Raw genomic sequence first — 127,090 nt, 5'->3', positions numbered from 1 at the left:
CCCTAATAATATTTGACCTGATATCTGGGCACTGAACATCATGGCTCATCTATCTTGACACATAAAATTAATCATTGCAAAAACCAGTTTTTTTTTTTTTTTAAAGCATAGGAAATAGTACTTTTGTGAGGTTGACAGCCAAAGAAATATATGGTAATGTTATTAAGGAAGATGTCAGGCCTTTGTTGGCTGGTATATTATATGACTAATGATTTGTAGGAAATATATATTGCCTAAGGTGTCTGTAAACACCAATATACAAACAAGGATATCTATTAAAGAGTTGACAAAAATACTGTGATCAGAGGCTCTAAGGAGCCTAGTCTTTTATTTCCTAGGAGCAACGGCTATTTGCTAATTCAGTATTGGGTGGTGATGGTCTACCCAACTACCGTGAATAACCAGAATCAACTGTCTATGCAGATGGTGTAAAAATCTGTCTCACGATATCATACTCCTACAGTGATTTGCAGGCCACACATCCTCATGCCTTCCTGGTTGCCTAAAAGGAAAATTAAACCCCAAATGTTGCATATTGAATTATCTTAGCCATCTCTACCATCCTTTCTCCTACCTCCTAAAATTCTGTCCTTCCTTTACATTCCCTAACATCCATCAAAGAGATCATCGTCCAATCAACAAAGCAAGTCAGAAACTATGACACCCCTCTTTAGTCTTTCTTTTCCCTTAATAAAACTCCCATGACTCTTATGATTGACACATCCTGGTTTTGTTTACTTGCTTGTATTTTGACCTTGTACCTTCTGTGAATTCAAGTTATTCCACTCTCTCACTATCTCTGTGGTGTAGACTTGGCAGCTGAGGACACTAGGTTTACAGTCAGATGGAGCTGACCTTGATAATCAAAAGGAAATGAAATTGACTACACTTTAGTAGATAGGAAAGTATTGGGTAAATTAACTTAATATAAGGCTCAGTTTCCCCACTTGCAAAGTGTGGATGATAAAGCTACCTATGACACAATATAATCTGGAGGATTAACTGTCAACAAATTTACACACGAGTGCTTTGTACAGCTGTGACTGACACTATCATCCAAAGAAGTGATTACTCTTATTTCTCTAGAAGTCCATCACTGCTGAGGGCTAGAAATGTGACAGTGAATTTCCAATGAATGGAAGCCATGTCAATGGCTTCTGTTCTTATAAAATTTATAACCTATTTGTGGAAATTCTACTTAAATAAATAATTATGTTTATCTTAGCTTTTTCTTTTTCTTTTGCTTAGGCTGCTCTGTTTTCAGTGGCAATCTTCCCACTTGAGAACATTGGAATTGGAGTAAGAGTTGACATGAAAAGATAGGAAATGTCTTTATTTCATTTCTGCAACATCACACCACAAGAGTGGGTCCAATTTATTTCTAGCAAAGGCAGTTATCAACGGGTTAGGTTTTTTCCTGTACTGAAATACACATTCTCCACAAGACTAAAATCATTCCATTTGTTTCTTATTTTCGTCAACACACTGTAACTATCCTGAGGAACTGTGTCTTTAATTATCATGCTTTGTATAGGGGACAGCCTGCAAGGACCAGGACAAAGCAAAGCAGGGAAGAATGCCTTTGAATTCAAATTTCAATCACATTGTTGTTTGAGTCTTGAGATTAAAGATGGGGACAAATAAGAGCTAATGTGGGGCCTGGGGACAGTGAGAAGGGGTGTTTTGCAGATGTTTGAACGTCACTGAGAGCTACTGGGATAGGCCAAGGATCTATGCCTATTACCTCTATGTGAATGCCTCTAAAGCAGCATTACCCAGACATATGGAACAGGTTTTTCTGTCTCCAGAAAGAAATTAAAATTTACGGGAAGGAAGTAGAGGGAGCAGACACAATTTATTTAGGATGTGGCTCCTATGGACCAAGTTGCTCAGAGAACGACCCCTGCAAGCCCCCATGCCACAGTGGCTTTTGTGACTGACCAACTCAACCGTGTGTTTAAAGCTTTTTAAATTTCCCCAGAGCTGAACTCTCTGAAATGCAACTGAGATCTCTTTAGTTGATCCAAGAGGTTTACTATGACTTTGAACAAACCTCTTGGAATCAAATAAAAAAAAATTTAAAGGGCCCAACTATCCACTAAAGAGTTCAGAATCCACTGTAAATCCCAAATTAGCAGAGATTATTATTATGCTTTAACTTTTTTATATCTCTTAGCACTCTCGAGGGTAATTCTGGCTTTATCTTGCAGGTTAGAAGGTAAGAAAGCATTTTTAATGCAGCATCTTTTGTTTCTAAGCAGAACACACACAGATTCTTTTTCATGTGAAGCTCAGTAAGATACAGTATTTATCTCTAGAAAACATCAGTTTATTAAAATGAAAAAAGATGAGTGCAGTCCAAAGAAGAAAAGTATGAAGTACTGCTTCACAACAAGCAAAACACAAGATATTTAGTAGTTATGACTTATGTCCAAGAGACTAGAATCATACCTGTATTTTAGTTGTTAGGTTTTCCTCTTCTCTATATATTTACCCTTGATTATTGCCTGCAAAATACTCTTTCTTGGCAAACTTTATTTTCAGCAGCAGGAGGCAAATTAGACATTTAGAGAAGTCTCAAAGCAAAGCAGGGTAGAAAGTCTTTAAATTCAAATTTCAGACTGTTGTTTTAATCATGAGATTAAAGATGCGCACTAATAAGAGTGTGCAGACAGTGAGAATGGGGTGTTGTACAGATGTTCAAAAAGTTACTGAGAATTATAAATGGAAACACCCAGAAACTGTGGCAATTACCTCTAGCAGAATGGAAAACTACCCTTTTGCTAACCATATTTGTTATAAATACATTAGATTTGTAGTATGGATTCTGCAGATATGAAATAAAGACAATTTTTAACTTTTCATATCAAGTGTTGTTTTGATGTTGCTTTTCAGGAGTGAAAAGTCTTTTATTTTAATAAGGGTTTTAATGAATCTTTACATATGCAAAGTCCAAAGCTGATGAGTGGATTGTATAAATGGCCATATGTGAAAATGTGATGGGAAATGTGTTTCAAAGGCACCTGAGGGTACAATTGCCTGAGAAATGGAAAATCAGAGAGATAAGAGGAGAATTTTTAAAAATATGGCCAAAGCACAGAGAGAGAGAGTCTAGAGTCAGCAAAGGGTGGTGGAAAGAGGGATTCCAAGAGACACAGTGGTCAACTGACTTGTGAGAACACCCAAAAGCTTAGGAAAATGATACATACAAGAATGTTTTGGCAGTTTCTCTAAGGTATTAAGGGAAAAGAGATATGTTCCAAGTTTGAATTATTGTAAAAATCAAAGGAAAGAATGGTCACATGAAATAAATGTGAGACATTCTTAATCTACAAGAACACAAATGAAGGACTTGAAGTTAGTGTAATTTTGTATTTGCTGCAAAAATCAGACTTGGGCTAGCAGATTAAAAGGAAGCCTGGCTCAACATGGGTTTAGCAGAGCCTTATGAGTATGGAGATCTAAGGAAATCATTGGTAAAGAACTGATCCTAAAAAAGAAAGAAACCAAATAAAACTTGAAAGATTTTTTTTTTAACTTGAAAGATTAATGAGAAGAGAAATTTTTGAGTAGAACAGGGTATAATTACTGAGGCTTACATTGTACTTTGACACTAAGTTTGGTAGAGAACACCAGGGAAAAGAGGGGAAAGAAAAAAGGAGTTGAATCAGGCGTGCGCGCGCGCGCACACACACACACACGTGGTGGGTATAGGCAGTGCTCCTTTAGAATCTGTAAACCCAATGCAGGGCTAAAGAGGAGAGTATTTTCTTGTATTAGTCAACATGTATGTGTACTGGGGTTCACAACATGGCAGTCTGATTGAGGGATTTGGCCCAGGAAAGAGGGTGCTGCAGTGATCATTTAGCGAGACTAACCCAGGTCCAATAAAGAACTAACAGAGGGCCTTGTGGATGGGGCCATCGTGGGCCATGACAGCAGCAGCAGAACAGGAGGGGGAAAGAAAGTCAACCTCAGAGGGCGGCTAAGAGGCCTGTATTCCTGAGCACCTTTACTAAGTACCCTTTGGCTTATCTGGAGGACACTTGGGGAGGGTGGACTTGTAGAAATCTGCAGGTGGGAGCTAAACTGGATCACAGCATTTTGTTACTACTCCTATAATGATATTTCACTCCCATTCTGGTGTGGATTGAGTCAAAGAAGTAATCTAATTTTAAATTTGTCTCAGTGTTCATTATTCGGAAACAAATTACTGTTCAACTTTTGGTTCTTCAGTGGATGTAATATGTTGACAGCAGGCTTGTTGCTTTTAATAATTGCCACTCACCTGCTTGGAGTCACATCCTAGACTCACCATTGTCCACTATTGTGGACATGGGTGGAATGAGTCACACACATACAGACAGTATCATATGTAGGACATCTGCCGAAGACAGACACACCTTCTTTCTTTCTTTCTTTCTTTCTTTCTTTCTTTCTTTCTTTCTTTCTTTCTTTCTTTCTTTCTTTCTTTCTTTCTTTTTCTTTCTTTCTTCTTTCTTCCTTTCTTTTTCTTTTTCTTTCTTTCTTTCTTTTTCTTTTTCTTTCTTTCTTTCTTTCTCTTTCTTTCTTTCTTTCTTTCTTTCTTCTTTCTTTCTTTCTTTTTCTTTTTCTTTCTTTCTTTCTTTCTCTTTCTTTCTTTCTTTCTTTCTTTCTTCTTTCTTTCTTTCTTTCTTTCTTTCTTTTTCTTCTTTCTTTCTTTCTTTCTTTCTTTCTTTCTTTCTTTCTTTTTCTTCTTTCTTTCTTTCTTCTTTCTTTCTTCTTTCTTCTTTCTTTTAAGATTTTATTTATTTATTCATGAGATAGAGAGAGACAGAGACAGAGACACAGGCAGAGGGAGAAGCAGGTTCCACGCAGAGAGCCCGATGTGGGACTCAATCCCCGGATTCCAGGATCACACCCTGGGCCAAAGGCAGGTGCTAAACCACTAAGCCACCCAGGGATCCCTTATTTGCTTCTTTCATGTTTGAAAAGTGAGTATTATTAGCAGATAAGATTTTTTCACATTCATAGAAAAGTACAATGTTTGCCTTCAGAGAAGAAAATGTTTGTAGAGAATAGCCTACCCTTGACTGTTATATGGAGGAAAGATAAACCAATGTATTTACCTGGTTTTGTCTATGAAAAAGCTTTTGACACTTTTCTTGCCAAAGGTATACTTTAAGGTTGAAATAATACGGTAATTGGGGCAATTTTTAGTTATGAGAAGTCTATTGGCTGAATCAAAGTCAGGGCAATCATAATTCTCTGGTTGTATATCCTTGGGGAAGTAATGTTAATGACAATCACCTTATATTACCTCTTTTTAAGGTGGTTATAATAATACCTTTTTAAGTCACAGGAATTTTGTGACAAATGAGATAATATGTGTTTAAGCACTTTGTAAGGAAAACAAAATTCTTTTAATTGCTTGTTAGTAGAAATTGAACTAATCATGGTAGAGTCCCTGAGAATTGCACCTGACTGACATTTATCCACAGTTTCTGTAACTGAACCATAAAAGAACTATTCAGTGATTTTCCAAGTGTGAGGATGATAAAACTTCTTTTGGGTAATTAATAGGGTAAAATGATAGAGTATTCTTGAAGTTATGAACAGAAAGACAGATGAAGAATGTTTCTTTGGGCAAAGGTCCTACAAATATATATATAAAATGGTCTTTAAACACATAAAGGAAAAGTTCTAGATAACATTTTTGATACAGATCTGAAATTGGTAAGCATAACAAAAAGGGTCAGATAGTAAATATTTCAAGCTTTGTGGGCCATATGGTCTCTGTCAAAACTACTCAGTTCTGCCATTTTAGTGAAAAAGTAAGCACTAGAATGATGAGTGTGGCAGTTTTGCAATAACACTTTGTTTATAAAAATGCACATGTCCAGATCTGGCCCATGGGCCATCATTTGCCAAGCCCTAGTATATAGTAAAAATAATGATATAATTCTGGACTATTTCCTGACAACTTTAGGCTAATAGAAGACAATGACATACAAAAGACTTTGATGGGCTGGCAAACTGAGGAACTCTGAGAAATTAAGTGCTTATATATTACCTAGGTAAGAAGACTTGCAGGACATGGGCTTTGTTTGCCTTCTGAGGAACAAACATGGGTTGCATGATGACTGGTTGTTATACTTCAATAATGCTATAATGGTGAAGAAAGTTTTTAAAGACCCAATTAGACTGATCAAAGGATTGGAAAGGTTCTTTATAAAGATACACTTAAATCATTAGGACTCACAATCTGGAAAGAATAACTAAGAGGTTATGTGTCTGAATTTAATAGAAATAACTTCATAGATGCTAATAGGTTTCATGTGGTTATTTATATGGTAAAGATAGCTTGGGGAGTCACTTCATTGAATGTTTTTGTGCATGCTACTTTAACAAAAAGACAACATTATAGCAGAAGAAGAAATAGAAGTTCTTTAAAAAATCATAGAGCTCAGATACTCAGCATTTCATGCTTTCCTTATGTATTGTCATTCAGATTTTTTCCGTACATATATATTTTTGCATTGTTCTCATAGCTGAGATATAATATTTTTCTCACTTACATTATAGTATATATTTTCATGTCATCAGTCATAATTCTATTCCATTTTGGTGTTCTCTTCTAATGCCTTTGACTTTTCACTCTTTAGTATTTATTACCATTTGATGTCTTCCTAATATATTTTATGTTTAGCAGAATTTTCTCTCCTGCACTCCAGATACTTCCTTCACTTGTCCATTGCATGTTCTTAGTCTACAGTTACTTAACATGTCCTGGAAAGAAATTACCATTAACCTTGCTCAGAGCTATTATGCTTCCTTTACTCATCATCTTTTCAAATGATGTCATAAACCAAACTCTCAAACAAGATTCTGAGGGTGAAGATTTCTCCTGCTCTGCTGAGTCCCTAAATGAATATATATTAAATCCTGTCACTTTTACCTCCTTGAAACCAACGTCTTAGACTAGCCAATAATTTTGTTCATTATTATTGTTGCGAACAACCCTTCCCTGTCTTCAGTCCATCTTCCATCCTGCTGCAAAAATGGTCATTCTATGTATACATCTTATTCTGTTCCTGGTTAAAATCCCTCAGTGACTCTCAATAATAATCCAGACTCTTTTAAACACAAATAACAGAAGTCTTACTTAAGCTGGTTTACAATAAATAAGACTTCTCTTGTTCACCAATTTAGAAGGATGTAATGGGCTGACGAGATCCCCGCTCAAATGATGTCATTTGGTGTCTTAGCTCTGATTCTCTGTTTGTGTATCTCTATCACTGCTTTCACTCTTTTTCTCTGCTTCATTCTTTCTCTCCCACCTTCCTTTCTCCAAATCATTTAAAGAGTAACTAAAAAGTTTGACATGTGTCTAAGTATCTCGGAGGAAAAGTGCATTCAAGAAAGAAAAAGAAACAGTTAATGTAGGGAAAAGAAGCCTAATGGTCTAAACATCGCTCATGCTAAACTCACGGATTTGTCTGGACCAACTGAAATCCCACTTGAGGGGCACCTGGGTGGCTCAGCTGTTGAGCATCTGCTTTTGGCTCAGGTCGTGATCCCGGGATCCTGGATTGAGTCCCTAAAAAAAATCGGATTCCTTGTAGGGAGCCTGCTTCTCCCTCTGCCTATGTCTCTGCCTCTCTCAGAGTCTCTCATGAATAAATAAAATCTTAAAAAAAAAAAAGAAAGAAATCCCACGAGATTTAGACATATTACTAGACACACAAATGATTTTTATTTGAGTTATAATTTGTATGAATTAATGCATGTAATTTATTTCACCATTTAATTTATTCCAGTTCACTTTTGTTTCTGATTTTTTATTGAGCAAGTTAACTAAACAATATGCACCGATACTTTCTCCAGTCATATCTTATTAAATAAGAATATTAATAACAAAACATGAAAAGTGCTTTGGATATCTAGAATGTATAGACTGATACAAAACATTGAGAAATTTGAAAGTTGCATGTGTACACATAGATACATACATACAACAAACTTTTTATTGTTTCATATATTCCAAACTATGTAATGGTGTTCAGTTCATGCTTTCTAAGTTAATATTCTTGAAACAGTAAATTGTAGGTGCTAATTATTATGGGAATCCAATACATCGATAATAAGGAAGAAAATAACAATTTTTAATTCAAAAGTATAGATTCAAAATGTTATTTATCACCTAATTTTTTACTCATAGTGACATCTGTAGATCTTTCATACCATATACTACTGCATGTTACAATGGAAACCAGTATAAGGAGGGCATTAACTCAAACTCTGGGGTGGTCCTCTGGGTAGGAACAAGGAGTATCAATTTACATATGCAGAAAGAGGTTTCAGGGCCTTTTTGCCTGCTGATGAAGATGGTTAGCTATGTACAGATGCAAGGAAGAAGGGTCTCCACAGCAGATCTCTGAGGTGAGTCTCCATCCTGATCAATACACCAGACAAAGAAGGAATACTGCATTAGTAGATAGGATTTATTCATTCCCACGGTGATTTATGTATTTATAGACATGTGTTTCATTTTTTTAATTACTGAATCTTGAACCACTTAAAGCCAGACTATGCCAATCATCAACTACAGCTGTCTTAAATTTCAAATTTCTTGACAGTATTTTTAAAGTTTTCTTTTAAATTTTCATATACATAGATGCCCAAAGTCCCAACACTTGAATTCTCCCATTTAGAAGTTATATGAAAGACAATACTAATATTGTAATTCCTTATATGTATGATAAAGTTGTTATTTTTACAAGGGAAGAACATGATCTGTTATTTAAACTTTATTTTCTCTTTTTCAGGTGATTACTTTCCAATATAATTGAGACTGAATCATTAATAACTATCTAATGCTACATAAAGACATAATACTACATTAAGCATTATGAGTATTTACCTTTGATTATTATGTTAGTTTTTTATTATTTCTTGACTAATGATATTGAGATGAAGAAGGAAACATATACTTAATATATATAATTAGTCATCATATTTGTCAGATTATATTTTTTTATTTTTAAAGATTTAATTTATTTTATTCATGAGAGACACAGAGACAGAGGCAGAGACACAGGCAGAAGGAGACGCAGGCTCTATGCAGGGAGCTCGACGTGGGACTGGATCCCGGGTCTCCAGGATCAGCCCCTGGGCCGAAGGCTGCACCAAACCGCTGAGCCACCCGGGCTGCCTGGTTATATTTATTTTTAATAATGTGGAGGAGGTTATCAAAAAATAGTACATTAATATTTGCTAAGATTGGATATGTACAATAGAAACATTCTTAAATTTGACCATATTGCTAGAAACAAACAAAAAAGATAAGATCAGGTGATCATCAGATAACTTGACATGGAGTTAATTAACTCTGTAACTATTTTATCTATTTAACTATATGATAAGAAATCATGGGGGGGGGGTACAATATAGTCCTAAAATATTGACTCTGAACTTGAGAGACTAAAAATGAATAGCAGAATTCACAGAAACTTTGATAATGGTAATAAATGTAACACCACATTAGGGAAACATACTATTTTCAAACCAAATTATCAGAAAGCTCTGGTATCTCAGGAGTAACTCAAGGATTTTGAACTCTTTGGCTTGGAACTTTATTAATAATCAATATATTTAAATACTTAAAATTGTCTTAAAAACAAATGAATAAATTCCTCAGTTTGAATACATTAGAGAATACCAGGAGAATAAGTTTTGCTAAAAGGCACAGGCACTTGAATTCATTTTGGTGCAGACCTAAAACTAAATCTCTAAACCCACCTCAAAATGCAAAATGAATTTCTTGTAATGTATAATGGGTTTTCATCTGAATTCACATCTGCACACAGGCACCCATGTAAAATGTATGTCTTAGTACACAACCAGAACACATGTGCATCAGGTGCCATTAAATGCTTAGTATGTCTCAACTATGTGTCTGTGAGCACATCCTCATCACAGGGTAATAGTTTGTTTTGGGTTTTTTTCCCCCAATAAAAAGTAGGAGGCATAACACACTGTGCTGTGATAATTGCATCATTTTAACATTTAAAAATTTTAGTAAATATGTTATTTTGGTATTGGGGGTACCTGTGGCACAGTCAGTTAAGTGTCCTACTCTTGGTTTTGGCTCAGGTGGTGATCAAGCCCTATGGCAGGCTCCTGTTCAGTGGGTAGTCTGCTTGAGATTCTCTCTCCCTCTGCCCCTCACCCTACTTGCTCGTGTGCTCTTACTCTTTCTCTGACTCTCAAATAAATAAATCTTAAAAAAAGGAATTGAGAGCAGTTGATTAAATTCACACGCTTTAAGGTTTCTAGATCAATTTAGTTCACCAGCATATGGTATTGCAAACAATCAATCAAACTATGAAACAATGTCTGGTTACTATGCTTTAAATATAGAGACTATTTCTGGATGATACATAGAACAAACTATTGCCAAAGTTATTCTTTGTAAGAGATCCTAGTTCTGGGTAGGAGGGAAGATTAATTTTTTTAGTTGTATTCCATTGCAGACTTTTTAAAATAAAATGGTTATTATTTAAAAATTTTACTATGTGCCATCTGTAACTTTTTAAATTAATTGTACAGCAAAATGTGGTAAATGTTATAATTAGGAATTGTTTTTTGAAATGTCATTTGCAACTTCTTGATCGTGGGAATCCAAATGGTCTTGATTCTACGCAACCAATATAAAGTGAGGTGGAACTTTGAAACATAAATATTCTTGTCAATAACCTTTTCATAGGAAAATATTTCATATTTCAACTCAGGACATACTTTATAGAAATGCATTTGAATATTATTGTTTTTGTTGTTGAGCTACCACTAAAAATTTCATCTAGGGAAAAGTTTCAATTGCCATTTTTTAAAAAACCACTGATAAAAGGCTTGACTTGGTGATACATTTTTGGATCATTCAATTCTTACAAAATATATATGAAGTGAGAATTACTATATCCATATTTATTTATTTATTTATTTATTTATTTATTTATTTTTTACTATATCCATTTTTAGTGACAAAAATCGAAGCTCAGAAGTTTATAGCCTTCTCTAAGACCAAATGATTAGTAAATGTCAGAGCTGTGGCTTGATTCAGGTGTTCTAAACTCTGTATCCAGAATTTGCTCTTTTTTCTCACGATTTTTCACATGGAGGCATGATGTACACATTTTAAAAAGTATGTGGTTGAAACTATAAGACAAAGATATACAATAATTATAGGTGTTCCTCTTCAAGAAATTGAGAATTCAAAAAATGAGAAAGGAACGGAAATTCTAGCCCAGAAACCTTGTGAGGAGGCGGTGTGGCCTTAGGGCTCTGAACATCAGCGCAGATACCCATGGGAATCTCTGTCTGCATGTTGGCGCCCAGGTATCTGTTGGGTTCATCAGGCCTAAGTCCCTGTTTAAAGATTCTTTCTGCTCTCCCTGTTGCTTTAGGATTGAAACTTTGACTTTTTTTTCTCAGACTAGTGCCTGAAGTATAGTAAGTGCTCATTCACAAATTTCTGATGAATAAATTGTCCCTCTTTCCTGTCATCCACTCAGAAACAGCTTTTGTTTTCTTGAACCCAAAACTGATTATTAAGACATGATTACCTTTTGTTATAATTGTATAGAGCACCTAAATATTTAAATATTTAGAGATCTAAAGGGAAAAGTAGCAATATAATAGTAGTAGGGGATTTTAGCACCTCATTTACATCAATGGATGGATCATTCAGACAAAAAATCAGTAAGTAAACATTTGCCTTAAATGACATGTTAGAACAGATGGACTTAACAGATATACACATAGCAATTCATCCAAAAGCAACAGAATGCGTATTCTTCTCAAATGTACAGGAAACAGTTTTGAAGATAGATCATGTGTTAGACCACAGACCAAGTCTCAGTAAATTTAAGAGTACTAAAATTATATCATGCATCTTTTCTGACCAGAAACTAGAAACTAGAAATTAATTACATGAAAAAAACTGGAAACTTCACAAATATGTGCAGATTAAACATTCTGCTGAATAATAAAGGGGAGGGGTGAAAAAAAAAGAAATGTTTTGAGATAAATGGAAATATACCAAAATTTATGGGATGCAGCAAGAGCAATTTGAAGAGGGAAGTTCATAGCCATAAATGCTTGCCTCAAGAAAAAAGAAAAATCTCAATCTAAATTTACACCTCAAGCAACTAGAAAAAGAAAAAGCTCAAAATTAGGAGGAAGAAAATAAAAAGAGAAGAGACTAAAAAGATGAAGGATCGGTGAAATTAAGAACTGATGATCAGGACACCTGGGTGGCTCAGCGATTGAGCATTCGCCTTCAGCTCAGGGTGTGATCCTGGAGTCCCGGGATAGGGTCCCACACTGGGCTTCCTGCATGGAGCCTGCTTCTCCCTCTGCCTCTCTCTCTGTGTGTCTTTCATGAGTAAATAAATGTAATCTTAAAAAAAAAAAAAAAAAAAAAGCACTGATGATCTTGGAAAAGATAAACAAATTGACAAATCTTCAGTTAGATTGACCAAGAAAAAGGACTCAAATAAAATCATTAATGAAAGAGATTTACCGCTGGTACCAATAGAACAAAGGACTGTAGAAGACCACTATGAATACTTGCTTACACATCAACAAATTGGACAACCTAGAAGGAATAGAGAAATTCCTAGAAAGATAAAATCAAGACTGAATCGTAATAAAATAGGAAATCTTAACAGCCCAAATTCTAGCAGGAAACTGAGTCAATAATCAAAAACCTCCCAACAAGCAAAAGTCTTGAGCCAGATGGTCTCATTTCTGAATTCTAACAAACATTCAATAAAGGATAATACCAATTCTCAAAATCATCCAAAAAATAGAAGCAGAGGGAACTCTTCCAAATGCATTTTATAAGGCCTCCATTACCCTGACAGCAGAACCAGATAAGGATAGCACCTAAATAAGTAAATAGTCAAAAAAAAAAAAAAATACAGGCCAATATCTCTGATGAACATGCATGCAAAAATCCTCAACAAAATATAAGCAAACCAAATTCAATAATACATTAAATGGATTACACACCATGATCAAATGAAATTTATTCCAAGGATGCAAGGATGCTTCAACATCCACAAATCAGTCAGCGTGATACACAGCATTAATAAAATGAAAAATAAAAATTGTGTGTTCATCTCAACAGATGCAGAAAAGAGCACTTGACAAATTTCAAAATCCATTTATGATAAACACTCTAAATAAAGTATACAGAGAATGTACTTCGACCTAATAAAGGCCATATGTGACAAGCCCATGGTTAACATCATATTCAATGGTGAAAAGCTGAATGCTTTTCCATTAAAATCAGTAACAAGGGGGATCCCTGGGAGGCTCCGTGGTTTAGTGTCTGCCTTTGGTCCAGGGTGTGATCCTGGAGTCCCAGGATCGAGTCCCAGGTCGGGCTCCCTGTGTGGAGCCTGCTTCTCCCTCTGCCTGGGTCTCTGCCTCTCTCTCTCAATGTGTCTCTCATGAATAAATAAATAAAATCTTTAAAAAAAATCTGTAACAAGACATAGATGTCTGCTCTTGCTACATTTGTTTGACTTAGTGCTGGAATTCCTAACCAGAGCATTGAAGGGGGGAAAATAAAGCATCCAAGTTGGAAAGGAAGAAGTTAAACTATTACTATTTGAAAATGACATCATATTATATATAGAAAACTCTAAAGACTCCAACAAAAATCTGTTAGAACTAATAAACAAATTGAGTAAACTTGTAGGATACAAAATTAACATGCAAAAATCTGTTGTGTTTCTTTCACTAATGAACTATCAGAGAAATTAAGAAAATCCTTTTTGTAATTGCATTAAGAATAATAAAATTCATAGAAATAAATTTAACCAAGCATCTGAATGACCTATATACTGAGAACTAGAAGACATTAATGAAAAGTTGAAGAAGACACAAATAAATGGGAAGCTATTCTATGCTCACAGGTTGAAAGAATTAATATTGTTAAAATGTCCATACTACCTAAAATGGTCTATAGATTCGATACCATCCCCATTGAAATTCCAGTGACATTTTTCACAGAAATAAATAATCCTAAAATGTGTTTGGAACCACAAAGGGCCAGAATAGCCAAAGCAATATGAGAAAAAAAGAACAAAGCTAAACATCATGATCTCTGATTTCAAACTCCATTACAAAGCTACAGTAATTAAAACAGTATGGTATCAACACAAAAACAGACACATAGATGGATGGAACAGAATAGAGAGCCCAGAAATAAGCCCACACACTTAAGGTCAATTAATTTATGGCAAAGGAGCCAACAATATACAATGACAGAAGGATGGTCTCATGCAAAAAAATGAAACCGGGCCACGGTTTTATGCCATACACAAATCAAGTCAGAATGGACAAAAGAATGTAAGACATGAAACCATAAAAATGCTAGAAGAAACATAGGTAGTAAACTCCTTGATATAGTCTTAACAAGGATTTTTTAATTTTTATTTTTTAAAAGATTTTACTTATTTATTCATGAGAGACGCACAGAAAGAGGCAGAGACAGAGGCAGAGGGAGAAGCAGGCTCCATGCAGGGAGCCCAATGCGGGACTCGATCCCCGGACCCCAGGAGCATGACCTGAGCCAAAGGCAGATGTTCAACCACTGAGCCACCCAGGTACCCCAGCAATGACTTTTTATTTTAATCTGACACCAAAAGCAAAAGCAACAAAAGCAAAAATAGGCAAGTTGGACTACATCAAACTTAAAAGCTTCTGCGCAACAAAGGAAACCATCAACAAAATGAAAAGCAACCTACCTAATAGGAGAAAAGAATTGCAAGTCATATATCTGGTAAGGGCCTGATATCCGGAATATGCAAAGAAATCATACAATTCATTAGCAAACTAAGATCCATTTAAAAATGGGTAGAAAAAAAAGAGCAGAAGATCTAAATAGCTTTTTTTGTTGTTTTTAAAAGAAGACAGGGACATGAAAAGATGCTCAACATCATTAATCATTAGGGACATGCAGATCAAAACCATAATGAGATATCATCTCATGCCAGTTAGAATGTCTATTTTAAAAAGAACAAAAAATAACAAGTGTCGGTGAGGATGTAGAGAAATGGGAATTTTTGTGCACTGCCAATGGGAATGTAAATCGGCACAACCACTATGGAAAACAGCAAAAAATTAAAAATAGAACTACCATATGATCCAGCAATTCCACATCTGAGTATTTATCTGAAGAAAATAAAAACACTAACTCAAAAAGACATCCGCACCCCCATGTTCATTGTAGCATTATTTACAATATCCAAGGCATGGAGGCAACCTAAATGTCCATCAATGAATGAATATGTATGTTCGTATTATTCAGCCATAAAAGAAAGAAACCTTGCCATTTGTGAAAAACATGAATAGATTTTGAGAGCATTATGCTAAGTGAAAAAGTCAGGCAGAAAGACATATACAGTATAATCTTTTTTACACATGAAATCTTAAAACAGAGAAGCTCATAGGTATATAGAACAGACTGACATTGCAGGAGGGGATGGGCAGATGGGAGAAATGGGTGAATTATTTTTTTATTAAGTTTAAATAAATTGAATAAAAATTTAAAGAAGACATGTAGAGACCTAATTCCACAATTGTTCTAATTCTCATGTTTTATTTGCCTTCTTGCATTATAAATCTTCAGCTATTCATTGGCCCCCATGTTCATGTTCAACTAACTAGTCAAAATACCAGAATATAACTTGTTATTTTAGGTTGTATTCTGAACCTCCCACCCCCATTCCACCGATGCATGCCAATTTGCCTTGCTAGGTATTATCAGGATCCCATGTTCTATCTTGTACTCCCAACCTCCTGAGGAGCTTGCAGCTTACGTCATTAACCAAGTGTTCATCCCACTTAGTTTATAAGTTTCGTTCCAGACCAGGCCTACTCCATAAACCCCCGCCTGTATATTTAAGTAGACTGTGTCCTGGCCTGAATCATCACACAGAATAGTATTTACCATGTTATTCTGTGCAAAGTTTCTTCTCTAGCAGATATTTGACAAAATGGGGACCTTGGAACATATCTTATGGTTCATTTATGGTGGTGTCACTAAGAATAAACTCAAGCTCTTGAAACTCCATTTTTTCCTCTCCTCTCCACTGCCATGTCTTCTAGTAGCTTTGCTCTCTCACGTCATCCACTACACTTCAGAGAAGCTTCAGCTCTGCAACTAATCTTAACCACTGTACAATACATATAAAGCCAATAAAAGCCATTTAATTCAGGCTTAAATATACGAATTTTTCTTTCAGTAAATTCTAGTTGATAATTTCTTTTCATCCACAAATTTCTTCCAATGATCTTGTTAACATGATTATTCTGGTATATCTCATTCCACTGTTTTCCATTCAGTTAAACGTGTTACTTTAGTTCTATATTTCATTTGGTCTTTGGAGGACTAGTGTCTTTTCTTTTATTTCTCAGTGTTTTCTTCCCAGTCTTTGTAGCATATTACAATGAATGGAGTTGGACTTTTGAGTCCAGCGTTTTAAGTCTTAGGACTGATTTCATCACTACACTTAGAACCTCATGTAATTTATTTTACTTCAGGAGACCTCAATTTCATTATCAAAAATTGGGAGTATTGATGTTGAAATCTCCAAGATCCCTGTTACATTACAATGTGACTATCTTTTGAAAGGTGTTGCTTTTAATGCTGACTCTGATTCTTTGGATTCACCAACCTATAGTATATTTTCTGCTATTTTTTTTGTCCCCATTAAGTATAGGTAAATCCACAAATTTTCTGCAAGTATACTCATGACTTCATATCACTTTAGGGAAGGATAATATTTTGTTACAACTGGTTGGGAAATATTTCAGGATTCTAAGGGGTTTTAACTATCAACTTCAGAAGAACTCATGTTGAACATGAATAATTGTATATTCTTTTATTTTTTTAATTTATTTTTTATTGGTGTTCAATTTACCAACATACAGAATAACCCCCAGTGCCCGTCACCCATTCACTCCCACCCCCCGCCCTCCTCCCCTTCTACCACCCCTAGTTCAATTCCCAGAGTTAGCAGTCTTTACGTTCTGTCTCCCTTTCTGATATTTCCCACACATTTCTTCTCCCTTCCCTTATATTCCCTTTCACTATTATTTATATTCCCCACATGAATGAAAACATATAATGTTTGTCCTTCTCCGACTGACTTATTTCACTCAGCATAATACCTTCCAGTTCCATCCACGTTGAAGCAAATGGTGGGTATTTGTCATTTCTAATAGCTGAGTAATATTCCATTGTATACATAAACCACATCTTCTTTATCCATTCATCTTTCGATGGACACCAAGGCTCCTTCCACAGTTTGGCTATTGTGGCCAAGGCTGCTATAAACATCAGGGTGCAGGTGTCCCGGCGTTTCATTGCATCTGTATCTTTGGGGTAAATCCCCAACAGTGCAATTGCTGGGTCATAGGGCAGGTCTATTTTTAACTCTTTGAGGAACCTCCACACAGTTTTCCAGAGTGGCTGCACCGGTTCACATTCCCACCAACAGTGCAAGAGGGTTCCCTATTCTCTGCATTCTCTCCAGCATTTGTGGTTTCCTGCCTTGTTAATATGCCCCATTCTCACTGGTGTGAGGTGGTATAACATTGTGGTTTTGATTTGTATTTCCCTGATGGCAAGTGATGCAAAGCATTTTCTCATATGCATGTTGGCCTATGTCTTCCTCTGTGAGATTTCTCTTCATGTCTTTTGCCCATTTCATGATTGGATTGTTTGTTTCTTTGGTGTTGAGTTTAATAAGTTCTTTATAGATCTTGGAAACTAGCCCTTTATCTGATATGTCATTTGCAAATATCTTCTCCCATTCTGTAGGTTGTCTTTTAGTTTTGTTGACTGTATCCTTTGCTGTGCAAAAGCTTATCTTGGTGAAGTCCCAATAGTTCATTTTTGCTTTTGTTTCTTTTGCCTTCGTGGATGTATCTTGCAAGAAGTTACTGTGGCCGAGTTCAAAAAGGGTGTTGCCTGTGTTCTTCTCTAGGGTTTTGATGGAATCTTGTCTCACATTTAGATCATTCATCCATTTTGAGTTTATCTTTGTGTATGGTGAAAGAGAGTGGTCTAGTTTCATTCTTCTGACTGTGGATGTCCAATTTTCCCAGCACCATTGATTAAAGAGACTGTCTTTCTTCCAATGGATAGTCTTTCCTCCTTTATTGAATATTAGTTGACCATAAAGTTCAGGGTCCACTTCTGGGTTCTCTATTCTGTTCCATTGATCATTGTGTCTGTTTTTGTGCCAGTACCACACTGTCTTGATGACCACAGCTTTGTAGTGCAACCTGAAATCTGGCATTGTGATGCCCCCAGCTATGGTTTTCTTTTTTAAAATTCCCCTGGCTATTCGGGGTCTTTTCTGATTCCACACAAATCTTAAGATGATTTGTTCTAACTCTCTGAAGAAAGTCCATGGTATTTTGATAGGGATTGCATTAAACGTGTATATTGTTCTGGGTAACATTGACATTTTCACAATATTAATTCTGCCAATCCATGAGCATGGAATATTTTTCCATCTCTTTGTGTCTTCCTCAATTTCTTTCAGAAGTGTTCTATAGTTTTGAGGGTATAGATCCTTTACATCTTTGGTTAGGTTTATTCCTAGGTATCTTATGTTTTTGGGTGCAATTGTAAATGGGATTAACTCCTTAATTTCTCTTTCTTTAGTCTCATTGTTAGTGCATAGAAATGCCACTGATTTCTGGGCATTGATTTTGTATCCGGCCATGCTACAGAATTGCTGTATGAGTTCTAGCAATCTTGGGGTGGAGACTTTTGGGTTTTCTATGTAGAGTATCATGTCATCGGTGAAGAAGGAGAGTTTGACTTCTTCTTTGCCAATTTGAATGCCTTTAATGTCTTTTTGTTGTCTGATTGCTGAGGCTAGGACTTCCAGTACTATGTTGAATAGCAGTGGTGAGAGTGGACATCCCTGTCTTGTTCCTGATCTTAGGGGAAAGGCTCCCAGTGCTTCCCCATTGAGAATGATATTTGCTGTGGGCTTTTTGTAGATGGCTTTTAAGATGTTGAGGAATGTTCCCTCTATCCCTACACTCTGAAGAGTTTTGATCAGAAATGGATGCTATACTTTGTCAAATGCTTTCTTTGCATCTAATGAGAGGATCATATGGTTCTTGGTTTTTCTCTTGCTGATATGATGAATCACACTGATTGTTTTACGAATGTTGAACCAGCCTTATGTCCCGGGGATAAATCCTACTTGGTCATGGTGAATAATTTTCTTAATGTATTGTTGGATCCTATTGGCTGGTATCTTGTTGAGAATTTTTGCATCCATGTGCATCAAGGATATCGATCTGTAATTCTCCTTTTTGGTGGGGTCTTTGTCTGGTTTTGGAATTAAGGTGATGCTGGCCTCATAGAACGAATTTGGAAGTACTCCATCTCTTTCTATCTTTCCAAACAGCTTTAGTAGAATAGGTATGGTTTCTTCTTTAAACGTTTGATAGAATACCCCTGGGAAGCCATCTGGCCCTGGACTCTTGTGTCTTGGGAGGTTTTTGATGACTACTTCAATTTCCTCCCTGGTTATTGGCCTGTTCAGGTTTTCTATTTCTTCCTGTTCCAGTTTTGGTAGTTTGTGGTTTTCCACGTATGCGTCCATTTCTTCTAGATTGCCTAATTTATTGGTGTATAGCTGTTCATAATATGTTTTTAAAATCGTTTGTATTTCCTTGGTGTTGGTAGTGATCTCTCCTTTCTCATTCATGATTTTATTAATTTGAGTCTTCTCTCTCTTATTAATAAGGCTGGCTAATGGTTTATCTATCTTATTAATTCTTTCAAAGAACCAACTCCTGGTTCTGTTGATCTGTTCCACAGTTCTTCTGGTCTCGATTTCTTTGAGTTCTGCTTGAATCTTTATTTATTTTATTTTTATTTATTTATTTTTTTAACTTTTATTTATTTATGACAGTCACAGAGAGAGAGAGAGAGAGAGAGAGAGGCAGAGACACAGACAGAGGGAGAAGCAGGCTCCATGCACCGGGAGCCCGACGTGGGATTCGATCCCGGGTCTCCAGGATCGCGCCCTGGGCCAAAGGCAGGTGCCAAACCGCTGTGCCACCCAGGGATCCCTGCTTGAATCTTTATTAACTCTCTTCTTCTCCTGGGTGTAGGATCTATTTGCTGTTTTTTCTCTAGCTCCTTTATGTGTAAGGTTAGCTTTTGTATTTGAGTTCTTTCCAATTTTTGAATGGATGCTTGTATTGCGATGTATTTCCCCCTTAGGACTGCTTTTGCTGCATCCCAAAGATTTTGAACGGTTGTAATTTCATTCTCATTAGTTTCCATGAATCTTTTTCATTCTTCCTTAATTTCCTGGTTGACCCTTTCATCTTTTAGCAGGATGGTCCTTCACCTCCACGTGTTTGAGGTCCTTCCAAACTTCTTGTTGTGATTTAGTTCTAATTTCAAGGCATTATGGTCTGAGAATATGCGGGGGACAATCCCAATCATTTGGTATCGGTTCAGACCCGATTTGTGACCCAGTATGTGGTCTATTCTGGAGAAAGTTCCACGTGCACTTGAAAAGAATGTGTATTCAGTTGAGTTTGGATGTAAAGTTCTGTAGATATCTGTGAAATCCATCTGGTCCAGTGTATCATTTGAAGCTCTCATTTCTTTGGAGATGTTGTGTTTAGAAGATCTATCGAGGTTAGAAAGTGCTAGATTGAAGTCACCAAGTATAAGTGTATTATTATCTAAGTATTTCTTCACTTTGGTTATTAATTGATTTATATATTTGGGAGCTCCCACATTTGGGGCATATATATTGAGGATTGTTAAGTCCTCTTGTTGGATAGATCCTTTAAGTATGATATAGTGTCCCTCTTCATCTCTCACTACAATCTTCGGGGTAAATTTTAGTTTATCTGATATAAGGATGGCTACCCCTGCTTTCTTTTGAGGACCATTCGAATGGTAAATGGTTCTCCAACCTTTTATTTTCAGGCTGTAGGTGTCCTTCTGTCTAAAATGAGTCTCTTGTAGACAGCAAATAGATGGGTCCTGCTTTTTTATCCAGTCTGAAACCCTGCGCCTTTTGATGGGGTCATTAAGCCCGTTCACATTGAGTTACTATTGAAAGATATGAGTTTAGTGTCATCATGATATCTATTCAGTCCCTGTTTTTGTGGATTTTTCCACTGGACTTCTTAAAGGGGAATTTTGAGAGTCCCCCTTAAAATTTCTTGCAGAGCTGGTTTGGAGGTCACATATTCTTTCAGTTGCTGCCTGTCTTGGAAGCTCTTTATCTCTCCTTCCATTCTGAATGAGAGCCTTGCTGGATAAAGTATTCTTGGTTGCATGTTCTTCTCATTTAGGACCCTGAATATATCCTGCCAGCCCTTTCTGGCCTGCCAGGTCTCTGTGGAGAGGTCTGCTGTTACCCTAATGCTCCTCCCCATAAAAGTCAGGGATTTCTTGTCTCTTGCTGCTTTAAGGATCTTCTTTTTATCTTTGGAATTTGCAAGCTTCACTATTAAATGTCGAGGTGTTGAACGGTTTTTATTGATTTTAGGGGGGGGAATCTCTCTATTTCCTGGATCTGAATGCCTGTTTCCCTTCCCAGATTAGGAAAGTTTTCAGCTAGAATTTGTTCAAATACATAATCTGGCCCTCTGTCCCTTTCGGGGCCCTCGGGAACCCCAATTAAACGTAGGTTTTTCTTCCTCAGGCTGTCGTTTATTTCCCTTAATCTATCTTCATGGTCTTTTAATTGTTTGTCTCTTTTTTCCTCAGTTTCCCTCTTTGCCATCAACTTGTCTTCTATGTCACTCACTCGTTCTTCCACCTCGTTAACCCTCGTCGCTAGGACCTCTAGTTTGGATTGCATCTCATTCAATTGATTTTTAATTTCTGCCTGATTAGCTCTGAATTCTGCAGTCATGAAGTCTCTTGAGTCCTTTGTGCTTTTTTCTAGAGCCACCAGTAGCTGTATAATAGTGCTTCTGAATTGGCTTTCTGACATTGAATTGTAATCCAGATTTTGTAACTCTGTAGGAGAGAGGACTGTTTCTGATGCTTTCTTTTGAGGTGAGGTTTTCCTTCTAGTCATTTTGCTCAGTGCAGAGTGGCCAAAAGCGAGTTGTATTGGGAAAAGGAGAAAAAGAGAGGAGAGAAAGAAGGAAAGAAAAGAGAAACAGAAAAAAGAAAAAAAGAAGAAAAAAGAAAAAAAGAAGAAAAAGAGAAAGAAAAAGAAAGAATGGGAAAAAAAAGGTGGGGGAAGGAAACAAATCAAAAAGCAAAACAAAACGAAACAAAACAAAACAAAACAAACAAAAAAAACACGGGGGAGTATCTTCTGATTCTGTGTACTTTAAGTCCCTTGACTTCCCCTGGAACTTGTCCGTCTCGCTGGTCTTCTGGGGGAGGGGCCTGTTGTGCTGATTTTCAGGTGTTAGCACTTGGGGGAGCTGCTCTGCTCCTGCCTGGTGCAGGGCTCAGTGGGGGTTGTTTACCCCGTGAGGCCGCAGGAGGAACAGCCCCAGTGGCGGGGCCAGCTCTGGAGCCCTGGAGTCAACCCCCGCAGGAACTCCGGAGCTCTCCGTCTGCAGGGCCTGGAGGCTCCGGGGCGGGGCCGCTGATCTGCTCAGCTGGGGCAGGAGCGTCCTCGCTGTCCTGGGCCCTCCCGGCCTCTGCCTGTCCCGGGGGAGGCCGGATCCTGGGCTGTGTCCTGGCGCCCTGTGCTCCCGGTCTGCACTGGTGGATTCGCTCTCAGGCCCCACAGCCCCCTCCGCGGAGCCGCCCCCCGAGCCCCCCCGAGCTGCTCCCGGCCGCGCAGCCCCCTCCGCACGGAGCCTCTTCCTCCGCCCGAGCCCCTCCGAGCTGCTCCCGCCCCGCAGCCCCCTCCGCGGAGCCTCCCCCGACCCCCCCCTCAGCTGCTCCCGCCGCGCAGCCCCCTCCACGGTGCTCGGCGCACTCTCCCGGGGCGCAGGTGTCTGTTAGTGTCCCCGGGAGCCCGAGGGCATCCCCGCCCTCCTGGGTCCTGCTCCAACTCCCTGCGAGCCCCTTTCCGCCTGGGAAGGTCGGTGCAGCTCCTGCTTCTCTGGGACGGGGCTCTCCTGTCCTGGGGACACTCGCCCCGGCCTCAGCCCGGCTCCTCGCGGGGCCCCTCCCCCTTGGAGGCCTTTTGTTTCCTTATTTCTTTTTCCCCGTCTTCCTACCTTGATAGAAGCCGAACTCTTCTCACTGTAGCATTCCAGGTGTTCTCTCTTTAATTCTCAGGCCGAATTCATAGATTTTCAGGAAAATTTGAAGGTTTTCTAGGTAATTTGGTGGGGACAGGTGATTTGGAGACCCTACTCTTCAGCCATCTTGCCCCTCCCCCTCCTGTATATTCTTTGAATTCACTTAAAGTTGATTTGAGATCTTCTACAATGTTTAGCAAAAGGACAATTGCTAAGCCTTGCTATCTGAAAAACACTGGGGGGGAAAAACACGGTTTATGCTAATTGACAGATGGCTCACGGCCATAGGTTCCTTTTCATAAAACTTTATTTTTTTATCCCTTCATTTGGGATGAGGTAATCACATTAGTGAACTTTTCTTTTTCTGGACTTAATGGTTTTAGAGGTTTATGAACGACATCACATTAACTCCCGTGAGAAAATGCAACACATTAAGGCCAACACTCCCACTGGTGAAGTGATGTATGAAGTACAGATAGTCAAAGATGACTTAAATATTGCCCCTACCAATAAGAGTTTTTGTTAAGCAAGAGAAAATTTGTAAAGAGATATAATAAAAGGATTAGTACGATAACAGGGGATTTAGAGAAAATATTAAAATTTTGTCAGATTGTTTCCGGTTAGCTATGTTTTAATAACCTTGTTTTCTAATGTGCAAGGCTAGGAATAGATTTTAACAGTGTATTTATACAGTTTACATTACTTTTCTGAGGAATCTGGACTGTAATTTAATGTTGAATACTGTGAAAGTGGGATAATGTTTTGGCAATAAACTAGGCTTTCACATTAGCCCTTTCATTTTTTTTAAAAAATTTTGTTTATTTTTCATAGGAGACACAGAGACACAGGCAGAGGGAGAAGCAATCTCCTGAGAGAGCCCAATGCGGGACTTGCTCCCAGGACCCCAGGATCATGACCTGAGCCAAAAGCAGATGCTCAACCACTGAGCCCTCCAGTGCCCCTTAGCCCTCTGATTAACACTAGGCAACACACCACATTTCTACGTATGAGGCCAGCCATGGTTAAATGGAAAATGTTTCGTGTCGATGATAAATAAATTTATGGAACACTTACTACAGATCAGACACTAATTTTACTTCATTCACATAGTCCTGACAATAACCCTTTGGAGACTATCATGATACACACATCAATGAAAAAAATAGTGAAGAAACAGACACAAGACAGTAAAGGGAGTCACCTACTTAGGAATCATCACACAAGTGGGTTTACTTCAAAAGTTCACATTCTTAGTCTCTGCCTGTATGTCCCCTTCAGGTAAGAAAGCTGCATGATCCACTTCAAGGAGAAAGGTTCAGGGTCACAAGTCTCAGATATGAGCTTATAGGTGGAAAGTATGGCTGTAGGAGGGAGCAAATGGCTAGCAAATCACAGACTGTTCCTGAGACTGTATGAATCGTTTATTTTGATTTCTTTAGGAAATGAAGCCGAGAGAATATATGAAAAAAATATATATATGAAATGCATAGTTCACTTCTTTGAGTGAGGACTCTTCTTGCCTGGTGTTCAGCTTCTGCCCCATGGGTAGGAAGTACCAAGAATCGCATTAATAAACATAGATCTTACAAAGGCACATGTATTTAATTGGCATCTTTTCAGTGTGTGCATATGGGGTGCCTCACACTGAGAGATAAGTGCATGCCCCGGTGGCGGAAACATAGTTTGCAAAATAGTTGTACTGAAAGTTTGTTCTCTTACCATCACCTCACCATCAGAAATAGCTGGCATGATCACAGTATCAGAACAGCTGTGCTATTTAAAAGTGTTTTGATTCCTAAACAGCCTCCCACTATTACTCCCTGTTTTCATCCATTTGTACAAATGAGTTATTATTTGAACATGAAACAGAGCAGGAGAAAATATGAAAGAAATATGCTATGGTGCACATATTTTCAGGCACAGTGGTCATGGGTGCAACTGATTTGCTAATTACACTCAGTTTATACATTATTAAAAGATGATTCTATTACCAGGAAGCCAGAGTTGAGACAGTCCAGATTGGTCTGTGACAGTTTCCTTCTGTTTTTTTCTTTTTTGACATAATTTAATTCTGAGTCAACAAAATGTTTTTCTGTATCATGCATCTTGACAGTATTAATTGAATACTTCCCCTTAGAATTTGAATCATTGACAATGAAGCCAAAATTTTGTTTCTAAAGGTTAATGATCAGTCAGTAGTTTTCTTCGCAGGCATGGTTGTTCCCTATAAAAAGGATCTTATTATATTGTCACACAGTTTAATACTCAGCTTGCTGGGTGAGAAGGAAAACGGATCCATTGCAGGGTGAACGTAGTGTCATGATTACTGAGGTCAAATTTGCTTGTTCAAGAATCTGCTTTGAATTTTGGTTATTCAGCTGTGTTTACTAATAAACTATGCAAGCATATAAACAAGGGTCCTAGAGACACAATGGCTAGACTTTCTGTTTCCAAAATATTGGCCCAAAGTGCAAAGTCCATTCACAGAGAGTACATTTCTGTTGGCTAAGCAAAGGATTGCTAAGCAAAGGAGATGGAATTATTCTAATTTTGTGGTAGTTTTGATGGCATATTCCAAACATCTAAGGCATATCCTAGGTATTACTACCAAAGAACAAAAATAGACTGAATCGAATATAAATACATACCTTTAACTGCTACTGAGAGCTTAAAGAAAAACAAAGGAGGTAATGATAACATCTTAGAACTCAAAGGGATTTACATTTCAGTCACTGACTCAATTTTCAATTAAAGATTCTTTTAAAGAGCTACTAAAAGTTCCTCATTTCGTTTGTAAATGAAGGAAAGAAAAAATGATTTTGAAAGATTAAGACTGACTGTTTATGGGAACTAGAATGGATTTTTCAGGAACATCCAGAAAAATGCCATTTTTACAGGAATTTTTTCCTAGTTTTATAATGTGGATCAGTGGTTCACTTCAGTATTCTCTAAAATTTCATGGACTCTGGGTTTTGATCCAAACATAAATATTTGGGGGGGTTAAATATTAGCCAAAGCTTTGGAGAAGATTCTTGAATCTCCTCCGTATCCCCTTGGGACTGTGGCAAACCATTTTCAGCCTTGTGATAGAGTACCGCTGCAAATACCTCTATCAGTTTGCCTCTTTGAGGCCCATTCTAGTTTCAAAGCAGTGATGTGCTCAGGATTTCACACCCCCAGGGTCAACCCTTAACCAGTGGAAGATTTGGTGAGTGACAATTGGTGGATGACAGGCAAGCGCCCCATAGTTTCTCAGAAGGGAGTCAACAGAAAGGAGCATCATTTGCCACAGCAGAAACCCTCTCATTAATATACATTTTCCTGGCATTTCTTCCATTTCTGTCTCACTCATCTTACTGCTTCCCCATTCATGTATTTCCTAAGATCACCTAGACTCTATGCACATGAGTCCTTGTCTCATAGTTGACTTTAGGGATCACAAACTGAAACACATTGACTTCCAATTTCTATGAAGAGATACTTAAACATTTTCTAATATCAATAACCAAAAATTCAGTAGGACTCTTGAACATCAAAAACTCACTGAGCAATATTTTGATGAATTAAAGTTTAATGATTTAATGCCATATGACCCACTGCCTGTCTTTTGGTACAAAAATGAAATGAGAGTTGCTCCCACTTGTCCTAAATTTTTGGTTTTGGTGGTTTGTGAAACTTAAATGTTGCTTTACTGTTTATATTTGAAGAAAAAGGAGAGGAAGGAAGAATGGGAGAGGAAGAGAATGGGAAGGAAGGAAGGAGAAAAGAAATATGGAAGAAAGAGAAAGAAGGAAAGAAAAAAGGGAAAAAAGAAGAAAGAGAGAGAAAAGAACTTGGCCAATTCTCTTACCATTAAGAGAACAACTTACATGACTGATGCCAAGAATGTGGAGATGTCCTCTCCAATAGAACATACGCCAAACCACTTATGTCCTCTGCGTTTAACATGATTTTTTTTAACTGAGTAATTCTAATTTTGTTTTTAAAAAGATCACAATTTTAGATGAACTATTTGCTTTATGATTCTCCTTTTTTTCCCTCAATAGTACTTCCCATTTACTTTAAAATATGAACAAAGTAAGCCTATCATACTATATTTGGTAAGAAATTAAATGAAATGGTATTATTTCTGCATCTTTTCAAGAACTACTAGCAGCCAATAAAACAGGAAATTCTCAAGTTCTGGAGTTTATATTGGTTTTCTTTTTTCTTTTTGTAGTGAAAATATATTAATACAGTATATAGGGATTTTTTCCCCTCAATTAAAATCCCGAAGATACTTACCAGTGAAAAAACAAACAAACAAAATCTCGAATTAGATGTTTGAGACAAATATAAATAATAATAGAAAAACATAACAAATAATCATTAAATAATTTAAATTTAATTTTATGTAATTAAGGCAACAAAAAAATCACAGGGAGAGGACTGAAGGAGACAGGTGAATAAATTGTCAGAAAGGCGATTTAGTCTGCCAAATCCTAAACAGACATAGATCTACCCAATCTAATCAAATGTCACTTGAAAACAGTCATGGTCTTGGGGCCCTGGGGGCTCAGGGGTAACCCCGGGTCCCGGAATCGAGTCCTGCATCCAGCTCCCCACGGGGAGCTGCCTCTCCTTGTGTCTGTGTCTCTCATGGATAAATGAAACCTTTTAAAAAAATAGTCATCAAAAAAAGGTGAAAGCTTTTTATAATTATACTTGTCTCATAGACAAATGAAATGGCTATTTCAGAGAAATTTTGTTTTCCCAATTTGTTATGTCTTCCTGTTGACATGCTCGTTACTTTATAGGGTCAAAGTGTCTCTTTGAAAAAACTGCCCTTTTCACATCCTCTCCCTTAAATACAGAACTTATACATTTTTAAAGTAGTATATCATTAAGAACCATAAATGAATTGAAACCTTTATGAAAATTTTCCTTTCCATATATTGACATACATACAATTCACTTTTCCTTTAACAGACAAAAGTAAATCTTGCACCTTATCTAGCCTCAAGGTAAGAGTCATCACCCTTTTAGTTTGTAAATACATTTTGTTAGGCATTACATTAACTAAAAAAAATTAATATTGATTGATGGATAATTTCCAGCAATCCATATCATCACAAATAACACACTTATTATTTTTATGGTAACTGTATGGGCGTTCATCTGAATAGTAAATTTGCAGGATGACCTCCAGGCTCAGTTGAGACTAGCTTTCCTATCTCATTTTCCTCCCTAAATTCTTTTCTGCCTCCTCTCTATGATGAAAAAGGAGAGAATTACCTCTTGATCAAAAGCCAAGAATATGACTAAATTAAATGAAAGTTGTCCTCTTTCTTCCAAACCTTCTATATTTTGGCTAAAACACTTCCTGGAGACAGGAAGCAATTAATTACGTGTTTTGATTTTTTATCGTCTGCCTCTCCATCTGGTACTTGACTGCACATTATATATAGGAGGGTGTGAACAGAAGATGGTGACGATGTCAACTAAGACTAACACTTTTGCAGTATGGAAGTAAAGAAGCTGATAACATAATTATGACGTTGAAAGACAAATTATGGAAACATGCAACAATGAATAATTGGAAAATTGGCTCTGTAAGTTGGAGTATATTCTTAGTTCAAAGATGTGAATGAAAAGTCATGTGTAATGAATTTCTTTTCATCAAACAAAATTAGAATACAGTTTCTCAGCAATATTAAAACTAACATTTAGGCTTAATATTATTTTAAAAGCCGCAGCTTTTTAATTAATCATTAACCATTAATTTTTAATTAACCATATTAATTTTAAATAATAAACTATTAATTATGTAGATATTCAAATAGATCATTTCTCTATATATGAATATTAATTTCATTTTAAAGAGAAGAGATCTAATAAATAAAATAAAGCATTAGAGAAAGAAGGTATAGTGTGTTGACAGATGTCCTTTAAAAAAGCCAACACCATGTCCTACTCCTTGGAACTTGTGACCTCATTTGTAAAAAACCAGTCTTTGCAGATGTAAATAAATATCTCAAGTGAGACTGTACAAGACTATGCAGGTGGCCTGGATATCCAATGACAATTGACCTTCTAAGAGACAGAAGAGGAAAGAGAACAGAATAGAGGCCGTGAAGCATAGAGGCAGAGATTGGGGTTACTTAGCGAGAGAATACGTGGAATCCCCAGAAGCCAGAAAGAAGCAAAGAAAGATTTCCTTTTTAAAGTCATACATATTATTTTGCATTCGGACACACATGGGATGGGGGCAAGAGTTTTCATAATGTATTTTAGAAAACTGTCCGTATTTTCTCATGTTCATCTGAATAGAAGACCTAGACACAAAACAAGTTACCCGAGCACTCAGTCTTTTTGAACCCTGTATCCAAAAGTCAGGCCTTTCCCCCCACTTCCTGTTCATAATCATTATAAACAGAGTCCATAGGCTTTAGAGACCTGCCATTCCTGTGACAAGGCTCTTGAAGACCCTGAAGCCTATGGTACATGAAATGTGGTGCTGAAAGGAAGTGCAGGGCTATTTTTTTTAGAAGCAAAAGGGATTGAGGCTCTTAGAATACTTCTTTGCCTTCTCTACTTACATCCACTGCCTAGATGCAAGCCAGAGTATTCATTTGTCCAAATCGAATACCCACTAAATAAATATATCATGGGCAGCAACTCGAGATTCATTTTGGCCAGTCAACAGGTTGAAATTACTAAGTGTCCACTGGTCACTGTGTGCGTTATAAGAGTATTTGCTGGCCAAAGATGTGGCCCTTACTGTGGTCCAGGTCATTGCCTCCAGGGACATAGAGCTTTTGAGGAGAGTTCAACACTAAACACATCTTGATTTTGGGCTTTTGGCTTCCAGGACTGTCAGAGAGTAATTTCTGTTGTTCAAAGGCACTGATTTTCGGTAATTTGTTACCACAACCCTAGGAAACTCTTAGAGAAGGTGGCAATGCATTTTTTTTTTATAGTTTACGTCTTCAATTATCATTTATATAGTCAGTATTACATATTAGGAATTAAAACTTCTATTCTTTATATTCTCCAACACTAGTTAGTGTAATTCTCACAACAACCGAAAGTATGTACCAGGAAAGTAGAGAAGTGCAGCACACATGACGTCACTGGCTGGGGGTCCCGTGCCACCCAAGTGGTGGGACTGGGATTTCTAACCCTAGCTGGGCTCTGGGGTTTATGTGCTAAATTGTCCTCTTAGATGAATTGAGGCAAAAACAGGTGATAGAATTCAAAGTAATACTCCACAAAGATGCTTTCATCTTCTTTTGAATAAGACTGTGAAGACAGGGAATTTGAGTCTTTGAAAATCAGATGGGCCACACAGGAGGATAAACAAATATATCAGTAATGAATCATGGTGTTCTTCAGGTCTGTTTTCTCCTTCCTAACACCAAAGACTATCTGGCTTATGCTGGCAAAAAAATCCAGTTACACATCTGCATCTTTCAGGTTTCAGTGGATTTGGAATTATGCAATGAACCTTCCCAACTAAAACTGCATGGAAACTAAATGCTTTCACTTACCTGACTGTGTCATTACTTTAGCAGATTATTTTAACAGGTGTAAGGAGGAGAAGATACTTATGAATGCAAACAAAAATGAACAAAATATTTCAGCAGATTAGAGCTTGTTTTTATGTTTTCCCTGAAAACCCATAAATTTAAACCAACCTTACAACTTTCTCTTGAGGGACGCCTGGGTGTCTCAATCGGTTAAGCATCTGACTTGATCAGGGTCCTGGAGTCAAGTCCTGCATCGGGCTCCCTGCTCAACGGGGAGTCTACTTCTTCCTGTACCCATCCCTGCTGCGTGTGCTCTTTTTCAAACAAATAAAATCTTTAAAAAAAAAAAAAAACCAAAAAATTTTCTCTTGAAAACAACCATCCATAATTTCAAGGCTGGTACTCATGCACACTCTCTCCATATATATAAAATATAATTTATAAAATATAACAGTTCTATATTCATAAAATAATATGTGTATACTCTAATATTTTTTCCTTAAAAGTTGTTTAACCATATTCTTGTTTTTAATACATAATATTTTGCTTTGGTTCTGTGGCCTAAAAATACAAAGCAGTGGATCTACCCAGTTCGCTCACTGATCAAGAAATTCAAAGCATAAGAAGCTTGCCAGGCAGAATGTTGGTGTATTATCCTAAATCCAATAACAATTGTCCTTTTAAGAGATAAAAGGGCATCCTGTCTCAGACATTTTCAAGAAGTAGGAATTTTTAAAATAAAACTCTTATGAACATAGGTCTATTTATTTCAAATCCATTTAAGTCAATATTGATTTTACATGCAATGTCCACTCCTGAAATAAACCTGTTACAGATGGTCTGTATACCTTTGGCATATGAGTTCTTTCATCTCTAAATTTTACTAACCATTTCTTATACTACCAGTGTGACTTTTTACGAAGTATTTACAAAGGCCTGGACTGATGAAATGTTCTCATGTGACTGTTTCTGTGGCTTCTCTGTCCATGTCCTGGCTCCCTGAATTGAAGTACTTACTACCAAGAATACCAGTCCTAAGCTGTTACCATATAGTGCAAGTAAGTGGTAAAGAATGAATTAATGGAAAAATATTTGATTTGTTGTATTTTTAAAATATCAACTGAAATATTTTAACAGTCATAAATTAAATACATATGTATCTTTTTAAAAGTTTTTATATGGAGTTTTACTTCTGCATTCTTTAAATAAAGAAGAGTGGATTTTTCCATTTTCTTTCTCTCCTTTTTAAATACAAACTTACAGTATTGATGTATCAAAAACATGTAGCGGCTACCACAGAAAACAGTATGGGAAGTCTTCAAAAAAATTAAAAAAAGAACTACTATGTAAAAAAAAAAAAAAAAAAAAAAAAGAACTACTATGTGATTTACAATTCCATTTCTGTGTATATATCCAAGAAGAATTGAAAGCAAGCTTTCCTTTTTTATGATTGTATTTATTTATTTATTTTAGAGAGAAGGTGAACTTGCACACATGTGGGGGAGGGGCGGGGGGACAAGCAGACTCCTTGCTGCGTCCAGAATCCCACGATGGGCTCCACATGAGTCTTGATCTCAAGACCCTAAGACCATGACCTGAGCCACAGCGAAAAGTTTGTCACTTAACTAACTAAGCCCCCCAAGTGCCCCAAAAGCAGACTTTCAAACAGATCCTGTAACTGCCATGTTCACTGTGGTACTATTCACAGTAGCCAAGAGGTGGGAGCAACCCAAGTAACCTTTGAGGGATGAATGGATAAACAAATGTGATGAATACATGCAATGGAGTATTAGTCACCTTTAAAAAGGAAGAAAATGCTGTCATGAACTACAGTATTGAAGGAACTTCAGGGCATTATGCTAAGTTTGATAAGCTATTCCAAAAAAAAAAAAAAAAAAAAACCCACTGTATGATTCCTAGAATAAGAAGTCTGAAAAAAAAAAAAAAAAAGAAGTCTGTAAAGAAGAAATTAGAGTAGTGTTTACCAGGGACTAGGGCAGAGAGAGAGAAAGGGAAGTTGTTGGTTAATAGATACAGAATTTCAAATTTGAAATTTGAATGATGAAAAAGTTCTTGAGAACTGTTTCACTACTATTTGAATAAACTTAACATATTGAATTTTACACTTTAAAATGGTAAATTTTTATATTACGTGCTCTTTACTGCACTTGAGAAAAAACACGAAGAAGAAAATCTCTGAAGCAGAAAGATGATTCATTCTTATAATATAGTTCACATTGCAAAGTAATAAAATGAAGGTATATTTTAAAACATCTGCCAGAGGAATTTCATTTTGGTTCCTTAATCAGGTACTTCTTAGATACTATGTTAGATGGTAAAGTCTAAGGGAAAGTTTTTGATCTAATTCTTCATGAGGTTGGGCAGAAATCCTTAAGCTTAGTGAAAAACGCTATAGAAAAGAAAGAAACCAACAATGAAAAAGATTTGATTTGACTTGCTTTGGTTGCATATTATTGATCACCTGTCATCATGCACCTAGCATTCGTGGGTTAGCTTATTTATTTGAATGGAATTAAAACAATATTTATTGGTAAAATCAGTAATTTTTTATGTTCAGCTTATTGCGGAAGAAAGAAGTAACTCATAATCTTTTCAGGTGTTTTTCTATCACCTCAACTTTTAATATACAAATGCTTTCCATAATTGCTGAAGATCTGTAGGTGTTCCTGAGGAAATGAAAATTTGTTTATAGAGGTCAACTGAAAATCCTTGAGTGTGAACATAGATAAGCATTGTTAATTGTCACTCAGAGTTTTTTTTAGTTTTGATCATCTTTGTGTTTCAAATAATTTTTTTTCTTTGTAGAAAGAAAAATAAAAAGAGGCAAACAGAAGAAAATACTTAATGTCTCCACAATGAACCTCTATAAGACATCAGCGTATGTGTCTGTTTTCTTTCTTCATCTACATCTTATACCTCCACACACACATACACAGGCACACCCCCACACACACAGCTTCTATGAAACCAAGCTATTGTGTAATTCATTCTCTTTGGCTTTATTTGTCAGGAAGTTGATTATTTTTTCTGCCCTTTTATTGATGGAGTTGCTCTTTGGTGTGCTCTTATTTTTGTTCTGATTTCATTTGCAGGGGTACCTGTTGCATTATCTGTAAAGAGAGTTGAAATTCTGGTGTCTAGAGTCCTCTCCTGACACAGTGATTCTAAATTCTATCCACAATCCCCAGCCACGACTACGGGGCCGCCTCTGGTTCCCTGGCCCACGTTACTGTGAAGGGCTGACTTCTCTGCGTTCCCGTAGCGACCTTACTCGTACAACCAGCGTGGTATCTACAAGGCAGCTGATCTCTGAAATTTGGACAACCCTAAGGATAGACCTATGTGTTATACTCCTTCGTGTTCAACATAAAGAGGATGCTCATTATCAACACAAAAAGTAATTCTCAGCTTTATGGTATTGTATTAGAAAGTCAGTGCCTGTTTCTTAATTAATTTCTTATCTTTCTCTGGGGTAAAATCTTTTAATAGAGTTTTCACCCAGGAGACTGATTTGAATGTAAATGAGAGTCAGTAAGTGTCATTTCTTTTGTTTCATCCCTTTCCCCCTTTGCATCCTCGTTTAGAAGTATTGTTTTCCTCACCAAAGAAAGAGCTTTGAACCAATAGATGTTTAATCATAGTCTGGAGATTTGTTAACACATAATTAAAATATGTAGTTGCTTGAGTTATTGAACAATAATGATTTTTTGATAGGTCTCAAGTTACCAGATATGCACTTAAGACAGACCTCAAAAACCCCTGTTTGCATATAGGTACATAGAGAATCATTAGTATAGACATGTGTTTGAAATCTAGCTTTGCTATTTATTTGAATTTAGAAAAGAAAATGGGGATCCCTGGGTGGCTCAGTGGTTTAGCATCTGCCTTTGGCCCAGAGCCTGACCCCAGGGTCCTGGGATCTAGTCCCACATCGGGCTCACTGCATGGAGCCTGTTTCTCCCTCTGCCTGTGTCTCTGCCTCTCTCTCTCCATGTCTCATGAATAAATAAATACAATCTTAAAAAAAAATTTAAAAAAAGAAAAGAAAAGAAAATGAACCATTCTGCAACTGTTTCATCTGTAAAATGGTAATGATAAGTAAGAACTCTCTTGTATTTTTGTTGAAAGGATTCCTTAAGATGAGGTACATAAACCACTTGGCATTTCTTGGTATAGAAAGCCTCAATGAGTCGTGTTGTTAGCATCCCCGTTATTGTCTAGAGTACATTATTCCTCACCTTTAGCCATGGCTTGCTTTGGATTGTCAGATTAATTTGTTGTTGTTGTTGTTGTTTAAGATTTCTTTTATTTATTCATGAGACACACAGGGAGAGGCGGAGGCGCGGGCAGAGGGAGAAGCAGGTCCCCGTGGGGAGGCGGACGCGGACTCGATCCCGGATCCCGGGGTCACGCCCTGGGCCGGAGGCGGGCGCACAGCTGCTGAGCCCCCGATCCCTGTCCGACTAATTTGTGGGACCTCAATGGAAGGCGTGTGGGGAAGTAGAGGACCCGTTGAGCCTCAGATCACGGAGCCTGGGGCCTCCAGGCGGCGGGGACTCCTGGGAACACACACTTGCTCACCACCGCGCCTGACACACGTGCGTTGCACGGATGGGCTGAGGGAGGCCCCAGGGGCTGGAGTCAGTGCATCTGGTGACGCAGGCAGGAGGGCGCCGGCGCGGTGGAGAGGACACACTCACCTGAACAAGTCGGGGGCGGCAACGACAGAGGCCCCGAGACCCGGCGGGCACCGCTGTTGGTGGAGCAGCGGCCCGCGGCGGGGCCCCGTCCTGTTGTGGGACTCCCGGGGGGCCCGCTCGGCTGGCGCTGGGCGGCGGGGACCAGGACGCTGGGGGGCGGGGACCAGGGTGCTGGGCGGCGGGGATCAGGGCCCTGGGCGGTGGGGGGCCAGGAGCTGGGGCCGCCAGGGTACAGAGCTGGGCCGCCGGGGGCCAGGAGCTGGGGCCGCGGGGTGCAGAGCTGGGGCCTCGGGGTGCAGAGCTGAGGCCGCTGGGGTGCAGAGCTGGGGCCGCGGGGTGCAGAGCTGGGGCCGCCGGGGTGCAGAGCTGGGGCCGCGGGGTGCAGAGCTGGGGCCGCTGGGGTGCAGAGCTGGGGCCGCGGGGTGCAGAGCTGGGGCCGCCGGGGTGCAGAGCTGGGGCCGCGGGGTGCAGAGCTGGGGCCGCTGGGGTGCAGAGCTGGGGCCGCTGGGGTGCAGAGCTGGGGCCGCGGGGTGCAGAGCTGGGGCCGCCGGGGTGCAGAGCTGGGGCCGCGGGGTGCAGAGCTGGGCCGCCGGGGGCCAGGAGCTGGGGCCGGGGGGTGCAGAGCTGGGGCCTCGGGGTGCAGAGCTGGGGCCGCTGGGGTGCAGAGCTGGGGCCGCGGGGTGCAGAGCTGGGGCCGCCGGGGTGCAGAGCTGGGCCGCCGGGGGCCAGGAGCTGGGGCTGCGGGGTGCAGAGCTGGGCCGCCGGGGGCCAGGAGCTGGGGCCGCGGGGTGCAGAGCTGGGGCCTCGGGGTGCAGAGCTGGGGCCGCTGGGGTGCAGAGCTGGGGCCGCGGGGTGCAGAGCTGGGGCCGCCGGGGTGCAGAGCTGGGGCCGCGGGGTGCAGAGCTGGGCCGCCGGGGGCCAGGAGCTGGGGCCGCGGGGTGCAGAGCTGGGCCGCCGGGGGCCAGGAGCTGAGGCCGCGGGGTGCAGAGCTGGGGCCGCCGGGGTGCAGAGCTGGGGCCGCCGGGGTGCAGAGCAGGGGCCGCTCCCCCGGCCACTCAACCCTGAGGCTTTCGGTTCTGTAGGGGAGTTGACGACACGTCCACCCCTTGTCCAGGAACCCCGCCGGGTCCGTGCGGCAGGGTTCAGCAGCTTGTCCACTTGATATTATAGAAAACCTCAATATTCAACAGGGGAGAGGAGCCAAAACAAAGTCTCTTAAATGTTAATGGATTCAGCTCAATTGTGAAATGTCAGCATCACTCTGCCGTCTTGCCTTAGGACCCACAGCGCTACCTGCCTTAGGGCATGCGCCAAACTCTGCTAGGAAAAGGCCAGAGACACTCGGGGCTCCGGGGTGGAGCGCCCGCCTTCGGCTCAGGGCGTGACCCCGGGGTTCCGGAATCCAGTCCCGCGTCGGGCTCCCGCTTGGAGCCTGCTTCTCCCTCTGCCTGTGTCTCTGCCTCTCTCTCTCTCTCTCTCTCTCTGATGAATAAATAAATAAAGTCTTTAAAAAAAAATAGAAAGAAAAAGGATCAGCATTTAAAAATATCTTCCAAAAAATAAAAATAAAAAAATAAAAATAAAAATCTCTTCCAATTTCCTAAAGCTGGATTAGAAAAATACACTGTCTTTGTTCCTTATTAGGCACCACTGTCACTAAGTGTATCCGATCATGTGAGCATAACCAGTTAGGCACCGGGGACTGACCGTAACCCTCCTACAGCACAACACAGCAGAAGACGTGGGGGCACCTGCGGGCTCAGTCAGTTAAGCCTCTGCCTTTGATGTGGGTCCTGGGATCCAGCCCTGCTTGGGACTCCCTCCCTCTCCCTCTATCTCTGTCCCTCCCCCTTGCACTCTCTCAAATAAATAAAATCTTAATAAAAAATGTGTTGAAAATTATCACGCTGATAGGTATTTTATAAATTTGTATTTTACTTATATTTTATATATAGCTAAGAGTAGCAACTAGTAAAATACCCAGTTTTTTCAGTCTTTCTAATTACAAAATCATACAGATTATAACTGAAAAGATTTATATAGTAGAAATCACGTGACTATCTTATATCTGAGGTGAAATTTCCACCCCCCTCCTGAAATTTTTATTCTGTTTATTTATAAGAAGCCATTCTCACTGGCTTCTATAAAATCATTTACACCTAATTCTTTAAACATTAGTCATTTTCTTTAAAGATGAAATTTAAGATATCAAAACAACAAAGGGATGAATTTCTGAAATTTATCTTCTATCATAAAGAAGGCATTTTTTAAAAGCTTAATTCTTTGCAGTTTTCTAGCTAATTTTATATAGAAAAAATGAGCTTATCTCAGCATAACGTTATTAAAATAAGCTTGCTTTTGCCTCACTTAAAAAATTGATAATTTTTGCTTAAATTTGTCCATAACAAAAGGTGTTCAGTTTTTCTGTTCCATTGTAAATAAAGACAAACTTTAAGAGTGTTCTTTTATAAATCTCAAGACAATTGTATCTTAAAAAAAAAACCAAAAAAGCAAAAAATCCAATTTCTCAGTGGTGTTACAATCACTCAATCATGTCATAAGCACTGAAAGAAATTAGGCAAGAAATAAATAGCATTCAGTTCTGTCACATTGTAAAGGATAACGATCTCAACTGAGCTTGAGGGCTTGTTATCTCTGTTGACATCCATTGATACTATTCAAGATAGTATTGACATTAAATATTATTGAAACATTAAAATTTAAAGAACTATAAATGCAAGGCTATAGTTACAAGTGATGTTCCTGTGTATAAAATGTACTTTTCCTTTGTTTGTAAAAAGTCAACATTTATATACATAATATCAAGATTTTCTGTTTTCAAAGAAAGAAAGATTTTCTGTTTTACGTCTTTATTCCTTCAACCTTGGATGGCTTTCAAATGCCTTCATTAGCATAGGATTAGGCTGTTTCAAAATACTGTTTCCTGACCACGAATATTGGCAATGTGATGTACTAGGTGAACTTGTAACTCTTGACTGATATCAAGCCTTGGCTAATGTCCTCTTTCTGAGAGTGCTCTACTGCAATATTTTTGTGCTTTGTTGATTTTCCTAGTCAGAATAAGTAGCTAATGTAGGAAAAGTGGCTCTTGTTCACTGTGATTTTTATATTCATGTAAAATGTTCAGTATTATTTTACAGTCTTCTTAAATGCAATCGGAAAAACTAACAACACCACCAAGAAATCTGGTATTCTCGTGGAAGAAGGTGTACTAATCTTGGCTGTTTTTCCAATAATGTGTTTGGCACTTAGTGCTTATAATAAACAGCTTTCTTTCTGTGCTCTGAGGGAATCAGATCTTTCACTGAGCTAAGTATTGCCCCAGGCTATAGAGAAGATGGAAAGAATGTAGAAACCTCAAAGTTGGCTTCCATGAACACCTGGTCATTTATTTGAGACAGTAAATGGGAAGTATGGCAACTAAAAAATAATCCATTTCTAGACTACCATCATATATGTGCATTCACTTGTTTTCCTCCTTTACCACTTGGAATGATATTATGGAAGATAATCCTTCAGATTCTGGCTTGATTATCTAACTAAAGTACAGGATTAGTCACCAATCTTTAGACCAGATACCTAAAGAACTACCAGGTCATTAGGACTGGAAATCATAGTACATGGATAACTTAGGGAGATTTTGAAATCTTAGGGAATTTTTGAGCTCTTTGAAATTAGTCTTATGAATTCTTTTTTTTTTTTAATTTTTTAAAAATTTATTTATGATAGTCACAGAGAGAGAGAGAGAGAGAGGTAGAGAGACACAGGCAGAGGGAGAAGCAGGCTCCATGCACTGGGAGCCCGACGAGGGATTCGATCCCGGGTCTCCAGGATCGCGCCCTGGGCCAAAGGCAGGCGCCAAACCGCTGCGCCACCCAGGGATCCCTTATGAATTCTTTTAAACATTAGGTATATTTGTGATTTTTTTAGAGATGTGGAAACATATTTAGCATTGAGACTCATCTCTGTCCCTTTTTGTTAGTTGCTATTATGGCTGTTCATGTTCCCTGAAAGGTAAGAAGAAAAATTATCCCATTGTCTTTTAGAGTAAAATTAACCACAAATAATAGTTAATAAAATATGCTATCACATGACTTATATTAAACTTTTGTAATAATATTATTATTATTATAGTCTTATTGATTAGAAAGTTTAGGCTTAGAGTAGTTAAATGATTAGGTGCCCAAGGTGCCCAGTTTGCAAGTGGTAAAACTGGAATCCAGAGTCAGGTGTAATGATTCAGACTTTGAGTTCCTATTAGCTGCTACATTATACACTGAATCATTGGGCTGTATTAAGACATCCAGTATAACCATTATATTTGTAACTATGCACAGTCAGACACACTCCCCTGGAAATGAATATGGGTATGACAGGGACCTCTTTTTCTTCTCCTATCTTTATGCTTATTGGAAACTTTCCTAAAAAGTGAAAGGTCAGGGGCACCTGGGTTGCTCAGTGGTTGAGCATCTGCCTTTGGCCCAGGCCGTGACCCTGGAGTCCCACATTGGGCTCCCCCCCCCGGGAGCCTGCTTCTCCATCTGCCTCTCTCTCTGTGTCTCTCATGAATAAACAAATAAAATCTTAAAAAAAAAAAAAAAAAGTGAAAGGTTCATCTTATGAGAATATTTTCCATAAATTCTGAATATTTGCATATGTCATGTTATCATCAATACAGAGCTCAGTGATGAGCATGGCTTCACACATTGAGATCTTTAATTTCCATTTAATAAACAGCTCATAGTTTGTTTCCAAGTACTCATGAAACACAGGTCAGGGTAGATCTTACCTTCAGGCAAAATCAGTAACTTGCTATATATGTAATTGACTTCAGAGGTGCCAGGAGAGATATCCTGCATCATCCTTCCCTTTTCACTTCCTTCTCCCACTCACCATGGACTCCTCACCTACTTATCACTAAAGTCTGATCTACCATGATGCCCTAAACATGAAAAAGCCCCCAGTGGGGAAAGGATTGGTAGTTGGAGGTGACTACAGGTTTGGGGCTTGATGTACCCCCATTCACAGAATTTAGGACAAGGCAGTCTCTCACTGGAGAAAAGTTATAACAAAGGCAAAAATAAAACTATGTGCCTTTAAAATTCTAAATGATGTTAGGGCCTAGAAAATGGGATTCTTTTCATCAATATCATTATAGAATTTCATAAAATTAGCTATATGGAAACTTTAAAAAATCTAATCTGATCCTTTCATTTTCAGATACTATTTTAGAAGTGATGTTTAATTTTCCTCATAAGATTTTGGTTGGAGTCAAAAGAAAAATCAGAAAAAATATTTTTAATGCTATTATTTTAAACTCTTTTTTTTTTTTTTTGCTTTTCTTCAAACAATTCTATTGTCACTCCTATGGTAAATTACAAACATGGCCACAGATCTTACACTCCCTATGCACACTTACTTTTGCTATATACCTTTGTTTCTTGTTTTGTGGTAAAAACATTTAATGGAAAAGCAGCCCTCTCAATAAATTCTTAATTACACAATAAAGTATTGTTAGCTATGAGCACTATGTTGTACATCAGATCCTTAGAACCCAGTCATTTTGCATAATTGAAACTCTACAACCGTTGGACAATGGCTCCCCGAATGCTCTGCCCCCAGCCACTGGCAGCTCTACTCATGTTTGAGAAGTTCCACTAGTTTAGATATCTATAAATAGAATCATGCGGTACTTGTCCTTCTGTAACTGGCTTGATTTCTCTCAGCAAAATGTCCTCCAGGTTCATCCATGTTGTTGTATATGGCAGGCTTTCCTTTGTTTTAAGGCTGAATAGCATTTTGATTATATATATATATATATATATATATATATATATATATATATATATATGATATAGTGTGTGTGTGTGTGTGTGTATCAAATTCTCTATTGATGGACATTTAGGTTGTTTCTATACCCTGAATATTGTGAATAATGCTGTGGTAGTACAAATATATCTTTGAGATGCTCATTTTAACCCTTTTTGATATAGACTCAGAAGTGGGATTCCTGGATCATATATTATCTATATTTTAATTATTTAAAGACCTTCTATACTATTTTCCATAATGACTATACCAGTTTACATTCCCAAGAAGTATTTCAATTTCTTCACATACTCTCTAACACTTTATTATCTTTGTGTGTGCATGTGTTTGATAATAGCTATCCTAATAGGTGTGAGTTGATATTTCATTATAGTTTTCATTTGCTTTTCCCTGGTGGTGATTAGTGACGTTGAGCACCTTTTTCATCTATTGGCCATGTGTATGTCTTCTTGGGAAAAATGTTTATTCAAGTCCTTTGCCAATTTTAAAATCTGATTATTATTATTGCTATTATTATTTTTGATTAACCCTTTATCAGACATAGAATTTGCAAGTATTTCCTTCATTCTAAATAGTTGTTTAATTTTGTGGGCATCTTTTACAGTGCAGAAGTTCTTTAGTTAGATGTAGTCTCACTTGTCTATTTTTGGTTTTGATTCCTGTGTTTTTGGTGTGATAGCCAAGAAATCATTGCCAAGACCACAGTCAAAAAGCTTTTTCTTTATATTTTCTTTTTGGGGTTTTATAGTGTGAAGTCTTAAACAAGAGGTGAAAGACTTGTATATTGAAAACTAAAAAAAATTTTTTTTTGAAAAGTAAAAACTATTGATGAAAGACATTTTAAAAACAAAAATACATGGAAAGACATCCTAGATTCATGGAATTTAAGACTTGATATTGCTAAAATGTCCATACTACCCAGAGTGATTTTCAAATTCAACACTATTCCTATCAAAACCCCAGTGGTATTTTTTATAGAAATAGGAAGGAAAAAAAAAAAAACCTCCTAAAATTCATATGGAACCAAAATCTGGACAAATAAGAACAAAGTTAGAGACATCACAATGATTTCAAAATATATTACAAAGGTACATAATCAAAACAGTATGGTACAGGCATAAAGACAGACCTATAGGACAATGGAACAGAACAGAGAGCCCAGAAATAAATCCACACATAGACCGTCTTCAACAAAGATGCCAAGAATACACATTGGGGAAAGTATAATTTCTTCAACAAATGGTGTTGGGAAATCTAGATATCTAAATGCAAAACAGTAAAACTGGACACTTACCTTACAACATAAACAAAAATCTCAAAATGGAGTTTAACTTCACATCTTTTCTAACTTGCAACTCTTCCATGGAGAGAGAGTTCATTTTCCTTCCCTTGATTCTTGTTCTTAAAATGTAACTTGCTTTTAGTAATGGAAACTTAGTAAGTATAATGCAAATATTCAGAAACTACCTATACATTGCATCTTGCTCTCTTGCTGCTCTTTGGAACCCTGAGACTACCCAAAGCCCAGGGTAGCTCTGGAGAATGAAAAACCTTTCTGCATGAGGACTCTGTAGACCAATCAACTTGGTAACCATCAGACACGCAAATGAGACCATTCTCAACCATCAAGCCTTAGTTGAGCCCACTTAGAGAGGGACAACTGCCTAAGAAGTCCAAAAAACCTTAAGAAGTAAAAAATGCTTGTTGTTTTAAGCCATTACATTTTAAGGTAGCTTGTTATATTGCAAAAGCTAATCTATGCATTTCCTAGTTTCCCTTTGTTATTGTTATTGCAAATACACATCTTTAAGGAAATCTCACAAGTACTTCCTAGAATAAAGAAAATATCCGGGAATATAAAAATATGAACTTCCACTCCAGTCAGTAATTCTAGGAGAGAATCTGATTCAGAAACACAATAAATGCCATTGCTCAGTTCACAGAGCAAAGCTAGTTCTCTCTGTGCTGCCAATATTATATGTGAAGAAAATAAGAAGTACAGTTCTGTTTGGGTTGACACGTCTTCATTGCAAGGTTAAGCATTTGATTTGTTTATACTGTCGCCCACTTCCCTGGTTGAGCTGCACTGTCTGGGTTTTAACAGGCTTCAGTGTTCCTCCATTCATTGAGACAGTGTCTGAGTTAAGGATTAACATTTGTATAGTTAAACATAAATGCTTGTGAATTGTATATAATATTTTAGCAAAAGATTAGTTTTACCACTTTTACAAATTTTTGGTCAAGCAAGCAGCCTTTTGTTATTCCCTTAGCAGCCCAATTTGATGGCTGCTAGCAATGCATTAAGAAAAGTAGATTCTTAAAAAGTCTGTAGATCTAAATAGGTAGCCGCTCTATGCTATGAATTAAAGAGAATATTTTTTACAGTTTATCTTTTCTTATTTCTCTTTTTCCTCCATCCAGTATGCCTATCTTAACAAATGAATCTAAAATGTTTAAGTAACGTTCAAATAAGTGTATATCCTGATCAAATTAAGTAAAAATAGTACTTGAAAAGTTTTTTTTTCACTACACAAACAATTCTATATGACTACAGCACATTTTTTTTCCATCTTGTGTATGTAAAGTTTGTTTCTGAAATCATTTAGTTTCCCTGTTTTGCCCTTATTTCATTCTCCTGGAGTAACCTCTTCCTGTCTTCAGAATCCAATGACCTAAATATATTAGAGCTGGAAGGAACTTAGAATTTCTTTGGAGTCTATATTTAAAATAATTTTTTCCATATGCTTTTATAGACCCCCCAACTTACTTTATAGTAAGTTTCACAAATTACTTAATAGTCAATGATGCTTGCAATCCTATTATTCCCTGTTTGTTCTCTTCTAACTGGTCTCTTAATGTTAGTCCTCAGTTACTAAGTTGATTTCATCTTTACTATTGGATTTTGACCTACTGATGGAAAAATTCCATTCTCTACTAGAAGGAAGAAAAACATCCACAGCTTTAGATGTGAAATGATGTAATCCCTTCTTCTTACCTCTCTATACTCTTTTCCTAGCAAAGAAGAGATTTGTCCCTACAGACTTCAGTCCATTGGCCAGAACATCTCATGAATCTTCTACTCTTGGATCTCCTTTTCTTTGATTTCTTGTTTATTACTTAGGACTCCCGAATTGATTTAGTTTATTTCATCTTTCTCACAGTTCTGTGTCTTGTCACTCTGTGCTCCTCAAACCCTGCTACAAACATACCCTACCTCAAGATACTCAGGCTCTGTTCTTTCCTAGCTCATGTTTATATTCCAGTGACTGTGCTCCACTTTCCTGCTCTTGGACACCACTCCTTATGATCACAGCCCTTACTTACCTTTGTCATCCTGTGGAACCCCAAGCATATAGGAATGATTTAGAATGCCTGGGATCACCAATGGATAGCAAGAATGACTTCCAAAAAGGAAGAAATGAAAGATATTACCAGAAGAAATGGGTCCCTCTACTGGTAGAAAACCATTTTCTTTATTTCATTAACTAATTTTTGCCCTTGAATACTTTTTTGTCACTTTTCCAGATAAATATCACACATTTAAATTGAATAATTTAAAATTTTACAAATTTTCCTTGGTGAGAAACAAGTCAGGTTACCTTTCATGTATAACGTGAAGCCCAGTCTCTCCCGACTCCCAGGGCCCTGGCTCAGGGAAGGACAGATCTTGCTTTTCTGTCTCTAGTGTCTGCTCAAACGTAGATACCCTCATGGCTATGAACTTCCCCAGCTTCTACTTTCCTTTGTCTCTCCCACACCAGGCTGTGCAATCTATCATTACTCCCACTTATCTACTTCCACTTTTATGAGAAATGGAGTAATGCTTCTTTCAAACCACAAGGTATCCACTCTTGCCAGGCACATCCAATTAAAGTGGGGTAGGTTTTTGAAATGATCAGGTTTCCACCATTATTTACAGGGCTGCTTACCCATAAGATGAAGATGCTGTAATATTGTCCAAAGAATCTCACTGTGGAATGAACTGAGTATCCTTCTCTTGAGATCTAAATCATCTCCCCTTACTTTCTTCTTTGCTCCTCACCAACCAGAGTTCTCAGGTACTGAGTTTATCGACCTCAGCTAGACGTAGATAGGAGGCAAAGTAGAGGGTCATTGGTCTCTGTAGGAAGGCTCCTGTGGTTTAGTAGTTTATGAAATTATATTTCTAACTGGTAGACTTCTATGGGGAGGAAAGAAATTCAGTCAGTGTGGGTTAAGAAAATGCTTGAGTGACAATAATCTCTATGTTTGATAATCACCACATACATTTTCTTATGCCATCCTTTTGTTAGCCAGATTGCATACTGATTGTTTCTATCACTTTTTTTTCACAGTAGAATAAATCACACAGTAATATGGTATCTTTCCTGAAAGCCAACATATAAATTGTTTTTTGATCCTTTTATCTGAAGAATTAACTCAAAGTTTTTCATATTGGAAAAGAAAGCAAAAAGTAAAATCTAGTCTTAAATAAAAGAACAGGTGGATATCCTGAAACTTGTAAGACTCCCCCCCAGCCAATGCAAGATGGAAAATTATAAGAGCAAGCTAAACACAAATGCTGCCAGACAATGTTCCCTAGACATAATTTGTAGGGCCTCGTACACCCAGTACAAAATTAAAAAGGTTTCATGTTCAAATATCATTAAAAGTTCAATATGGCAGTAGCAGACCATTACACCAAACTCAGGCCTTTCCATAGATCCTGAATTTAAGCAGGTACTTGCACAGACCATCCACCTGTAAAGCCAGCTCTGTCCCTAGAGCTTTTCCTGAAAATAGACTGAAAGCTTTCAGTCCCTTCCTCACCTGCTTCCTTCATTGCATCAACTAGTGTCTCTTCTATGTTTCACAGACAGACTTGTGAAATGATGGCCTAACTGCTAATAAATATTGCTGGAAATTCAACAAATATTTTTGAAATAATTGAATAAAAGTTATAGAATTACCAGAAAAAATACTGCTGGAAAAAAATATATATGAACACATGTGGAATAAAATAAAATGAAATTTTTACTTCATTACTACTTTTTAACTACTTTAAATAGTTCTAAAAGGATTCAGGACTGAAAGGTGAAAATATAAAAGTTTTAAGAAGTTATAGAAGACAATAGAGATGATGACTTTAGCTCAGGGAAATACTGTCTGAAGAATGTGCTCCCCCCCCCCCAAAAAAAGGTAAGATTGGTACATTTAGCTATATTAAAATTTAAAAATTACTTTAGGAACACCTGTGTCACTCAGTTGGTTAAAGTATCTGATTCCGGCTCAGGTCATGATCTCAGGGTCCTGTGTTCAAGCCCCTCGCTCAGCGGGGAGTCTGCTTCTACTTCTCCCTCTGGCCCTCCTCCCTCGTACTTGCTCTTTCTCTCTCAAATAAATAAAATCTTAAAAAAAAAATTACTGTAAGTTAAAACATGCTTTAAACAAAATGCAAAGACAAGCTATAATCTGAGAACATTATCTGTCATACATATAGCTGCCAAAGGATTTTATCACATTATATAAAGAATCCTTTTAAAAGGGCAATGATACATTTTAAAAATACAATATGAAAAATGAATAAATTTGAATGGTCAATAAGCCTATATGAAAAATGTTCCTTCTGAGAGCATGGAGAGGTACCATTTCACACCTCATACTCCATATCCTCATCTCTTTCCACAAGTGCATATATGCCAGCAGCCTTGGACACAGTCACAGAGCTTCTGATTCACCAGGGTTGGGGTGGGGCCTTGGAAAGTTAACTTTGAAAAAGCTCTCTGAGGGATTCTGATGTGTACCATGGTTGACACATAATTTCCCGAATTTCTACAAATCCTCGTCCAAAGCAATCAATCATCATATCCTAAAATTGTAACTTCTAGACAGTTTTTCAGTCTGTCATTTCCTCTCCATTACTTATTTCAGACAAGTTTAGAAAGGGACTTTGGTATGTAAAAAGAAGTTAGTCTTGAAAGCCATTTAGCAATGTGCTCCAGTTGTACAGGTGGTGTAAGGCCATCAGCCAGAGACTCCATTACCACATGGGATGAGGATGGTGTTCATGAGTCTCCATCTATGTTTTCTTTCTTAGATGTCAATATTTTCCTCTACTCTGTTTCTCTGTAATTCTACATTTCATTAGAGAGATTTGAATCTCTGAAACTCCACAAGAGCTCTGTCTCACTTGTTGCCTTCCTATTCCCAATAGATAGAGAGAAGGAAGTATGACTTCTTGGGAGAGAAACAGGGAGTCTGCTTCTTCCTCTGATCCTGTGCAAGTGCATGCTCCCCCTCTCTCTCCTTCTCCTCCCCTTCCTCTCAAATAAATAAATAAAAACTTTTAAAAGATTTTATTTATTTAACAGAGAGAGATCACAGCTAGGCAGAAAGATAAGTAGGGGGAGAAGGAGAAGCAGATCCTCCACTGATCAGGGGTCCTGATGTGGGTTTCCATCCCAGGGCTCCGAGATGATGACCTGAGCCAAAGACAGACACTTAACTGACTGAGCCACCCGGGTGCCCCAATAAATAAAATCTTTAAAAAATAAAATAAGAAGCATTTTTCTGATAACAATAACTTCTGTATCACCTAGATCATAACAGGAAGTTCACATAGCACCTTACAAAAATAAGTACTAAGTAGGTGTTAGAAATAATGAGAAAAAAAATTGTATAAATTAATGAAGAATTGGTATCTAGTCCATATTTTACAGGTAAAATCAAGGTGCAGATGTTTAATAACTTAATAAGCTCTCATGTGGGAAAACAGATAATTATCCATAAAGAACCAAGAAAAGGATGAACCAGAAACTACTGAAAATGCTTATTTACAGTGGATGGGAGGGAAAGGGTGGAGTTGGACATAAAATTTTTAACATAATTAAATATTTACACATAAAAATAATATCAAAAGTAAAAGGAAGCAAACTGCAAATTGTAATCAAAATAGAAAAATGAACTAACTATATATTAATAAGATAACTATATTATAAAAAATACTTCAAGTAACTTTTTAAAAAAGATTTTATTTATTCATCTGAGAGAGAGAGAATGGTGCATAAAGACAGAGAGAGAAGGAGAAGCAGACTCCCCAGTGAGCAGGGAGCCTGACATGGGGCTTGATTCGAGGACCTGGAGATCAATGACCTGAGCCTGAAGGCAGATCTGACTTCAAGTAACTTTTGAACACAGTGCTCTGACCACCCAATCTTAATAAGATCTATTCTAGGAATAAAAAATATTAGGAAATAAAAATCTAAAGATATTTATTAAGTACATTTATTAGTAGTAGTAATCTGGGACATTTCTAGTGTTATTTATTTTATGTGTGTTGTAGACAAAAATAAATAGGTTAATGTCATTAAAAGGAAGATTTTCACAGACAAAAAAAAAGGTACAAAAATAAAATAAAATAATGTAGGAAAAACTTAGTGTTAAATTTTTGTTAGAAATAATAACTTGGGAGCTCCTGGATGGCTCAGTCAGTTAGGCATCTGCCTTCAGCTCAGGTCATGATCTTAGGGTCCTGGGATCAAGCCCTGATTGGGGCTCCCTGCTCAGGGGGAGCCTGCTTCTCCTTTTCCCTCTGCCTGACACTCCCCCTACTTGTGCTCTGTCTCTGTCTCTCTTTCTCTGTCAAATAGATAAATAAAACCTTTTTTTAAAAACATTTTTATTTACGATAGTCTCATAGAGAGAGAGAGAGGCAGAGAGATAGTCACAGAGAGAGAGAGAGAGAGAGAGAGGCAGAGACACAGGCAGAGAGAGAAGCAGGCTCCATGCACCGGGAGCCCGACGTGGGATTCGATCCCGGGTCTCCAGGATCGCGCCCTGGGCCAAAGGCAGGCACCAAACCGCTGCACCACCCAGGGATCCCCAAATAAAACCTTTAAAAAAATAATAGATTGAACTCTTGATTAAAAATACTAACAGTGAGTGGCTATATCCATACACTTTAAAGGTGTAGAATGAGTAATGATAGCTGCAGTGAAATACCTAGCACTGAGATCTTAGTTTCTAAATTCCCTTTTTTTTTTTTTAGGATTTTATTTATTTATTCATACGAGACACAGACAGAGAGGCAGAGGCAGAGGCAGAGGGAGAAGCAGGCTAATGCCAGACTCAATCCCAGGACCTCAGGATCATGACCTGAGCCAAAGGCAGATGCTCAACCACTGAACCACCCAGTGCCCCTCTAAACACCCTTATTGATGAAACGAAATGAATATGTATTATGCCAGTAAAAAAAAAAAGTGCTAAAACACTAAAAGAATTCTGGAAAGAAAAGAAGGACTCAACACTGACCTAAAGGAACTTACACTATTTTGGTTAATTTGAGAATCTAATAGGATGACAGATTTAGATTATAATTCCTTTAAAAATGTAAGTCCAAAAACATTTTAAAAATAAAAGAAAGCTCTTTTTTTTTTTTTTTTTTTACAGAAGAATGTCAACTAATGACTGTAGAAGAAATGATGAAATTTGTGAACTAATCAGTTTGTCGCTCCCAATGTAATAAACTAATTTAGGCTTTTACTACAAATAGATGCTAAAGCCATTGGCTAAAAGATTGTTAGAGGAGATAATTTTTTCTTGGTTGCAAGTTATCATCCCACAAATTACTAAATATAAGGGAAAACATTAAAGCAAACAGGTATTACGATCACCACCCTTAACCCCATGATCAAGCTGTCTCAACAATAGTGAGAAAATCTGATAAGATCTTACCTCCTTATGCAGTGCTATAAAAAGCACACAGAATCACACCTATGTGCCATTCTTGCTAAACACATTTTATGTGAATGTAATTACAAGGAAATAAAATAAGACAAATCCACAAAGTGGACCATTCTATGAGACAAATGGTTTGGACTCCTCAAAACAAAATGCAGCCAAAACAAAAAACAATGAAATTGTGGAAAATAAGATAAAACAACAATAACAACAACAGGAGAGTCTGCAATAAAATAGACTAAAGAGCTGTAACAATCAAATGCAATGTATGAAATTTGATTGGAGTCTATATTAGGAAAAAAACTATAAAGGACTTCTGAGACAATTGGGGATGATGATTGTAGACTATATTTTATGAAATTATTTTATATCTGATAGTGTGGTTATGCAGGAGTATGCCTCTATTTTTAGAAGCTGATGTTGACATATTTGTGAACTATTATGCCTACATTCTACTTACAAACTGGTTAAAAATATACACAAATATATATAGAGATAAAGTGATAATGAAAGATACGGATACTTGGTAAATCTAGGTGGGAGGTTTACAGTTATTCATTGTAGTACATTTTTTCAGTTCTCTATAGAATTGGCTTTTTTAAAAGTATAAAGTTGGTGGCAGAGTAGGAAGAAATTTCTATTTTTACCTTTTGCAATGTATTCTGCAAACAATATCACTTCCCTTCCCATATGGTACCAAAAATCCCTCATTAAGCAGCCAAGCTACAGCAACAGTAGCCACACCACTGCACCCCCAAACTGATTGTTTGCACATTGTCCTTTCACTTCAGGGAGCCAAGGCTTCTTGCTCTTCCTGCCTCTCCCCGCACTGTCTCTAAAAGGAAGAAGCCCAGCTAAACAGTGACCCAAATTTATATTAATGTATAATATATATGTATACCTGGTTTCGATTTAAGGTAATTTTGTTATTGTTATTGCTGTTGTATTTGTCCATTCATATGATTTTCCCCAAAAAACAAAAGGACCATATGAAACTGGGATTTGTACTTTCTAGCTTTAGGAAAACTACAATTACCTAAAATCCTCTCAACATGCTAAATTATATGGGTTGATAGGATATCCCCACAAAAATTTCTAGTAGGTAAATATTCACCTCCTGAAATAGTCATCCTACTTGTCATTTTTTTCCTTCAATATCAGTCTTCACTCTTCTTTTAAAAAAAGATTTATTTATTTATTTAATTTTATTTTTAAAAAGGTTTTATTTATTTATTCATGAGAGACACAGAGAGAGGGAGGCAGAGACATAGAGGGAGAAGTGGGCTCCATGCAGGAAGTCCGATGTGGGACTCGATCTTGGGACTCCAAGATGACGCCCTGAACCAAAGGCAGAACTCAACCACTGAGCCACCCAGGCGTCCCTATTTATTTATTTTAGAGAGAGTATGTCTATGTGAGTGGGAGGGCAGAGAAAGAGAGAGAATATCAAGCTGACTCCACAGGAAGCACAGTGCCTAAAGCAAGTCTCAGTCCCAGGACCTTGAGATCATGACCTGAGCCAAAATCAAGAGTTGGATGTTTAACTAACTGAGCCACCCAGGTGCCCCTCATTCTTCACTCTTAAATTACATCTGTATGATGTCTAAAACCTATGAATGTTTAATAAATATATGGTGAATAAATCACTGAATGTGTAGTGACTTGGAGACCAATAGCAATAAGCAATAGATCAGTCTGTGAGCATAAGAGAGGTCTTCAGAGAAGATGAGTTGAGAGAAAAGAAGGCAAATCGAAAAGGAAAAAAGGAAATGAAAAGGAGAAATTGAGGAAATAAATGCAGACAATAGTGATAGTGGGTAGCATAACCAAAGAGTGATATCTCATTGATATTCTTTATTATTCTCTCAACCTTATTTTAAATGTGCTCACTAGCCACATGTAGCTGAAGGCTACCATGTTGGATAGTGCAGTTTTCAGAAAATTCCCTTATTATGAAAAGTTCTATGGGACATAACTGGTTGAGAAAGTATAGAGCGAAAAAGGGGCAAAGAAGTAAAATCTGAAAATATAAAAAATGTATAGATTAGAAAAGTATGTAAGGAAGGATAAATAAAACTAAATATTCAGTAGAGGAGTCTAGAAGAATATGGTATCAAAGGAAACTAGGAAAGTAATATAATCAAGAGTGTTCTTCAGAGGTCAGCTTCCTCGAACATATTTACTTGCTGCTTTAGGGACATGGTGGAAGAGATCACAGAAATCCATTACGGAAGTAACCTTTCCAATTAAAATTGCCAAGTTTGAAAGGCATGAAGCAATATTTATGCTCCTGATTTTATATTCTATTAACATATTAAGTTTGGCTTCTAATAGATTCTTACTTTAATATTTCTAAATATTACAGGAAATAATTCACATTAACATTAAAAGAGATAAAAAAAACATTAAAAGAGATAATAAAGACTCCTACAACCAGACCCTCCAAAATTGTGTTTGCTGCATACAAAATAATCATTGCTGTAGCAAATGTCTCAAAAGCTAAACTTGAGGCACTCCAAAGATGTGTGATGGAAAGAGAGGGGGAGTTAAGTCAAGAAACAACAATTAAGGAAATGTCTTAAACACCAACTCTATTTTGGTTTTCTCTAGCCTTTCCACTGTTCCCACTTGTGTTAGTCACTATCCCACAGTTTCCTTTCATGTCACTGAAGCAAGTCAAGTCAAAAAATAAAGAGTCATCTGTCTCGGAGCTTCCACGAATCTAAAAACAACTTGCATTGCCCACTACTAAGGCAAGTCTAGTCATACTCATTTTATTCAAGTACCTTTCACTGTCTGCTCAGAATAAACAGTATTGGAAAAATGTGCTCTTGTAATCTTATGAGAGTCATTTCCCCTTCCTTGAACTCAAAACATTCCTTAAATATGTGAGCAGGGCAATCCCAGTCATCACACTCAATGGGATTTCACTGAATCCTCTGACAGTTCAGATAAACTGCTAAAAGAATGTTTATTGGAAGCATGCATGAAGGCGATACATTATAGGGAAGAAACTACTTGAAGAAGTTATTCTACCTGTAAACAAGATTGCCTAGATGGATTTTATTTCATTCCTAGAAAAATGCCATGACTTACATGGAAAACTAAAGAGTATGTCACCATAATTTTGTTTGGCTGAATCTGCATCTTGTATGCCTCTTCCCATAGATTTTGATCTTGGCCCAAGTCAACACTTGACAACAAACTATGCATTTTGCTGTTCCTAAACATCATGACTCTTGAAAAAAAAACCACACATTATCAGCTGCAGTGATCACAGGAGCTGATGAAAACTAGTGTGTGTGTGTGTGTGCATGTTTGTGTGTGTGTGTAGGCCATTAAGTATGTGTGTATATTTACAGCAGTCCTAAAGGCTTTCATGAATACTGTGCTTCTCACTAACAGATCTCAAAGTTTATTTTAACTGTCATCATTAAACCCAACAATAGCTAGAATTTACCTTTATTTTCAATAATAGTTTTAACATAAAATGTAACACTCAATATCAACATCTATATGATACCTTTAACTACTTTAAGATTTATTATGTTTTTATTATCAAGATTCTACTCAAAAGAAAAAGTAAGATCTGTTAAGAATCTAGATAATTCAATATGTTATTTTATAATAATCTAAAAAATAGCATGGCTAACTAGAAAACCATGGCCATGAAAACATATACAGTCAGAATAGAAGTGAAATTTGTGTTATATTGGACTTTGGGCATCCTCAGATGACTCTATACATGATCCAAATTGTTCATCATAATACTATAGCAATGTTATGCATACATTCACAGTTATTTAATTTAATGGCTTATCTTGTCATTTCACTCTGTAAAAAAATGCACAAATAATGCCTTTTTTAGGTAGTGTGAAGCATTTGACTAAGCAAAATATTCCTTTATATCAATACCCAAAAGAAAAAAATCAAAGCGACTCATGTCACCAAAAGAAACAGGAAAGAAATATTCTTTAAAACCTACTCACAGCTGTTACCATAAACTATTGTAGACTTACCATGTAAGATGGAAAAACAACCATAAAATTACATAATTGTCCTGATTTTTATTTCCTTCCCCCTGGGAAAGTGACCCTTACTGGACAGTGAAACTTTTTTCTATTTCAGTGCAGGTGAAAAGAAAGGAGGCTTTGGTGTTTGTGTTGAGTTACTGTCATTCTATAAGGATACTCTAAAATATATTTTCATATTAATCTCAAAAATTCTAAATTATAAATTCTAAATCAAAAATTCTAAATCAATAAAGATAAAATGCAACAATTTTCAAGTCATGTAGAAAAAATAGAAACTTTCAGATTAAAATTATATGTATATACCACAAAAGACCCTGAATAGCCAAAGCAATCTTGGAAAAGAAAAGCAAAACTGGAGGTACCATAATTCCAGATTTCAAGTTATACTACAGAACTGTAGTAATCAAAACAGTGTGGTGCTGGCACAAAAATAGAAACATAGATCAATGGAAGAGGATAGGAAGCCCAAAAACAAACCAATAATTATATGGTGAATTAATTTTCAACAAAAGAGGCAAGAATATGCATGGGAAAAAGTCTCTTCAAGAAATGAGGTTGGGAAAACTGGACAGATACATGCAAAAGAATGACACTGGACCACTTTTTTTACATCATATACAAAAATAAAATAAAAATAGATTAAAGACCTAAATGTGAGACCTAAAACCCTAAACATCCTAGAAGAGAGCACAGGCATTAATTTCTCTGACGTTGGCCATAGCAGCATTTTTCTGGATATGTCTCCTGAGTCAAGGGAAATAAAAGTAAAAATAAACTATTGGGACTACATCTTCTATACACTGAAGGAAACAATCAATAAAACTAAAAGACAATCTACCAAATGGGAGAAGATATTTGCAAGTGAGATAGCTGATAAATGGTTAATATCCAAAATATATAAAGAACTTACAAAACTCAACATCCAAAAAACAAAAAATCAAATTTAAAAATGGACAGAAGACATGAACAGACATTTTTCAAAGAAGACATCCAGATGGCCAACAGGTACATAAAGATGTACTCAACCTCACTCATTGTCATCTATTAGAATGGTTAAAATCAAGAGCACAAGAAACAGCAAATGTTGGCAAGGATGTAAAGAAAAAGGAACCCTCTTGCACTGTTGGTGTGAATTTGAACTGGAGCAGCCACTCTGGAAGACAGTATGTAGTTTCCTCAAAATGTTAAAAATAGAACTACTCTATAATCCAGCAATCACTCTACTGGATTTTTACCAATACAGAAGAATACAAAAGCATTAACTTGAAAGGACATATGCACCCCTATGTTTATTGCAATATTATTTATAATAGTCAAACTATGGCAGCCCAAGTGTCCATTGACCGATAAATGGATAAAGAAGAAGATGTTGTTCATCTATAAAAATTAATGAAATCTTGTCATTTCCAACAACATGGATGGAGTTACAGAGTATAATGCTAAGTGAAATAAGTCAATCAGAGAAAGACAAAATACCATATGATTTCAGTCATATGTGAAATTTAAGAAACAAAATAAAGGGGGAAAAAAAAAGAAACAGACCAAAAACCAGACTGTTAACTATCGAGAATGAATGGTAACCAGAGTGGAGGTGGTGGGGGGAATGGGTGAAATAGGTGAAGGGAATTAAGAGTACACCTATCATGAAGCACATTGAGTAATGTATAGAATTGTTGAATCACTATATTATACACCTGACAGTAATATATCACTGCATGTTAACTGCGTATATTAAAAACTTAAAATTATATATATTTGTATACACACACACACACACACACACACATATCTCCTATTTATTCTGTTTCTCTGGAGAAACCTAACACAGTACTCAATCATACATTACACATAGCAAGTTGTTACTACTCAAAAACTGTTAGATGAATAAATAAACACAAATCAATTTTCGAAATCCTATTCTATATAGAACAGTACTGCAGAAGAGCGCAAGGGTGTGCCTGAGGTGCAATCAGTAGAGTTCCCAACACAAAATTTAATATGAACTTATTAAGCAGAATTTATGATAAAGGGTTTAATAAGTAAATATTAAATAAATACATGGTTTTTTAAAAATATATATATTATGGCCCCTAAAAAGGAGCACGGGAATTTGTACCCATTACACAATAAATATTTGTTGGTGTGAGTTGATGTAGTTTGAGTTAAAATGCCTCAGTTAATTCCATTTAGCTTAAAAAGTTCTGTTTTGGAAAGGGTTATTTTTCCAGTTAACAGGCATCAATGACAGTTTATTACCACCACATCTTGTCACAAGAAGACCATGTTTTGACAATGGCCTCAATCATAGTGCTAGTGTATTCTTTTTTTCTGAAAGCAGCACCAAGCTGTAATAGCCACCCACCCCCAGCAGGACGCTGTGCTCTGATTGGACGGTGAGCTTGAAGGTGGGCCTGCTTAGACTCTGACCACACCAACTGCATTCCCCAGAGTTGTGGTCATGAAATTGGAAGCCACCTTTGTGAAGCAAAAAGCCTCAAAGTAATTGCTATGTGCTGTAACCTTCCCTCTCGTTTGGAAAACAGAAATAAACAGTGCGTTTTCTTCATGAACCTACTGTATTTACCAATATTGTTTATGGGGTATACTTTGCCAGTTGACATTACTTTAGTAAACTTATTATTATATGGTCAACACCTGCCCCATAAATATAGAATGGAGAAGTTATATTATATTTGTGTTTGGTGAAATGAAGTGTTACCCAAACTCTGATGTGGGGAAGACCTTTGGTGCTCTCTGTATTTATGGGAGCTACATGCCACTTAACATATACCAAATCGGGTAAGCAAACATGCTTGACTCAAAGTTCAACTTTACATGATCTCTGTGACCGGAGATTGGGTCATTTGGTTTCTAATGTATAGTTTTAACTACTTTAGGATGCTAAATATGTTTTTAAATTAGCTTTTTGAGTTTTTATTGAATAGCTGTATATTGAACAAAAAGAAGCCATGTATACCATGTTGATGGGTTTACGTATTTGCATAGGAAGCCATTGGAAGTTTAATCCAAGATTAGATAATCCTTAAGAAGATATAATTAGAAAGTACATAGCCTTATCTTTTTGTGAAGCAACACGATATAATGGTGAGAGAGGCTGAAGTCAGAGAGATCTGGACTTGCAATTCAGCTACTCACTGCAGCTGTGTGTGCTTCAATCATTCAACTCTCTGAACCCTGATTTCATTATTTAAAAATACACACCCTATCCTGAAAGCTGATTTAAGTGTCTAGAGATAGCTCATGCAAACGGCCAGTCTCTGATAGAGAAAACTATAAATATACATATTGTTGTGCCTGTTTTTAGTACACTACTCTTGTACTTTTATTTTTATTTATTTTTTTTACTCTTGCACTTTTAGAAAAATATTTTATCACCTCATTACCCATAGTTATTTCCACTTGTCTGATTGTGAAGGCACCAAAAAACTGTTATCAGCACCAGTAACCACAAAGATATTATTGAATGTCTACCGTGTCCACTTGTTGCTAGACAACAGGGCTATAAGAAATAAAAGATAAACACAACTTTCCAGCCTCTTTCCTCAAGTCAGTTTTCATTGCTATTGAAAAGGAATTTGGTCAGAACCTTCAGAAGAAGTTATGGTAATAGAATCAGGAGTCCTAATCCCTTGAATTAATTAACAACAATTTATTTTTCAGATAGGAATAGAGACATATAGAAATAAAGTGAACTAATAAATAAGTGATATATTTTTAAAAATATTTAACCCAATTACCTTCAGGTGTGGCTAAGTACCAAAGCACAAGGGAAACGTCAACCTTGAGTTCTTGTAAGTAAATTGTCTACTTCCCTCAGACTGAAGGAAATGACGCTATCAGGTGAAAAGGTAGTGAATGTCTATCCTGCTAAGGATACTGAAAATTGTGGATTGGAAGATAAAACAGGGTAATATCCGTTAAGGAACTTCTTACATTGAGAAATATGGCAGGTTACTAGTTTCTCCGTTGAATACAATGTCCATTGTCCTGCTGCTTCTTTTACTTAGGAGCAGAATTTGGGATTCGAAATATGCTGCAGTGACTACTCTTGCACATATATCTTGGCCCACATGTGCAGGTGTCTGTGGCATGCCTTCCTGAAGCAGAATAAGAAGGTCTGAGAAAATACTAATTTTTAATTTTGATTGAGAGGACAAAGTTGCTTTCTGGTGGATTTTGTTCCCTATTTTCCTGGTGCTAAGAAGGCTTGGGAGTCTCTGCCCATCAGTAGGAAGAACTGACATGCGATTAGTCATGTTTCTATACAATGGCATAGACTACAACCATTTGAAATAATTGAAGCAGCTTTATATAAAGTGAATAAATCTTAGGACATGTTAAGAGAATAGAGCAAAGTTTAGAATGAGAATATAATTCTATCTTTTTTTATTCTGGAACTTAGCTTAATTTCATTTTTTAAAATTGTGGTAAAAAATACATGACATGAAATTTACTATCTTAACCATTTTAAAGTTGAAAGTTCAATAGTGTTAAGTATATTTACATTGTTGTGAAACAGACCTCGAGAACTTTACTATCTTCCAAATCAGAAACTCTATTGGATGTATAATGTATGTGTACATGCATACATATATGATATATATACATACATATATATATATATAATTTAGCTCACACAGAAAAGGGTTTTAAGAATAGAGCAAAATATCATCTTAATTCCTTACTAAGAGACTATTATTATTCTTCCCAAGATATAAACACTCTTATCAGTTCAGTATATATCCCAATGATTATTTTAAATAAACTTTCAAATGTATATGTATGTATAAAAGTAGGACTATATATTCCATGGTATCGTATTAATTATTCTGCTATGTTCTTTTTAAATATAACACTCTTTTGGTGTTATACTTGTGTCAGTAAATAGGACTCTATTTCATTCATTTTAACTCTTGATTAAATATACGATAATTCTTGATTATGTGCAATGCTTCCACTTCTACCTTTCTTTTAGCTATTTTTGAAGTTTCATGCACATATAAAAAAGTGAACATACTGGTCAACATTTCTAGCCAACCTTCAGAATAACCACTATCCTGATTTTATGAGCATAGATTAGTTTTGCCTCTTTTTGTACTTCATGTAACTGGAATCATATGTAGCATTCTTTTTTGTGTCTGGCTTTTTTTCCCCACTCGGCATTGTGTTTGTGATCTTTATACCTACTGCTGTAAATAGTGGTAGATTTTTCATTCTTATTGCCATGCATCACATTGTAAGAATATAAAAATTTATTATTCTACTATCATTTATTTTTTAAAGGTTTATTTATTTATTTTAGAGAGAGAGAGAGAATACAAGTTGGGAGAGGAGAAGAGAGAGAATCCTCAAGCAGACTCCCCAGTGAGTGTGGAACCCAACACAGGGCTCAAACCCAGGACCCTGAGATCATGACCTAAGCCCAAATCAGGTGTCCCTACTTATTCTGTTTTTAATAGGAATTTATTTTTTTTTTAATTTGGGGCTACTACAAATGGTGCTGTTATAAACAATCTCATTAATTTCTTTTGGTACACATATGTACACATTTCTGTTAACTCTATATCTGAGAGTAGAATTGTCCATTCATAGATTTAGCAGATTCTAACAAATCATTTTCCAAAGCACCTGTATTAATTTTCAATCTGGTCAGTAGTGTATATATAGATAATTTCTTGACATTAGTGTCACATTTAACACTTTTGATCATTTTTATTGTAGTCACTTGGGTGGGTGTGCAGTGGTATCACACCGTGACAGACATACACAGGCCATTATAACCATGGGCCATTTCTGGCAATACCACATAGTACTTTGGTGATTGGCCCCAGGGACCTAGAATTTAAGTGAGCTTTATAGGAAGTATTACTTTTCACTGTGTATTCTTTGAAATTTTTACCATGTACCTGCATTACCTCTTTAAAGTGTTCTTTCATTTCAGTTCAGTTTTCATTTTTAAAAGAACAGTTATGTGAGCCTAAAGTCTTCTCACCTATAGTCTCAGTCTGCAAAGCATTCAGTTTTGCCTCAAAGACACCAGGAGTAGGATAATCATGTCCTTAAGGAAATATAAAGCACTACATTTTTTGCCAATTCCTAAGTTGAGGACAGTTCAGGGAGATAGGATACAGGTCAGGGAATAAGACTGAAACCCTGGAGGAACATAGACAGTCAAATATCCAGGGCCTTCTGAAATCTCTCTTTCTGTTTTCTCCTTTACCTGATTATAGATGCTATAAGATTACACACACACATACATACCATCTCCAGGGAGCTGGTTGAGAGTTGTGAAGATGAATGCATGTCTCTGCCTCCTCCATCCTGGTTGGCAGATTCATACTGACTTGAGAGGAGGTCAAGGGAAAAGCCACTGACCTAGAATATAGGGACTGGACTACCACCTCACTGTTGTTAAGAGGCACAGAATGCAAGGGCAAGATAGACTTAAAAAGCATAATATGACAACATTTTTGTTTTTTATTACTTCTGGATAGAATTACCCTGTAGGACTTAATAGATTGATGACTATTTGAGAGAATTGTACTGTTTGGAAAATTCGTCCTTAGATGTTAACTACCTGTAATTGCCCTGAGAACCTATAGGACCAAGGCTAGTACCCTATGAGTGTGACTGTGGAGATTACTCAACAGGAAAGTGCCTCCCAGTGGGTCAAAGCGATGAATTTGTGCCACTAGCAGAGAGGTCTGAGCTCGTGATTATTCCTTTCTGCTTTTCAAAGAGGAATATTTATTGTACTGTCTTTATTTGTCCTAACACTGTCTGTTGTGTAAGATGGAATGGTTATATTTGTAATTAGAATTTTGTTATAGTACTGTGGGGACTCACATCTGGATTTGATTAAGAGAAATGCATTTTACCCAGAGAGGCCAGCCTTAGAACAGGATGACTTAATGTGTCTTTGAGTTGTGCCCTTTTGGGAGAGGATGAGTACATTTTTATGGTAAGTGAAATAATTATGTTAGGTGGAGTTACTCATCAGATTGTTTATATGCGTGTTATCTGGGCATCTAAGAGATGAAATCCAAAGGACAGAATTTTAATACCTTTATTTCTCTGCATTTCATGTATTAACAACCAACTCTATCCTTTCTTGAGGAGCTTTTTGGTGGGACCAGTGTCATGCCTGCTTCCATATCTTTTTCTCTCTATAGCTAGTGAAATATCTGGCATCTGTCTGACTTATAATACACATCACTCTAGCCACAGTCATTGGCCAGTGATGGCAATAAAACAAACTCTTTATTGGCATCTAACATGTAGATGCTAGAGTGGAAAATAGCATATTCCTTTGAGTTCAGTAAGCTTTGCTAATAACAGTCTTGCTCCTTCTGTGGACATAGTATTACTACTTCCTCTCAGTTGGAGAAATTTTACCTTTGGCAAAACTATGTGACCAATAGAGAAAAAAACAAGAGCTGAAAAAAACAGGAGACAATGAATCCCAAAGTCACTAAGTACTGTGTGGCCTCTAAGTAACCCCAGAATCAGAACTTTCTACAATTCTACAGCAAAGCAAGAACTAATCAAATAAAGATATCGTGGATGAGAGGCAAGCTAATTAAGTGATGGTAACCTAACTCTGAATCAACCTGAATCATAAGAATTTGATCATTTGTTTTGAATATTTAGAAAATCATGATAATAATAAATCTGAAAAAGCTTTATGTAAAGAAAAATGGTTGCTTTATGTAAAGAAAAAACTCTAAAATTCATATATTCATTAGTCAAAGATGAATATTTATATAAGTATGCAACTTTATGTATTGCTTGATGTATGGTTTTCCACCCAGTTTGTCTAGCCTATGAATCAAACACAGTTTAAGTGAATATTGAATAATTAATTAATTAATTAATATTTAAAATTATTAAGAAATAATATATTAAACATATCACATTTTTATCAAAACAGACACATTAAAGGCATAAATCTATTTCATATTATGCATAATATGTGGTTATGATTGTTAGAGGTGAAGCAGAAATATGCTCTTCTTACCAGGTATTTAACACTACCTAATAATATATATAGAAAGATAAACACTCAGGAAGAAATAAAGATTTATGTTCTGCTATAAAGCATAATTTTATATTTTATTTAAGATTGAGCCTTACCAAAAAAAAAAAAAGATTGAGCCTTACATTGATATTAAAAACTGTGCTTCATGGTTGGAGCATAAAATTTAGTTCATACTATATTAAGCCAATTTAGCAAAAATAATCCAGTAACTTAAATATATCACATTTTTTAAATGATGCATTGGATAAACAGATACCTTGCTGCCCTAATAATGGTTTGTAACATGAAGCACTGTAAAAGTCTAATCCCTTCAGGATATTGCTTTTTCCATTTTCTCAGCTGAAATGATCAAATGAATCTTTCTGATTCATGTTTTGAATGAGTTATAATCAGCAGTATCCTGTGCTCAGTTAACAGACTGTACCCAGAGCAAACAGGTGTGAGAGGAAACAGAATGTGACTCATTATTTACCTGGACTTCAAAAGACTGTCTTTTCCCTCACACACTGTCAAAATCGGATGTTGTATCATAAAGCTGAGCCTTCTTCTAAACCGTGTTTTAAGCCACTTAGCTATATATTGACCTTGTGAAGCAGTGGCAAAAAGGAAAGGATATGCATTGATTTTTTTTTTTTTTTTTTGTACTCTGCTGATAGACAGGAAGAAACTGCTTGCTTAAGCAGTGTAATTGGCAGACTTTAGATTTGCTAAATGATAAATAACTGTAGGCTTTAGAGATTATAAATAAGTTTACCTATTAACTTATCTAATATGATGAGATTATTTTCAATACAGAATGCATATTTTCTATGTTTGATTCATGAACTACATGAGGTTATTTACCTATTACCTTGTTAAACTATCCATGATGAAGACCCAATCCTATATATGTTTTTTAAATGGATATTCATTAAGAAATATATTAATGGGGCACCTAGGTGGCTCAATTGGTTAAATGCTCAGTTTTGGCTCAGGTCATGACCTCAGGGTCATGAGATCAACCCCACATTGGGCTCTGCACTTAGCACAGAATCTGCTTGGGATTTTCTCTCTCTCCCTCTCCTTCAGCTCCTTTCCCTGCTTTCTCTCTCTCGTATAAATAAATAAATAAATAAATAAATAAATAAATAAATAAATAAAATCTTAAAGAAAAAAATATGATATTAGTTTATACTCTATAATGATGAGTGATTAAATAACTGGTTATTAATTGCTCAGACATGGTTAAAAATGTATATTAACTAAATATGGGCTTTACAAATTTTTTTGAGCGTACATAGTTTGTGCTCTCAGTGTATTGAAGGTACACAGGGTGGGGTATTATTCAGTGACACGGTTAAAACTAGTGCTATTTTATAACAGAGAGGCCAAAATTTCATGGGCTGGGCTAAGATTGTGTTAGAGGAATTCAGCAAAGTAAAGCAAAGTTTTTTTATTTGTTTTTCTCAGAAATTATACAAATTAATGATGCAAGGCTCCTTGGAAAATTCTTGCATGTGAATCTAAAGAGATGCTAGATAGTTTCTTTCCAAGATATTAAAATAAGACTCTGCTTGGAAAGAGGTTAGATAAACTTTGGAGGACCCTCGGGTTCTCGAGTCAGTGATTCTCTGCTGTAAGCAAGTAAGACAGTATGGATTTGAAGTGGATATGTTTTAGCCAAGTCTTTTTAGAAGCCAAGCTAGTCATCTGGTTTTAATGAGGCCCCTTGGAATGCAAGAATTTTAATGTTTTGCTTGAGGGCACTTTAGTTTTAATTACTGGTATTTGACATGTGTTGAGCCTCAACTAAGCACTAGTAATTAACCAAAGACAGCACTTGGGCAATGCCAGCCTCATTTAGATTGAACTTTAAAATGACAGCATCTTTCAGGTAGAATAAGGGTTAAGAAATATAATGATAGGGCATTGGTATTTCCAATGAAGCCTGAAAAAATTCAAAATAATCTAGGGTTAGCATGACCTTCTGTCCACTTTTTTTTGTACATAGTCTTTCCAAATATGTAAAAAAATAGTCTGAATCATGTAACTTAAATGAGAGGATTGTGACTATTTGATCATAACCAGATGTCTTCACTCTCCACTAACTACAGACAAAAGGACAGAAGATTATAGACTGCATCAGTTAAGGACAGTTACTTCACTAAGGTGAAGGAAATTAGTATCTACACCTTTTCAAGTCTGAAGACCTGATTTTTAACGTGAGCATGTTTTGTAGATATCCGCTAGGGAGTAAGTAGTGATGCTTTCAGCAACTTCTGATTAGGATAATGTGTAACAAATTATCATGTGGTCAGTGATATCTTCAAATAAGTTTATGATTTAAAAATTGTATCATGGGCATTTGAAAAATTAAGTATGATATGGGAGATACTGTTTACTGAATCTACAAAATCATCCATAATAGATTTTCAGACCCCTTGTTACTACTCTGAGAACTCCTTGAAGTTTCCTTCATCTCAATGATAAGATTTACTTATTAGAAACTAATCTGTTTAATATCAATTTACTATTTAAATGAAGAAATCCTCATCATGCAGGGGTGCCTGGGTGCTCAGTCTGTTAAGCACCTGATTCTTGGTTTCTGCTCAAGTCGTGATCTCAGGTTTATGAGATCAAGCCCCACATTGGCCTCTGCTCAGAATCTGCTGGAGATTTTCTCTCTCTGCTCATATACTCTCTCTCTCTTCTCTCAAATAAGTAAGTTAAATCATAAAAAAAAATCCTCATCATTTAAGCCTATTTTCAGAACACATAAAACTGTATAAATACAAACTAAAAATAATAACTGAGAAACAGGGAATATACAGTTGACCTTTGGAAAACAACTAGTTTGAACTACATGGGTCCAATTATACATGTTCTTTATATATATAAGATAGTACAGTACTATAAATGTATTTTCTCTTCCTTATGGTTTTTTTAATAATACTTCCTTTTCTCTTTCTTCCTTAAGAATTCAATATACAATAAATACACAAAGTATGTGAGAAATGACTTCCTATATTATTGGTAAGGCTTTTCTAGTTCGCAGTAGGCTATTAGTAATTAAGTTTTGGGGGAGTCAAAACTTATATGTAGATTTTCAACTGTGCAGCAAGATTGGTGCTTCTAACCTCCTCATTGTTCAAAGGGTCAACTGTACTTTGGTACATAATGGGTATATATCATAGAAAAAGTTTATTTTTTATCAGTTTTGATAAGCCAGTCTATGTTCTGCTAGCCTAAATTAGAAGCAAATTTAGACCCTCACTCACCTCCTATGGCCTGCTGCACCGCCTGAACGCTCTGCCACTGTCCCACAGAAATGCTTCGATTACCTGCAGTCCTCCCCCAAATTAGGCCAGTGTCCAGAGTGCTGGCTCCTTATCTCGCTTGGGCCTATGCCAAAGATGTAAAATCTTGTGCAGATGCCCAAGCCTTAATGCTTCAAGGTGTAGACCTTTTAGCCAATGCTGTAGCCATTACTATGGGGCCAAAGAGAAGAACAGTGATTATTGAACAGAGTTGGGGAAGTCCCAGAGTAACAAAGGAGGATGTGACCGTAGCAAAGTCAATTGACTTAGAATATAAAAATATTCTCACTAAACTTGTTCAAGATGTCGCCAATAACATAAATGAAGAGGCTGGGGAATGGCACCACTACCGCTACTCTCTGGGCATGCTCTATTGCCAAGGAAGGCTTGGAGAAGATTAGCAGAGTTGCTAATCCTGTGGAAATCAGGAGAGGTGTGATGTTAGCTGTTGATGCTGTAATTGCTGAACTTAAGAAGGAGTCTAAACCTGTGACAACCCCTGAAGAAATTGCTCAGGTTGCTACTATTTCTGCAAATGGAGACAAAGAAACTGGCAACATCATTTCCAATGCAATGAAAAAGGTTGGAAGGAAGAGTGTCATCACAGTAAAGGAAGGAAAAACACTGAATGATGAATTAGAAATTACTGAAGCCATGAAGCCATGAAGTTTGATCGAGGTTATATTTCTCCACCTTTATTAATACATTGAAAGGTCAGAAATATGAATTCCAAGATGCCTATGTTCTGAAACATAGTGAAAACACTGAGCGAAAAGAAAATTTCTAGTGTCCAGTCCATTATACCTGCTCTTGAAATTGCCAATGCTCACCATAAGCTCTTGGTCATAATTGCTGAAGATGTTCATGCAGAAACTCTGAGTACACTCATTTTAAATAGGCTAAAATTTGGTCTTCAGGTTGTGGCAGTCAAAGCTCCAGGTTTTGGTGACAGTAGAGAGAACCAGCTTAAAGATATTGCTAATGGTGGTGCAGTGTTTGGGGAAGAAGGATTGACTCTAAATCTCAAAGATGTTCAGCCTCACAACTTAGGAAAAGTTGGAGAGGTCATTGTGACCAAAGATGATGTGATGCTTTTAAAAGAAAAATGTGACAAGGCTCAAATTGAAAAACATGTTCAAGAAGTCATTGAGCAGTTAGATATCACAACTAGTGAATATGAAAGGGAAAAGTTGAATGAATGCCTGGCAAAACTCTCAAATGGAGTAGCTATGTTGAAGGTTGGTGAGACAAATGATGTTGAAGTGAGTGAAAAAAGACAGAGTTGCAGATGCCCTCAATGCCACAAGAGCTGCTGTTGAAGAAGGCATTGTTCTGTGAGAGGGTTGTGCCCTGCTTCAGTGCACTGCAGCCTTGGATTCAATAACTCCAGCTAAGGAAGGTCAAAGAATTAGTATCAAAATTATTAAGAGAATATTCAAAATTCATGCAATGACCATTGCTAAGAATGCAGGTGTTGTAGGATCATTGATAGTTGAGAAAATTACACAGAGTTCCTCAGAAGTTGGTTATGATGCTAGGCTTGGAGATTTTGTGAATATGGTAGAAAAAGGAATCATTGATCCAACGACGGTTGTAAGAATTGCTTTATTGGATGCTGCTGGTGTGGCCTCTCTGTTAACTACAGCAGAAGTTGTAGTCACCAAAATTCCTAAAGAAGGGAATGGGTGGAATGGGAGGTGGTATGGGAGGTGGTATGGGAGGCGGCATATTCTGATCCCTAGAATAGTGCTATAGCCTTTACAAATTTGATTGTATCAACAGCACAAACTAGGCTATATTTCTATGCATCACTATATTAAGAGGGGCTGACAAGTTATTCACTGACCATTTCCTTTTTCTTCTTTAGTCCAAGCAGATCAATATCTTAGAGCTGTCTATGCAATTCCATAAGCAGCAGAGTTAATAGATATGGACTTCCTATTCACAGGTGGTGACCAATTGGGCAGATTAAATATTTAGAGCTGGCTGATTCTTGCTTGGTCATGTCATATAGGCTACCAGTGGTAACATGATGAAGGCTAGATTATTGAATACCGGAAGGAGAATTCAGTTAAATGCTTTAGTCTGTTCCATAGGGTTTCCTGGGGATACAGAAAGTGAAAAGCAAGAAAAAAATGTCTGTTAATAGTACGTTCATAAATTTTATCAGCAAAATTATTTAAGTATTTCCTGTCACCCTTAGCTTAGCAAGTGACCACTTCATCTTGCTAATTTTGAAAGTCAGAACTTTCATGTTATTTCTGACTCTGGTTTTTCTCTTCTACCATATGTCAAATTCATCAGCAAATTCTGTCATCCATGGATTCAGAATCCCCGTGCGATTTACATATCCTCCAAGTCTTTATGTTTACTGCCTTGTTAGGGTGCCACAGTCTTTCCCTTGAAGTACAGCAATACCCTTCTCATAAGCAAATAAAGTGCTGAGGAAAGTACACGCGTGCCCAGTCAGGCAGAGAATCACAGCATAGTGGTTGAGACAGAGAAAAACTTAAGGTGGTATAAGACTATACATATATATATAAATTATTATAATCATTAATATATCAGCATATATTATGTATGTATATTTGTATATGTGTATATGTATATATTTATAAATATGCATTTCTATCAGGTGTGTATTTATTTTAAACATACATAGCTTTACAAAATATAGAATAAAGCAAAAAACCCTCCAATACCATGAAAATAATACATATAATTGAAATGCTCTAAATATATATACTCGTCAGTAATCCTCAGTGCTGCCACGATCTACAGTGGTTCAGTCTGTTCCTCCAAGTCCACAAAATGTGGTTATCAGAGCTTCTGAAGTCCAAGTGCTAGACTGGCTTAAATATCAATCTTGAATCCTGTCTATGGTAGATCATAAATGCTGATTTTCATTCTTTGGAAAAAAGTATATTATTTATTCTCACCAAAGTATAATCATCATTCTATCGAAACAATGCATATGCCAAATAATTTTAGATTTTTAATTTGTATTTATAATACAAGCTGAAAAAAGTTGATCTTATGGAACTAGTAAGTATAGCCAAATAAGAAATCCAACAGAACTATTACACGTTCAAATCTGGTAGGTGGAATTTTACTCAGTTTTTGTTTATTACTTGTGTCCTAGTTTCTAGGCATTGTGCTCAGTCCAGGAATCCAGTAATGAATAACACAGAGGCTCCAAACTCAGAGTTCACACTTTACTTTCTATGATGTTCAAGAAAAATCATCCTTGCCATGTATCTGTGTGGTTCTTTCTCTTTGTTTGCAGGAGTATAGATAACAACTGCCTTATTTATCATCACTTGAGATGACATAAAACATTGTGCCTTATATATAAATATTAAACAATAAATTATTAGATATAATTAGCTTATAAAATTGTTAATTGTGTGCTACATTTTACAATTTTAATTTCTACTATCTGGGTTTTTATTAGTGCCATTAAACATAATAAATACTTGTTTTGCTTAAGAAAGTTCAATAGTATTCTTGATACATTTTATAATAAGCTAACTGTGGTTTTCCATATGACTTTCCCTTTGTATATACAATATTATTTAAAAATAAGTTTTTGTAAAATAAGCCAAATGGTTTTTATTTTAATGTATATATTATTAGTAGATTGCTTATTTCCATTTTATATGCCATCTACTAAGTTTATATTTACCAGGAAAATAACTACTTTGGTGACTTAAGTCATGTCTTCTTCAACTTCTTCTTATACTTGGCAGTAAGTGTAGGCGTGTGTCTGGGCCACTCGCCCAACTGTACCAGTGGTTCCCTTTCATTTCCTTTCCCTGATTCAGCAGCCAGTATGAGTGACAGGATGGTCACCAATCTTCTAGACAAAAAATAGTTTGACAAGAGTTGGTGTTTCCACTGTGTTAGTCATATGGGAGTCCTCTCTGTGGTCAGTACCTGTATGGAAAAAGAATGAAAAGTGTGTTTTCACTGATAACATTCCTTCAAATATATTTTGTTTCACAGAACAACAAACCACAAAGATGATTCCAGTCAAGACATCCAAATGTTTACTCTGAGTCATAGACCGGCTACCACAAACCGAGGTAAGGGATTCCCTAAGTAGTATCTCGGTTTTCTATAGACACTAAAAGCTCTCAGATATGGATTTGAGTGGCCAAGTTTTATTTAGTTTGCTGACTTTAAAATTTCACTCAGTGACTTTTTTGACTACTCTGGGCAAGACACGGAGCTATATTCTGTAATACATAGAAAGTGGAATAAAGAAGAGTTCCCACAATGAGATAGTTTATAGGTATATCAGATGAGTGTAAGAAAATATAAAAGTAGCATCGTTAGATTATAATTAGCATCTTAAAAGAGCGTTTGGGGGATTTAGAAGAAAAAAGGATTGCAACTTTTTAGTAATACCAAGAAGACTTCATACAGGGTAACATCGTCAAATCTATAGAATTTCAGCGCTTAATATGATGGTGACTTTTTAGGGAGAAGGGACATCACTGAGTACCTGTTTCAGGAAGAGAAATGATACAGTTGGATTGGCCTGTTGGATGCAAGTAGGGAATTACTAGGGCTAAAGCTGAAAATTAAGTTGATGTTAATTTTGTTTGCTAATTTGAATAAACCATATTTAATGTGGTAACCATTTTTTTTAGTGTAATAACATAATCTAAGTGTGACTTAGAAAAACTAATCTGAATTATTCATTAGAATAAAATGATGTCAGAAAGACTATAGAAATGAGACCAGTGAAGAGATAGGAGTAAAAGAAGATATAGTGTAAGGTAGAGAAATAGGAATCAGAAAGGCCGAGTTGACAAAGTAGGGATTATATGATTAGCTGATTATGAGAGACATTTGATAGAAACCAAAAATTTCATTATTTTTACTTTGGAATAAAACCCAATTGTTTTTCACAGATTGAAGGATATGCGAATGGATTTGGCTTTTCTTTATAGAGTTTGAATCCCAGGTATTTCACTAGGTAGTTTATATAGTGGATGGACAATTGACAATAGGGAAGGGAAGTCGAGAGAAAATTGGATATCATTCAGTTGGAGGTAATTATGACAGTTACTAAATGACAAGCTAAAGACCTTTATTTTTGACAATACTATGTTATATTCAATATGTACTATGATTAGCTTTATGCTATATTTTCCATTGACTTCATCTTGATTTTTCTTCATTCATGGGTTCTAGATGAAAATGCTTGGGTGTACAGAGGCTGATGGAGATTGTCATATTGGCCATATCCACTTATTCTTTCCCTCTTTACTCAGCCAGTAGTAATAGATTTTATGTGCTCAACAAGGTAGTAATTATAGTGTAATATAAAGATGAATGAAATCAAGTTCTTGCCTTCACAGAGCTAAGTTTGGTTGAGCAGAGTAGGAAGTCATTGCTAGTAAGTCTGGTTTTAGAATCATCAGTTCATAATTTCCATTATACTGATGAATTTGTTGTCAAGGCTCACTTAGAAATCAGTTAGCAAATATATTTATCAAAAATATCTAAGAACCATGTAGCAAGTGGCTATGAGACAAAGAATTATTTAAGAGTCTGTATTCATAAGAAATAAAATCATACTTTGGCAATAATTGCCTTGCTGTGGAAAATCATCTTTTTCAGTTTGGCATACAAAGCAATTTGGACAACTACTTGTTTATAATAAAAGTGAAGTTTTATACTATTTAAATCATACTTCTGATTCTTGAACTTAATATGCTACTGTCTAAATTTGTTTTAATATGTGACATTAGATTTATTTCATTTGGAATGTGAAGACTGACTTTCATGTTGCCAGGTATTTATTTGTACTTTTTTCTTTTGTTTCTTTTCTTTGGTTTACTTTGCTTTGCTTTTTATTCCTCTCTTTTTTTGTCTTTTCTCTTTTAATTTTTTCTTTTTTTTTCTTTCTTTTAATTTTTTCAAATGAACTATGAAACTGAGATTTTATGTCTGCATCTGCATATATAAAGAGCTGTAGAGCCGTATTGTCATTATGGCCCTACTAATACACTTAATGTTTTGTTTAATTTACCATAGTCAGGGGATCCCTGGGTGGCTCAATGGTTTGGTGCCTGCCTTTGGCCCAGGGCATGATCCTGGAGTCCCGGGATCGAGTCCCACAGCGGGCTCCCTGCATGGAGCCTGTTTCTCCCTCTGCCTGTGTCTTTGCCTCATTCTCTCTCTCTCTCTCTCTCTCATGAATAAATAAAATCTTAAAAAAAAATAATTACCATAGTCTTGGTGGACAACAATCATTGGATGAACTATAGAAAGAGGTACCTCTTGACCGTTTAAGTACACGTCACCAAATAAAGTTAATTCTGTCAAATTTTGTTACCTGCAGTGGTGACTCCTTGGTAACATTAGCAATTTTGCAAGCCCCCAGAAATAAGGTATTCTTTTTGCAGGTTTAAAACTCCAAACCTCTATTTTTAAAACTATTTTTGAGCTTCTGAAAACTTTTCCTTAATTCCAGAATTCCATTTCAACTTAAACAATGTATATCTAAGTACATTATTTTTCAATGTTGATATTTAATTTCCTGTCCATTGTGCTTAAAGAAAAAAAGAAAAATCAAGTAATACTACTACTACTAGTAATGATTACTTTTTAAGCATGCCACCTCTACCTGGAAATAATAGATTAGGTAATACGGCATGACATTCAATTTCCATTTTCTACTTGGTCACCTTTATTTTTCTGGATTACCTGTGATTGTGAATATACAAGAAAAACTTTGGATTTTTAGAACTCTAAGGCCACTACTACAGTTAAGGGGAAAAAAAAGACATAGCTCTTGCCATTACCTTACTTTTAAGGCTTATTTGGGAAGCTAAGGTTTACTAGGATGTCTTTGTCTCCTCTGTAATCCTCACAAATGAGATTTTTTAGAAACCATCACTAACTTGGTGAGAGTTTTGTATAGTGTCTGAACAGTGACTTCAATGACATCACAGAAAGTGAAGTAGCAGAAAAAAATTTCCATTAAAAAGGAATATTTGGAGCACTTCAGAGTAGGTGCAGAGTGTTGTTTCTCTGTAAGTTTGTTGAGTTATATCTCTAATTAAGTATCTCCAAGTATTTTGTGTACACATAACATTGTATAATACCATACCCTAACTAGTTCCTCATGCAAAGATCAAAGTTTTTGAAAATATAATGGTTTCTTTTTACTGGACTTACTTTTATCCCCTTCTTTTTCCACTTTTTCCATTGGGGATACACTCTCCAAAGTTGTTTAAAAAGAAAAGAAAACACCTTTAGATCTTTGGGTCTCCTTATTCAGCCAAGGAAAACATTGAATATGAACATCAAATGCTCCAGTAACATTTCTATGATTTGTCATTAAACTATTTTCCTTCCTTTGAATTTTTTTTTAAATAGTGTTTAAGTCTATAAAAGATCATGGTCCCCCAAAAGTCAACAATTTGCTTTAAATTAAATTTTTTATTAATTCAGTTCAGTCTTTTAAATTGGAAATTGAACTTTGATGGTTACTCTATCTATACAATATTAGTGTTCTTGCATTATGAAAGTTCCAAAAGTTATAAAGGAAAATGGTAATAAAGTTTTTGAAAGAAATTTCAAATGTTTCTGTAGAAAAGTATATATAATTGGGTCAACATATAACTGAAAAGGTTCAGAACTTACTAAAACAATTTCCATTGAAATGAATGTTCTGTATCCTTTCTTAAGATATTAAATTTAAAATGTTACATTTAAAATACTATCTGTATACTGTATTTTAAAATGAAATAGGAGTTGAGTTCAAAATTGTTATTATGTATAAAACTAAAAGTAAAATCTCCAAGAAACTAAACTTCTCTTTTTTAATTGATTTATTGAAGATTTTTAAGTAGGAATTCCTTATTTAGCTAGTATATTTGGCATCTATGTGCTAAATCCATTGGTAGATTTGAGGAAGAAAAGTTAAATAGGTAATTGATTCTATCTTGGAAATGTCCACTCAGGGTTAGGGGGATAAAAATTACATTATATCAGAAATAAATGGCTATTTTTCCTTGAAAAAAAGTTCATGGACATAAAAATGTTAATGGAAATAATAAGTAATTTTCTACTCTTAGGTGACTATTTTTATCTATATGAAATTTTACTAGCATTATCAAATTGAGTTAATGCTTTATCTATAAATTAAATACTTATTATATTTAAATTTTTTTTTGAAATGTTTTATCAGATTCAATTCTGTAACACCTCAGTATTTCGCAGTAATGGGAAGGAAATTCACCTCCATCAGGTAGATAGCAGTGAAGTTGAAAAATGGTGTAGTTTTAAAATGCTTAGAATAAGTCAAATGAAAAGGCTGCACGATTCATGTTTTATTTTTATCTTTCAATGTGTAGTCACTTTTTGCATCACTGATGGGTAAAGCTTGAGTTCATTTATCCAACTTATTACTAAAATGTTTTATATTATAAAGATTGAAATTATGATTATTAGAGATAGTCACAAAAGGAAAAAATATATACTCAATGTACTAATATATTTTGAGATGTTTTCTATCATAAGATTTTGTTAACTCACATATTAAACTGTTTTTAGAAGTAATTGGTAAAAGGCTAGTGTACTAAAATCCATGCCCCTTCCCTCCTGCAGATTATAGATTTTAGTTATAGCCATTGTGTATCTCTCTGATGTGTGTGCTCAGCAAGGATGGAGGATGGTTTTCTTTTATGGGAACATGACCTGGCAATCATACATTAAGTTCTGTGACCCTTTGATAACTGAATAGCAAACTAAAAATGATATAACGTGCTCTATATTTACCTTTAGGGTATATTTTAGTATAAAGTAATCAAAGAGTAAATGTTTAATTTGCATATCACAGTAAAAGAACAATTTCCCCTTTGGGTGTTGACAAGACTCAGAGTGAATTGCCTGGTCTATTCTTTTGGTGGTTTTTTACCGAATGAAGACAAACTTACCATTATTTTGCCTTTGTCTTTGATGTTGAATGACTGAAGATTAAAGATTTTTTTTTCTTGACATATGGCATTTCTTTAGTGACAATGTCCCCCTCACCCAACACCTTTTTGAAGTACTGATCACGTGAGGACATGACATAAAAGATTTCATTTGGTATTTTTCACTCTAAAATTTCCATTTGGTTCTTTCTGATCATTTTAATTTCCCTTGTAAGATTTCTTTTTTTTTAGTTACAAGCATATTTTCCTTTGTGTCCATGAACGTAATTATAACAGCTGCTTCACGATTCTTGTCTACTACTTTTTGCATCTGGATCATCTCAGATTGGTTGCAGTTTCTTGAATACGGGTCAAATTTTTGGTCGTGTCCTGGGTATTGGGAAGGAAAAAATTGTAGAGATTCTGCTTTGGGTGATAGTCTTAAAAAAGATGATTGCTTTTTCTTTGTGCTAGTACTCCATTAAGTGGCTGAACTCAAACTCAAAACTCCCTTCCTGGGGCGAGCAGACTCAGAAATCTGGAAGTTCAATGCTTCTAGGCTTGCGGGCTGCTAGTGCCCCCATGTCCACGCGTGACTCGGGCTGGCCAGGGGTTCAAGCAGAGCTCGTGAGCAGACTTGGAGGCGTTTAAAACAGGAACCTCTCCTTTCTCGTCTTTCCTGCCTCCTCTCCGCTTGCTGCGATGCCTCAACACATCCCTGTGGCCCATCAGGCTCTAAGCTCTCTGGGCTCTTGTGACCTCACGTGTCACAGACCGGAGCCCAGTTAAGGGAATGTTCTTTTTTTTTTTTTATTTTTTTTAGGGAATGTTCTTAAAAGAAAAAGGGGACAGTCATCCAGTGACATTTCCATCCTCCAGATGGTGACTACTCGATACCTTCTGCCTGCTTTTGGCGAATCTCTAGTGCTTCCAGGTGATCATGTATTATTTTTCTGTGTCCCCCGAAGATGGTACCTGAGGTCTGCTAGAGGAAGTCCCACCGAAGCCCTCCTATCCCGGCTACGAGCAGGAGGTCCTCCACGAATGTTTGTATCTGATTTTCTAACAAATTTGTCTCTAGCAGAGAAGAACTGTGTCATTAAATTCATGACAAATATGTGTCTCTTTTAAGAATCATTATCTTAGGGCAGCACGCAGGACTCAGCGGTTCAGCACAGCCTTGGGCCCAGGGCGTGACCCCGGTCCCGGGATCCAGGCCCAGGTCGGGCTCCCTGCATGGAGCCTGCTTCTCCCTCTGCCTGTGTCTCTGCGTCTCTCTGTGCCTCTCATGAATAAGTAAATAAAATCTTTTAAAAAAAAATCAAAATACTGAAGTTTAAGAAACAAAAAAATACCACTTTTTTTTCTTTTAAAGAATCATTATCTTCAAAATAACTTCAACTTACTGCCCAATACTATGAAGAGGAAATGTTTTATTCATTATAATTACTGTTAAAACATCTGTATCTTACAACAATATGCAATTTCTATCAATATTTACCGAATTTCGTGCAACCACCTCCACATTGAAAGAGTGGTAAACCTGCCACATAAAACGGGGCGTATCAAAATATGTATGATAACCATACACTTAAAAATCACTTTAAAATATATTGTATTTTTACATTTTTACATCAACATATCCATTTGTCTAATAGTTCATGTGTTTTGTAATAATTGGCAGCATTTTTGGATATCTTGGTGGCACATACAGTAATGGCAGCTATAACTGATGATGTTTTTGATTTTAGGAAATAATTTAAATGCTTTTCATACATTCATCTAAAATGAGGGAATTGTAAACTGTTGTAGAAACTGTACCCTTTTGTGTTATTTTAGATTTAGAAATATATACTTTAATAATGATGAATCAAAACTAGTACATACTTCATTCACCTTTATGCAACTTTTTAAAGTATGTTACATAAAAAATGCACTTAAAATGTTAATCTGTTTTTTTTTCTATTTGCCATCATGAATGTGTCTCTTTGTGTAGAAACAGAACAATAAACATTAAGTAATAAAATAGTATCTTCTAGAATGACAGAAACTAGCACAGCGCTATAAACGCAACACGCTAGGGGTAAAAACCCAAGAAAAAGATCATATTCACATGGGTTCTAAAATAAGGCATAAATATCTCCATTTTTCCAGATAGAGAAAATTTCAGCTATAAAAATTAATGACAGAGAAAGCTTTAAAAAAATAGATAAAAGGAATGTGCTTTTGAAACTAGGCACTTTGCCAGTTGTGATTACTGTCTAATTCTGCAAATATGTTTTAAAGCCAAGCTTGTCAAATGAGCTTGAAAAAATTACCAGAATTATGAAATCTTCTGTACAGACAACTGTCCTGGGATCCCTGGAGACTCTCTCATAGTAAATCTTGTATGGTGGCCAAAACCAGTCAAAACATTCTCTATTCAGATTTTCTTCACTTGGTCTTTTCATCACAATTTTAATGTTAGAAGGATGTTAGCACTGGGTGCTACAGATCCTAAGCAATTAACTTATTTATCTACATTTCCCAGTTATGTGGTGGAGCGGGGTGCTGAACTATTGACATGCTTTTGGAAGAATGGATGAGTCTAGAAAAGGAAAGAAATGAAAAAAAAAAAAGAAATGTAGGAGAGTAAAGATTCGCTAAAGCTTATAGATACTTCATCATAGCAATTAAATTAGAGCCACATATTAAGGAATTATCAGCATTGAAAAATAATTGATAGATTCTAGTTTGGAGTCCCATGTTTTAGCAGACTATTTTCTCTCAAAAGAAATATTTGAATCCTTTTTGTGTTTGTAGACTGTAACATTTTATTAAAATTTGTGATAGATACATACCTGGTATTTGACAACATTTGATATGCCTTGTTTTTCAGTATAAAGTTATGCTTTTATTTAAAAATACTTTTAAACATATTTAGAGAAATCTTTACTTATTTTGATTTACATATATATATATTTTTTTTCTTGTGAAGATTTCTCTTACAGTTGGTTGGTACATTCCTAGAGATGAGACCCTTGTGATGTGTTCCTCTCTGCAAGGTCTGGAGTATGCATTCAAAACTGAACTAATTGCATCCAGAAGTCTTCAGGTACCCTAGATTCTTTTGGTATTATTCCATTTTTTTGGTATTATTCCTAATTAGGGAGCATTTAAGGAGTCTTAGCCCAACAACTGAGCAGCAGATGACCACACAACACATGGCTCACACTGGCATGTTTTCAGCTTTACTAACTGATTTCCAGCATTTTTTCCTGCTTGTCATTTCTCAAAATTGAATTCCTGTGGGGAAAATTTTTGCCTTGATCTTTGTACTCTTTTTACTGGACTCAACCTTGGCATCACAGTCCAATTTCTGGTCCTTCCATTCAATCAACAAATATTTACTGAATACATTTTATGTGCCATGCACTAGTCTAAGTAAGTGCTTCCTATATATGCCGGAAGCGAACACTGAGGGCTTCCCTTATATAGCTTAGATTCAAGTAGCAGGGAGTGGAGAGGAAGACCATTAATAGTAAACAGCAGGAAAAAAAAAAAGGAACATGAAATCGTATGCTAGAATGAAGTAAGTGCTAAAGGAAAAAAAAAAAGCCAGAGTAAGGGGTATCTAGAGTAAAGAGAGCTGAGAGTTCCTTGCATTTTAAGGAGGCCGGTCATCGAGAAGGTGATGTCTGAGTGGAGAAAGGAAACAAGGTGGAGAGAATTGTTCTTCACAGAGGGCCCACCAGCATGGAAGCTTTTCTCAGATTCATGGAGAGGCAGGAGGCCAAGAGCGGAGCAGGGGCGATCTGAATGAGAAAGGGAGCCAAGGAGGATGAGGTCAGAGAGGTAGTAGGGGGAGAGTCCAAGCATGGTGTGCTCCATGACAAGGATTTGTTTTCATTCTGAGGAAATCTGGGAGTCAAGGCAGGATTCTGCTCAAATCTTCCAACCACATACTAGTCTCTGTCTTTACGTCCCCTATTCATAACAGAATGTGTTGAAATACCTCATAATAATAGTAGATTTGTCTGTTTTCCCTGTAGTCTTATAAATTTTGCTTTAAATATTTTATTAGGTGAATACAGTTAGGAGCTGCCACATATTTCTGGTGAATTCAACATTAAAAAATTATTATATCGAGCTATTTCTAATAAACCTGTTTTGCATTCTAAAATCTGTTTTGTCTGAGAGTAATATATAGCTATTACAGTTTCTTTTGGCTACTATTTTCTGGTGTTTTTTTTTTTTTTTCTTTTCCTACTTTATTGCTTCCAACTTTTCCCCAGCTATTCATGGATATATCTCTTAGAAGAAACAGAGATGAATGTTTATTTTTTCCTTGTTTTCTTTATTCCTTTTATAATCTAACCTGATAATCTCTGTCTTTACATGACACATTTTTTTACATTTGTAGTTATTGTGATTTTTAGACCTTTCATATTTTTATGCTGTTTCATTATCTTTTTTAATTTTACGAGTTGATTAATTTTTGTTATTATTAACCTTGAGTTTTATTCTTTTCTTTTCTTTTTTAAGATTTATTTATTTATTCATTAGAGATACAGACTGAGAGAGAGGCAGAGACACAAGCAGAGGGAGAAGCAGGCTCCATGCAGGGAACTTGATGCGAAACTCGTCCCGGATCCAGGGATCATGACCTGAGCCAAAGGCAGCTGCCCAACTGCTGAGCCACCAGGCATCCTTATTCTTTTCATTTCATATACTGATTTGAGAATTACACATATAATTTCAGTGTCTAAAGTTTATTTTTGAACATCTAGTATACTTATTCAATTAATTAATGAATATGAAATTATTAGCTTAGTTACCACTGGAAAATACCAGGGGAAAAAAATTTTCAAATTTAGCTAATATACATTGGACCTTAGGAAATTCAACTTTGATCCCTTTACTGTTAGTACTGTATAGTGCTCTAGTTGTGTTCTTTTGTTAGGTAGAAGCTAGATATGAGCAGTAAAAGGAATGCCCATAAGCAAAGTCCCAAGTCCTTGAAGGGGACTGATAGAGACCAGAGCTAGAGGCACAGAAGGTGATAAATAGGTTATATACTAGAGGCCAAGAGCACAGCCTGACCTCGTGGCTTCCAGAACCCTGGGACTAAAAGACCAAGAGCCAGAGGTGCAGAGCACGTGCTCACCTATTCCACCTCTGCCCCAGGGTAGCCCCTAGACTCATCATAATGAGTCCACATTGTGGTTGCAGCCCCACTCCCCTCCATGGAGAGAGGTTGCCATGACAGTTCTGGTACAAACCTTGTGGGGTCAAATCCCCCCCAGCCCCAAACTGTGGAAGTAGCTCCCCAAATGACTGGAAGCAGTCTCCACTAGAGACCTCCCTGTCCGTGACCCAAGACCCTGCAGACGCAAAAGGAAAGGACTCCTGTGGCCTTAGGCCCCTCTGGTCCTACGTGCTCTCCCACCTTGAGAGTTTACTGTCCTTAACAGCCTGCTCTGTGCTTGCTGCTTTCTTTCTGTCTTTATTCTAGTGCAGATCATCACCTAATTGTTTGGTGGGTTCCATTAGTGGGCAAACTAAGAACCAAGACTTTTTTTCACACAATGCAGACTCTTCCATGGGTAACACTTTTTTACAAAAGTGATTCTAAATTAAAACATCATTATGAATTTATTCATGTTTTATAATAGCATTATTTTATGCAAACGTTATTTTGAGGATTTGTGCACTTGTTTAACAATTCTTGGGGATCCCTGGGTGATTCAGCAGTTTAGCGTCTGCCTTCGGCTCAGGGCATGATCCTGGAGACCTGGGATCGAGTCCCGCATCTGGCTCCCTGTATGGAGCCTGCTTCTCCCTCTGCCTGTGTCTCTGCCTCTCTCTCTCTCTCTCTCTCTCTCATCAATCAATAAATAATTAAAAAAAAAACCCACACAATTCTTTGTGCATTATTTCATTTTGCAATGCTTCCTTTCTTCGTGGTGGAGTTATTTTTCCTCTTCCTACTTCATATCTTTTGAAAACTTCTTTATGACAGATGGTTAGTGGTAAGCTTCTTCCCCTTAAGCTATATTTCTCCCTCATTCTTTTAGTTCAGCTGTGCATATAATTTCAGTTTGATAGTTACCTCTATTTTTCTGAAACTTTTGAAGGTATTCATTTTTTTCACTTCCATTTTTATTTTGAGAAGTGGCTATTATTTTTTCATGGTTTCTTTGTAGGTGATCTCTTTTTATTTTGACCCATTATTAAGATCCTCCCAATACCTTTGGTTACCTCCTGCTTACCCACACTGTACCAGTGGATATTTTTTATTCATACCAGTTGGTATATGTTATATTTTATTTATCTTTACATTTGTGGAGGTTTTTATCCATTCTTGAAAATTTCAAGCATTTTTTCTCAAATTTTGTTTCACCTTCATTTTGTTCTATTCTTTTTTGTTTAGATGTATGTTGGAAACGCTCCATATCCCTTATCTTCCTTCATCTGTTTTACTTTTCTTTCTGCACCTTTTGGACTTAGATCTTAACATCTGAGCTCCAATTTAAATATGCTGTTTTCATTGGATTGATTCTGTTGTTCTGTTGAATTGTAAGTTTCAAAAATGTATTCTTTTTCTTTTCTAGAAGCTAGATTTGTTTGATTTTATTTTGTTGGTTTTATTTTTTATTTTTGCTCTGCCCCTCCCCCCTCTCCATCTGGTTATTTTTATAATGTTTCATTACTTATTTATTTTAATGCACATTTAATTTCTTAAAGCAAATCAAAGATATTATATTTCTTTAATAAAGAAATTTTCAAATTTACCCAGTATACATTGCAGCTTGTTCAAGGCTTAAAATAGCCTGATATTTTGTTGATACTGGCATTTGTCCTCAAGTGAGCTTACCCTTTATTTTTGTTCATTGCTTAGTATTCCTCGCTAGGTGTTTGGTTTTTTTAAAAGATTTTATTTATTTATTCATGAGAGACACACACACACACACACACACAGAGAGGCAGAGACCCAGGCAGAGGGAGAAGCAGACTCCATTCAGGGAGCCCGACATGGGACTCGATCCCAGCTCTCCAGGATCACACCCCAGGCTGCAGGCATCACTAAACCACCACCAGAGCTGCCCAGGCTTTAGTTTATAATATGCTTATGATAAGTTAGTTGTGTGTGTGTGTGTGTGTATTTTTTTCTTAGTTGTATTAGAAAGTTCTTTTCGCCTTTTACCTTGGTTACAGATAGACATAACATTTAGTACCGGAAGAAGAGAATGTTTACTTGCATCATTTTGACATTATGTGTGACTGTCTCTAACAAATTGACCAGATGTTAATCTCAATGTAACAAAATTACCATGTTATTCAAAACAATAGGCATTTAAGTTATTTTCTAAAATCCAACTTGGGATCCCTGGGTGGCGCAGCAGTTTGGCGCCTGCCTTTGGACCAGGGCGCGATCCTGGAAACCCGGGATCGAATCCCACGTCAGGCTCCCAGCATGGAGCCTGCTTCTCCCTCTGCCTATGTCTCTGCCTCTCTCTGTGTGACTATCATAAATAAATAAAAAATTTTAAAAATAAAAATAAAAAAATAAAATCCAACTTGGGTGGGTTGGTTAGTTAATTAAATTTGTCTCTAAAATTATTCAGAAGAAATGATACTTATTTTGTTTTATAATTATTCATGATAATATGGGAAAAATGACAATTCTTTGTTACTATATTTTTAGATCCTCTTCATTGTGGTGATTCCAAGGTTGAGAAAGCAAAGTCAGATAATATTATAAGAGAATAGCTTTTATGCATATGTGCTGGATCATCTTTTCCTTATAATGTATATTAAATTTCCATTGTATCCATGTTTTGAATAAAACATATAGCCTAAATTTTTTAGTCTTTCAAGTCAACTATTTCTCAGAATATTATTCATCTTTCTGTGTCATTTAGTGGGCTGGGCTTTTAAGCCTATAGTATGATATGAGCTTATTCATTTTTGATGTAGCTATTTTGACACTCTTTTTTAGGTATATACATATTTAGATTTCTTATGTCTTCTTGAAGAATTGTCCACATTATCAATATGCAATGCTACTCATCATATTTGATTGCCTTTCTTATTTTGAATTACATTTTGTCTGAAATTAATATAGATATTCCAGCTTTGTTTTGATTTTGTGTCAGCATTGTATACCTTTCCCCATCTTAGCTTTTTTAAAAAAAGATGTATTTATTTATTCATGAGAGACATACACAAAGAGAGGCAGAGACACAGCCAGAGGGAGAAGTAGGCTCTATGCAGGGAGCCTGATGTGGGACTCGATCCCAGGACCCCAGGATCACGACCTGAGCCAAAGGCAGACACTCAACCACTGAGCCACCCAGGCGTCCCAACCCATCTTAGCTTTTAACCTGTCTGTGTTTATATTTAAAATTCACTTATTGTAGATATTGGGGTTGGGTCCTGTTTTTGTTTTTGTTTTTGTTTGTGTGTTTTTTATGATAGAGACAGAGAGAGAGGCAGAGACACAGGCAGAGGGAGAAGCAGGCTCCATGCAGGGAGCCCGATGCAGGACTCTATCCCGGGACTCCAGGATCAGGCCCTGGGCCGAAGGCAGGCGCCAAACCGCTGAGCCACCCAGGGATCCCTGGGTCCTGTTTTTCTTAATCTGAAAATCTTTATGTTATAATTGGTGTATTTAGATCATTCACATTAAAATAATTATTGACATAATTGGATTAATATGTACCATTATTGTTCATTGCATTTTCCTCTGGGTTTTTTTTCCCTCCTTTTTGCCTTATCTAGTATCATTTGAGCACTTTATATGATTCTATTTTGTGTCCCCTCTTAGTATTTTGATACTTGAAAATTTTTTCTAGTGGTTGCTCTAGAGTTTACCACATACATTTTACATGGATCTAGGTTCAACTTCAAAGAGCATTATATGATTTCATGTGCAGTACACGTACCATACAACAGAGGACTCAATTCCTTCCTCTCATCTTTTGCGACACTGCTGTCATTCATTTCATTTACATGTATGCATAGCCACCCAGCACATTTATTACTAGTACTGCTTTGAACAGTTATTTTATTTATTTATTTATTTATTTATTTATTTATTCATTCATTCATTCATTCATTTATTTGAGAGAGAGTACACAAGCATGCACAAGTAAAGGAGGGACACAGAGTCAGGAAGAGGAAGAGAAACTCAAGCAAACTCTCCCCGGAGCACAGAGCCCAAGGCCAAGCTCTGTCTCATGACCCTGAGGTCACGACCTCAGCTGAAACCCAGAGTGGGCCCCTTAATAGTTATTTTTAGATCAATTAACAATAGTGAAGTTGTTTTAAATTTATTTTATCTTTATTTATTCCTTCTCTAGCAGTCTTTCCTTTTGTATAAATCCAAATTTCTAACCTATATTGTTTTTCTTCTGCCTAGGAATTTCTTTTAGTATTTCTTGTAGGTGCAGGGTCTGCTAGAAATAAATTCTTTCAGTACTAATTTCTTTATTATCTTTCAATCTTGAAGGATCATTTACCAGACTATAGAATTCTAGGTAAAGCTTTCCCAAAACTTTAAATATTGTACTCCACTTTCTTCTTGATTACATAGTTTCTGGTAAGATTCCAATGTAGTTCATATTATAGTTCCTCTATAGATAAAATATTTTGATTCCTTTGACTTGCTTCAACATTTCTTTTTTGTCATTTCATTCCTCATTTTAAATATAACATGGAAAAGTTATGAAGTTTTTTTATATGTATCCTTCCTGCATGTTCTCCAAGCTGGTTTGTGAATTTGTGGTTTGGTACTTGTTATAATTTTGTAAAATTCTTGGCCGTTATTTCTTTTTAGTATTTCTTTTGCTCTGTTCTCTTTTCCTTTTCCTTCTGGTATTCTAATTACATACATATTATACCTTTTGAAACTTTCCCACAGATCTCCAATGAGATCTCTGGGTTTTGGGGTGGGTTTTTTTTTTCATACTTTTTCTCCTTGCATTTCAGTTTGGAAGGTTTCTGTTGACCTTTCTTCAAGTTCGTTGAATTCCACTTGTGGCACATTTACTGATGAGCCCATCAAAAGCATTCTTTATTTCTGTTCTTGCATTTTTTATTTCGGAAGTTCCTTTTGATTCTTTTATGGTTTCCATCTCTCTGCTTGCATGACCCATATGCACTTACAGTGTGTCTATTCATCCCATTAGAGCCATAATAGATTAATTACAGTTAGTTCAAATTCCTTTCTGATAAATTCAACATCTGTGTCACATTTGAATCTGGTTGTAATGATTTCTTTTTCTCTTCAGACTATATTCTTTCTTGGCTTTTGGTATGTTTTGTTTATATTTGTTGAAAGCTACATAGGATTTTTCAGGTAACAGGAATTGAAGTAACGGGCTTATAATGTGATGATTTATATCATGATGATATAGACAGATGATTTAATCTGACTGGAAGCTGGGATATATTTAATGTTTCATGGAGCTGTAGGTACTGTAGGCTTCACATTCTCCCAGTAACCTTATTTTTGTCTTCTCTCTTGATCTTAGGCTTCCTCATTCAGAGTCTGTGTCTTATAGCTCTTTACCTACATCTACTATTATTATACTGGGGTCTTGATGGCAATATGTGGGAGAAGGTGAGCGTTCCATAATCTTATGGTTAAACTTCAGTCTCTTAATGTCTCTATCTGAAGACTATGACAGCATTTTTCTTCCTTCCTCCCAATCTCTTCCGTAGTACAGCAGATTATACATCCCTTTCCTTAGAACTTTCATTTCTGTTTAATGTGTGCTTGATTTTTTCACTTAAGTGAGAGAAAGGAATAGAAGAGCTGGGAGTGGGAAGGAATTATCTTCCTCTTGTTGAAATAAGAATTCAGAATTATGCTATGGCAGAGTCCTTTCACCTGAAGAGTAGGTCTTTCTTCTGAAGAAGGCTTGGCGTATATTCCTCAATGCTCTTGGTATCTCCATTCCCATCTCTGCATCAAAAGACCCCCTCAACTTTCTACTATTACTCATCTACATCCTCTACTCATTCTGTTATAAGTTCAGAAGTTTTTTCCTAAATTTCAAGCGTTCTGGTGTGGTAATAGCTGTTGTTTAGCACATTTTTTTGAAAAAATTTCCTTTTTAATGTAATTTTTCCTGCAACTTACTACTTGCTTTTATTTGTTCAACAAAACTATATACTTGCAGTAGGATAAAATCCAACACATATTCATGATCAAAATTCTCAGTAAAGTAGAAATAGAGAGAAACTTTCAACCAGATAAAGACTATTTACAAAATACCTGTAGCTGATATTATACTTAACGGTGAGAGACTCAAATCTTACCAGTAAGGTCAGATATGAAGCAAGGTTATCCTCTTTTGCCACTCTTTTTTAACATTATCCTGAAAGTCTTTGCTAAAAGAATAAAGCAAGAAAAGAAAAAGTATACAGATTAGGAGAAGAAAGCAAAAAACCATTCATATATGACATGATTGTCTATGTAAAAAATCCAAAGGAATCAACAAAGAGCCTCTTGGAACTAATGAATTATTATAGCAAGTTTGGAAAATAGAAGGTTAATTTGCCAAAGTCACTTGTTTCCCTCTATACCAACAATGAACAAATGGAAATTAAAACCACTGTACCATTTGCATTAGCATAAAAAATGTAATATTTAAGTGGAAATATAACATAATATGTGTAAGATTTATATTAGGAATACCATGAAGCTCTGAATAACAGAATCAAAGAAGAAATAAATAAAGTGATGTTCCATGTTCTAGGATCAGAAGACTCAATATTGTCAAAATTTCAGTTCTCACCAACTCGATCTATAGATTCAGTGCCATCCCAATCTAAATCCCAAATTATTTTATGAATATCAACAAATTGATTCTAAACCTCATGTGGAGAGGCAAAAGGCCAGCATAACCAACATAGTATTGAAGAGAAGAACAAAATTGGAGGACTGACACTGCTTGACTACAAGATTTACTATAAAGTTACATAGTATTTAAAAGAGTATGGTTTTGCTAAGAGAATAGGTGAGTTAACCAATAGAACAGAATAAAGAGCTGAGAAATAGATTCCCATAGGAATGCCTGGGTGGCTCAGTGGTTGAGCGTCTGCTTTTGGCTTAGGATGTGATCCCAGAGTTCTGGGATCAAGTCTCCCATCGGGCTCCCTGCATGGGGCCTGCTTCTCCCTCTGCCTGTGTCTCTGCCTCTCTCTCTGTATCTCTCATGAATAAATGAATAAAATCCTTAAAAAAAAAGAAATAGATTCCCATAAATATAGTCAACTGATCTTTGACAAAGGAGGAAAAGCAGTAATGGAGTAAAGATAATATCTTTAAACAAATGGTTCTAGAACAACTAAATGTCCAGTTGTTAAAGAAATGAATCTAAATGGAAAGCTTACACCCTTCACACAAATTAGCACAAAATGGATCATAGGCTTAAATTACAATGCAAAACTATAAAATCCTAGAAAATAACATGGGAGAGAAACTGTGGTGATGTGATTTTACATACAAAATCAAAGACATGATCCATAAAAGAAATAATTGATAAACTGGACTTCATTACAATTTAAAAAAACAGTCTGCTCTGTGAAATACAATATGAAGAGAATTAGAAAACAAGCCAGAGACTGGAAAAAATATTTGCAAAGCACACATCTGATAAAGGACTGCATGCAGTCCCTTGCCATAAAATCTAACAATCACACTTGGTATTTACTGGACAGAGTTGAAAACTATGTCCACACAAAACCTGGCATAATAGATTTTTATAGTGGCTTTATTCATAATTGTCCAAACTTGGAAGTAACCAGAATGTCCTTCAATAGATTAATGGATAAACAAACTGCAGTATATAAAGATAATGTAATGTTCTTCAGCATTCAAAAGAATAGAGTTATCAAACTATGAAGACATGGGGGAAACCGAAATGCATACCGAATTTTTACCAAGTGAAATAAGTCACTCTGAAAAGTCTACATATCATATGATTTCAGTTATATGACATTCTGGAAAAGACAAAACCAGGAAGACAATAAAGAGATCACCGGCGGCCAGGATTGGGAGGGGTGGGGAGAGATGAATAGGCCAAGCAAAGGTGATGTTTAGGGCACTGAAACCATGTGAGATGATGACAGTGTAAACACTTATACATATACCCAAACCCATAGAATGTACAATACTAACAGTGAGCCTGTGGGTAAACTATTGACTTGGGGTTTATGGGATTATGAGGTGTCCATATAGGCTTCTTCCTGGTAAAAAAGTGTATAATTCTGAGTGTGAGTGATGTTGATAGTAGGAGTATAGGGGAAACCTCTGTACCTTCCTCTCAATTTTGTTGTAAACCTAAAACTTCTCTGAAGACTTTATTCAGAAGATTTTTTAAAACCCAAGCAATTAGTAAATTGATTACCTATGTTGTACTTGCCACTTTCATAAGTGCTAAAAGCCTCTAAAAGAATAAGATGAACACTATTCAAAAGTCATTTACATTTTATTAGTTGCAAAAATAATATGATTAATATATAAAAATGTAATTTAATACATTTAATAATACATACTTGAATAAAATGTAAGTGGTAAGATACTTTCTTTTTCAAAGTTAATTGAAAAAAGTAATAATCAACAAAAATTTTAAGAATGATCTAACACTAAAAAAATGAGAAGCCCACATGAATACTCCTATAATCATACCTCTGACTTTGGAAAAGAAACTAAAGTATCTTGGGATAATAAATATTCTTTCAGGTTTTACACAGAAAATATTGACTTTTTCTTCCTGATGTCCTTTTGCTATATCTTCTTATGACTTCTTTCTTTGTTAAACAGAAGATCCACAGTGTATTTGAGGCCAGTTTCCTGTAAGGATTTTTTTTTCCTTTACTTTTTCTGTAATGTTGAAAAAATGGATTTATTATGCAGAGACATTTTAAGAGTTTACTATTAATCAAATTGAATTTTAAAAACTTAAACTTACATAAGCTCATAACGTAAAAACAAAACAAAACAACTACTCCATACCAAATCAATAATGAACATACTTCCTTTTAGAAAGTAAAATAAACAGAGATTCCAAATCTCAAACTCAATTACTAGAAAAAACAAAATGAATTCTAATTTATTTGGGGAGCACTTAGAATATTTTTACTCAAACAATGAACAAATAAGTTAGCTTTCCAATTCCTACAAGACTTATGTACCTAAATTATTCATAGAAAATTAAATATGTGTTCTAAGCAAAATACTCCCTTCTTACACAAGGGATGGCATAAAAATAATTAACCTTTATTTGAGACTTTAACTTGAATTTTTGAATATATAATATGTTCCATTTGGAACACAAATGTTTTGATGGGCCACTCTGGCAGCAAGAAAACAATCACATCCATTTCCTTCTGCAAGAATTCATAAATAAAATAATTTCTTTTAAGAAACAAAACTGCACAGTTTCATAAGAAAATAGAAAATTATCTTAAAATCAAAATAACTTCCCATATTCTTGTATTGTATATGTGATATTTGTGATTGGACTATGAAGGAAGGAAAATATAGTGGATCATAAAAGGTATCATTCTTAAGTATGATTATTTCTAATCTTTTGTAGCAGGGTTTATAGAACTACAGTGAGCTAGAATCCAGGAATTGACTATGTCCCAGTGGTAGTACTGATCAGCTACTAAGTAGATGCGGGTTGGGTTGTTACTATTTCTAGACTTCAATTTCTTCACACATCATTCAGCTATCAGTAAAACCTTCTAAAGACATTAAGAGCAGCTATCAAGTAATTCTTCTTCATACTGTTGAAAAGGGAAGTATATTGTTCAATTGGATTAGATTTGCATTTAAAAATACATTTATTTAATGAAATATAGGCACAGGGTTCTACTTAAGTAGATATAATTGGTCAGAGTTAATCAAAATTTTGTGGCAATATACGCTAAAGGAATCCAGAATGGCATATACCTAGAAACCCGGTATTATTATAGTTTTGGCACCATTATTGAAAAATAATTCCTAAAATGAAGTTAATCGATAAGTTGAATTTGCCAAAATAATATACAACATGCCTTGGACAGAAGGATGTGGAAATAATGCAGCGATACTTTGTTATATTGCATATACCAATAAAATCTGAAAAAGCCCACACAAATTTTCAGAGCTACCATTTGATATCTACAGCCTATACACATTTCGTATGATCTTAGTAGATTAATTTGCTTAAGCAGAGAAAATTTAATTGTGGGCACTCAATGAAACTAGCTTGCAATGTGTTGAGCTGGAAATAAATGACTATATGTTTTTGAAGCTCAAATATTTGTATGCCGCGTTACTGGCTTTATTTACTAAAGACTAATAAATAATATCCTATCTTAATGGGATCCTAGTTGTTAAATTAGATTTAAAATCTATCTGTTTCCAGAATTTACAAGCAAGTCATTTGATTTTTTTGTTACTGTCTTGTACTAGACCATGCTAGCAGAAAGAGCAGTGTAGAGAAAACAGGCCTTCAGTCCCATTGGAGCATGAAGATCTCTGCACTTACAGTTATACATGTTATAGTAAGAATTCTTGATTTTTTTCATAACACAAAACATCAATTTATGATTTTATAATTCATAATAAAACTATCAAGGGGCTGAGTTTTCAATTTATAAGGAAACATGTTATTTATCTATAGAAAAGTCTACCCAAGTAGCCAAATTCTAATTGTAAGGGAATGTGGATGGTTTGAAATAAGAGAAAGTAGCTGTTACAAAGTTCAACGAAATTGCTTCTGCTTTTTGCAAGCAGTTATCACACTATAGTAGTTATTGAGCCATAATTGCATATACTTTTGTTTATCTATTGCATTTTTTATTTACCAGACCATGTATTTCATGAGGACCTTGTCTGTGTTTCCACTCAGGATTTCGGAGAGCCCTCAATATGTGAGCAATAAATATTTGTGGAATGAATAGATAAACAAATGACTGGCTAGTAATGTCTATCTATGCTCTTAGAGACTTTTTAAAGTAGTAATTGAAACTTTAACCGCCAAAAGAAAATAAATAAGATCATTTTTAAGAGTATTTTCAAGCTGGTAGAAAAATAGGAAACACATTTAACTCGCCTCTGTTTTCTTCACAATTGCATAAATGTGTATCATCTCTTTCCTGTAAGCTTGATTCTGGTTAATTGATTGATTGGTTGATTCTTCCTTCTGGTTGCAATTATGATTTACATATATATCTCTATGTATATAATAATAATATAAATAATTATGCATATATACATTGAACTTCTCAAGAATAAATTGCAACCAAGGAAAAGATTAAAGCCCAGGCACTGAAATTTAAAAATATTTCTTGAGCATTATTCACAACAGTCTTCAATAAAAGACTGCATTATAATCATACACAAATATGTATGGTTCTCTCTGCAAAAAGAAAAAAATGGATTCTCTCTTTTCTAAAGAAAAAAATGAATTTAGCCATCAACAGTTGGCCTGAAACTTTTACTTATCTTCTATGCTCTGCATGGTTGCAATGTCTTGCCAACTTCCAGTGAACAGAATTACATGGGTTTTTAAAAGCAAATAAATGAACGTAATCTTACACTAAGGGAAGAGGGAAGGTCAGAAAGAATTCTGTTGTATAAGCACTCAGTCTGTTTGCCATGTGGCATGTTTCCACTGTGATAAAGACGACTACCAAATTCTAAACTGATAGAAATGTTTTGTATGTGCCTGCAGCGTATTTCTGTGCCAGCACTCGGCAGCACATCTCGACCTGAAGTAGAAAAGCCCGCAGAGAGTGAGGCTGTGAAATCCCAAACCTTCATTTTCAGAAGAAGTTTTGCACTGGTAGCAATGTTTTCTTCAGTTGGAAAAACTACTCTCTGTATATTTGCTTCTTTGTGGGTGTATTTGCACACAGATACAGAACTTACACGACCCAGGCCAGACACAGGCATGTAGATGCCGCAGGCAAGCTAATAAATCAGCACTGCATCAAACCAACATGCTTTCACTATTTATTCTGTCTTCATGGAGAAGGAGGTCAACTTCTTTATAGGAGAAAAGGAGAGAAGGCAACTTGATCTCTGATCTCTTCCTAGGTGCTCGGTTTGTCCCTGTCCCATGTTATACTAAGCAAAGCGGTAATCCTGCAGTGAATGGTGCCCATTTTTAGGCAGGCAGTGTAGTATTGTTCTCTTGATACTTGATGACTTACCAGTTTTTTACTCATCTGTTTAAATAAATTATCAAAGAATTCCCACAACGTTATAGAAAAGTATCTACTAAGCATAATCTCTCTGTGTTTACATTTGCGTGATTTTTCAGCCCTTTCTTGAATGGTCTGATACCGAAATCAGGTCATGACCCACAGAGCTGTGCAGCCCACCCAGCCAAAAATGAGGTGGAAGCAACACTCAGGTTTCCATCGTTAACAACTTTATCACTTCAGCACCATCTGTCTTCATCCCCTTTCTCTTCCTCCTTTCTTCTGGAGCCTCCTGCCTGTCCTTTTCTGATTCCTCTCACTCTAACCTCCTTTGCCTTCTTGGCAAAAACCTCATATCGGCCATGTGTATATATTGGAGCAGGTGAGTAAGTATTTTCTCCTCAAATATCATCCATATTCAAATACTCCCTCTAGGTGCCTAAACAGCTTTGTTTCTTTTCAACTATACTGTAAAAATCTAAAGACAAGGGAGGACAGGATTTGGTGAGTGGTACAGAATGCCTATGGTCATACTGCCTACAGAGGTACTTAAGGGATTTAGTGGGTTTTTTTTAAATCACAATATTTCATTTCATGAGTTAAAAGTTTTACAGAGTATCAAGTTCAGTGACAAAGGCATAATTTATTTTAATGTGGCTAACTTAATTTCCAAACATAAATAAATGGAAGCTAGTTTTCATATATTTCTGCTAGACACCAGATGTTGGATTATAAGTGTATATAAATGAACATATACATAAGAACACATCCGTGTGAGCACACACACCGAGTGTACACACACAGTATGAACAATCTCTGGAAGCCAAAGGGATAACAAGCTTTGACAATATTACATATTGATCGCTTTCCCTGAGATACACAAATATACACATATGCACATTTACTCATAATCAGAAATCATACCTGAATAAATACTTTTTATTCTTTTTAGGTAACTAGGATAGGCTTAAAAGAACCTTTTATTTTGAAGTATAGACTCAAAGGAAGTTGCAAAACAGTAGAGACTGCAATATACTCTTTACCCACTTTCCCCCAAGAGTGGCATCTTACACAGCTGTAGTATAATTTTAAAACCAGGAAATGACATGTTTCTACTGAGTAGACAATAGTATTTTCACCATTTTTAAATCTGTATTTATTTGTGGAAATATAAAGTTCTTTGCAATTTTATCAAGTGTATGGATTTGTGTAACTGCCACCAAAATCAATATGTAGAGCCATCCCCTCACCACAGAACAATTCCAACATGCTGTGTCTTTGTATTCATATCCACAAACCCACCACACACACACTACCTGTTCCCTGGAAACCACTAATATGTTCTCCATCTTTATATATTTATCATTTTGAGAATGTCATATAAATGGAACAATACAGCTTGAACATTTTAAGACTGAGATTAAGATTGTACTTCTTCAGCATTCCTATTGTGTTCATATTTTTTATTTACTTTCTAATTGGATAGCTTGTTTTTCTTCTGTTGAGTTTGAAGAGTTCTTTATATACTCTAGATATAAAACTTTTATGTTAGATACATAGTTTGCATATATTTTACCTGGGTTCTGGCTTGATTTAAATCCACGTTACATAGGGCCTTTTGCATTACATGTTTTTAGTTTTGATCAAGTCTCATTTGTTAATTTTTTTCTTCTCTTGATTATATTTTCAGTATCACGTCTAAGAACTCTTCACCTATCAATGAGATTCACAGGATTCTTCTATTTTCTTCTGAAATTTTTATAATTTTATATTTTAATATTTAAACACAAAAATTATTTTGAATCAAGTTCTCTTTTCTGTTCTTTTAATCCGTAGGTCTTTTCCTCTGCCAATACCACAGTACCTTGATTACTGTAGTTAAATAACAAGTTTTAACATTTGGTAGAGTGATTTCCCCATTTATTCTTCTTTCTAAAATTTGTTTTAGTTATTCTAGTTACTTTAACTTTCTGTATGAATATTAGAATAAGCTTGCTTATGTGTATAAGAAATCTTGCAAGGATTTTGATAGGCCTTGATTTAAGCTTATATATTTATGTTGGAGAAGATTGACAACTTTACTGGATTGAGTTTTCTAACCCATTAACTCATTATCTGTCCTTACTTTTTTTGATTTTTTATTATTTCTTTCATCGGTATTTTGTGATTTATAGTGTATGGTTCCTTTATGTGTTTTGTTAGATTTGTAAGTCGGCATTTTGCTGTTTTTGGAGAAATTATAAAAGGTTTTGTGAGTTTAGTTTTGGTTTCTACTTGTGTGTTGCTAGTACGCTAGAAGCATGGTGGGGGCAGGGGGCTTTATCTCGTGCCTTGCTAACTCACTTACTGGTTCTGAAAGTGTTTTTTTGTTGTTTGTTTGTTCCTTCCTTATAATTTTCTATACTGACAATCAATCATGTCATCAGCAATAAAGTCTAAGGAGCAGTTGTATTTCCTCCCTTTCCTGTTCACATGTCTTTTATTTCCTTCCCTTATACATTATTGTGCTGGCTAACACTTTCAGTTTATTCTGAATGGTCAAAGGTATTATTGGTTTTTTTCCTTTGATTTTAGGGGAAACATTGTCTTTCATCACTACATATGATGTTCGCTGTAGTTTTATAGATGCTCTTGGTCAGATTGAGGAAGTTTCCTTATCTTAATTTGCTAGAAGCTTTTTATAAAATTATTTATCATAAATGGTTGTTTGTTGAATTTTGTCAAATAATTTCCTTGTATCAATTCCTATGAGCAATGGCTACATGCCAGTTACTAGAGGATGTGTTAGTTTGCTCCATCATTGAAACCACATTAGTACAACACCTGCAATAGCAGTCACCCTGTAGTGAAACTGACAAAAGTCCACTGTTGTTCTCTGAGATCCATCTGTCTTCTGCACAGACTAGATAGGAAATGTGATAGGAATTACCACTCCTACAACTTTCATGTCCATTATGGTGACACTAATGTCTAATGATCCCTCTAAGAATATGGTATTGCTTTTGGTTTACTATTTTCCTAGGTAAAGGTAGTTCTTGTGGCTTGATCCAACTTCATTACTTCCGTCATTATCCCAGAGCCTTTGAATCTGTTTCTATGCCTGTTTCCCAGATATCTGTCTGTATCAATTAAAAAGCTCAAGTTGTTATTTTTGATATAGTGCATCTCACCATGGGTCAAACTTTGGGTCTTACCTTTAGGGAACTGCTGAAATTTTGGTCTAGGCACTATGGGATAGACAAAGTGACCAATGAAAAAAAGCAGATTCCAGAAACAGTTTTCAGAATTTAATTTATGATAATTATGGTAGGATAGATTGGTAGCTGAAATAATGGAATTTTCAGTAAGTGATACAGAGATAATTGGTTAGTCATAAGAGAAAAACAAGGAAATGATGGGGGGAGAGAGGTGGAAAGATTGGATTCTTGCTTCATACATAATCAAGGATACTGTCCAGGCTGATTAAAGATCTAAATGTGAAAAGCAAAAATGGAAACTTTTACAAAGCAACATAGATTTTATTATTCTACTTTGGAAATGGGGAGAATTTCTTAAGTCACAAAAAAATGAATGAAGACAATAAAGAAATGGATTGAGAAATCTGACTAAGTTAACATAATCATTTCTGTTTATAAAAATTAAGAATGGGAAAAGACAAGCTGTGATGTGGGAAGAGAGAATTGCAACATATATTATCAGTAAAAGATTAGTATCCAGGATATAGAAAGAACACCTTTGAATCAATATGAAAAACTCAAGCAACTACATGGGGAAGTGGGTAAAAATTAATTCAAATGCACATGATAGGAAATATTCAGGGTGCATAATCATGAAAAGGTGTTATCTTTAATTAGTAATCAGAAAAATTTCAATTAGATATTATAATGTTAAGTGCATGTACACACATACACATGCACACACACAAATTAGCAAAAAAAATCAAGTGGGCAAGGATATGGAGCAAAGAAAATGGTATCCACTGCTGGTGGTAGTTAAAATTGAGTACAAGCTTTTTGGAAAACTGGCACTACCAATTAAGGATGAGGATTTCCATATATTATGGGCCAACAATTCCACTCTTAGATAGATATACATATGTTAAAGCATAAGACTGGATTACTGCATATGTGATCCAGGAGTCCTGTATAAAAGCTGTGGCAATGTTCATAATTTAAAAAAAGACTGAAAAATCCCCAAAAGAAGCAACAACCCAAATGCATATCATCAATACAATATACTAATGAATTACTTAATCAATTAATTTATTTGAGAGAGAAAGAGCACACATGTGGTGGGGGAGGGGCAAAGGGAGAGGGAGAGAGAGAAACCAGAGCAGATTCCAGGCTGAGTGTGGAGCCCTACACAGGGCTCAAGCTCATGATGCTGAGATGAGACCTGAGCCCAAACCAAGAGTGGATATGCTTAACCAACTGCTCCATCCATGCACCCCATAAATGATTTACTTTGTAATGACACATTGGATGCCATTGGTGAATTGGATGTCAGTGGTAAAAATAATAAAATCTGAGAGTATGACCATGGATAAATCTCAAAAAACATACTATAAAATGGAATAAGTCACAAAAGAATATGTGCAGAATAATCCCATTCGTTAAAAGTAAAAATAAAATAAAGGCAAATAATAGATTTTTAAGAAGTGCATAATAATATATTCACAATTTTTTCAGGATATATAATAACATTACAGAAAGATAAGGAAATGATTAACAAAATATTCAAGAGTGAAGCTTACCTCTTCGAAAGTGACTAAATCTGATCCATCCAGGCATCATTTTTACCAGCAAAATTCTATTTTTTAATTGAATAAGGGTAATACAGTGGTTATTTATTATTATTGCTTAAACTATACTTATAATTGCATACAGTATTTTTTACATGTGTTGAGTTTCCCAATAAAATAACATGAAATAGAAAAAAATGGTACTGCTCCATTTTATTTTACTTTAATCAGCTACTCTAGTCTTTTCTCTCTGATATGGATACACACGTACACACAACTCCCTTTTGCTTTTTGCTTCACGTTCTCCACAACTTAACTTTATGTTTGATGACCTTATGAACTAAATAAATAGAAGAATGTGTTTTTTTCTTCATACAATAGTTTTTTTTTTCAGCACAGTTGCATTTTAATCCTATTTCTTGTACTCTAAATATGATTCATACATTTGAATATTGTCAGAGCTTCCTGTGGAATGTGGAAGGAGGGGACAACCTAAAGATTTTAAAGTCAGTTTTAATTTTTAAAAAGCTTCTAGGAATTTTATAAAATCTGGAATTTTTAAGGATAAAATCAGCCTACCGTTTTTATTTATATGTCATCTTTATGTATCCATCTGCTTAATAAGCTGCTAGATAAGCTGCTTTTCATATCATTGTAACTGATATAAACCACATAATCAAATACTGAAAATACACAGGCATTTATCAGGAGAAAAATATGTCCTGTTCTCCTTTAGGAGTTAGATTTATTTTCTAATCATGAATTAACATCTTTCCTTGTAATTCATTGGATTTTATTGTAACTCTCCCTGGGTTGGGCCCCAAATAATCCTAAATCTATCACTCAGACTTAAATTGTGCTATGCCCCAGGTGAACATGTCCTAGCACACTGCCAAAGTTAATATCTGTCCAACTGGTCATGTACTTGCTGACCTTAGAAAAGTGCTTATCTGTGTGATATCAAGGATGATAGGAATAACAACTGTGATATTTGTTTAGAGTACTTTGTAGTTCACAATGGGATATAAAGTATATTATTATATCCCATCCTTGGACAAATAAATGACTGATGCTATTATTTTACAGATTAGGGAAGCAGGCTCAGAAAACTTAAGAGACATGCCAAAATTCCACAACATTTTAGTTTTGGGCGATAGCTCTTCATGATGTGTTTATCTTGTAAGCTAAGGCATTAACTGCTCTTTGGCTCTGGACTATCATTTCAAGAACATTTTTGTGTATAGAATAACTGTGTAAGATTAAGAGAGCGTCTCTTCCAGAGCAAAGGTCAGTTTGCTTACAGCCCATCATAAAAAAAATTTGGGTTCCTTTAGTTTGATATTTCTTAGCTGTGATGCAAACCTACTGTGTTGCCCATTCCTGTGGGATCTTTCACTTTGGTCCTTTCCAAATTGGGAACAAGGGGAACTGACATGAAAATGAAGCCACGGATAATGGAGTCCTTTGTCTCTAATATAGAAGTCTTGTGTTTTCTGCCAGCATCCATAAAGCTGGCCAACTGCTAGTTTGAAAGTATGGTAAAATCTCCGACCTGTCACAGTTCTTGAAAAGAAATTGTAAAGTAGAGGAGCCAAATACTTCTTTACTTTCATAGTTGAGTACACATTGTATATAGTACCATGAGCCCCAAGACCCCAAATCAATATATTCAGATCCCCAGGACCTTTTATTTTTGGCAAGATATGGGAGGATGCACGTTATTGCTTCCAAACTGAGCTAAGTATCTCATATAAACCACTTTGATTTTGGGTGTTTGTGTGTATAGGCTCTCTCTGGAAGGATACAACCAGCTGGTGGCAATGGTAGCATTCAGCAAAGGCAGCTACACACTTGAAGATGTGACGCAGTTTTCTTGTTAACCATACTTATATTTATACTTGATGAATACTGCTCTTTGCAGAAGGCCGTATACTATAACATTCAATAAAACCAAGCTCTCTAGGTTTATATTCTCAGCCAATTGACTATAATACATTTATCAGGTTACTTGAAATTAATTTCTATATGCTTCAACTTCCTTATTTGTAAAATTGTGCTATTATAGTAACCACCTTACAGGTTGTGAGGATTAAAGGAGCTACTACCTAAAATGTTTTAACATTGTGCCTTAGAATAAGAGTTCCACTGGGACGTCTGGGTGGCTCAGTGGTTGAGCATCTGCCTTTGGCTCAGGGCATGATCCCGGGGTCCCTGGATCAAGTCCCACATCGGGCTCCCTGCGAGGAACCTGCTTGTCCCTTTGCCTGTGTTTCTGCCTCTCTCTCTCTGTGTCTCTTATGAATAAATAAATAAAATCTTAAAAAAAGAATGAGTTCCAGTAAGTATTAGCAATAATGATTCAAAGTCATTTTTAAATGATTTTCACATTAATGTTCTCCTAAATTAATTTTAAATAACAGTATTTCTTTACATGAATCCAGGTTGCAACATAAAGTGAAATTACTGATAAATAAACAAACCTGTACAAACCAATGGCTTCTCCTTCGTGCTGAGATGCAAATGACGGATGGTAGAACCTACACGTTGACTATGTGCTGCTTGAGAAGAGGCACGAGAAGAGCACTGGATACACCACGATGGGCTGATCATGAGTAGATGCGGTAAAGAAATTGTGCAAGGGACTCTCAGCGTTGAAAACACAATATTTTCAGTGACAAATTTGTCCCTCAGATGAGCACTGGTCCAATAAATGGTTACTAATTAATCCCATTCCCTTGAGTTTCTTATTCACTCATTGATTCCTTAATTCAACAGCTATTGATTTAGCAGCTTCAACCTTTCTCCCAGGCTAGTGATGAAAAGAAATGTTAATCAATTAATACATGATCTGTGATAAGTATTATTATTATAACCATATAACACGTGAAGACTGAGGCTTAAAAATGTTGTCTACGTTGCTGAAAACCACACAGCTCAGTTTTCTTATTCGTCAAATGTTGATTTAAAATGTTACCAAATTTTTGAGGTTTAAGTGAGGTAATAATAGGAAATCACTTACTCCAGGGCTTTTGACACTGATCTCAGACACACCATCGTTCTTGAACAGTCTCCCAAATGCCAGGAATTAACTCAATCTAGTATTGCCTTTTTTTTTTAATAATAAGTAACAATACCACTTATGCAGATAATTGCCATATTCCTATAACATATCTGTTAATAAATTTTTCCTTTCCCTTAAGTGATGGAGCATCTCTGAAATTAAAATTCTAGAAGCTCAGCCTGGGCCCTGGCCTGGGGAGAATTCTCTCTTCATTGCATAATTACTAGCTGACTGTCCGTGTTGAGTCTTAAGACTCATTTTTTAATGTCTTAAGACCCCATTTTTTGATGACCTGTCTCCTTCTCAACTTGGTACATGTTAGCAAGGTGTGCTTACCAGGCATGAATTACAGTTGGGAACGATACAAAGTTTATCATAACCTAAGTCAAAAATGAGAGGCAATGCCATTGGAAGGTAAGTCAGGGGAATCCCTGGGTGGCTCAGCGCTTTGGTGCCTGCCTTGGGCCCAGGGCGCGATCCTGGAGTCCCGGGATCGAGTCCCACATCGGGCTCCCTGCGTGGAGCCTGCTTCTCCCTCTGCCTGGGTCTCTGCCTCTCTCTGTCTCTCTATCATGAATAAATAAATAAAATTCTAAAAAAAAAAAAAAGGAAGATAAGTCAGTTCTACAAAGACATTTCTTAAGCAGGAGATCTTGGAATTTCAAAAACTGTATCTTTTTAGATAATCCACCACATTTCTATTTGCCTAAATATTATAGGCATACAGAGGCAAAATTCTGATGGCTCCTGAGATTCCCAGCCACTGGTGTAAATCCACCACCTTCTCCCATCCCAGTCAGTTAAACTCTGATCTGGGTGCATCTGTGAAGGGGCTTTTCAGGAGTAACTAACAGGCCGAATTTGTTGGTTTTAAAGAGGGCAGGTACCATCTGAGACTCACCCAATCATGTGTGCTCTTAAAAGGATCTGGGCTGTTCCCAGTGACCGAGATTTTCTCAGGGAGAGGAATTCCACGTGCAGGAGCTCCACTGTTGCTGGTTTTGAGGAGGCCAGGGTCACATGACCTCTTGGAGATAACAGTGGCCTCCAGCTGACCGCCAGCAAGGAAATGGAGACCTGAGTCTAACAACCCCAAAGACCTGAGTCGGGTCATTCTGCTGCATCTGGCTTTCAAGCTTCAGCTGAGAATATGGCCACCGGTGTGAGACCCCGAGCAGGACCCCAGTCGCACTGCCCCGGGCTTGTCACCTGCAGAACTGCGAGCTGGGAAGGAAGCGTTGTGTCAAGCCGCCAAGTAATCGCACTTTCTTACTCAGCAATAGGAAAGTAATGCGCAGCCTGGCTGTGCTTGAAATGCAGCTTTATTGTACCATTTGCTGCTTCGAATTCTTTCTAATCTTCCCTCTTCTGCTGGGTAACTGGATCAATGGGAAAAACTCCAACGGGCTCTCTGACAGGTCACAAAGGTGGAGGACATCTCGAAGAGCTTGCACATGGGCATACACATAATAAATGTCCTTGCCAACATTTGGTAGAACAACATTTGTCTAAGTGTACATATCACCACAACGTTGAGCAGATAGCTAGCTGCTTACTTGCAACAGAATAAACAGCTTTTTATCCTCCTTGTTGCGAGCTCAGGAGCTCTACTTGGTCTTCTTTGGCACCGTTTACCATCTGGGAGTCTTACGTGTCTATAGGCAGTTATACCAGGCTGAGGCATTTCTGTCTACCCACGTACCACTCCAAGGTGAGTTTTCTTTAAACTTTCCATGACTGGGGCACCTGGTGGTTCAGTGGTTGGGCGCCTGCCTTCGGCCCAGGGCGTGACCCCGGGGTCCCAAGATCGAGTCCCACATCGAGTTCCCCGCATAGAGCCTGCTTCTCCCTCTGCCTGTCTCTCTCTGTGTGTGTCTCTCATGAATAAAAAAAATGAAATCTTAAAAATATATAAATAAATAAATAAATAAATAAATAAATAAATAAATAAATAAACTTTCTATGACATGACAATCTTTCATTTATTTCTCAGTTTCCAAGGCATTTCAACCACACTTCAAACTCTTCCCACCCTGGCAACAGCTCTGCTTCTTGGCAAATAATCAGCTGTTTAAAGTTGACACTGGGTTGTATAGGCTGCATTAACGTCTACCCCGAAACATCACTGTGATGATGCCACTGATGCCTGTGATCCCCAAAGTGAGAGGGATTCGCGTTTGTCATCCCCCTTAATAGAAAATTCTCTCCTGCACACCCCTCGTGGGTAGTTGTCTCTGTTGCTGTGGAGGAAGTGGCCCCAAGTGATTGCTGGCCCCAGTTCCAGCCCCACCCCCCCGCCTCCCGCAGTAAATAGTGCCTGTACTCTGGAATGACAGCACAGGTACCCCCTCGTAGTTTCTTGTGTTGGTGGCTTTAGCCATGCTATGTGAGGTGCTGTCTTGTAGTTTAATTTGTATTTCCTTGATATCAGTGATATTGAGCATCTTTTCATGCATCTGTTGGCCACCTGTATGTCTTCTTTGAAGAGCTGTCCATTCATGGCACCTGCCCATTTTTTCATTGGATTATTCATTTTTGGGGTGTTGAGTTTTGTAAGTTATTTGTATATTTTGGATATTAACCATTTGTCACATATGTCATTTTACAAATATCTTCTTCCATTCAGTAGGTTGCTTTTTAGTTTTATTGATGGTTTCCTTCACTGTACAGAAGCTTTTTATTTTGATGTAGTCCCAATAGTTTATTTTTGCTTTTGTTTCCCTTGCCTCAGGAGACATACCCAGAAAGAAGCATCTATGGCTGATGTCAAAGAGATTACTGCCTGTGTTCTCCTCTAGGATTTTTATGGTTTCCTGTCTCACATTTAGGTCTTTCATTCATTTGAGTTTATTTGTGTGTATGATGTAAGAAAGTGGTTCAATTTCATTCTTTTGCCTGTTGCTATCCAGTTTTCCCAGCACTAGTTGTTGAAAAGACTGTCTTTTTCCCATTTGATATTCTCTCCTGCTTTGTTAGAGATTGACCATATAGTCGTAATATATTTGTAATAGTTTCAGAGTTTGTTTCATTGACCTATGAGTCTATTTTTGGTTCTAGTACCATATTGTTTTGATCTCTATAGCTTTGTAATATAACTTGAAGTCTGGCATTGTGATGCCTTCAGCTTTGCTTTTCTATTTCAATGTTGCTTCAGCTATTAGGGGTCCTTTATAACTCCATACAACTTTTAGGACTATTTGTTTTAGTTCTGTGAAAAATGCTGTTGGTATTTTGATAGGCATTGCATTAAATGTGTAGATTGCCTTGGATAGTGTAGACATTTTAACAATATTTGTTCTTCCAATCCATGAGGATGGAATGTGTTTCCATTTCTTTGCATCCTTCAATTTATTTATCAGTGTTTTATAGTTTTCAGAGTAGAAATCTTTCACCTCTTTCGTTAGGTTAATTATTAGGTATCTTATTGTTTGTAGTGCAATTGTAAGTGGGATAGATTCCTTAATTTCTCTTTTTGTTGCTACATTATTGGTATATTGACATACAACAGATTTCAGAACATTGATTTTTATATCCTGCTACTTTACTGAATTCATTTATTAGTTCTAGCAATTTTTGGTGGAGTCTTTGGGTTTTCAACATAAAGTATTATGTCATCTGCAAAGAGTGAAAGTTTGATTTCTTCCTTGCAGATTTGACTGCCTTTTATTTCTTTTATTGTCCGATGGCTGAAGCTAGGATTTCCAGTACTATGTTAGACAACAGTGTTGAGAGTGAACATGCCTTTCTTGTTCCTGATCATAGAGGAAAAGCTTTCAGTTTTTCCCCATTGAGGATGATATTGCCTGTGGGTTTTTCAAGTATGGTGTTTATTATGTTGGAAACATGTTCCCTCTAACTCCACTTTGTTGAGGATTTTTATCATGAATGGATGTTGTACCTTGTCAAATGTTTTTTCTCTACATATCTATTTATTAAGATTTTATTTATTTATTCACGAGAGACACAGAGAGAGGCAGAGACATAGGCAGAGGGAGAAGCAGGCTCCCTAATGGGAGCTCACTGTAGGACTCAATTCCAGGGCCCCGGGATCATGCCCTGAGCCCAAGGCAGATGCTAAACCCCTGAGCCACCCAGGTTTTTTTCTCTACCTATTTAAATGGTCAGATGGTTCTTTTCTTTTATTAACCTGGTATGTCCCATTGATCAATGTGTAAATATTTAACCACTCTTGCACCCCAGGAATAAATCCCACTTAGTCATGGTGAATGATTTTTTAAAATGTATTGGATTCAGTTTGCTAGTATTTTACTGATATTTTTTGCATCCATGTTTGTCAAGGATATTGGTCTATAGTTTTCATTTTTAGTGGAATATTTTTCTGGTTTTGCTTTCAGGGTAGTCCTGGCCTAACAGAATAAATTTGGAAGTTTTCCTTCCTCTCCTATTTTTTCCAAATAGTTTGAGAAGAATAGTTATTAACTCTACTTTAAAGCTTTGGTAGAATTTGCCCGTGAAGCCATTTGGACCTGGACTTCTGTTTGTTGGGAGGTTTTTTAAACTTATTATTATTGATTCAATTTCTTTGCTGGTTATTGGTCTGTCCAAGTTTTTTTTTTCTTCTTCTTCTTCTTTATATTTTGGTAGTTTATATGTTTCTAGGAATTTATCTATTTCTTCCATGTTGTCCAATTTGTCGGCATATAGTTTTGCATAATATTCTCACAATTACTTGTATTTCTATGGTGTTGGTTGATATTTCTCCTCTCTCATTTGTGATTTTACTTGTTTGGGTCCTTTCTCTTTTCTTTTTGATAAGTGTAGCTGGAGGTTTATCAATTTTATTATTTTTTTCAAAGAACCAGCTCCTGGTTTTATTGATCTGTTCTATTATTTTGGTGTTTCTATATCACTTATTTATGCTCTTATCTTTATTATTTGCTTCCTTCTGCTGGCTTTAGGCTTCATTTGTTATTCTTTCTCTACCTCCTTCACTTGTAAGCTTAGGTTATTTATTTGAGATTTTTCTTGCTTCTTAAGGTAGGCTTGTACTGTTACTATACATCCCTCTTAGCACCATTTTTATGGCATCCCAAAGGTTTTGGATCATTAAGTTTTTTATTTTCATTTGTTTCCATGTATTTTTAAATCTCTTCTTTGATTACTTGGATGATATACTCATTGTTTAGTAGCATGTTGTTTAGTAGCATACCCTTCATGTATTTGGGGTCTTTACAGTTTTTTCTTGTGATTGACTTCCAGTTTCCTAGTGTTGTCGTCAGAAAAGGTGCATGGTATGATTTCAGTCTTTTTGTATTTGTTGAGGTCTGATTTGTGACCTAGTATATGAACTCTTCTGGAGAATGTCTCATGTGCTTTTGGAAAGAATGTGTATTCTGCTGCATTAGGGTGAAATGTTCTGTATCTATCTGTTAAATCCATCTGATCCAGTGTATCATTTAAAGCCTTTCCTTGTTGATTTTCTGCTTAGATGATCTGTCCATTGCTGTAAGTAGAGTGTTAGAAGTCCCCTACTATTATTGTATTATTATCAATGAGTTTCTTTATATTTGTTATTAATTGTTTTATATATGTGGGTGCTCCCCAGTTGGCATAAGTATTTACGATTGTTATATATTCTAGTTGGATTATCCTCTTTATTATGATATAGTGCCTTTCTTTGTCTTTTGTTACAGTCTTTGAAGTCTACTTTGTCTGAGGTAGCGCTACTCCAGCTTTCTTTCAACATCCAATTCCGAGATAAATGGTTCATCGTCTCCTCACTTTCCAGCTATAGGTGTCTTTATCTAAAATGAGTCTTTTGAAGGCAGCATATAGATGAGTTTGTTTTTTATTCATTCTGACACCCTATGTCTTTTGATTGTTTAGCCCATTTACATTCAAAATAATTATTGATATATATGTATTTTATTAATTTATTTAATAAAACAGATTTTATTATCTGTATTGTCATTGTTTCTGGAAATTTTCTCTGATGCTTTCTTGTCTTTGTCATCTTTGGTTTTTCCTTTCTAGTCAGAGCCCCCCCCCCTTTTTTAAATATTTTATTTATTTATTCATGAGAGACACAGAGAGAGAGAGGCAGAGACACAGGCAGAACAGAAGCAGACTCCATGCAGGAAGCCTGATGTGGGACTCAATCCCGGGACTACAGGATCATGTCCTGGGTCAAAGGCAGGTGCTAAACCGCTGAGCCACCCAGGGATCCTGCAGAGTCCCCTTTAATATTTCTTGCAGGACTGGTTTAGTGGTCACAAACTGCTTTAGTTTTGGTAGTCTGGGAAACTATCCTTCTGTTCTGAATGGCAGCATTGCTAGTTAGAATATGCTTGGCTGAAGATTTTTCCCCTTCAGCAGTTTGAGTATATCATGCCACTGCCTTCTGGCTTGTCAAGTTTCTGTTGGGAAATCTCTAGTTAGCCTAATGGGTCTTCTTTGCAAGTTAAAGACTTCTTTAGTCTTGCTGCTTATAGGATTTTTTCTTTATCACTATATTTTTCAAATTTAACTACAATATGTCTTGATGTTGGCCTGCTTTTGTTGATTTTGATGGGAGTTTTCTGTGCCTCCTGGATCTAGATGTCTTTCCATCCCCAGATTAGGAAAGCTTTCAGCTATTATTTCCTCAAATACATTTTCTTCCCCCTTTTTTTCTCTTTTCTTCTCTTGAGACTCCCTTAATATAAGTGTTACTACATTTAACGGAGTCACTGAGTTTCCTAAGTCTGAACTTACATTGCATAATTCTTTTCCTCTTTTGTTCAGCTTCATTATTTTCCCTTATTTTATCTTCTAGGTCACTAATTCATTCCTCTTATTTTTTCACTCTACTGTTTATTGCATCAAGGCTGTTTCCAATCTTGTTTATTGCATTCTTCATCTCTTACTGATTCGATTCTTTTTTAACTCTTTCATCTCTGTGGAAAGAATCTCCCTGGTACCTTTTATTCTTTTCTTGAGTTCAGTGAGTATCCTTAGGATGTATTAAATTCCCCATCAAGCATGTTAACTTAGAACAGTTTTTGCTTAGATCTCTGGCTATGACCCCATCTTGTTTTTTTATTTGGGAAGGATTTTTCTGTCTTTGCATTTTATTTAAGTCTCTCCTGCCTTCTCTGTATTAGAAAAGCCAATTGTGTTTCCTGTTCCTGAAAGTAATCACATTGTGAAGAAAAGGTCATGTAGTGTCCAGGGCCTGGCACTTCACGGAGTGTCTCTAGTGTGTGCTGCATGCACTCTGATGATGTGTTTTGGCTGTTCTATCCTTCAGACCAGTGGTCTGCAGAGGCTCTCCTTGCCTGCTCTGGGCAGTGTTTGGTCCTTGGTCTGATTGTGACAAGTTCTAACTGGATGTGTCTGATTTGCTTATGAAATGAAACCTGACAGCACTTCCTGCAGAACTATCTGGTCAGGACACAGACCTGTGGGCAGGGGTTGGTCTGCCTTTGGGTTGTTCAGCTGCTTTCTCTCCAAGAGCAGGGCAGTGCCTTCCAGGCTCTATCTTAGCCAAACCCCCTGATCTTTAAGACTCCAGGCTTTATGAGGTTCAGCCCCTCTCCATTTCTAAGCCAATGGCTTTGGAAAATGTTCCCCTTGTGGGTTCCCTTGTGTGCTCCCCTCTCCCACGATTCTCCATGGCTCACCTCCACTGCACTTGCGATCTGTTTCTCCCTTAAACCATAACTCCACATGTCTTACGTTCTTTGATGTGGGCTCTTCTTCCCCTTTAGTTGTGGGGTTCATTCTGTCAATCTTCAGGTTGATTTCTAGGGTATTTAGAATGATTTGATAGTTACCTAGTAGCATTCATGAGATGAAACGAGCCTACAGTCCTCCTGCTCCACCACCATCTCCCTCAACCAGGCCCAGATAAATGTACTCTTAATTCCCTCCACCTATTTTGCCTGTTTCCCACTACTTCCTCTCTGGTAACCACATGTTTGTTCTTTATAGTTAAAAGTCTGTTGCTTGGTTTGTTTCTCTCTCTTTTTTCCCTTTGTTCACTTGTTTCATTTCTTAAATTCCACATATGGGTGAAATCTTAAGGTTTTTGTATTTCTTTGACTGGCTTATTTTGCTTAGTATTATGCTCTGTAAATCCATCCATGTTGTTACAGATGCAAGATTTTATTTATTCTTATGGCTCAATAATATTCCACTGTATCTATATTTTGTATCTACCATGTCTTCTTTATCCATTCATCTGTCAATGGACACTTGAGCTTCTTCCATTGTTTGGTTATTGTAAATAATCCTACAATAAGGAAATCTCTGGGTTGCTCAGCGGTTTAGCGCCTGCCTTTGGCCCAGGGCCTGATCCTGGAGACCTGGGATTGAGTCCCACGTTGGGCTCCCCGCGTGGAGCCTGCTCCTCCCTCTGCCTGTGTCTCTCCCTCTCTCTCTTTCTATGTCTATCATGAATAAGTAAATACAAAAATCTTTTTAAAAAATCCTACAATAAGTTAGGGATGGATATATCTTTTCAAATTAGTGTTTCTGTATTCTTTGGATAAATAATACCCAGTAGTGTGATTACTGGATCATAGAGTAGTTCTATTTTAACTTTTTGAGGAACCTCTATACTATTTTCCACAGTGGCTACTCCAGAAAAACAGGTAAAAAATGAGATAAATTAGTTTTCTGAATAGGTTACAGATTTTGTTTGAATTAGAATATATATGTAATTAACAAAAAATATAGTAACATTAAATAAAATACAAATAATATGAAAGAAAAAATAAAGTATATATAAAATATATATTAAATATAAATGGTATATATTATATATGATAGTATATGTATAATTTCTACTTTATTGCTACTGTTTTGAATAATAACACAGTATCTCTTTACCCATGTATTTTATATATAAATTCATTATGATATATATAAAATTCTCAGGGGTATGACTGTCACAGCCAGTCATACCAGTAGCTAAAATGTGGGTTACATCAGATTTATGAAAAGCCAAGTAGAGAAAGCGGTTAGACAAATATTTGAGAAATCTGTTTAGACAGAGGAGATGTGAATCAATTAGTTTAGTTACACATTTCATCAGTTTTAGAATAGATAAATAATAAACCCAATCTACAAAATTCAGTTCCATATACCCTATTAGTGTTGTCATAAATATCCTAAAAATAACTTAGAAAGTTATGGATGGATTTGTAATTTGACTAAGCTGTCTATCTTAATGGACTTTGTAGCAATCTTTAACATGTAAATATCATTTTAACCATGCCACATTTTCAAATATCATTTCTTTTTATTTTACTCATAAAGTATTTTTTATAAAGATTGACTGCCTCAAAATGTACAAACTTGCCAAATAAAAATAATTCTCCCCAAAATGTTTTGTATTACTGCTTATGGAGCTCATGGTATCCACAACTGTAAAATCATTACCAGTCTCTATGTTTTGGAAAACTCTGTTTTTCCAAGCTATACTAACACTCAATTCATTTGCTCTCATTTTATGGAGAAAGAATGCATAATTAATTTTCAGTATTTCTTGGAAGCATTCTTTAACTTTTTGGCAGGAGGAGATATAGTTATACGTTTGTAAAAATACTCTATTATCAGAATATCTATTAATCTCTAAGCCAATAAGAGAACTGGGGAGGGGAGAGTTATCAAGATTCTTTTCTCTCTCTTTTTTAAAAGATTTTATTTATTTATTTTTGAGAGAAAGAGAGAGAGAGCAAGTGAGCACAAGCAGTGGGAAGAGGCAGAGAGGGAGAGAGAAGCAGACTCCCTGCTGAGCAGCAAGCCAGACACAGGGCTGGATCCCAGGATCCTCTGATCACGACCTGAGCCAAAAAGGCAGACAGTTAACCAGCTAAGCCACCCAGGCACCCCAAGATTCTTTTCTTTTTATGTTATTTTAGAACAAACTTTTTTTTTTTGTAAAGAGCTGGGGTTTTGCAATATGTCTAGAAAATTTTCAGAAATGTTGTCATTTGTTCACTGCTTCTCAAAGAAAGCAAATCATCATAGTGGTCTTTTCAAATATTTTAGTCTTTGGCCAATATGGTCTGAATATTCTCTATACTTTTTTCAAAAATGTGCTTAAGAAAAAATATGTTTAAGCCTCCAAAAACTTCCTAACATTTCTAAATATGGAAGTTTACAACTGTGTTGTAGCTGTTTACATTTTTATGATTTTCTACTTAAAAGATTATCTCTATCCAGACGATTTTTCTACTCATCCCATAAATATTGTTCTAAGTATTATCTTAATATGCTGATTCCCAAATTAACTTCTTTGGTTCTGACCACTTATCTGAATTTCATATTCTGTATTTAACAGTTTAATATTTTATGTATATTTATAATAGGCAGTACCAACTTATGAAATGGTAAAAATAGAATCATTAACTTCAACCAACATCCCTGAACCTACTTGCCATTGTCTTTCCCATAAAAAAAAAACAAAAAAAAACAGCATCAAATAAATACCTAGAAGTTTTCTTGGATAGTCTATGTTTCTCAGTACCCATATCTATTCTCTCAGCAAGTTTAAAAACTATCTGAGATCTACCCACTTCTATCCACTTATACTATGATCATCTGTGATTGGGGCCACAAACTTTGTTGTCTGGACCAATTAAATGGTTTTCCCACTCTTGAAGTTCTAGAATCCATTCCCTGATCTTTAGTAGTATTTTTTAAAGTACTAGTTTGATTAAATCACTTATTAAACAATTATATCACTTACTGGAGGATTTTAAAACGCTCAAATAGCTTATAGCAAAAATCTCAGTCCCTGTAGGACCTGGCTCCTTCCTATCTCCCTTCCACTTTGCCTCTTGTTCTCTCTGCTCCAGTCACAAGAGTGATCTTCCTGTTTTGACCAAGCCAATGGGCTTGACCTTTGGGCCTTCACACAGCTCTTGGTTCTGTCTGTGATGTTCTTGTGCTTGATTTTTGCTTGACTGCCAACTCTCATTCAATTTCAGTTTGTCATCATTTCTGAACATTGAAACTTTTTTTGTCTTTGTAGCAACAATTGCAATCTAATTTTTTGTTTATTTTTTATTTAATAAAACATAAGTTTACTGAGTTTATCTTGTTCACTATTATATTTTTAGTTTCCATTATATATAAGACAGGAAAAAACGAGGTAACAATTTTTTAGTAAGAATTAGTGTGACAGGATAACTTGAATCAAGAAGCATTATTTCAACTCTGATTTATTTGACAAAATTGTGACAAAATCAGTTAGAATGCAAAGGATTAAAACAGAGTAGAAGCATTGTTTGAACAATATTAATTTACACAGTACTTATGGGAAGTTATTGATCTGTTACTACATCTTATTCATAAGTCATTTTTAGTTGGCAAATTATCCCAAAGTATTTTAATATACATTTTGTCTTTTGCCTTGGAGAAAGAAAGCACCTCATGATGATACTATTATGTTATGAGTTTATGGCTTAAGTCATCTCATTGTACAACTTTATTAAAACTTTCCTAATTTTGGGAGCACTTGGGTGGTTCAGTAGGTTGGGCATCTGCCGTAGGCTCAGGTCATGATCCCAGTCTCCTGGGATGGAGCCCAGCATAGAGCCCTGCATTGAGCGGGGAGCCTACTTTTCACTCTCCCTCTATACTCTGCTCCCCATGCTTATTCTGTCTCTCTGTCAAATAAATAAATAAAATCTTTTTAAAAATTAAAAAAAAATCTTCTCATTGTTCCCTTGTCTGGTGGAAATTTCAGATGCATAATTTATTATTTTGTCTTATACTCCTTCATTTACATTAGCAGCCAGAATTCATGTTGTTCTTCTCCCAAGAGTTAAACATCCTTCAGTAAAGGCAGGATGCTCTCCTTGCTTAAGAATTTTTTCATTGCTTTGATTTAGTTTTACTTATAGGCAAGAATGAAAATGTGACAGCCTTTAACAAGCTGCCCTAAGACAGAACTTGTAAATATACATATACTTACATTTGCATGTGCATGCATACAACACACGCAGACAACCAACACACAAAACACACACACACATATATTTGTATGTATGTATGTATAACAAGTGGTAAAACAAACACCCATTTCCATTGTCATAGGATTCATGTGGGGTCTCATTCTTTTAATTCAGTTCTCTATTTAAGAAGAATTTTTACTGAATTTGAGTTAACTAGTAGAATAAAAAATATAGCCATTGGGATGTTAGAAATAATGCTCAGTGCAGCAAATTCTTTGTGGTATAATTAGACAACATTTTTAGGATGCCTTAAATATACTGTTCCCATTCTTTAAGTGGCTACTTGTATGACATTGTAAAGTGTCAAATATTCAATGTAAATTGTTTACTCTAGGACTTCCTTTTTTGGTACTTTTACATAAAAATGTGTACAGTAAAGCATAGTGATAATGATGGGAGAGAATGAACAAAGTGAAAAATGGCAAACACTTAACAGTGTTAAAGGTATGTGAAAATTAATTTTCATTTTTTGTGAATACCAAATGCCTCAAAGATTTTCTTTACTTTTTGCATAATTCTAATATAATATAGTAAGACACAAGTATTTTAGGTTTAGATTTTATTAAGTAAAGCCTGTATGAATTATAACTTAATTAAATTTTAACCATCTACTTTATCTTGTCTGAATCTTACTTGAAGTAGCTAACTTTGTCTTATTTTGGTGTTACTTTTGTCCCTTTATAATCTGAAGTCCATTTTTCTGTCTCATTAAAATCTCAGAAGCTACTACATTTGCTTTTTTAAAGGATGTTACAAAGGAAACCCCTTGAAAGCACACCATCTATACTGTACTGTTGTGTATGTGTTCATGTCACTATCAGTAAATATTTGTTGAAGGAATAAACTTGAAACAAAGAAAGTGAAGGATTATGCATAATTATCCTACATTATAAGGTCAATTATTATGTCTTATTTTACTTAATGTAATGCTCTCGTGATCCTTCCATGTTGCTACAAGTAGTCAGATTTCCCTCTTTCTCATAGCTGAACAATATTCCATGGTATGTATGTATATGTGTGCATATGTATGTATACATACGTACTTGTACATACACATATATACACATAAACACCTCACATCTCAATCCATTCATCTGTTGGTAAGTAGTAAGATGATTTTTGCTTCTTGCCTTTTGTGAATAATGCTGCAATGAACATGAAAGTGCAGTTACCTCTTTGAAATTCTAATTTCATCTCTTCTGAACATATACTCAGAAGTGGAATTGCTTAATCATGTGGTAGTTTTGAGGAAACTCCATACTGTTTTCTGCAATGGCTGTACCAATTTGCATTCCCACCAATAGTATACAATGGTTGTATTTTCTCCACATCCTTGTCAACACTTGTTGACATTCGTTATCTTTGTTTCAATAACAGTCATTCTAACAATTGTGTGGTTATATCGCACTGTGGTTTTCATTTGTATTTCCCTGGTGACCAGTTATATCAAGTATGTTTTCATGTGCCTTTGACCATGTGTATATCTTTTTGAGAAATGTCTGTTCAAATCGTTTGCCCATTTTTAAATGGTGTTATTTGTTTTTTAGCTATTGATTTGTATGAGTTCCTTATATATTTTAGATATTAACTCTTATCAGATAAATAATTTGCAATTACTCACTCCCATTCCAGACATTGCCTTTTCACTGTACTGTTTCCTTTGCTTCCAGATGCTTTTGTGTTTGAAGTAGTCCCACTTGTCTGTTATTGGTTTTGTTGCCTACACGTATGGTACTATATCTAAGACGTCATTACCAAGACCAATGTCAGGAAGATATTCCCAGTGTTGTCGTGGGTTTTAAGTTTTCAGTCTTCAATCCACTTAGAGTCGATTTTTTGTATATGGTGTGAGATAAGCGTTCACATTCATTCTTTTCACATGTGGTTCTTTACTTTCCCAGTACCACTTATTGAAAAGACTATTCTTTTCCCATTGTGTGTTTGTGGCACCCTGTTGAAAATCACTTGACTATAGATTTATTTCTAGGGTCCCTGTTCAGTTCCATTGGCCTAAATGTCTGTTTTTATGCCAGTACTATACTGTTTTTTTATTTCAAGTATAATTAACATACAGTATTATATTAGATTCAAGTGTATACTATAATGATTCAATAGTTCTATATATTTCTTAGTGTTCATCAAGATAAGTGTACTCAATTAGTACTATATTGTTTTGATTACTGTATCTTTGTAATGTTTTGTTTGTTTGTTTTTAAATTAGGAAGTGTAATACCTGCAACTTTGGTCTTCTTACTTAAGTTTTCTTTTTTTTTTTCTTTCTTTTTTTTTTTTTTTTTTTTTGCTGTTTAGGTCCTTTTATGATTTCATATGAATTTTCAAATTATTATTATTATTTAAAGATTTTATTTGTTTGAGAGATAAAGCATTCAAGAGAGAGCAAGAGAGAGTAAGAGAGAGCATAAGCTGGGGGACAGGCGGAGGGAGAGGGAGAAGCAGACTCCCCGCTGAGCAGGGAGCTGAGCACCATGTGGGGCTTGATCTCAGAACCCTGGAATCATGTGAGCTGAAGGCAAATGATTAACCGACTGACCCAGCCAGGTGCCCCTAAATTACTTCTTTTTTATTTCCTTAAAGAGTGCCATTGAAATTTTGGTAGGACGAGGATGTGGCCATTTTCAGTTTTTGTGCTCCAGTGCATAGCTGCAACATGTGTATTGTGTTCCAGAGTTCTTGCAAAGCATTTTTGCACTGAGTAGCTGTTAAATCATTGTTTTTGTGAAGAAACAAGTGCTGGGATCTCCTAATGTTCTCTCCTGTTCATGTCACTCTATTACTTTGTAATTAATTGTTTTTGTGTCCATGTCCTTGAATTTTAAAAGCAGTGTTATATCTAATTAATCCCCAGCACATTCCATATACACAGTGGAATTAATTTTAAATAAATCAATATTCAGACTCATTGCAAAGATTGGAAAGTCAGTGCAAGAGTTGAGAACTCATAAAGAGTAACTACATAGGTACCTAGTTACATTAGATTATTGAGGATTAAAATAATCTTCTTACTACTTTTCCTAGTGAATAACATATTTATATACATAGCCTTGAATTTAAGACCCACTAATATTAACTACCATGGCCTTTGATCCAATTATTGTTCACTCAAACACAATGATTAACGAATTAATTACTGAGATTTTCCAAATGTGGCTTTTGAAGATGTATTTTAAATGCTGTTTTCTATTAAAAGCATCTTACCTGTGTTTCCTGAATCTCCACTCTTATAAATGATGTTATACGCACTGTACTAGTAGAAAATCATCCTTGGTATTTGTATAAGAAAGAGCAGAGTCTTGTCTTCGGCACTTTTTTTTTTTCCCAAAGGTTTTGTTTATTTATTCATGAGAGCCACACAGAGAGAGGTAGTGACACAGGCAGAGGGGAACCCAATGTGGGACTCAATCCCTGGACCCTGGGATCACACTCTGAGCCAAAGACAGACACTCAACCACTGAGCCACCCAGGCTTCCTTTCTCTTCAGCACTTCTGCTTCAGTGGTCAAACTGTGCCCACCCTTTTACCCATCATATTCTTGTTGTGTTATGTATGGTTGAAGGAAGTTGTACTTAATCAAATATTAGAACTCAAAGGACAAGAAGCATATCCAAATAGTGCTGAATCTGTGGTTTTAGTTATAACTGTAGAATTATGTGTAGGCTAATTACTCTCATTGAATCACACATAGACATAGCTTAACCCTAAAGGGGAAACTTGGTATTAGTTTTGGAATACTGTTTTTTTAGGTCAAGATAACTATATAGTCAAATGATATCCATAATCATAGGAAAAGTAGGATTAACTGTGTAAATGATAGTTGCATTAGTAGACTGTATGCAGGTTTTGATAATGAAAGTATAACAAGATTGTTAGGAAACTATTCTTTCAAAAAAAAACAGCTTAAAAATACCTGAAAATATGAAATACCAATTATTACTTTGCATGCTATCTACACATGTATAATATATGGGAAAACACATACTGCTTTGATTTTGGTATAAATTTAAACTGTAATACATAAATCATAGTAAAACTTTGGAAATGTCATTTACCATGTATTGTACGCCCAATGTGTGTCAGATACAGTATCAAGGATTTTACATATTTCATCTAATCACCACAGTTCCTACATTAACCAGCCTATACTATCTCACATTGCCAAAGGAAGTACCTGAGGCTCTGAGCAGTGACTTGACAACTGGAAAGTTCAAGATCAGTTCTGTGTGTCCCACCCTATAGCTGTCTCAAATTCAATAAACTTAAGGGTCTTTATATTCAAGAATGAAGCCTCACTTTCAGGAAGGTGCATAATGTCTGGCAGCTGAAATACTTGGGTTGTTTCTCCAGTGTGCTCTTCTGTTTCATCATCTGTTCCATGTGTCTACAATAGTGCAGCATCAGTGGAACTGGCCTCTGTCTCAGGCGCTCCCTGTTTTAGTCTGTTTTGCAAAGCACAACTGGCTGATGCATCCTCCCAAAGCATCAGGGTAAACTCTTTGAAGATGGGAACTAGGTTCTTGATGATACATCATGTATGAGAGCCACTGAGTAAATCTGTGTGGCCTCTTCCATGGATCATAAAGTCTCTTTGCTAGAAAGGCTCCCATATGGAGAAACGGGGCCATCTTCATGATCTTTTTTTGTTGTCACTGTTTAAATCATTCAGTCTGGGGAGAGATATCATGGACCAAAAGATTCTGCTCATCTAGGCCAGCCAGCAGCCATTGTGTATTTCACTGCGGACTGAGTCTGCAACGTAACGCAGATGTTAAACTCTTTCTAGTATCACCTTTTGTACATGATATATCACATATATTTATATATAAACATATTTTATATATATACTTAGTGTTAAAAAGTACATTGGGAGAAGGTTAAAATGAAAATTACACACAATAACAAGTGTTGGTAAAAACATATGGTGTTTGAGATTTTCATTGTAGCTGGGGAAAGTGATAAGAGGTACAAGCACTTTCAAAAATTGTTTGACAATAGCTATTCATCCAAGCGATTCACAAATCTAGGTTATATACCCAACAGAAATTCATATATAGACGTAGATATGCATCAAAAGATATGTATTATAATGTTCATAGATGCCCTATTCATAGTAGCCCCAAATTGGATAAAAAATTGTGGTACACTCATTCAATGAAATATGTGGCAATGATGATGAACAAATGACAGCCTGGCTGGAACTCCACAAATATTATGTTGAGTGAAACAAGCACTGAAGCCTATATACTGTGTAATTATATTTATATAAGTTCAATAAAAGGCAAAGCTAATCTATCGTATCACAGAAGACAGGGTGTGGTCACCTGGATGCAGTGTTGGAAGTAAGCATTAGGCAACCCTGGCATGCTGTTATTTTCTATTTCTGGATCTTATTGCTGGTTACTTAAGTGTATTTATATTGTAAAAAGTACCATCAGTTGGGGATCCCTGGGTGGCTCAGCGGTTTGGCGCCTGCCTTCGGCCCAGGGCGTGATCCTGGGGTCCCAGGATCGAGTCCCCTGTCGGGCTCCCGGCATGGGGCCTGCTTCTCCCTCCTCCTGTGTCTCTGCCTCTCTCTCTCTCTCTCTCTCTCTCTCTGTCTATCATGAATCAATCAATCAATCTTTAAAAAAAAAAAAAAGTACCATCAGTTCATATCATTTGATCTGTGTACCTTTTAAAAAAAAGATTTAATTTATTTATTTGAGAGAAGAGAGAGAGTACGAACAAGGGGAGAGGCAGAGAGAGAAACAGACTCCCCTCTGAACAGGGATCATGACCTGAGCTGAAGGCGGATGCTTAATCGACTGAGCCACCTAGGCGCCCCTGATCTGTGTACTTTTCTAAATGGGTGTTATACTTCAATATAATTTACAAAAAAAATTTTAAAACCCACTTTATTCTTCTGAGTATGGGATTTCAAATATGTTTAGCTGACATGTCTTTTAAAAATCTATTGCATTAATGCTTCCTTGTTTCTTTCCCACTTATCCATGTAGCCCATCTCTCTAAGTCAATTGAATGGAAAGGGTCAAAAATGCTTATCTTGGTGTGAGTCACACTATATCTGATTTAGGTTGATCATGAAGTGCATTTTATCACTTCTGGTGTGACTTCAAGGTCTATTGAGAAAACTCATTTGTCTACAGACATCTTCCCCATTTATTTGGTGTGGATCGGAATTTCATCCTTGGTCTTTGTTTTATGTAGGAAGCTTTATGTTTTAATGTACATTTACCTAGTGGATTAATATTTTGGTTTTTTTACATTTCAAAGTATTTTCTAAGAATAAACATGAAATTCTCAGAGCTAGAAGGTAGGAAAGATACTCATGAAAGAGAAGTCTAGAAAACTCAGAATTTCCACTTGTTGATACTTCTCCACCTTCTGAGGTTTATTCAGAGCCTTGGTTTGCAAACCATCCCTTCTAGTAGGATGGAGGCAGACAAGGCCTCTGAGTCTAATATTATCCACTTTGAAGTACATTTAAGACACTAGTAGCAGCTTTTGGGCAATTGCATTTGTTAATAGAACTGAGAAGTAACAGTATGATAAGCAGCAACACATTTTCCACTCCCAATGCCTGCAGGCTTGGACTTCTTTCTTGAGCAAAGGAGCTAGTAGGTCAGCTCCATGTTTTTCAAAATACTTTATATAGCAGGTTTGCTCTAAATTAAGAACCCACAAAATCTGCATGACTCTAAACTGCAAAAAGTACTTTTTATTGAAAAAGAATATACTTACAGTGCTATATTCATTTTTGTTCTCTCCTTCCCTATTCACGTGTTTACAGTACATATTCATGCTTTTAAATAAGATATGTGATACATAATATGGAAACATGCAGATAAATACTTTCACTTAGGAGAAAAAGTAAACAAAACAAAACAGAGACTTCCATGAATCTAATGTTAGTAGAATGCTTCTTACTTTTCTTCACTGTCCTTGCTCTAATATTTAAGTTACTTCTACTCAGCAATGCTGCCTGGCCTGGAAACTTCTATACTGCTATTCTGATGACACATGTTATACAAAAAGCCACAATCATGACCAGGGACAGTGAGGAGAGAATGCTAGTAGGTTCAGTCACCTCTGACCTTCGTGCTTAGTTTTAAGGCTAAGAGTGCCCCCCCCCCCATCAGTTTAGTTATTACATATACATCCAAATCAGTTTTTTAAAATAGGCTTAAACTCCTACCAGTTTTTTGAAAAGATATGATTTCATTATTTAGTCACCATAAAGAATTTACATTACTACATTTCTATCTGTTTCTATTTCACCCTTCCTTATTCCTCTACGTACATATATATATTTTAACACAAAGTTGTTTGTGCATGTTTGTGCGAGCTGGAGAATCCGCCAACACGGAAGCAGCCCTGAGAACGTGTCCTGGGGCTCCCCAGGTAAACCCTTCCTAGGAGCAGAGGAATCAGGCAGGAGTCAGCCGGAACTCTTACTTCCCTGGAAACTCGGATTTTAGACTATATTTAAGACTTCATGCATTTCAAATATGACAACCATGTACTCGTCCTTAGGAAGATAATAGTGAAGAATTTCAAAAGAGGATTTTATCATTTTCCCTGAAAATGGAGCTCTAAGTGGGTGCGCACCTCCTCTGTTTGCAGATCTTTCGGATCCACCTTCGTTTACGTACTGCCACCTGCTGGTCGCTGCGTGTGTCTGCCCCCAGGCGGACCTAGATGCTGATTTCCACAGGATGCGATTATTCCAGAGCTTTGGATTCCGAAAGAGTTCTTCTGTTAACTACGAGAAAAACAAATTTTTATCGACATTTAGATAAAAGGAAACACTAGCTTCTTATACAGATTTTTTACTTTACGTTAAATCAGTTATTTTGCTTTAGACAAAAGCAAGCAATACTAGTGAAATATACGATCAGCATTTCAGACATACATGGCACGGGATCAAGTGATTCCCAGTGGCCTTTGGTTACTACCATCATTTTTTATGATTTTTAATGTATATATTCATTAAAGTTAAAATATCTGATCCAATAACAGTTACTATTAATATTGACAGTGTAATTTAGCATAATTATATATATTATCTCTTAATTCTTGCAACAGTATTATGAGGCATTTACTAGAAATCATCATAAAGATGAGTTCAAGGACATAGATCTGATAAGTGGTGTAGAAATAGATCACTGAACATTACTAACTATTGGATGAAACCTCTTTTAAATGAAACTAGTTTTTAAACTGGTTGATCTAGATATTGATCAGCTGTTAATTCTCCCAAACCTGCAAACCATTTTATTCTTTTGTAATAAATCTCATTACAATTCTACATTTAATTCTAAAGGACTCTATGTAGAGAAAATGGACATGAAATCTATGGCTGCTTAAAAACACATAATAGAGCAATTAAAATATGTCATTAGATAATACTTCATAAAACCAATATGAGACTAAAAAGAAAATGCAGACATTTCAAACGAGGGTCTGGAACTATGGATGGAAATGTGGAAAACAAAAATGTGGAAGACATGTTTATAATAATTGTACATATGCTGTTATATAAATATGAGATTTTTTTCCCCAAATAGATCCTAGCAATTGGCTGATTTAATAAAACAGAAAATATACCTATTTAGGTATATTTAGGGGACACAGGTTTTTTGTTTGCTTGTTTTAGTCACACATTTTATTTTGAGAGCATTGTAGAATCACATGCATTATGAGAAACAAAGCAGAGAAGCCCCAGGTATCCTTCATCCATTTTCCCCCAGTGGTAACATCTTGCAGAATTCGAGTGAGGTATCACCCCGGGATGTCAACACTGATGCAGTCCAGATACAAAGCATCCTGTCATCACAGAGATCTCCCCTGTTGCTCTTTCTAAAGCCACACTCATCTCTTGCCCCACTCCCTTTTTAACCCTGGGAACCACTAATCTGTTTTCCATCTCTGTAAATTTGTCATTTCAAGAATGCTGTATCAATGGACTTATACAGTGTATAGCGTTTGGGGATTGCCTTTTTTTCACTACTCATAATTCTCTGAAGATTAATCCATGTATAGAGTGTATTTAGTTTTCCTGTTAATTTCTGGGGAGTATTTTATGATATGAGTATGCCACAGTTTGTTCAGTCATTCACCCATCGAAGAACACCTGGGTTGTTTCCAGTTTGGGGCTATTACAAATAAAGCTGCTATAATCAGGCATGTACAATTTTTTGTGTGAACAGACATCTTCACTTCTCTGGGATACAATGCATGAGTGATCTCCAGTTTCTCCACAGCTTCACTAGCATTTGGTGTTTTCACTACTTTTCATTTTAGCTGTCATGATAGATATATTTTGATCTCTCACTGTGAATTTCCTAAGTGGCTAATGATATTAAACATTTTTTTAAAAGATTTATTTATTTATTTATTTATTTATTTATTTATTTATTTATTTATTTGAGAGTACCTGTGTACACACCTGTGTGTGTGCATGCAGGCACGTGCCCATGAGTCAGGGCAGAGTAGAGGGAGAGAATCTTCAAGCAGACTCCCTTCAAAGTCCTGGAGGGGCCCTCACCATCCCGAGGTCAGGGGCACCATCATGACCTGAGCTAAAACCAAGGGTTGGACATTTAATCCACTGAGTCACCACCTAGACACCCTATGATGTTAAACATCTTTTAATCTGCTTATTCCCATTTATATATCCTCTTTGATAATGTCCTTGCTCATTTTTAATTGGATTTTTTTTATTGTTGATGTTTGAAAGTTCTTTACATATATTAGGCCCTAGTCCTTTGTCAGATATGTGGTTTCAAATATTTTCTTTTACTCTGTAGTTTGTCTTTTATCCTCTTAAAAGTGACCTTTGAAGAACAGGGGCACCTGATGGCTCAGTCCATTAAGCATCCAACTTGATTTCATCTCAGGTCATGATCTCAGGGTTGTGAGATGGACATCTGAATTTGGACCTATTTCTAGAGCCCCTGCATCTGTCCCTCCACCAACATCAGAGAGTCTTTATTAATGTAGCTATCTAATAAGTCTTGAAATTGGGTAGACAAATTCCTTTGTTCTTTTTTTTTTATTTATTTTCATTATTGTACTTTCTCTGTATTTTCATGTAAATTTTACAGTAATCTTATCTATATCTATAAAATACCTTGCTGAGATTTTGATAGGAATAGCATTAAACTTGTATATCACTTTGGGGAGAATTGGCATTTTCACTATGTTGAATATTCCAACCAGAACACAATCATTCTCTATATTTATTTAGATCTTCCTTGATTTCTTTCATGAGCATTGTGTAGTATTCAGCATGCAGGTCTTGTGTATGTTTTATTAGATTTATACCTAAGTACTTCATTTTTAAAAAAAGATTTTATTTATTTATTTGACAGAGAGAGAGAGCACAAGCAGGAGAAGCAGGACAGAGAGAAGCAGGTTTGCTGCTGAGCAGGGAGCTCAATGTGGGGCTCCATCCCAGGACTCCAAGATCATGCTCTGAGCCAAAGGCAGACGCTTAACCAACTGAGTCATCCAGCTGCTCCTAAGTACTTCATTTTTTGAATGATTGTAAATTGTAGTGATTGTTTTTCTTTAGCGGTGAAAACTTAAGAAGCCTAAATAAAAATCTCTGATTCAAAGGACTTAAAGTCTAGTTGGAAAGACTTATAAACAAATAATTACAATGAAGTTTAAGTTAATAAAACTTTGTTCTCTTTTCTTTCCTCATTTTTGTCTTCCAGAAATACTTATTGCTCATTATATTTTTAATTTTTTTTCTTTATACACTGTGACCTCCTTCACATATATCTCCCACCTCCATTCCCCACCTTTCCCTTGGCAAGCACCAATCTGTTTTCTGCATCTGTGAGATGAATTGTTTGTTTATCTGTTTTTAGATTCCACATATAAGAGTAATCATATATCATTTGACTCTATCTGACTTATTTCACCTCCTTAGGTCTATTTATCTTGTCACAAATGGTAATATTTAATTATTTTTGTGGTTAAATATCCATTACACACATACACACACACAGAATATGATTCCTTTTACATTCTTAGATTGTTTCCATATCTTGGCTATTGTAAATAATTTTGTGATAAACATGTGGGGGGTAGAGTTTTGAGTTAGTGTTTTTATTTTTGAGTTAGTGTTTTTATTTTCTTCAGATAAATATCCATAAGTGGAATTGCTGGGTCATATGGTAGTCCTATTGTTCATTTTTTTTAGGAAATTTCATCTTGTTTTCCATAATGGTTGTACCAATCACATTATTGGTTTTCTCTTTTTTTCTCTCTTCTCTTCTCTTCTCTTCTCTTCTCTTCTCTTCTCTTCTCTTCTCTTCTCTTCTCTTCTCTTCTCTTCTCTCCTCTCCTCTCTTCTCTTCTCCCTTCCCTTCCCTTCCCTTCCCTTCCTTACCCTTCCCTTCCCTTTCCTTCCCTTACCTTCTCTTTCTTCCCTTCCCTTCTCTTTCTTCCTTCTTTTCTTTTTTTTTTTTTTTTTGTTTTTTTCTGCTACTGAGTTGTAGGAGTTGTTTGATATTTTAAATATTAGCCCCATATCAGATACATGATTCACAAATATTTTCTCCCATTCAGTAGATTGCATTTTCATTTTGTTGATGGTTTCTTGCTGTAAGGAAGCTTTTAACTATGAGGTAGTCCCGTTTATTTATTTTTGGTTTTGTTGCTTTTGCTATTGGTGTCAGATGCAAAAAAAAAAAAAAAAAAAAAATCATTGCCAAGATCTATGTCAAGGAGTTTATAACCTATGTTTTCTCTAGGAGTTTTGTGGTTTTAGGTTTTATGTTTAAGCCTTTCACCCATTTTGAGTCAATTTTTGTAGACGGTATAAAACAGTGGTTGAGTTTCATTCTTTTGCATGTGGATGTCCAGTTTTTCCAATACCATTTATTAAGGACACTGTCCTTTCCCTCTTGTATATTCTTGGATCCTTTGTTATAAATTAGTTGATCATACGTACATGGGTTTATTTCTAGAATCTCTATTCGGTTCCATTGATCTCTGTGTCTGTTTTTATGCCAACCCTATACTGTTTTAATTACATTAGCTTTGTTAGATGACTTGGAATCAGGAAGTGTGATGCCTCCAGCTTTGGTTTTTCTCATTATTGCTTTGACTATTTAAGTTTTTTGTAGTTCCACACAAATTTAAGATTACTTGTTCCATTTCCTTGAAAAATGCCACTGGAATTCTGATAGGGATTGTACTGTATCTGTAGATTGCTTTGGGTAGTATAGACATTTTAACAATATTGATTTTTCTCCTTCATAAGCATGGAATATTTTTCCATTTACAGTTGACCCTCGAACAATACAGCGATTAGGAATGCATAGTTGAAAATCCACATATAAACTTTGACTCCCCCAAAACTTAATAAGAGCCTACTATTGACTAGAAGCCTTACTGATAACATTAACAGTTGATTAGCACATATTATGTACATTGTATTTATTAGATATTGTATTCTTATAATAAAGTGAACTAGAGAAAATAAAATGTTATCAAGAAAATTATAGGGAAGAAAAATTACATTTATAATATTGAAGTATATTTACTGAAAAAAAAAATCTGTGTGTAAGTGGACCCACAGTTCAAACCTTTGTTGTTCAAAGGTCAACCATATTTGTGTCTTTATCATTTTCATAGATGTCTTGTAATTTACTTTACACAAATGTTTTACCTCCTTGGTTAAATTTATACCAAGGTATTTTATTCTTTTTTTTTCTTTTTTTTGTAATGCAATTATAAATGGCCTTGTTTTATTTTTCTTTCTTATAGTTTGCCATTAGTTATAGAAATACAACAGATTTTATTGTGTATTTTTTTTGTATCCTACAGTTTTACTGTATTCATTTATTTGTTCTAGCAATTTTTTATGGAGTCTATGGTTTATTATATATAATAGACTGTCAGCTGCAAATAGTCTCGATTTTACTTCCTTTCCAATCTAGATATCTTTTATCTCCTTTTCTTGCCTAATTGCTATGGCTAGGATTTTTTGTTGAATAAAAGCAATATGAATGGTCATTCTTGTCTCATTCCTCATTTTAAAGGAAAGACTTTGAGTATGATGATAGTTGTGAGTGTATCATATATGGTCTTTATTAATTTGAGGTATGTTTTCTCTATATGCACTTTGTTGAGAGTTTTTATCATAAATTGATGTTAAATTTTGTCAAATACCTTTTCTGTGTCTATTGAGATGATTGTATTATTTTTTTATCCTTCTTCTTGTTAATGTAATGTTGACTGATTTGCAGATGTACAACCATCCTTACACTCATATAATAAAACTTGATCATATTCTATGATCATTTTAATGTATTGTTGAATTTGATTTGTAATATTTTATTGAGGAGTTTGCAGATATGTTCATCAGAGATACTGGCCTGTAATTTTGATTTCTTGTAGGATTTTTGTCTGATTTTGATATTGGTGATACTGACCTCATAAAATGCAATTGAAGGGGTGCCTGGGTGGCTCAGTTGGTTAAGTGTCTGACTTTGGCTCAGGTCATGATTTCGGGGTTTGGGATTCAAGCCCCACACCGGCCTCCCTGCTCAGCGGAGAGTCTACTTCTCCTTCTCCCTCTGTCCCTGCCCTCTACTCATGTTCTTTTGCTCTCTCTCTCTCTTTCTCAAATAAATAAATACATAAAATCTTTTTAAAAAGTAAAACAAATAAAATGAAATTGGAAAACCCCTCTTTTATTTTTTGGAAGAGTTGAGTAAGTTTGGTAGAACAATTTGATAGGGTTCATCACTGAAGCTGTCTGGTCCTGAACTTTTGTTAATTGGAAGTTTCTCATTACTGATTCTATTTCCTTACTTATTTATGATTTATTTAAAATGTATAATTTTATTTAATAAAAAAACAATCAGTCTGTTAAGATTTTGTTTCATCACGATTCAATCTGAGTAGGTTGTGTATTTCTAGGTTATTTATGACAAAGATACATTAATCTACTTTTTGAAAAGATTCTCATTTAAATACTGAATGTATCCACCTACATAGATGTGAGAGCCAAAGACAATGTTAGAATGATGAAAAACCTGATTTGTTTTACCATGCTCTGCTACAAGACACAGCTTTAGATTTAACCATATTAATAGTAACCATATATTCTTTATTTACAGGGGCAATCAGGACATCATATAATTAGATGCTTTTCAATAAAGATGGCCAATTATACTTACAATTAATATGATTACAACTTTAGAATTGTAGAATATATTGTTTAAACTCAGTACACAACAAAATGTTTCTATTGGATGTGCTCAATTTATATTTGGTGAATATAATTATTCTTTGTATTAATAATCTTTTTAGAAACAAAGGACTTTGTATCAAAAAGGAAATATGGATTATGATCTTTCATTTTCCAGTATGTCTAGAAATATCCAGCTTTATTAAAAGATGCAAAATGTGATTATCTGTATGTAGTCAGATTTTAGGATTAACTAAGAGCCTATGCTGATATTGCCCTTTTGCCTACCTCCCTAAGTTGTTACTTCACCTTTAGGTGTGTATTCTTTTATTCAAAGTAAACATAAACCTCATTATCTTAAATAGAATTACTTTGTAACAATCTCTGTGTATTCTAAGTGTCTGTATAAATGGCTTATATTATTTTATAGGATCATGTGTCATAGAAGCTTGGGAAGAGAGTTTAATCCCAAAGAAGGAAGCAAACTTCATCTACATTACTGTTATCCCTATCTATATGATATAATGGCATTTTTAAAGAGTCAACCTAATGTAAAGCCTACTTTTCATACTCTGTCAATGAGTCCATAAATCATGGACTCCAGTTCCAGATTATTATAAGACTAAAAAAAAATCCATTTTAAAAAGCTTATATTTTTATCCAGACTGTTGACATTTACGTTTAACAGTTGTACTGACTTTATAACACATTCCACATAGGTTTTTTTCCCTCAAATTTAACTATTGTTAAAAAAAAAAAGTTTTTTTTCTCAAATTTAACTATTGTCAACCCCATACATAGATCAAGTCATGCTATCATTGTGAATGCCATATCACTTTTCCCTGTGTGCTGAAATTTTTTTTCTGACTGTCTGTTAATTAAAAACACATTTCTTATGGGGCTTCAATGAAACCACCACCCACTGCCACCACAAAGAGGACACATATATGGACGAGGTAGAGTCTTATCTTCAAAAGTTTTATAGCCTGATATATTGATAGATGCCCAACAACCAGCTCTCAGGGGAAAGAGAGAACTTGCAATTGACAAGCATTCACCAATATTTATGGTGCATATTCTCCCTTCATGACTGGTTTTAAGCTAACTTGAAGTCACTGAACTAGATATTAGGAAGAGGAAAAAAAAAGATATTAGGAAGAAATGTGCATATTTCACTATCGCAACCTGGTGAAGGTTAGCTGCAGCACACGGTTGGTTATGCAGACATCATTTATAGTCCCATGTGATAAATGATTTGGTTAGGGCATGTGACAATGCTTAGGAAACAAAAAATTGGAAAGTGGGTTGTCCACCAGAATCAGTGAAGTCTTTCAATAGTCAGGCATTGGCACAAACTGTATCATCTCAATACTTCTTCAACTTGTTTCTCATCCTGATGTTTGTTCCTATACAAACATACATAACAGTATTTTTTCAATTACACATCAGTCATGAAATTCTAGATTTGCTATCATCACTTTTTCTTATTTTTTTTTCCACCACAGCGCA

The 127,090-nt window shown here is 36.0% G+C and overlaps 1 protein-coding gene and 1 pseudogene across 1 annotated transcript; both read left to right on the top strand.

Moving 5' to 3' along the window:
- The first annotated feature begins 23,647 nt into the window (after positions 1–23,647).
- LOC140613243 (uncharacterized) lies at positions 23,648–99,029 on the top strand. The gene is made up of 6 exons (XM_072791796.1): positions 23,648–23,789; positions 33,945–34,200; positions 69,466–69,545; positions 75,220–75,442; positions 77,374–77,490; positions 98,769–99,029. The coding sequence occupies exons 1-5, from the start codon at positions 23,648–23,650 to the stop codon at positions 77,420–77,422; spliced, it is 750 nt and encodes a 249-aa protein (XP_072647897.1). The 3' UTR covers positions 77,423–77,490; positions 98,769–99,029.
- LOC140613505 (60 kDa heat shock protein, mitochondrial pseudogene) lies at positions 65,472–67,195 on the top strand (annotated as a pseudogene).
- Positions 99,030–127,090: the final 28,061 nt, after the last annotated feature.

The sequence above is a fragment of the Canis lupus genome, chromosome 21, assembly GCF_048164855.1.
Source record: "Canis lupus baileyi chromosome 21, mCanLup2.hap1, whole genome shotgun sequence".
Lineage (NCBI taxonomy): Eukaryota > Metazoa > Chordata > Mammalia > Carnivora > Canidae > Canis > Canis lupus.
This window is presented reverse-complemented; position numbering and strand designations above follow the sequence as displayed.

Bases quoted from the DNA above. Each gene is read 5' to 3' on its own strand.
- LOC140613243 (XM_072791796.1), top strand. From the start codon at position 23,648: ATGGTTTTAGAGGTTTATGAACGACATCACATTAACTCCCGTGAGAAA. The intron at 23,790-33,944 runs GTTTTTGTTAAG...TCTGGTGTCTAG, and splicing joins TATTGCCCCTACCAATAAGA to AGTCCTCTCCTGACACAGTG. The intron at 69,546-75,219 runs GTAAGGGATTCC...TATTTTTTTTAG, and splicing joins ACCGGCTACCACAAACCGAG to GGAATGTTCTTAAAAGAAAA.